Raw genomic sequence first — 124,587 nt, forward strand, 5'->3', positions numbered from 1 at the left:
ATTTTATATAAGTCTTGACGACCGGTCTGGTTTAGTCCTGGGTTCGAATCCCGGTAACGGCACTTATCTGTGTAACAAGTACAAATAGTTGGTGCTGAGTCAAGGATGTTTTTCATGTATTTCGACTGTTTGAGTACCCACAACACAAGCTTTCTTGGGGTGTGTAATGATTGGTATAACTTTTTTTGGTATAGTAACATTTGATATAACAATATTTGGTATATTTTTAAAGGATATAATCACTCATTTGACATAATTAACATTTGGTATAGCCACAAAGGATCTACTTTTATTTTGTATAATCATTATTTCGTATAACAATTATTTATAATAACCGCTATATGGTATAACTATTTATTGATATACGACTAGTATAATTTAACTAGCAAACAGTATAAAACATTTCCTGAATTAATTTTATTCTTTTTTTAAGGGATCACCGTTCTAACCTAACCTAACCTACTTTTCTGACAGTAGATGTGTTCAAGGGTCACAGTTCTAACCTAACCTAACCTATTTTTCTGGTAGCAGCGCGTTGTGTGTAGGGGTCACAGTTCTAAGCTAATCTACTTTTCTGGTAAATGATGGATCTAATTTATTGTACAATTTTTTTTATTCTAACTGTGCTTTAGAAATAATTAATTTGTGTTATACAATTTATTTATTATCGGAAATAAGCATTATACTAAAAGTATGTTATAATAAATGTTTTTCGAAAAAATGATCATTATATTAAATAAGAATTATACAATTTGTTAGTATATTATTTGCTGTTATATTATTCAATAATTATATCAAATGATCGTTATAACGACTAAAAATATATCAAAAAAAGTTATATCGATCGATACGCACCCGCTTTCTTGAGCTTACAGTGGCAGTGCTGTTTAGTAAGTATGTGTGAGACTGTCCCATATTTTTATTTATTAACTTTTGCCCACTTGCCCACGACTTCGTCTCCGTACAAAAAGTTCCAACTTAATATTTTTGTTACATCTGTATTGCGTGTGCCTAGACAATTGTTCTCGCGCATCATTGTCTGCTAACCGGGCCAACGTGACAGAACTAACTTCACACGGAGCAATCTGACCTATGACCTTCATTTGATAACACACTATTATCTATACATGCCTCAAAACGTTGAATTAAATCAATTGAAGGTCCAGCAGCCAGTTTTCAATTTCAGTGAGTGAGTGATTTCAGTCAAATTCTAAAATTTGTTGCCAAAGCTGAGGCTTCATGTGAGCAGTAGCAAATATATGAGAAAACGCTATTATTAAGAAAGGGAGATAGTCAGATTGGTTGAATAATTATTACGTGTCTCATTAAAGGAATGAATCAACTCTCAAGCTGCATTTAAATATGAAGTAATTTTAAATTAAAAGTAGGAATTAATAGGTACTCAATGCTTACGATTAATGACTACCCTAAGCCTGGATGATATCACTATATTACGTTATTGCCATTACCTTTCAGGGAGTAAATACTTATGTCAATTACCGTCATCACTTACTGTCATAGGTCACCGTCGTGACATCGGCTATCAGGCCTATTCGACAGAGAACTTGACATCAATCCGATATTTTAATCATATTTGTTGTTATATGTTAATCGCCTCGGCGTCTTGCTCGCACTAATGCATGTGCGGGTTCAAGTCAGAGCTGAATGCAGGAGCGAACGACAAATAACGGTCAAGTATAATTCTTATTGTAATTATATTTATTAAAATAAAGTACAAATGGCATTAAACACACATTCCCTACCAGTCAACCAGAATGATACTTATATGAGTATAATAAATACATATATAACTACTATGGCTAATAAACATAATGTGTCAACCCACAAAAACTAAAAAAATGTATATAGGATACTATGGTGTAAGTACCATGACACTATATTGTAAAATATAACTGTTCATATTAATTTATGTTTGAATAAGTTATGACTTAGTCCATTAGTATATTTTTGCACATGAATGGTAAATTCAGTACGAAATTAAACATTTTAAGTCATGAATATACATATTCGTTATTATAATTTGCAAACATTTTTTACAAGTACGTGTTTATATAAAAATCTAATATAAGCTACTATTTTTTATAATTACTAATTACATTAAGACGTGTTAATGTATGCATAAAAATATTGTTTGATTTTTGAATACTTACTGAATGGTAGTTTATTATTTTGTTAAAGATATTTTATGTTTTGTTCTTGTACAAGTCATGAGTTATTCATAATTTAAATGACTTAGTCTATTTCTTAGCGTAAAAAAATATTTTGTTGTATATTTTAGATAAGTCCCAAAGGTTGTCTGGTAGAGATCGCTCTTTAGCGATAAGACCGCCTGTTGTCTGCCTCTATTTATAATAATTTGTTTTGTCTCCGCTGTATCTTTTTTCTGTATCTCTTGCTGAGGTGTGCCAATAAAGAGTATTCTATCTATCTATCTATCTATAAGTAGTTTGTTTTTTTTAAAGATGATTATTTGGTTTTTGTAACGATTTTTTGTTGAAAAAGCACAGATAATTTAAATATGTGTCTAGAAATGATCATTACTCTAATAGTTAATTTATAGTATTTTATTCAACAGGCGTTTAAAGGAGGTCAAGAAATATGAGTGGCGTACTTTCCACGAGTATTTTGGAGTCAGTTCAACACCATTGCATACAATACTTTTACAACGACCATGCACTTAGTTTTTAATAGTTTTTTTAAATAATTCTCGCGAAATTCACACTGTTTCCTGTATTGCAAAGGTTTGCACTGTCAGCTCAGCTGCCCAAAGCCTTCCCGCGCACGCACGCAGTATCGTTAATGCAATGCGTTGCCATGATTACAGAACCAAACAATGCGTTTTCAGTTTTTTCGATACGCACAATCCTGTAAATGACGAATAACAGTTCGGGAGTAGAAAAATCATTAAAAGGTTTGATTAATAAATAATGTATTGATTCCTACATGACGACCGGTCTGGCGCAGTCGGTAGTGACCCTGCCTGCTACGCCGCGGTCCCGGGTTCGAATCCCGGTAAGGGCATTTATTTGTGTGATGAGCACAGATATTTGTTCCTGAGTCATGGATGTTTTCTATGTATATAAGTATTTATATATTATATATATCGTTGCCTAAGTACCCACAACACAAGCCTTCTTGAGCTTACCGTGGCTCTCAGTCAATCTGTGTAAGAATGTCCTATAATATTTATTATTATTTTATTATTTATGCCTAATAACATAAGTGACCATGACTGATATGTTACTTAACACTTATAAAGTTAAAAATAAATGCATAGGTAGAGTATTTTACAATAACAATTTATGTGCTTTAACATGTTTATTTAAGACTCATAGATATTTTTAAACAATTAGCAAAAGTGGGTTAAGTATCATAACACAGTCTTGAAAAAGTTTGACGTCGTCGAACAATTCGCAATAAAAGAAAAGGGCATTATTTCGTCAAATTGAAGTTTGTTTTGAAATTAAGCTATAATAATCACTACTACTGAACGTATTATAGCTGAAAAACACAACAATCTATATAAAAAACAATTTTTTTTAAGAGAAACACAAAAACATGAGAAAAAATCTTTAGACGCCATTTTCTCAAAATGGTTGGCGTGTGGGTTGACACATTATTGCTTATCACCATCCAAGTACTATATGTATTTATTATAGATTTAATTTATTCACGATGTTTGATCGGAACAGATTTTTAAGCTCAGTACATTCGAATATTTGAATAAAGTTTAATCTGACCTATATTTTGTTATTAGAAATTGTGAAAAAGACAGTCGCAAGCTTTTGCCGAAAACGTCACACAGTGACGAAACGAATTTACGAAAGCATTCGTCACTCTGTGACGTTTAACCGAATTCACTTTCGCACATTCACTTTCGTTGAAAGTGCAAGTGGCCGCAATCAGTCGAACGTCACCGCGTCACGCTAGTGATTGTGACGTAGTACTTTCACTGACGTAGTGCGTCACTGTGACGTAGTACTTTCAGAGTTCGTCAATTTGACGTCGTACTTTCAAGCTGTGTCTGCGCAACGAATGTGATAGTGGTCCAAATACGTATCACCTACTATCACACTTTTTGGAAGGAACTACTGACATTGACGTCAGTTGTTGTACAAAGACGGTTGAGTATTATCACACCTCGGACACTGGCGGTCTATATGAAAGAGGCGCGCGTTCCTAGCACACAGTCTAAGCTCGTGTAGGTGAACGCGTACTATGCTTGTATGAGTGAAATATGACAGGTCGACTGTTCGCGTTTTTTACAGGTGGTAACGTAAGTGTGAGGTAATCGATCCGAAGCCGGGGTGGGCGGCACTTTCAGCGGGGAGCGGGAGTAGCCATACTGTATGATAGTACTCTTTATTATACTGTGGTATTATAGAGATTACTTTGTAAAAGTTTTTAATCACAGTGCACTTCCTGGCATCTTTTAAAACGAAATTAAAACTTTGAGAACGATAGACGAATTCGATCCATTCTTTCATAGATCATCGATGTGTTAAATATTACAATATGTTTTTGGATATAGCACAGCGTCGCCATCTACTGTAATAATATAGGCCAAAGATATAAAGAATAGGTAAGGTATTGGACATCTTTTACAGTTTATTTTTTGTTGATTTAAGTATATTTTTCCGAAATTTTATTTATTTTCTACGGAGTTACATATATCTTTGGTTATAGCTGAGTTGTTGCGAGGTAAGTGTTTCCTTGACGGACGGATGGACGCACAATTTACAGCGCAATAAAGGAAATTAAAATGGTTATTTGAACATCATCGATGTTACATAATTATTTACTATGAATATGTGACAATATTTTATATCTAGTAGATACTGTTGCTGAATGTAGATAAATATTTTATAAATATTTAATTAAATATTTAATTTATAATTTTAAGTGTTTGATTTTTTTTACCACGTCGGTGGCAAATATCTTTATAATGCCCGCCTGATAAAAAGCGGTCACCGTATGATGGACGCCTGCCAATGCAACTCAAGAGAGTGTCAGGTGTTAGTTGCCGACCCATTAGAAACTGAAGGAGGACAAATCTTTTTTGAAGAACCCCATCCTGTAAGTTCATCAAGAGAATGATGAATGATACTAAAGCTCCATTTTACATTTGACCGTGTGATATTTTTCTTAATTTTAAAGGCAGGGGGTTTGTCAGTTGTCATCTGGATTAGGTAAATGTGCTAGTGGGACCTGCAAACTCATGACGCAAAACTTCGAAATTGAGGAGGCACATTAAAAGGGTATGACAGATGGCACCACCTTATAGTCCATTGCACACAGGTAAAGAATTTCATACGTGAGCGAGAAGATGATATTTGTTCTCTCTCTCACACACATATGAGTGACAGTGACATGCAGGCACTTGCGCAGGCGCCGCCTGGCGGGAATAAATGTCAGTGTGCCTCCTCATAGTTATAGGCATAGGCGACATGTCTATACCTATAAGGGCCACTTGCACCAACGAAAACACCATTTTATATGGAATTTGACAGATGACAGTCCACTAACTCTCGATGACATTATTACTTGGATGACCGACAATTCATTAAGCATTAATCTAACTAAAACTCACTTTGTCCAATTTCATACAAGTCGTAGACCAGGATTGGTAATCAACATATCGCATAAAGCAGACTCAATCACGGAGTCAGAGACAACAAATTTTTTGGGTCTTATACTCGACAGCAATTGTAATTGGCAATTTCACATTGACGAATTATGCACGAAATTATCCAAGTTTGTGTTCCCGATACGTAGATTGATAAATAATGCATCGGAAAAAGCGGGGCTAATGTCGTATTTTGGTTATGTTCAGTCTACCCTCACATACGGTATAATATTCTGGGGAAATTCTACGGACTGGCTAAAAGTTTTTAAGATGCAGAAACGTTGTATAAGAGCGCTCTGTGGTGCATCCCAGAGAGATTCCTGTAGGCCTCTTTTTACCAAATTTAAGATTTTGCCGATGCCTTGTTTGTACATTAAAGAAGTGGCTATGTTTGTAAAAACTAACCCCTGAGTTAAGTGGTTGGTGCAAGTGGGTCTAACAGTACTACATACTATTCAATATACTCTATGAGTACTACGACAATACTCAAGCTGTCGAAGAAACATCGTCCGAATCACAAGATTAGTATTGTTTTGTCAATATTAAATTTATTTAATCTTAATCTACAGACAATCTAAAGACATCTTAATAAACCTTATGTGAGAAGGAACCTGTGATGTCTATTTTAGTAAATTCAATATCAGTTCAGTGCGTTTTTATTACTTCATTACCTACTATATATAGCACCTGATAATTTTGTAACAATTTGAAATAGCATCAATGTTTAATTCTAAGCGCAAGAAGACGGCATTAATTTTGAGGTTAAAGTAAGTAATCGAAGCAGTAAACGCATAAAATGTACTCAACTACAAGTATTTAAGTCGATCCTATAGTTTATGATAGATTAGAATTTAAATGTACAAATTAACTGACCATCACAGAACCGGTCATCTTAAGAGGGCTTTTTCAATTATTTACTATAATTATTATTTGCATTAAACAGGTAACTATATACTTTACAACTTATTTTTAACTTTGCTAGGTACTTTTTTGTGATACCGGTTTATATAATTTAAGCTACCTCGTATATTAAGTTAGGTATCGTTTTCGATGTCGATAAATCGAGGATGTTATTTATTTCTGGTATCATTATTGCCACCGAAGTTACATTCCGAAGTAAAAATATCCAAAATATATAAAACCAAATTTATTTTAACGCTCAAAAGGCTGAGTCTATTAGGTACCTACTGTAATAGTTATTTGTTATACAAGGGGGCAAAGTTGTATTTTAACGCCGAGTGTGGAATTGAAAAACGAGCAAGTGAAAGGACTCTATAGTTGAACCACGAGCGAAGCGAGTGGTTCGAGAATAGAATCCTGAACTTGCGAGTTTTTTAACACACGAGAAGTAAAATACACTCATTAGTAACTTATTAGCAAGGAATACAGTAGGTACCATGAGATTTTCAAATGAGATTCGATACTGAGAACGTTGAAAATGTTGAATTCTGTCCAAGCATGAGCGTGGAGAAGTAAGTAACTCGTAGGTTACATTACGATGCTAATCATTTAATGTGTTAGGTATGGTATTAAACGTTTTCAATAATGGATATTTTACATTTTCTTCGTATCGGGTAAAACCTAAAAACCATTAGAATGCTGCAATGTGTATGCGAAGAGAGCACTGAACCCTTGGTATCTAGGTCCACTTTTACACCTCTCTTCGCCTCTCTCGTTATTATGTTCTTCATCAAATGCAATCCATACATAATAAAACGTTGCATTTAGGAATCTTGCCGTAACCCAGTAAGTTTCAATTCGTTCCTTTACAACATTTATGTTTTCGATACCTTGATGCATTTCACTAACTACCTCGACATTAGGGTCTCTACATCACATCTAGCGTCTGGCGAGCGTAGCGTCGGAACTTGAAATCTTTGTCGAAGAAGAGCACGATGGATGTGTCTAACTGCTGCAATAATACCGTTGATTCCATAGTTAGACCTGGCGTAGTTGTACTGAGGGGTCACGTCTGAACATATCAAGTGATATTATTTCCAGGATATATTCCAGACAGTACATTGCGTCATCAGCGGAGCCAAGACGAAGAAGTTCTCGAAATAGATGCAAACTTGAATGAGCCAGGGCTTATTTAGAATAAGGGCTATGTGAAAGTATCGAAACGCAAAGTTTTTTTTATGTATAGGCGAAGATCCTGTCTTAGGCCATTATTGGTCGTGCAAAAGTGGAGCAAGAACGATATGGTCACTTTGCAGCATTTAGGTTTTTGAGAGTGAAGTATCCATTATTGATAATGCTTAATACCATACTTAACGCCTTGAATGATTAGCATCGTAATGTCATCTACGCGTATCACGCATTCTCAGTATCGAATCTCATTTGACAATCTCATGGTAGAGGGACAGGTTGCTTCTGTACTGTATTCCTTGCTGATAAGTTACTAATGAGAATGAGAGCCTATATTGTAATTAAGAAATATTTAATACAAAAGTAGCCATTAAACTACTTACGCTGTGTTAGTTCTTTAACTAATCAGAGCTACATACATGTAGGTTACTAAAAATCACTTAACACAAAAACTAGTCATTAATTAAACGTGCAACTTCACACAGTTAATCAGAATATTAGAGGCTATATTTTTACCAATTTTCAGCCAAATCGACCGAACGGCTTTTTTCTAACATTTTGTGCGGGGTTCTTTTTTCCCAAAAAAGCCACTTAAAAGTGAAAAGGAAGGTATAAATCGTATAAGGAAACGGCGAATGTTTCCATTTTAATCTCTCAATTTATGTGAAACGTACGTATTTTTTCTAAAGGGCATCTTAAGTTAAAGTTGTCGCTAGCTCGTATACAATAGAAACAAGCCCAAGGCCCGTCGCCTGTGGCCAGCGCGTTGCATAATTAGGCGACACGTAAAAGGACATTGATGGCCCGACGGCGAGATAAGGTTCGGCCGCCATGTTTTAATATGCATATTGTACTCTTTTTTTATCTTTACTACGTTGCACTTCGTACGTGTTATGTATAGAATGATGCATTTCAACTTCATCCAAATTAAGTACCTATTAAAATGGTCAAAACATTTCAAAAGTAGGTATTGGAGTTGATTGGAATGAATTAAACTATTTGTTGACGCTACTCTAGATCAGACACAATGGTAAGATGTTGGCGACACGTAAGAGGACATTGATGGACCAACGGCGAGATAAGATTCCGCCTCTTTTAATATGAATATTATGCCATTTTTACACCTTAAATACGATGCAGTTATTCACTGAAATCGCGAAGCGTCTGGTTGAGGTAACTGGTGACCGAAGAGCTGGCGACTTCCTCGCAACTCGCAATGTCAGCATTGCTGTACTGAGAGGAAATGTCGCCACCATCCTTGGGACAATGCATCAAGGGCCTATTTTAGATATTTTAGTATTAGTAAGTTTAGTCTTATATAACGATGTCGTCACTTTCCATCAGGTGCGAGTCGCTCCGTGCGGCTAAGATCAATCACTGGCCAGTTTATAAAAATAATAATAATGTCCATGTATTTAAATGATACAATTAAAATCACGATGAAGTTAAGATATAAAAAGTTAAGCTGTAAAGACAAAAATACTCTGTCATTCTGTTTATTTTCATCTAACTCATGTAAAAAGTAAAGACAAACCGTACTTACTGGTCTATCTCATATATTTTAACCATGTCCATAAGTACAAGTCTGCAACAAATAATTTATCGTATGACTATAACTCAGGTACCTATTTGTACTGACATGAATATCAATGTTTTAGATTCACCTCCATTTATTATGTTTTATTTCAAGTAATGTTTCGCCATGTATGTACGTAAGATCTCATAAAAATAAGAATCGATCGATAAGTTAAAGCAAGGTGGCGTTGTAATACATTTCGTTTTGCTTTAATTGGCTATATATAAAACAATTGTCATAAATTGGAAGGTACCGGCTAAAAGGGCAGCATTCTTTATGGGCGTTGAAGGCGTAAGTTGAGTGGCGTAAGGTAGTAAATGTAATATTGTCCTTTTTCATATGATAAATCTGAATCGTGTTAAAATTCAAGAGCATGTTATTTGGGATAAATGTTAACAATCATACAAAAATATTTAAATGTTTAATCATAGAAAGTTCATTTAATGACGAATGTTTTTCACGCGAGTATTAGTTAAGAATTTGACCACTCCCTTTCCTCCTGCGTGTATCGCAGAAGTACCTGTAGGATATGAGTTCCATTGCGCTGTGGGCGAGGAGCTAACAACCTGGAAATTGATATTAAAATTCCGTTTGCTTCTAACTCCTTAATGGCCAAGAGTGACACTGAAGCTTGAGCTGTGCGTGTGTTCTACCTACCCCGTTTGGGAATATAAGTATTCTTCAAATCAAATATATAAAAGCTTCAAATTACTTTACCTTGTTTTATAAGCTGCGTTTTTGAAAATGAACACATATAAACTACTACTAAAGTTTTTGTTGGCTAAATGAGACTAACTAGAAACGGAGATGCATGTAAAATGGTTCATTTGATGACACCCTTGACCGGTAAAAAACCACGACGAGTAATACACATTTACATAATAACCATGATGAGGCATTGGGCGTCACATCACAAGTATTTAACCTCGAGCATGGAGGCTCCCGAGATGTTATTCTAAAAGCTATAGGCAAGTTGAACGTCAAACCAGCGGGCCGATTTTTGAGTCTCACGAATTCAGAAAATTGACACTGGAAATAATAAGCAAGTCACCGTTTTCAACCGGTATTTCAGTGACAAAATCCCGTATGCGAGATTTAAAAATCGCCCCCCAGAACTTATAAGTGATTTATATTCTAACAAACGTTAGGGATACTGGAACGTGTAGAGGTATATATCATTAGGGCCAAGATTCTAGAAACATGACACTAAATAGGGTGGAGGGATTTAGTCCATAGGCGGTTCGAGCAAGCCGAGTCAGGTCGGTTACCAGAGTATTGGGCTTCCACCTCTGGAAAAAAACTGGCGGCGTTGTCAACAATCCAATCGTCTGTGATCCGGAAACGCGATGATCACTGTTGCACTAATATAGATATAGAAGAACGATACAGAGACACAAAGCATTTCGTTAGTACAAGCGAGTTTCGTTAGTCACCTTGGCAATGACGGCTGAGGTCACCAGATACTGGTTCTGTCAAATATTCGACACACACGAGAATTACAGTGAGATCAACGCGACAATTACGCGGTGCGTCGCATCTGCAGAGGCAAACTAGTTTCGTGCCTATATCAAGCACTGAGTTGTAGGTATTGTGGATACCAAGAAATATAGAGCGAGGTAAAGTTTATATATGTAAATCATTTGTAGGGACGTGTAAAGTTTGTTGGACCGAAAAATTTATACAAATTTATACTAATACTATGATCATAAACTTCCGCGGGTGGCTCAAGTGATTTCGATATTCATAAAAGGCGCTCTAAGTTGCTGCGATATAAAATTAATCAAACATTACTAATACTCCGCTCTGTAGATACAGTTATTTATAGTTTATATTTTAGTTTTAGTTTGTAGTTTTATTTAAGGACCTATTTTATTGTTTTTACTATTATGTATTACTGTTATATGAATAAATATGTCATCCAAATTATGTCCTCAAACTTAATGTCTAACGTTCCGGAAAGTCAAGGAGAATCCAGCTCAGAAAGTGTCGAAAGAACTCTCCGTCAGAATAATTCTAAATAAGTTATTGTAAGCAACTTTAGAGTAGTTTAGAGTTTAGTCACAACTGGATGATACTAGCCCAGGACCGGTAGAAGTGGCGCACTATGTAGAAGAGAGGCCTATGCTCAGTAGTGGGCGATAAGACTAATAAATATATGATGATGATGATGAAACTATTTTACGCCAATTGCATCGATATAATCGAGCAATATTTGTGTATAAGTTTCACATGAAATAAATTAATCGCTAAAAACCCTTAGCAATTGATTGAGATAAAAAGAAACTTCTATTTTATGGCCGCACGTGCAACAACATTTTCATGGGCTGCTGTGTTTGTTCTAGTACTTAAAAATTTATTAGAAACAATACCTGGTCTACTTACCTATAGATCCTCCTCATCCTCATATCATTTTAAACGTGTGTGAATGTCACTTAAATTGAGTATTTTAAATAAATTATTACACTTTGACGATAATTTACAATATTTTACATGCATCGCCATCTTTTTTGGCGTCCATTTTTGGTTAAAACATGACAATTATCAGTAACTCAGATTGTATTTATAAGAAGATGCATAATTTCCACAGCGGATGTATATTTTTGCTGCCTTAATATGAACCAAGACATTTTTATGTTACTTTCTTATTTGACGGAAACATCATTCAAATGGTATTTTTTATACCTGCCAGATATCTCATAATTTACAGTGTTTGAGTTCAACACATTCATAGATGTTAATATTATTAGCTTCTTAAATACCTTCTTATTTTGTATTTTTTGTAAATAAAAAACAAGGATTTGTGAGTCACGTCTTTGAAGAGGTTTTGTGTAAATGCCAATTTAAGTCACAAATATCTCACAATTTTTCTGTTCGTTCGAGTCGGGAAGCGGTAACTTCGTTTAGCGCACCGGAAACTTGACGCTTTCCGGCCGGAGGTCAGAAAAATACATGTCCCTAACTACATTATTAGTAAATATGATGCGATTATAATTGTTAGTATCTGGCTCGTGTAAACCAGTGTACGTAAATACATTTGGTAAAGTAAATTTTTAGGTAGTTGTATAACCAAACCACTTTTTATGCAGCTTATGGCATCAAAATGGTGTTGTAAGAAATCATCTAATATGTATAGCGATTCATTCATGAACGTTGAAGCTTATGTGATGCCAATAAATCAAGGCAGTTTATGTTTTATTAATGTTTAGGCGAATTTGTTGATTACCGTATGTTGAAGGCCTATGGCTGGTAGACTCGTGCTTTATGATTTTGGACTCTTTGTTGATTGACAGAAAATTTCGGTTTAACTTTTAATACTGTGGGTTTAAGTTATAGTATATTTATAGTTATTTGTTATACAAGGGGGCAAAGTTGTATTTTAATACACGAGAAGTAAAATACATTTGCACCCGAGTGTAACACAAAACTTTTCCCCTCACTATAGCGAGGAAACTACAACGCAAAAAATGCGTTTATCACTGCTTCCAGTAGTTCCACAGGTGGTAAATCATCTTTATTACTAGATTCACCTACTTTTAGCAATTTTAAAGCAGTTAATTTGACTTTATTCAAGGTCAAATTACTTTACCCACTAGTGGATAAAATGCGTTTTTACCCGCTGGTATTAAAGGACAAAACACGTGTTTCCGAGCTAGTGAGGGGAAAAACATATTTAACATTTTACATGACATAATTTAAAATTTTGTTTTAGACATCTCATATCTTTTAGTAGTTTAATTTAAAGTATTTTTAAAGGTGGGCCAAAATGGTTCCCGAGTGTTACCCGCGACACTACTGAACACTATTTATACAATGTATAAGTAGTATACATAAATGGTGGAGGCCGGGGTACAGGCAAACCAAAACAGTGATGGTGGGACTTGGATTTATTATATTCTGGAATGGCGGAGTAAGGTACAGCGGGGCAAATCTCGACTGGGGGGCAAATGTAACTGGTCCATTTTTTCCATGTTTTACACTGTTTGCATAATTAAATAGAGTGTCCACCGGTTGTATATGGTAGGTGTGTTCAGTGGATACATGTAGAACTCAACATTATAGTGTAATAATGGAAACAATGTATTAGTTACAATGGCCCCCCAGTCGAGATTTGCCCGTATGTACCTTACAACCAACAGTAGCCCTGTTATGGGATTAAGTAAGAGACCCATCAGTGGAACAGTAAATGTAAAAAAACCGTAATGTTAAATTTTTGAAATAAATTTCTCAAAGAAATAAACTATTCAAATCATACAGCGTATTTCTGAGTAGGTAAACAACTAAACATGCACTCGACGTTATTGAACGCCAGGAGAATGTCTATTCCACATTCACTAGACTAAACAAATTAAGATTTGATGCTATCTTTACACGATGTACATCTTTGCATTATTTGTAACGCCTCGACGGGTCAAGGACCTGTTTACATGTGTTTCGCAATAATGACGTTATCTTATGGTTAATTACTCGATGCGCACGGGATTCCATTCGACGTTGATCTGCCTGATTCGAACTTTAAGATAATCTTACGACACATATTCTTCTTCACTTCACTGTTACGAACTTGAAGATATTACTTATTATAAGACTTAATATATTGACCGGGATATAGACCGTGATTACCTTTTTTATTTTTTGCAAGTGGGCTACTACTCAACATCTCATAGACAGGTAGATCGCGCGCTGTCGACGCAACTTTGACATCCGTCGTCAGTTTCCGTGATCATGATGCATGCAACTGCGTCGAAATATCGTCGACAAAAATCAAAAAGGTAATCACGGTCTATATCCCGGTCAATATAAGTCTAATCAAAATAGCTGTGAATTATGCAAAACTCTTAACTTGAAGTTATGTTACGTTAAGGTAAACAAGGTAATTATTTGGTGTTGAAGAAGCCCAAACAAAGTCAAATACGGCGTTGAAAGAACAAATTATTTGCGTTGGTGGAAATGTTTTTAGCCTTAGATTTATTTCAGAAGTTGAGGCACCAAGATTTTTAGGAAATGCAATAAATCTAAATTTTATTGATATGGTTTTTTTTTAGTAATCTGTTGCACTTGGAGATTCGTACGTAAGTGTGATTGAGAGGCTACATTTCAAATCGATATAGGATGGATTATTAAGAGACAATTGAGAATATGCTATATATTATTGTTTTTATTATATGTGCAAAAGCTATTTTTCTTTGCTTTAGTAATACGGCACGCATCGTCCGTACGATGATTGTCAACATTTTACTTAGGTACTGTAATTTTTGACACTTGTATTGTTTTAGCATTGAAGCAATCCTTATGGTGTCCTACATACATACATCATTATTAAGGCACTGATCCCACCGTGAACTAGTAAGATACGAGCTATCGGCTATAAAAACGAACAAAAGATAATCACTCCCGTGTAAATAAAAGAGACACGGCGATGTTTATAGTTACTTAGCCCGGCAGTGAGCTATTAAAATCGCAGTGTCTCCTTCATTTGTACGGGGGTGCTTATCTTTTGTTCGCTTTTATAGCTCATAGCTTAGTTGCTCGCGGTGAGACTAGTGCCTAAGTAGTTGATTCTTATAACAAACCGGATCGACTGATTAAATAAAAACTTATCATTTAATCCATTGAGTATTTAAAGAACTGCGGATGCAATTAGTTAGTATCGACGCGTTGAGACATTTCAAACTTAATTAATCTCAAACAGTTTGCTGAATAGAGTTGAGTGCCTTATCTAACGTGTGTTAAATCAACCGTTTCGATTCATTTTTAACTTGACAGGGCCAATGATATTCCATTTTAAGACAGCTTCGCCAATAGGCTAGTTTCCTACTAGTCAAATCAGCTTCTTTTTAAGTACTATGAAATACTGAGGAGTGACGTCACGATCAATTTATTTGCTTTATATCTTTCTCTTTGACTTATTAAATGTAAGTTATGTTGAAACATAACTACCTACTGTCCATATATTTTTTCTAATTTTGTGTTGCTCTATTTCGTGCACTGCATAAAATACTTTATTTTAAGTATAGGAAACTAACCCATTCACATTAGCATCAGTCTTGATATAAAAATAATTTGAAATATATTTTACATACAATGTATTTACAAAACGTTCAATGTTAAGTCATTTTTTATAAAATTTGCGTTCGAGCTCTTTACCGGTTAAGGATATATGCATTATTCCTTTTCAATTCATGTTTTCATATAATAACTTTTATTGTTTTATTTTCAGTCCTGATAATTTCCTTACTTAGTAAGGTACAACGGGACAAATTTCGAATGGGGGGCAAATGTAACTGGTCCACTTTTTCCATGTTTTACAATGTTTGCATTATTAAATAGAGTGTCCACCGGTTATATATGGTAGGCGTTTACAGTAGATACATTTAGAACATCATGGAATAATGGAAAAATTGCATCCGTTACAACTGCCCCTTAAAGCATTAAGTCCGCCTTTTGTAGTTTTCTTTTGAATAAAGATTAAATAAATAAATAAACTGCCCCCCAAGTCGAGATTTGCCCCGCTGTACATTACAGTAATAGTTAGATCCACAACAAGCACATTGAATAAATACCGTCGTGATCAGCGTAAAATATTTAATTAGCAAAATAGGCTCGCTTCCCAGTTATCTTATTAATTTATTACCAATAAATCCTTTACTTGTTTCTTCTCAAAGGATTTTACCTTTCTAATTCACAATTATGTGCTATTCAAGTATTTCGCAACATCGTAAAGGCGCAGAACAAGCAATAAAATTCCGTTCATTTTTAATAATTATTGGTAATAGGTATCTTTATTACCTATCAATGTAAATTGTTGTTAAAGTTATTGCTGTTATTGTTTAGAATTATACGCTGAAAAGTCTATGTTTCAATGATTCTAAAAATTTCTTATAATAAAATACAAATTTGTTATCTGTTTTCGAATAGCAAAGAAAACCTTTACCAGTTGGTGTGGTGAAAACATCCTTGCCTAATTGTCAAACAAATTTAATAACAAGAGAAGGAAGAGCTTAATAAAAGTAAACAAAGAGATCTTGATTTGACATTTTAAGTCATGGAGTAACATATTTTGAAGGTTGCGTCATCTTTTATATGCAGTCTTATCGGGAAGAGAATTTAATTGGATACGGGAAACAGGTATTTGGCCCTATTCTGAGCATAAACTACTTCTAATAAAGTTTACAAAGGTTTTATGTAATAAAAGTTTTTTCGTTAATAATAAATAATAAAGTTAACTATAAATCAGCAATTCCCGTCAACTTTGTACAAAAATTAAGGGAAAAGTTAAATTTGTTTTTATTAATTCCTATTTTGTTACCAAGATTTTGTTGATGAATTGAGATTTTATTAAGTTTTATTTCGTCATTAAGGTTCTCTAGTATCTATATTTTCTTAATTATAACAATTATCCTGTATATATCTTACGAAAGTCGAATTATATTACTAAATGTTGGTAACAAAATAGGATCAATTAAAATTTGCTGACGTGGCATTGTACAAAGTTGACGGGAATTGCTGAAATTAGACGAATAGGTACGCATTAAGTTTCAACGAGGGTGACAAAGAAAGGGAACAATTAATTTTATTTGTTTTATTTCCTAGTATTTATCTGTTTGTAAGTATTTTCTCTCTAGCATTTTTTGTTTAAATTGACATAAAAATCTTTTAGTTATTATTTTAATCGTATATAATTTAGACACATGGATGCACTTACATCTTCACTAAGAGAGTTTTACACATCTAAAGTTAAATATTTATTTGAGAGCTTATATCACTTTTGTGGTTTTTTTTAATTAGTTTTAAGTAGGTATTTTTCTAGTTCTAAGACGACACTTAAGGCCGGTTGCATCAAACCGTCTGTCGCCGTTAAAGCGTTCGTTAAATTTTATTGTATGGGAAGTTCCATAGACGTCTGCTGCGTGACGATGATATGTCTGTCAAATGTGGTTGATGCAACTGGCCCTTAGAGACTATAGTTTATAGTATAGTATAGTTTATAGTATAATTTTATCTCTAATGGTTAGTTTTTGTATGGTCTCTATTTGTTTACTTATATTTTAATATATGATGTCTAATATTATACATGGAAAAGTGTGTGTGTGTGTGTGTGTGTCTGTTTGTTTGTCTGTCTTTCACGGCCAAACGGAGTGACGAATTGACGTTATTTTTAAGTGGAGATAATTGAAGGGATATAGAGTGATATAGGCTACTTTTTGTCTCTTTCTAACTCGAAGCGGCGGGCAAAAGTTAATAATTAATATTTAATATTTACCTATACCTACCATATTTTGAAGTGTAAAAGTGCCCCCTGTGCCTATCTGCTAAGTAAATAATTAGTATTTGTATTTTAACCCTTAAATGCATGACCTTGACAAAGATTTATTCCAATTTGAATTTTGACATGCTGTCATTAGAGTGAAAAATAGATGATGCATATATACATCACGGTTAAAACTCTACGGTATACTACCGATATAGGTGCGTCACGAGAAGGTATTTAACATTCTTGGTATAAATAAATAAATAAATATTATAGTTCTTACACAGATTATTCACATGAATATTTAATATATAATAAATACTTATATACATAGAAAACATCCATGACTCAGTATCTGTGCTCAGTGAAACGAGTATCTGAATAGTGACGTCAGTTCTCGTCACCTAATATTTATGGTAATGTGGTCTTGGCCACGCCTTCTGTAATAGAGACAATATTTACAAAATGTTAATGTGCATGTTGACCGTGTGGTACTGGCTTTAAATAGATCTAGTGAACTAAATGTCAATTTATTTTCTTAATAGAATTAAGCAATATTTATTACATATTAGACATAGACCGTCAGAAAATAATAATAAGTACAATGTGTTAAGCAAAACATTTATAAATATTAAAATTTTAAGAATGCTACAATTAAAAAAACTACCTACACGCTAATTAAAATTAACACTTAATATGTCATTATTGATAAAAAACAAATACATTCAATTAAAAAAATATATACGGTAGATTTTTTAAATCATGTAAAATGTGTGAAACTACCCTATTAGCGTATGTAAGTAAAAATTAAGAAAATCTGTAAAACGTTTTCAAGGGGTGAGGGGGTAACGTAAAGTTTAATTATTAATTTTGCCGCACTTAGTTCAGAAAACAAATTTCATGACTTACATGGTATGTAAGGAAAAAAAACAGAGCTATTTATTTAAGGAAATCACCTATTTGTCTAATTCATTTTTTTTTATATAAATACACTTTTTCTATGAAATGTAATTTACTTTTACTTAACAATAAAGAACGTTTAAAATTTTATAATAAACTTTTTTATTTTTAAAATAGATATTTTATGTAATATGTATAAAATTTATTTTATAATATTTTGATTAAGCTTGATTGAAATATGAAGTAGTAAAAAACGAAAAAAAATGAACAATGTAAAATGAATGATTGAAAATTTTTGAGTGATTCAACGAAACTAGCGCCATCTATCGGTCATGGCTAGTATTATTAAACGCGTAAACCGATGAACAAACAACTGAACCACGTTCGAGCCATTCACTTCGTGCAGCTAACCATTCTAGCAGTAAGTGTTTATTTGACTTACAAATTCACGATCGAATCTACAGGTGGCGTCAGTATCGGCCATATTTACAGTTGCTTTTTGGTACAGGAAATAAGGCACAAAAATGTGCCAAAATGCCAGTTTCAGCCTAGTGTATTTCAATCGTCGTTTCAGCGTTTCAAACATAATGTCAGACGTACTAAATCATACGACCACTTCGATTTAGTTCATGCTTCACTACGCCCTCTGGTTTTCAGTGTCTCTACTTGTTTAATTTAAGATCATGACCGATTTGCGCGGTCAAGTTCAGTATAATTAAGACAATACTGTAAATACATATTATTACTTATTATCATAAAAATAAACATTTGAAATTGAAATACCTAATCGTCATTTGATAATACGCACGTTTCGACCAGACTTCACAATTTTATTTGATAAACAGTATGCTGAGTACACAATGTTTCTAATTTCGTCTGCTTCATATGTTAGCACATTTGAATGAAAGTAGGACACACGTAAGTAGATAAGTTCACACGGTAGACTATACAATCTGACCTTGGTACCGTATGGTAATTGAAATTTGACACTGAGTCACGGACGCGGAACAGTAGCTTTTGGCTCACCAACGCAACCGAAAGAGATCAAAATTTCATGGTAAGTAAGACAAAATTCACATCGTGATTGGCCATAGCATCAATGCAGCAGCAACAACGTAGGTATTCTGTGTGATATGGTCTACTCTACGGCCTCTCGACTAAATGTTTTGTAAACCGATGGCTGATCAGCATTTCATGCCGCATTGATCACTAAGAATATTTCGACTGAGGTGGTTCAAAAGAAAATATAATATTTGCAAAGTTTTCAAAAACTTTATTTAAATAATATAAAATTGTTGCTATCTTGAATTTGAACATTGGCTTAGTAATCCTTTCTCATCCAAATCTGCAGAGGTCATAAGGTCCGATGAATAAGTTTGTATGTATTTTTTTCATTGGGGAAGCGGTTGATGATTTTTACGGTAATTCCCGAAGTCTCCGAATTGATTCCCAAGATGAATTATGTCTGAGATGTGATGAGAGACGTCAGCATATTTATGTACTAAATCAACATAATTATTTATGTACTAAAAATTCGAAATTTGTAGAAGTTTTTAACTTGTTTCTTTTGCGTTTATTACGACGAAGGTTACATTTTATTTTTTTATTCATAAAATGAACCACAAAAAAAACACAAAAACGCAAACCGGTCTTCCAGAAAATTCGTGTTTAACGTAACCATTTGCCGTGCACGTTAGCATTATTTGAAATAGTATTTCATAGAGTTAAAGATGAATAGTATTTTTTATCACACTATAGACCCCGTAGATCACGGATCAGTTACCATAGTGCTAGTTCTACCAAACGAAGCTTGACGGCCAAATGAGTACGTGCTCATTATGTCTCTATCCATGACCGACTCAGTGTGGTGAGTTTTTTGAGGTGAAATAATAAAGAACTTGAATTTCGCAATTGCAGTTATTCGCGGAGTGTCAATAGAATCATTTATCATATTTGGCGTAATCTAACTTATTTCTAAGAAAAAAAACCAGTCTAATATCTATAAGTAAAAAAATAAGAATATCGAGCATACTTAAAAAAAAAAACGTAAGAATTTATATAAGAGAGATCGGCCTGTCGGTGAAGGGCATACATGCATTTAAACACTCGTCTAGGTAATTTTTTTTAATCCAAAGGAGCTAATTATAATACAATAATATCCACTCTCAATTACTGCTTCTATATCCGAATGATAGCGTATGTTCTTCTTGACGTGTATAGAAATTATAGACTATTCTAAATTCAAATCGGGGACTGCTGTTGATACGCAATAATATGTTATCCCACATGAATTTTGCAGTAAAACGTCAACTGTAACCGTCAAATTTTTGATTTGACATCTTATTGAAAACTGAATGTGGTATGACACATTATTGCGTATCAGCATCCCTGCCAGACACCGAATATTAAACACTGTAAAAGGTTTCATACTGCATATGAAACCTCTTACATATCCCAGAATGTGCTTTGTGATTATTCACGATACGAGTTCATACTAATATTTGTACATACTCATTTAATTTAAACCATTAACGAGCAAGAATAAACCGTCTCATTGCCATTCTATATTCCATACCTAAACCAGTATCTACAAGAAAAAAAAAATACTTACAGGAAACTACTTCAGTAATGGTCTTTTTTCAACAAGTGCCGTATATAATGAATAAAAACTAATATTTTGTATAGTAGTACTTGTATACACATTTTTTGAGTGGAATAAATTTTATTCAGACCTAAGAAAAACTATTTCAGCCAAATTAAAGAAAAGGTTCAGGTCGTGTCGCACCAGAAGGTGAAGGAGTTGGCAGAGGACCGGACGAGTTGGAGATTGCTCCACCGATAAGAGCTCTTAAGTTAGAAGAAGAAGATTTTCATGATATAATTTCATAATATATATAATTTCTTTAGCAGTCGTTAAAGAAATGCTCACAACACATGCGATTGCCAGACTCGTGTGCTGCATTCGCGCGTGATACAAATCAAATCGATCGCAGTTTGCAGATAATCGATTGCCAATTATACCTCTCTTTGTTCTACCATCGACTATTAGGCCAATTCAAACGTACCCTGACAACCGAACGATATCTTAATGATATCGTTTAGTTAGCGGGCAAGAACGACCATATATACTTGGACATCTGCAAACACAGCATAAGCTCGGGAAATTTGTCTTCTCCTATCATAATCTACTAAGGTAGAGTGCACTGTAACGCCGTGGCTTGCGTGGGCGACGGTCGCGCGACGGCGATGCGACGCATACGAAATCAAACCTTATCGATATGGAAGCATGAGACGCGACGGCGACGGTCGCGCGACCGTTGCCCACGCAAGACACGGCGTAAGTCTAGCAGCAGAGTAGCAGGAGGATCCCAAATTGTTTTTTTTTTTAATTTTTATTATGAATGGGCTTACTCTCGACCACAGAGATCCAAAGGCAAAGACGTGGCCTACGATGGAATGAGCTCGCCCAGAAGATGCCTGTTCACCTTTGATTTGAAGGTCGCCAGTTTCGGAAGGTTTTCTTAAACCTGTAATTTTCACAACTAAAAGTTGATTACAGACGCCATGCCGCGGACGACGGTGGCCGCTGTATGCCGAACGGTCAGAACGACCCAGGGGACAGATTTTTGAATTTCGAACTCACAAATTTGCCGGTCAAAAGTCTGTGAAAACGACGTATTGCTATATTTGAAAAAGGACGGATTAGTAATTTTTAATCGAGTGGTAACCACTCGTTTTCGATTCTGTTAGTATAATTTTACTTAATCGTTAGTAGTCGAGATATTATAAACGGAATTCGGGAAATCGAATGGTCGACTTTCAAAATGGTCGACTTTCGGCTCCCAGGTCTTATCGAGCGTCTCGCTCGCGCCATTACAGCTAAAATTTAAGTATTATTATTTTAAACGTTCTAATGATATTAGTATATAAGGTCCTAATTTATTAGATGCAGATATTTTTACAGCTGATAGTACTCGGTCTCTGGAGTATATTAAACCGTAAAACATTATAGCTTTTACGATGTTTTTTTGGAGAAAACGGAAAAACAAATTTGCTACGTAAAAACACCCTATTTATGTGATTATTAAATGAAAACTCATTGAACAGATTCTAGTACCTCTTTTACGTACCACTTAACTGTAACTGGCCACTTCAATGACATGTGCAGTTTTCCCGCCGAACCTTTACGACATTTACAACAAACAATTGTTGACATGACAGACAGTGTTATTGTGACATGTGATAATGCACATGATGATTTTTTTTAGACGAAATTATAATTAATTTTTTTGTTAGGAAAATGAAATCAAAAAAGTTACATGAAAAGATTTCTTAATTTATATTTAAAGTTAATTATTTTAATGTAAAGTATCATGTGTTAAAATATCTGCAACTAATAAATTAGGACCTTATATAGCTTCGAATCGGCCTGTTCTTTAATAAAGGGTTTTGGCCGCCATTGCATTAGTGCCTTGCGCCAATTCTGCAACCGGAATATTGGCCATTTTTATCGGATCCTCGACCGGTAATTTGCGATTATGAAGTTTTTGACCGCATTCTACAATGCTAAGTGATTTAAATTTATAGTGGTTGCTCCTAAACTCTGAAAGTTATGCAGATTCTTTAAGCACTTAATTTAGGGTACTGTAATCTTTCTATAATGATCAAAAATTTGTTTCCAAATGACTTTGAGGGATAAGCTCGCCTTTGTACATAACCGTTATAATTATTCTCTGTACATGTAATTTGTTCTGTACAATAAAGTGTTTACTACTACTACTACTACTACTACTTTTTCCAGTGTTACTTATTACAAAAATATATTGTTACTAGCTTTTTCCAGCGGCTTCACTCGCGTTAGAAAGAGACAAAAAGTAGCCTATGTGTCACTCTCCATCCCTTTAACTATCTCCGCTTAAAAAATCACGTCAATTCGTCACTCCGTTTTACCGTGAAGCTTTCCTATTTATAATATGAGTATATTTTTATATATGTTATGAGGAACGAGACAGCCCTAGGTGCCCTGCGATTAATTTGTGAGCTTGGGTACATAATTTAGAACACAATTATAGTAATTTCATTTGTCTTTGTTAGTTAAATTAATTTCATCTGCACTAGCATATGTCGCTGTTGGACTTTATGGTTGACTGGTAGTGAATGACTTTTGACATTAAGCCCGCCATTTTTAAATTTTCAGCTGTGCAATTCAAGAAAAAGATAAATAAAAACAAATATTATTACGTTTGGTAATTCAGGTTTAATTTACCAAATGCAGAGGAGAGGGGGTCTGCACGGGAAGCATGATCGCGCGATAGACGATAAAATAGCAGGCCGTCCCTATCGCACTATTTGTAAGTGCGATAGGGACGGCATTATTATCTCTATCAGTTCCCGTGCTGGGATATTACCAGCACGCTATATACCATTATATACTCCAGTACAAATAACATGGCCATAAGATTAAACATATCCAATAACTATTAAATGAGTTTCGACAGATAGCTCATAAATAATATTACGAGATGTATGGGGCATTCCTGCAAAATACTAAATCTTCATCAAAACAAACTAGGAAAGATTTAAAACTTTTATAAGATTATACTTGTACCTGTGTAGATATACAATTTAGTTATATTAAACACGTTATATTATTGTCGTTTTCTTTTTATACTATTGTTCGTTTTTAGTACCATCATTGGAAAAGTTTTAATCAGAACAACAGAAGAGAGTATTATTTTGTATGAAAAAAATGTAATTCCTCAGGTTTATTTTACCGTTTTTTTACCTTACCTTAAATTAGATATTTAAATCTAATTTTCTAATTTAACAGTTTATATCAATTTAACAGTGATTTGAGCGCTGGTGGCCTAGCGGTAAGAGCGTGCGACGTTTGACCTGGAAGTCGCGGGTTCGAACCCCGGCTCGTACCAATGAGTTTTTCGGAACTTACGTGCAAAAAGTCATTTGATATTTGCCAGTCGCTTTTCGGTGAAGGAAAACATCCTGAGGAAACCGGACTAATTCCTTAAACATAAGGCATAGTTACCCTTCGGGTTGGAAGGTCAGAAGGAAGTCGCTTTCGTAAAACTACTGCCTACGGCAAATCATGGGATTAGTTGTCAAAGCGGACTCCAGGATCCCATGAGCCGTGGCAAATGCCGGGATAACGAGAAAGATGATGATCAATTTAACACTTGAAAATATATACTATCTACATAAATAGCTAGTACATACTAGTTACAATTTAGTGTGAAATATCAATGAAATTTCACATTCGTGCTTGGCAATCATAAGGTACCTCGCACAATGCCAAGTAACGCAATGACACCGGGACCGACGGAGTTACATTAATGACATGGAATTTGGATATTGCTGCTACACTGTGACCAAACCTCGGCCACATTATACCCACCCTTGTTTAGTTGGTGCACTTGTCAACAGTTGAAACAGTTGAAAGAGTTGAATCCATGAGTGATTCTTTAGATTTATATCAACCTCATCAATCATTTCGGAAAGTCAAGGTTAAGAAAATTTTAACGGTTAGCTTATTATTTTCTTATTTATCAAGGTTGGATCAATGAATAAAAAAGTTTGTATTATTTATACTTTAAAATTTAGAGAACAATTCAAATTGAAATTTAAAAAAAAAAAGTGATAATACTTATAGATACCAGCTACGCACTGATTCTACAAAACCTACTTACTCAGAAACCCTTCCTTATTTACAGTTAGGTGAAAACTTATTATGAAAAATCTGATCAGTATTTTTTTGAGTGTATCGCGAGCATACAGACATAAATGGGGAAGGGGACGTTTTCATAATAATACGTATAAAATGTTTATACCTAACTTATTGATATTATGGTGAATGATGATATTTATGATACACCAAAGACTATCTATATAATATAAAGCTACAACCCGACTGACATTTTTCAAAAAATGGGCAGAAGGAGTTTTTGCAGGTGGCAGTGTTTGGTGTGGTCGTATAGAGTTTGGTCCTGCGACCCCGGATAGATCAGACCGTCGGTCTACCGGTTCCGGGTAAAAAAATGTCGGACGGCCTGGCCAAACGGCTGGAGTTAGCCGGGGAGTGTTCGACCAAATGTCATAGAGGACCCTGGGTAGTTTTTGACGCCGCCATTTTTTTTTCAAAATGGCCGACTTTTTTTTTTGACGATTTTTCAAGTTTGTCGTAGAGATCTCAAATTTTGGTCATAGAATCTCCAAGTGGCCTTGATTCGAATGAAATAGAAAAAAATTGAAAAATGCTACAAATGTGGGAAAACTGGCCACTTTAATTTTGTATGGCAACTTTTAAACCGTAAGAGTTAGCCGGGGGGTGCTCGACCAAATGTCATACAGGTATCCGAGTAGAAAAAAGTTGCATTAAAAAAAATTCAAAATGGCCGACTTTTTTTTTGAAAAATTTCAAAATGGTCCTAGCGCGCTGAGATTTGGCACACGGGTGGAAGGTGGCCCCAAGATTTATATTCAAAAAGAAAATTTTGAAAAATTCAAAATGGCGGCCTTTGAAGGCTAATTGAAATTTGAGTGGAGGTTTTTCTTTTAATTACCATAGCTCCGTAACGGTACAAAGAAGTGAAAAGTGCTCAAACAAATGTTATACAGTCACCCGAGGTCCATCGAATGGCATTAAAAAAAAATCAAAATGGCCGACTTTTTTTTTTGAAAAATTTCAAAATGGTCCGAGCGCGCTGAAATTTTGCACACGGGTAGACAGCCACCCCAAGATTAGTATACAAAAAGAAAATTTTGAAAAATTCAAAATGGCGCCCTTTGAAGGCCAATTGAAATTTGTATGGAGGTCCTGTTTTTAAATCCCCATAGCTCCGTAACGGTAGGGAAAAGGTTAATAGTGCTTGAACTAATGTTGTACAGTTATCTGAGGTCCATCGAATGGCATTTACACAATTTCAAAATGGCCGACTTTGAAATTTTTTTTTTTTTTTCGGTCCGAGCGCGTTCAAATTTGGCACGTGGTAAGAACGGGGGCCAAAAATAGAAATGAGAAAAAAAAATTTGGAAAAGTCAAAAACGGTGGCGAGAGGGGACAAAGTCAAATTTCCCTACCAGTTTGTATGGAGGTTTTTTTTTTAAATCCCCATAGCTCCGTAACGGTAGGAAAAAGGTTAATAGTGCTTAAACTAATATTGTACAGTTATCTGAGGTCCATCGAATGGCATTTACAAAATTTCAAAATGGCCGACTTTGAAATTTTTTTTTTTATTTTCGGTCCGAGCGCGTTCAAATTTGGCACGTGGTAAGAGCGGGGGCCAAAAATAGAAATGAGAAAAAAAAATTTTTGGAAAAGTCAAAAACGGCGGCGAGAGGGGACAAAGTCAAATTTCCCTACCAGCCTGAGGGAGTGTTCCACAGCCCGACGGTCATTGCTCCGGTCCAAGTTCCGAGCTGCGTACAGACAGTGCTCCCAAGCAAGAAAATATAAGTAAAAGTGTCTAAAAAGCGACGCGGCGGGCCGGAGGCCGCAGGCCGGAGGTCCAACTTCCCTACAAATCCTACAATCCCCACAGTAACTACGCGGAGGGCCGGAGGCCCGGAGCGTGTCTGACAGGCTCCCAAGTACGCGAAGGCCGCAGGCCGAGCTGCGGGCAGAGTGCTCCCAAGCACGCGAAGGCCGCAGGCCGAGCTGCGTGCAGACTGTGCTCCCAAGAAAACAATAACAAAAAGTATCTAAATAAGCGAAGCGGCGGGCCAAAGGGCCGACGCGGAGCTTCGAAAACCAGCGAAGGCCGAAGGCCGAGCTCCGCGTAGGGCCGAAGGCCCGGAGCGTCCCCGATCGGCTCGCCGGCGGACCGGGAAGTTGGAGCTTAAACACGACCCAATAGTAAAAGTGTCTTAGAGAAGCGAAACGACGGGCCGGAGGCCGCAGGCCGCAGGCCCGTCGTGAGCTTCTCAAGACACTTTTAATATTGGGTCGTGTTTAAGCTCCAACTTCCCTCAACCCCCACAGTAACTACGCGGAGGGCCGAAGGCCCGGAGCGTGTCTGAGAGGCTTCCAAGCACGCGAAGGCCGCAGGCCGAGCTGCGGGCAGAATGCTCCCAAGCACGCGAAGGCCACAGGCCGAGCTGCGTACAGACTGTGCTCCCAAGCAAAACAATAACAAAAAGTATCTTAACAAGCGAAGCGGCGGGCCGAAGGCCCGACGCGGAGCTTCGAAACCAAGCGAAGGCCGAAGGCCGAGCTCCGCGTAGGGCCGAAGGCCCGGAGCGTCCCTGATCGGCTCGCCGGCGGACCGGGAAGTTGGAGCTTAATCACGACCCAATAGTAAAAGTGTCTTAGAGAAGCGAAAGGACGGGCCGGAGGCCGCAGGCCGCAGGCCCGTCGTGAGCTTCTCAAGACACTTTTACTATTGGGTCGTGTTTAAGCTCCAACTTCCCTACAACCCCCACAGTAACTACGCGGAGGGCCGAAGGCCCGGAGCGTGTCTGAGAGGCTCCCAAGCACGCGAAGGCCGCAGGCCGAGCTGCGGGCAGACTGTGCTCCCAAGCAAAACAATAACAAAAAGTATCTTAATAAGCGAAGCGGCGGGCCGAAGGCCCGACGCGGAGCTTCGAAACCCAGCGAAGGCCGAAGGCCGAGATCCGCGTAGGGCCGAAGGCCCGGAGCGTCCCTGATCGGCTCGCCGGCGGTCCGGGAAGTTGGAGGTTACACACGACCCAATAGTAAAAGTGTCTTAGAGAAGCGAAACGACGGGCCGGAGGCCGCAGGCCGCAGGCCCGTCGTGAGCTTCTCAAGACACTTTTACTATTGGGTCGTGTTTAAGCTCCAACTTCCCTACAACCCCCACAGTAACTACGCGGAGGGCCGAAGGCCCGGAGCGTGTCTGACAGGCTCCCAAGCACGCGAGGCCGCAGGCCGAGCTGCGGGCAGAGAGTGCTCCCAAACAATTAATCAAACAAGCAAAGCAAAAAAACAAAAAAGCATAGCTCAAAAACAAAAAGCATAAGCATAGCTCAAAAACAAAAAGCAAAAGCATAAGCAAAGCACAAAAGCAAAACAAAAAAAGAACACCGCGGGGCCCTCGGGCCCCGCGCACCTTTAAAAAACTAGTTTCCTAACACTAAAGACATAAGTATAAAGGTTCGGCCACACTAGGGCGTTTTGATAGCGTAGCGTCAGCGGAGCGGAATGCGAGTGCATTCAAAGCGGATCGGCGGCGCATGCACAGCGCATGCGCATTGTGAGCGTACTTGTCTGAATATGGATTAAATGTTAACCACTTCTAATTGTTTTATTCCAAAATGTTGCTTTGATTTCTTATGTGTCATTCAACACTTATTTGAAGTTTACAGTTGCAAAATGTATGCTTACAAGTTACAATGTGCAGTACGCGCGCGCGCGCATGCGCCGCTGATCCGCTTTGAAAACGCTCGCGATCCGCTCCGTCCGGCGCACCGACATCATTGCGCTCCGCTAACGCTGCGCCTTCAAAACGCGCTAGTGTGGCTGAGTTTTAAACGATCTACATTTCATCATAATATAAAAGCGACATAAGACACCACTTAACCTACCTAGTACTCACTGCCCAATGATATAAATCAGCGCCCAGGAGCACTAAAATAAGAAAGCATGTATAATTCGAGCTGTCTATAAATCTAAGATATCTATCTAAGGACTTGATCTACTTTTCCCGTTTTGCATAATAGTTTGTAACCGTTTCATAATAGATGACGCCTCTGTCCCTACAATACTACAAGGTATTACGCGCAAGATATTGAATAATTCTGTCAGGCGCTCTGCTGTTATGATACTTATCAGTCACGATGTTACTATCAATCATAGTATTTTAAAAATAATTTTAATATAATATAATTTGTCTCAATTTTGCTCGTAAGGCTTACATTAGATACCATGTAGAATATTTCTATCTGATAAGATACTGCTGAATATTTTTCTTTAAAAAAAAAACCGGCCAAGAGCGTGTCGGGCCACGCTCAGTGTAGGGTTCCGTAGTTTTCCGTATTTTTCTCAAAAACTACTGAATCTATCAAGTTCAAACAATTTTCATAGAAAGTGTTTACAAAGTTCTACTTTTGTGATTTTTTTCATATTTTTTAAAAAGTTAGAGGGGGGGGGACGCACTTTTTTTTCCTTTAGCAGCGATTATTTCCGAAAATATTAATATTACCAAAAACGATTTTAGCAAACCCTTATTCATTTTTAAATACCTATCCAACAATATATCACACGATGGGGTTGGAATGAAAAAAAAAAACAGTCCCCACTTTACATGTAGGGGGGAGTACCCTAACAAAGAATTTTTTTTTCACTTTTTATTTTACCACTTTGTCGGCGTGATTGATATACATATTGGTACCAAATTTTAGCTTTTTAGTGCTAACGGTCACTGAGATTATCCGCGGACGGACGGACGGACGGACGGACAGACAGACATGGCGAAACTAGCCTAGTTGACTACGGAACCCTAAAAATGCTAAGGGTAGCACTGAAACTTAATGATGTGGACAAACGCCTTACTTTATCTTATTCAAAATTGGGACACGACAAAAAAACCTACGCATAACAGGTCCCCATGTACCTACCCCTATCTAATGATTAGTTTATGACATGAGAACTGGGGGGTTACCACGACGTACTAAAGACGTTCAGTTTAGGTTGAGAGAAAGGGACACAGCTATAGCAGTTACATAGCTCCGTCCCGCTCTCTCAACCTAAACTGAACGTCTTTAGCACGTCATGGTAACCCCCTGTTTGAAGCTTGTCACAGTGTGTTACCAACAAGTGGGCTTTTTTTTTAAGAAACGTAATTTATTTATTTATTTATTTGGCTCACAAAACAAGTTACAGATATTTAAATAGAAAAATAAATTACAATTTTACTTAAAACTGAGCTGGCCTATAACTCTAAACATGTGTGCACAGATAGTATTTCATTTAAGTAAACAATATGCGCTAGGGAGGTGAGATGTCATCCTTTATAATTGTGGAAGAGCAACTGACTACGTAATCGTCTTACATAGTTATTTAACTTAACCAAGCCCTTAATTTAATTAATAATTAAATATTTCGACTTTATAAACTTTCTCACAAAAATTGACACACACACTTGTCAAGTGAGGGCAATGTCAGCTCATAAGTAATGACAATAAAGAAGTGCACGTGTTACATTGAATGTTGGGATTTCGGAAAATTCTTTTTTCAGTTAATTTAAATAACTATGATTTGCTGATATGCGATTCCTCAATGACTGTATTATTATTGGTTTTAATGAAGATCCGAGTGGTGGTGTAACACACTGTACCTTTAAAATCGCCGTAAAAAGAAATTGTCAACAATGCAAACAAAACATTCTATAAAATATCAATATTTTAGCACAATTTTAGTATTTTAAAGGTTGAGGATCATAATGTAACATGAATTGATTAAATAACACATGGATTTAGCCAGTATCTGATGAGTTAGAATGGAAATTAAAGACAGTTTGAATACAAGGTTTGTTTACATTGATCACAAATTCTATTGAAGGCGACTTTATATAAAAATTGATTATAGCTTGTCAGCACGTCGCCGTCGACGGATACGTCGAAGAGGACATCATCATCGTCATCATTACGTAGGCAGCAAAACTCTTTTAACAAGAGCCTTGCGTATAGCGAACCGCAAACTTCCTCTATCATATCAATTGATACTTGCTACGGCGCAGACGATTGGCATCTTAGCTAGCCACCCAGCACAGATAGCTCGTGAACCGTGATACTGCTTATCATAACAAAATGAAAATGGACTTATTGTTGATAAGAACGTGATTTTTTTCCGGTGCTTTAGGTTTATGTAATAATAAATATACTTGAGCAAATGGCTTTTCGTAATAAATATTACTACTGCGAGTACTTACTCTGGATGCTGCAATGTGTACAATATACATGTTACGTATGTTTTTGTGTGTGTTTAATTATTTATACAGCCATCCTTGACAAAAAACAAATTAATGAACTATGTACTATGAACTGAATAATAACATTTAAAGTAAAAGTTAAACCCTGCATGCATGCATCTAATTTGTATTATATATACGTATTTGTATGTATTATGATTGTATTTTAATTTTATGTGTGTAGTATAGTATGTGCTAGATTTCCTCTGTCTACATTTAGTACACCTACTTACAAGGGCAAATTTATAATTCTCCGCTACCTAGGTTGTCTGGAAGAGATCGCTATTAAGCGATAAGATCGCCTCATGTTTTACCTCTTAAGTTGTTGTTTATAATTACAATGTTGTTTCCTGTATTGAGGTGTGCAATAAAGAGTATTTGTATTGTATTGTAAACCTATAAATAAAAATAAATAACAAACTACATATAAAAATACTTACCTATAAAAATAATCCAGTTATAAGGAAAACATCCCTTTCAACAGGTGACACTGGCGGCGTTACCTCTTTGGCAAGTTAATTACGTTGAGTGGTACGCGCCAGCCCTGTCGTGTCGACCAGGCGTAACATACCTCATCATTTTTCTTGAATAAATATTCATAAGAAAATAATACTGAAAAGTAAAAGCTAATCAAGCTACATTCACTACTACAGAAACAAAAACGACGTGGGTCGTAAAATTTGATTTATTTCCGTTGAAGCGTTCGTTTGAATTATTGTCGACGTACAATGTAAATTGCGATAGAAATAATAGTAGCAAGTACATATATTTGTATTATACTCTAATAAGTGGGGTAATTTAAATCAATTGCACATACTTTATGCTTCATATATATTAGTAGTTACGTATGCTATTTGACTTGGAAATGTATTAGTTATTTTTTTTTATCAATGAACAGACGTTTAATTTGATCGACCTAATAGTCCGTATAAACATATTATACAGTTACTTGTAGGTGTTTTGATACTTATATATTTTTTATGAACTGCTTATACCTGCCCAGAGCATATGCCTCATTTTGAGTACACCTCTTATACCGATCCTTAGCTAACCTCTTCCAGCAGGGCTAGCACGACATAGATCACGCGTTTTTGTATTAATGACATAAGGATGGGTATTCTACGTCGCGGCGACATAATCCCTGGCCAAACATGTGCTAAATTTTCCGAATTTTCCGAAGGTCGGCTAACCAAAGAGCCTACGGATGCCAGGCACTGCTTTCTTCCCTAACTCCTATGGAGTTGCAAGTATTCGTAGGTTACACTATACAGGGTGTAAACCTAATAAGGGCGAACCTCTTAACAGTGGTGAGTATAGGACGAATAAAATGTAATTAGATAACTTTTACTTAAAATTGGAATATTTTTTTTATCCATACAAGTTAATTCGGCCCGCAACGTAATGCAAACACACTCCCATTAAACGCTCGTTGACAGTTGTCATTGATTGTCATCGTAACCACGTTTACAGTACATTGCTGCTGAGATTTTTTTCAAAAAATCATTATGGGGTGAAAATTAAGAGTAACTCAAAAACACCTCTTAATTAATGATAACAATATTGGATTATACGCCTGGTTTCATTTATCGCCCTTATTACGTTTACGCGCTGTATACTTTAAATTATTACTACGTTTAACTGTACGCTCAAACTGTTTAATTAAAACTCATACTAAAACACAATGCTTTGGATCTACAAAAAAATCACTTACAGGTCATAATGCGTTTGTACCAATTTAATTCTCCAATAACTATCAATTACAAATATTGCATATAAAGTCAACCATAGGCTACATTCGTATGAATCACGCATTGCAACGCCTCGTTTTGCAAACCGCGTAACAAGAGTTTGCTAAAACCATTAGAACTGGGGCACCATTGGGCATTGCCCGGAGCAAGTAAGGTACTAAATTACTGATGAATGAATGCTTTGCTTTGTATGTACAATCGAGATATGTAAGTCAAAGGGTAGTAAGTAGAAGGGGCTTCTATAATAATAAACTTAATAATTAAACATTTTGTCATGTTTCATGCACATAATGCAGCGAAGTGTGTCAGTATTAGATCGATTTCAAAAAAAAAACAATTGAAAAACCAACCGATTGATTCTCATGTGAGGATCAATCAGTTGGTTTTCAGGGTCTGTAGCCTAAACTCTGCTTATTAACTCCTGATGAAAAAGAAATACCATCATTTTTGTTTGTAGCGCCATGTAAAAGTATTAATCAAGATTATGCGACATGTGATATGTCAAAACATAACCAAACCATAAACTAAAAAAAATTGAAAAAAACCCCGACATAGTGGACCGATTTTCATGAAACATGGCTAAGAACACTCCCGACTAATTCAGCTTTCAAACAAAAAAAAAACTAAATCTAAATCGGTTCATCCGTTCGGGAGCTACGATGCCACAGACAGATAGACAGACAGACAAACAGACAGACACACAGACACATCAAACTTATAACAACCTGTCGTTTTTGCGTCGGGGGTTAAAAATAGTACGTAAGCTAATAACGGTCATTTTAGTTAAATATTTTTAGTGACTTGAACTAAGTCAGTCGGACTTGTTGAACTATACTCGCAATAAATGAAATAGAAAACCGTTAAACTAAAGTACAGCGAGGTAATTTCGACTTCTAACTTAACCTAACCAGTGGACACTCTATTCAATAATGAAAACATTGTAAAAGATGGAAAAAATGGATTAAGTAGCTGCAATGGCCCCCCAAACGCAATTGTGTCGCTGCATCTTATTTATTTAAAAAAATCATCTACAACTAAAATGTATTCAAAGTCTTCATCAGTCAATAGAATTTCTGAACAATGTAAACAAACTTTGTAGTCAAAATGTTTTTAATTTCCATTCTAACTCATCAGATACTGGCTACATTCATGTGTTATTTAATCAATTCATCTCACATTATAATTTTCAACCTTTAAAATAATAAAATTGTACTAAAATACAGATTTTTTATATAATGGTTTATTTACATTGTTGACAATTTCTATTGACAGCGATTTTAAAAGCAAAGGGATGTATTTAAATATTCATAACTTTACTCGTGTTACCTATCAAGGGTATGAAAACAACAACGTTTCGCAACGGCCAGCAGCGTCGTTATAAATACTGCGTGTGCCGGGAGCCACGGTGTCAGTTCTCCTGTCGGCCGCGCTGAAGAGGACGAAAGTGACCCGTGGACATAAGTGGAACAAACATGCGTGCCTTGCAAGTGAGTAACAATGGACAAACATAATAAACTAACTACAAAATTTAAATTTGAAAAAAACATAGTGGACCGACTTTGTGAAACATGGCTAAGAATACTCCTCACTCCTCAGCTTTCAAACAAAAAAAATCTAAATGGTTCATCCGGTCGGGAGCTACGATGCCACAGACAGACACACACACAGACATATAGACAAACAGACAGACAGACAGACACGTCAAACTTATAACACCCCGTCGTTTTTGCGTCGGGGGTTAAAAATTAGAAGACTAAGGGCCCATTTAGACGGTACGAGAACTCGCATACGAGTTTTATTACATTGCGGTATTTGATGGCTGTGCAAAATTGAATGTAACTTCAACAGCCCGCAATGTAACTAAAATCGCACACGAGTTCGCACGCCGTCTAAATCAGGCCTAATATAATATTACGATATGTAGTTGTAAATTTTACAAAGTAGTCCTTGAATCTAGTGCACCGTTTCAGTGGCTAAAAATGTGATATTATTTTATTATTTGTCAAGTTTTGTGATATATTTGGCATATTAGGTATAAGTTTCATTACTCGTGTTTTTTGCAAAATTTAATTTAAATCGACGGTTTGTTTACCGGGCGTAACATTTGAAATTACGTTAAAATAGTCTATTTAAGCTTAGATTAAAACCAGAATGGATACGGTTAGATTCGAACTCTGAGATACGTCAAATGTTAGCTACGAAATGGATCGGATATCTCAGTATCAAAAATTACAATTCTTCAAACAATGCGTTGCTTTTAGCACTGGCAAACACATTTATGATGATATTCAAATTGGGCTTCTAGTTTTAGGCACATTTTTATATGAAATAATGAATAATGATGCACATAAGATTTTCGTGGTTCCCTACCATTTATCCAATGCGCTAAAACCATATCAACTTAACCGTATCAACCATATAAATATCCAGACTATCGATATGATACAGTGTAAAAAAAAATACTTGAAGTTAGGTCGGAAACTTAAATTACAGCCGGCCTAGCCGATGTGACAATTGTTCATGCTCCCTAGCGAACGCATTGCACCTTGCTGAAAGTATATCTATGACACTGGAGACCTCGGTCACTTTTTCTTTGTACATATGACATTTATTTCAGTTTGTAGTTAAAATAGTAGTGTGACTACAAAAATACAAATTAAATTAAAATTTAAAAAAAACCCGCACCGCGACATAGTAGACCGATTTTCATGGAACATGGCTAAGAACACTCCCGACTAACTCAGCTTTCAGACAAAAAAAAAACTAAATCTAAATCGGTCCATCCATCCGGAGCTACGATACCACAACACGTCAAACTTATAACACCCCGTCGTTTTTGCGTCGGGGGTTAAGTAGTGTAGTAGTAATCACTTTATTGTGTACAACAGTTTATATACAATTTGTAGGAATAGAGATACAAAGGCGAGGTTATCCCTATAAGGGATCTCTTCCAGCTAACCTTGGAGAAGATGAGAGGATCGTTCCAGTACGTAAGATAGACAAACTTACAGGAGTACAATAAAATTCAAAAGTAATCCAAAATATTGCTAACAATTATATAAACTACATAAATACAAAATGACACTATAAAATAAATTACATACTAGAGTACATAAATAAAATACAAAATAAGTACCTAACCAATATATAAATATATCAATACATACATAAAATATATAAAAAAAAAAAATAAATAGAAAAGCTTAAGCTTTTTAGGTTAAATATTTTCTATGAAGGTAATTTAATTTGTTCTACGAAAGAGCTGGCAAATAATTATATGTCAGAGTCAACTCATGGTAAGGCTCGTTATGAGTTATGGATTATTTCACGTGCACTCAACTGTCGCATCGCATAATGTAAACAACGTAACTAGGAAATGCATCAAAACTAATAAACGAGTACATTTCAACAGGAAATTAATATCGTTTATTACGCTTCCTTCTTTTGTTTTGACTACTATTGTTCTACAACTTCAAGTTGTGTTACGTATGAGAAAACCATTGTTTTATGGTGAACTAATATTTGCAGACAGTATGGCCTCTGTTAGCAATTTAGAATTGTAATCTGTACCAAGGTTAAGGTGATTTTTGTTGATAATAATGCAAATTTAATTTTAATTGTTGCATTGGTTGTTTGATTGTAAGTCCGTTTTCACATTATCCGATCCGATATCGGATGTCGGAAGGATTTCAATGGAAATAATCCAAGGTGGCGCCTGTAGTGTATGGGATATCGGTCCTACATCCGATATCGGATCGGATAATATGAAAATGCACTAACGGATAAATTTAGCTTACATGCTAAATAATACTTAAGCCTATTTTTAACCCCCGACGCAAAAACGACGGGGTGTTATAAGTTTGACGTGTCTGTCTGTCTGTCCATCTGTCTGTCTGTCTGTCTGTCTGTTTGTGTGTGTCTGTCTGTGGCATCGTAGCTCCCGTACGGATAAACCGATTTAGATTTAGTTTTTTTTGTCTGAAAGCTGAGTTAGTCGGGAGTGTTCTTAGCCATGTTTCATGAAAATCGGTCTACTATGTTGCAGTCGGGGGTTTTTTCAAAATTTTAATTTTGTAGTTAGGTTATTATAAACAAAGTACACAAGAAAATAACTTAAATAGTATGACTTTTCTTGTATTCGGAACTAATTACTTTGTTTCAATAAGAATACATTTATTCTCCACCGCATCACTTAAGCCTCAAGTATTGATTGGTAATAATGAGTTATTTTTTAAACTTGGCCGTTAGTACACAGAATTATAAATTTCATTCAGGTTTGTTTCACAGTTAGTATTTTTATTTTCGTATTGGTGGGGTGAAAATTGTTGTGTTTCAACCGTTAGAAAAGTTTGTACAAATATCGTTACGCTCTAAACTTCAGATTTCCTACTGTTACGATATTATTATATTTCACTTACGTACTTTTATGTCATTGTTAGACATGTGCTTTAAACAGTTTGATCTTTAATCTCCTGTGAAACAAATGAAGCTCCAATTAGTTTAGATGTCGGTGCTCGTTTATGTCTTTTATATGGAAGCTCTAATTTGCGCCTTTCAAAAAAATAAGGCAAAATTATATTTCAGCACTTCCACTCCTATTAAACGTTAATTAAAAGAAAAATATTGAGTACATTGTATGTACATACAATCATACTTGTACAGTCACCGGCATAAAGAAGAGATTACTTCTGTACCTTGTCACTTTTAATCGTTTGACAATTTCGTAAGACATTTCAAACAAGATGTTGATGTGACAAGGTACAGAAATCATAACATATTTTTGCCGGTGACTGTACATACAAATTCGCCACCTTCTTTTCAAATTATTAGGTACGACACGTTTCACATTTATACAATAAAGACCAGGAAAATATGTTAAATATGCTACTTTCTAATCAATTTTTGCCATAATATTGTAACCAAAGACTAAACTATTAAAATAGCTTTATTATATCGCTTTATTTTAAACACATCTTCAGGTATTCGCATTTGTCGCAGCCTGCGCCGCTGCTAACGCCGGTTACATAGGCCACAGTGGTTATGCTGGCCACGGTGGCTACGGCGGGCACGCTGGCTACGCTGACTACGGTGGCTACGGTGGACTAGGCGGCTACGGTGGCTACGGGGGGCACAGTGGTTATGGAGGTTATGAAGGGGCTGGAGGCCATGCCTACGCAGCGCATGGTGATGGTCATCATGGGGACTATTATGTGAGTTTAAAAACATCTTTACATCCAAAGTTTCATAGGCCACTGTGGCTACGTTGGCCGGTGTAGCTGGCACAGTGGCTATACTGACTGCGGGGGCTACAGTGGGCTCGGTGGCTACGGTGGCTACGGGGGGCACAGTGGCTATGGAGGTTATGAAGGGGCTGGAGGCCATGCCTACGCAGCGCATGGTGATGGTCATCATGGGGACTATTATGTGAGTTTAAAAACATCTTTACATCCAAAGTTTCATAGGCCACTGTGACTACGTTGGCCGGTGTAGCTGGCACAGTGACTACACTGGCTACGGTGGCTACAGTGGGCTAGGTAGCTACTGTGGTTACGGGGGGCCCAGTGGCTATGGAGGTTATGAAGGGGCCGGAGGCCATGTCTACGCTGCGCATGATGATGGACGCCATATAGATTGTAAGAGTTTTATTATTTAATTAAAAAACAAAATACAGGATGTAACAAAAATAGTGGTGATCCCTTTAAGGGCGTATTCAGTATCGTATTCTGATCAGGAAAAAGTAGAAGAAAATTTTTTTTTCGCGAAAAAAATTTTTACCTTTGTATGGCGGTTCGGCCGATTCTCGCGGCCCGGCCCATACAAAAATGAAAATTTTTTTCGCGAAAAAAATTTTTCTTCTACTTTTTCCTGATCAGAATACGATACTGAATACGCCCTTAAACGGATCACCACCATTTTTGTTACACTCTGTATTATTGCCAATTTGGTATTTAAGCTTGAAAGTAATTCAAGTAGTAAATAAATTGTAAAACAAGGAAAAATATTTACTCAGATAGGTCAGGTAGTCAGTCAAATAATATATATACTTACATAAAATACATGACCGTTTCTTGGTAGGTGGGCAAAATTTAGCAGCTTTGTATATTATACACTGTGTTTTTTTGGTTTTCCGTTAAATTCAACACGTAGCTAGGTTCATTATCAGGAACCACCCTGTATATCACTTTTAGTTAATTTCGCAAAAAAAAATTTCATCATTTTAATACCTACATAATAAATTAATTTATTAGTGTGAGAGACCCTTTAGAATTCAAGTTAGTGTCAAGTGATTGACGGCACATATCAAAACAAATAACATTAGGAATTGGTAAAGGCTGTCACACACGTGTTCAGTAATTATCTTTATGTTTTTAATAACTCGATAACCGTAAGAGTTAAGACGCTAGTTTCTTAGATAAATTAATTGTATTTGATCTAAAGAACCTTCCCTTAACGGAATTCAATAAAAACAGGGTGTATGTACATATCCCATTCAATATTATACGTGACTAACTTGAAATTATTGCGTTAAATATTTTTTCAATAGTCACCTAGTTTGGTAAAGTAGGTAAACAGATATTTGTTACTGATTTGGACTAACTACCTAGTTTTGATATTGTTACGATTCGCATCATTGGAGCATGGTAAGTTCTTTACGTGCCATTCACAAAGTATTCTTTGACGATATGAATGAGAACTATTGCATAAAAACTGTAATAGTGACGTTACTTTTTTAGGGTTCCTTACCAAAAAGGTACAACAGGAACCCTTATGGTGCGACTCTGTCCGTCTGTCTGTCCGTCTGTCACATTCCTAAATATCTCGAGGACTACTAATGCTATCAACTTGAAATTTGGAATAATTGTGAACATTGTAAACCTCTACAAATAGAAAGTATAATTTTTTTAAATATATTAATTTTAATTGTAGAAAATGGCCAAAATGAAAGGGGGGCAAAGTGTAAATTTCAAGTTACTAGGTCAAGTGGGGTATCGTTGGAAAGAGCTCAAATTGAACGTAAATAAGCTATTTTTTATAATTTTTTTGTTGTGGAAAAAAAAGAATTTTGAAGGAAAATGTAAAAAAAAATACCGTTCCCCCCCCCTTATCTCCGAAGTTTACCAACGAAAAATTATGAAAATTTTAGAAAACATTGGTTTTATGCTATATATTACAGAAAAAATATAATTGTGTTTGTATTTTGAATACTTTTTTTTTAATTCACAAAAAACTTTTCAGATTTTTACTTTCATTTACCCACCTTTGCGGATGTATATCGTACTTCAAATTAATACGAGGTGTTACGTAAACCATCTTCTGTCCAATAAAGTAAAAACTGTTTAAATCGGTTAACATTATAAAGAATTATCCCTGAAAAACCAGGTCGCGCAAATTAGTTAGCAAATTGACCGGGAGATGGCGCTATACACTATAATACTCATTAGTGCCTACACTTTTGTCTTCTAGTCAAGTCATTAGAGTTATATGAAAATATGAGATTATTTTTACTAGGTAGTTTGAAAGAAAGTTTGTACGGAACCCTCGGTGGGCGAGTCCGACTCGCACTTGGCCGGTTTTTTTTATAAATAAACTCAATTTGCATTTTGTACACAATTTTACTTTTTACATGCCCTTTAATGCTGCACTCACACTGGCTGTTATTATTGTTATAAGGTACAGCGGCGCAAATATCGACTGGGGGGCAAATGTCCATTTTTTCCATGTTTTACAATGTTTGAATTATTAAATAGAGTGTCCACCGGTTATATACTCGTATGCCTATCATGTGTTCAGTGGATACATGTAGAATTCAATCGTCATAGTGTAAATAATAATGGAAAAAATGGATCAGTTACAATTGCCCCCCAGTCGAGATTTGGCCCGCTGTACCGTATATAACATTTGTAACAGCCTAGTAAGGGAGCACCATAAGACGACGTACCTATGTATGTATATGGGATATAAAAGTGAGCTTTTTGTTCGAATAAGACTTTTAGTGTGTGAGGAAGGTCTGTTAGAATTTTGAGTAGACTCGTATATCATTGAATAAAAATAAATTGATGTTTAGAAATATATTAAGTATGTTATACATTTATATCTTGCCTGCGTGGCAATTTATCACGCAGCAGCATTCCTGCACGGGAAGCATGGTCGCGCGATAGACGATAAAATATCAGGCCGTCCCTATCGCACTTACAAATAGTGCGATAGGGACGGCCTGCTATTTTATCGTCTATCGCGCGACCATGCTTCCCGTGCTGTTCTGTAGGTATCGCGTTACAATCCCTTGCATGAGAAAATGTTTTGTATGTGTTATTTTATACGTAGGTATATTTTCAATGTCTTGTATATAGAGGGTGTAAACCTAATACGGGCGAACCTCTTAACGGTGGTGAGTATAGGACATAAAAAATGGAATTAGATAACTTTTACTTAAAATTGAAGTATTTTTTTATCCATACAAAATAATTCGGCCCGCAACGTAATGCAAACACACTCGCGTTAACTGCTCGTTGACAGTTGTCATTGATTGTCATCGCAATCACGTTTACAGTACATTGCTGCTGGGAAATTTTTCAAAAATTCATTATTGGGTGAAAATTAAAAGTAACTCAAAAACACCTCTTAATTAATGATAACAATATTGAATTACATGCCTGGTTTCATTTATCGCCCTTATTAGGTTTACGCGCTGTATACTTTATCTGAAAAACAAACTGTTTTATTTATAGAATAGGGCTTAGCGCTAACATAAAAAGCTGAAAATAGGTACCTATGTTATAAGATTTTTTATAAAATTATTTTTATTTTAGTTCGACATTAATTTTTGGCAAACAATGTATTACCATAGCTACAAGTACACGCTATCTAAAAGAGGATAAAATCAATTGTATATGCGTTTGAAATTATTACAAAGAAAATTGAAAATTTGTTTGATAAAAAATATGTGTCTATAATTATAATTAAGGTTCATTTATTTATTATTATCCATAATTTTCATTGTTCCTTAAAATTACAGTGCCGGTCAATATAATACGTCAGGCTGACAGTAATGACCATTAACTAGACGCGAATTATGTCCCGGATGCATCGCAGGAAGCTGGGTGATTGTGTGTTTTGGTTATTAGTATTATTATACGAAGGTATTGCGAAAATATGTCAATCACTAAGCCTTTAGAATAAACGGGCATTGTTACGCCGTGTCTTGCGTGGGCGACGGTCGCGCGACCGTCGCCGTCGCGTCTCATGATTCCATATCGATAAGGCTTGATTTCGTATGCGTCGCATCGCCGTCGCGCGACCATCGCGTGACCGTCGCCCATGCAAGCTACGGCGTTAGAGGGGTAATGATGAGAAAAAATCAGAGGGGGCAAAAGATCGCCCAGGGGGCCGATTTTTGAATGTCGAACCGACCATTCGATTTAGTAAATTTCATCCAATAATATCTCCACTACTAGCGATTGAAATTCTACTAATATATACGAAAACGAGTGGTCAGGACGGTACCACTCGATTTACAATTACTAGCCGTCCTTCTTCAAAAATACGTCGTTTTCCAAAGACTTTCGAACGGCAAATTTGTGAGTTCGAAATTAAAAAATCAGTCCGCGTACTTTGCAATGAAATAAAGTTGCAAGTGCTTTTACAATTAGATTCTATTTCATTTTATAATTACATTTTATAACGTTATAAATGTGATATATGTGTATTAATAAGTGGCGCCGTTATTATTTTATTTATTTTTTGTTTTGTATCTAAGATCAAATATTCTGATTGTAATTTTGCAAATTCCAGTTAAATTATTATTCCTTTTTATATTACTTTTCATCACAGTAACTAATTACATATATTTGCATATAATAGTTAATTTGTAGGTATTTGGCTCATTAAGTTAGATCAGAGCTAAACGTTATCTCGTCTGTTAGTTGATATTAAAAACTCACAGGCGCTTAAAAAGTCAGGATTCAGTTTTAGGAATCAATCTTTAGGATTCTTAATCATCATCCTCCTTGCGTTATCCCGGCATTTGCCACGGCTCATGGGAGCCTGGGGTCCGCTTTGACAACTAATCCCAAGATTTGGCGTGGGCACTAGTTTTTACAAAAGCGACCGCCATCTGACCTTCCAACCCGAAGGGTAACTAGGCCTTATTGGAATTAGTCCGGTTTCTTAACGATGTTTTCCTTCACTGAAAAGCGACTGGCAAATATCAAATGACATTTCGCACATAAGTTCAGAAAAACTCATTGGTACGAGCCGAGTTCGAACCCGCGATCTCCGGATCGAAAGTCGCATGCTCTTACCGCTAGGCCACCAGCGCTTAGGATCCTTAATGGGAGACACAATTAATTTTGTGCGAGTGTAAATGTATAGTGTATTTTTATAATGGAATATAAATCTAATCTAATCTAACTTACTCATATAGGATGGGTAAAGCGTTAATATTAGGTGTTGAAATCGAAGTAACATGTTTCAATTATGGACTTTAAAATTTCAAATATGTTTTTCAGTCGCATCCCAAATACGCGTTCGACTACTCTGTGAAGGACCCTCACACCGGTGACCACAAGACCCAGTGGGAAACGCGCGATGGAGATGTTGTTAAAGGTAAATATTGCATTTCATTTAAGTATAATAAAATAAATTAATTTATCTATCTATCTATAGGCCTTAAAGCGCCCGTCTTCGGACATAGGCATCCTCTCCATTCCTCAACGCTTAAATTAATTTATATATGTCATTTTAAAATAATCTATATGCCTATTTCCTCGATATCGGGTCTTTTTGGCAGAATATATGAAATTCAAAAGGAAATCGACTATTACAGCCTTCAGCCTATCGTCCCAATGCGGTGTTTTAAATAATATTGGTCATCTAAATACTAACAGTTTAAATATCAAATTACAGGTTTGGCTACTATTTACCATAAAACGAATCACTATATTTTTATATTATCTTTAAATAAATAATCATTTTACAAATATAATATCATTTGGATTTTATCTCATGTAATCGATGGAATCAGGCGTTACTTTGCGGAAATCCATGTTAATCGTAAACTAGAACTTTCCTTTGCTAATCCGCGAATAGATAACGTGCAAGTCAATCAGTGCTAACCTGTTATAATTACTTGCGTACTTTTTACATGCAATTAATTTTCCCACCCTCCCACCGCAAAAATAAAAATAAATACGCAAATAAATATAACAACCTCTCTGAAGAAGTTCTCTGAAGAAGAACGACGTATTATTAAGTAATAATATAATTTATTGAAATTAATTTCCATAGAGTACCTAGTCTGTTCATATTCTTTGATGAATACTTTTGCATGTTAAATTGTATCTTGTTATTTAATGCATGTTAGTTATAAGATGTAATGTTTTGAAAAGAAGTTGCCCGCCGAGTTTCTTGCCGGTCCCATAGTGGATACCCCCCTCCCAACTGAGGGGGGACTGAAATCTTCTCGAGGCTGAGGCGTAGGGTTAGAGCCGGCGTAGCTTTATTTGACGTTCATATGCGCATTGTAATATGCCTACTTGTGTGAAATAAATAAATAAATAAATAAATACTTGAAAAATAAATATTTCATTTCATTTCATTTCATTTCAACCCACCACCAAAAAATACAAAACTCGACACGTGTTTCGCCTCTCTACGAGGCATCCTCAGGAGCTGATGTTGACGGTCCGAAGTCCCGCAACTGACTCACTTACTAAAAATACGCAAGTAATTATAACAGGTTAGCACTGATTGACTTGCACGTTATCTATTCGCGGATTAGCAAAGGAAAGTTCTAGTTTACGGTTTATTTCATGTGTTACGAAAAAATAGTTCAAAAGTTCTCGTAAAGTTCATATTAATAGTTATTTGTTTTACAAGGAGCAAAGTAGTTGTTTAACCGCACGTGCCAATATTGATACCCGAGCAAGCGAAAGATTCCAATATGTGTCCAAATAGTGGAATCTTGAGTGTTGCGAGGGTTTCAAGGCACGAAGGTTAAATAAACTTTGCCACCGAGTGAAACACAAAATTTTTCACCACACCAACACGAACAAAATACTAACTATAAAACATCAATTTATTCAATATTTATGATTCAAAATCATCATTTATAGGTAAATTCTACCAGACAGCTTAAGACATCAAGTTAAAATTTGTATGAAATTACTTTGCACTCTTGTGGATAAAATGTAATTTTGCTATCTGTTTTCGAATAGCAAAGCTTTTAACAGTTGGTGTGGTGAAAATATTTCAACCATACTTAAATAGGTTACTGGGAAATAAAACATGAAATGAAAACCTTTCAGGCGCATACTCTCTCGCCGAACCAGATGGCACCACTCGCATCGTAGAATACACTGCCGACAAGCACAATGGCTTCAACGCTGTGGTCAAGCGCATCGGCCACGCTCACCACCCGCAGGTGTATCCTGGCCACGACGCACACGGTTACTACGGATACCACTAAGTGGCGCTGGAATCAATCAACCGCTTTACCAAACGGAGTTATAGATGGCGTTAAGAGCATTTAAATATGCGCTCGAGTTATCTTTTGTGAATTGACGTTCTGTGATATAAACTGGATTTTCTATGATTTTTCCAGTAAATATTAAGTGTCACCATTTGAAAATAACAAAACCGTACAAGATATGTATCGTCCCTTTTTGAATGTGTTCTATTGAAGAAACATAATTTACCTTCGTACCTATATATTTTTATTTAAAATGATTTGTTATTTCATGGTTTAAAGACATTCGAACTGGGGCCCATTTCTGAAAACTGAAAGTTACAAGTGGAAGTCTCTTTCCAACTTGTTATATTAGACATTGACAACCACTTGTAAATTGTAACTTGTACCTTCGAGAAATGGGCCCCTGGTACGAAATCCGATGCATATAAATAGGTAATATATTTTTCCCTTCACTAGCTCGGAAACACGTGTTTTGTCCTTTAATACCAGCGGGTAAAAACGCATTTTATCCACTAGTGGTTAAAGTAATTTGACGTTGAATAAAGTCAAATTAACTGCTTTAAAATTGATAAAAGTAGGTGAATCTAGTAATAAAGATGATTTACCACCTGTGGAACTACTGGAAGCAGTGATAAACGCATTTTTTGTGTTGTAGTTTCCTCGCTACAGTGAGGGGAAAAGTTTTGTGTTACACTCGGGTGCAAATGTATTTTACTTCTCGTGTGTTAAAAAACTCGCAAGTTCAGGATTCTATTCTCGAACCACTCGCTTCACTCGTGGTTCAACTATAGAATCCTTTCACTTGCTCGTTTTTCAATTCCACACTCGGCGTTAAAATACAACTTTGTTAAAATACAACTTTGCGTTAAAATACAACTTTGCGTTGTTTATCCATACAAATAACTAATAAACGAAACGAAAATGTTAAATCGTTTCACTTCCGAAAATTAACACGAATATCGTTTGTATGACAAACCCTTATGGAAAGGATTTCATATATGAATCATTAAGTTTATCCATATTTATTCACGTTTGCATGATGTATGGGTGCTATGAAAGATATGTTGTTTTTTACATCTTAATAAACGAAACGAAAATGTAATAAATCGTTTAAACAATAATTTAATTTTTATTTACTTCCGATACGACAATGACGATTAAATAGTCGATACTTTAAACAAACACTTCCTTATACAATAAGCAATGCATCATAGTCACAAAAAACGAGTGATGCGTAAAAAAATAACTAAGTAAGTGGTCATTAATAAGTGTTGGAATATGAATGGCGAGGTCTAGTGTCTAAAATATGAGCTGGCTGTGCCGCTCGAATGGATTTTAGACAGCACATCAGCGAAGAGTGCATACTAATGTAATTTTCACTGACTTATCTGGGTAATAACTTATAAGTGGAAGAAAGTCTGCCATTGTTTTTAAGCCTTGGCCGTTGATATGGTCACTTGTCGGAATAACATTGTTCCTTCACAATGTTACATGTAACTACACGCTTGATGCTTTGCGCATTTAATGGTGCTTATCGGTCGTCAATCGTAAAAGAGCTTCCGCCATTAGCTAGATAGATTTAATTTATATCCTAGGCTCGTTTAGGCTAATTATTTCATAAAAACGTAAATAGAAAGTTGGCATGTAATAAAGTTTATTGAAATGATTTTTGTTGTGCATATTTCTAGTTTTAGCTACTTCGATCATAATACTTGAAGAACAAGACACAAATTAGAATTTCAGTGAACTTACTTCTCCTTCTTCGTTCTTGGGGCTTCTGGACTGAATATGAAAAATATGAACCACTGTTATGCAGTTATCAGGCTACCAAAAATCAACCTAAGAACTATTAAATCCTAGGTTTTTATTACTAAGTCAATGATATTCATATTTTCATTCAAACAATACTTCAAGTAAATTTATATTGATATATCAATTATTTATAATATTAGCTGGCACTATGATGACAGATGACAAAAAGACAAATGTGTTGTTGGTGTCAATCAACTAGTCAGTGTAGATTTACTTGGTTTTAAGGTCAGTATTGTTTTTATTATGACATTTATATTTCCATATCTTTGAATTATATTTATTTTATATAAAAAAATAACGTTTGGCTACAAATCATGGAAAAGTTAAATCCAATGTACCCATTGTTTACATGAATTAATCAAATTATTTAATCTGGCTCCAAGGCGTGTGTAGTGGCGGGTAATTTCACCATCTCCTTTCCTCTCAGGCCTCTCAGCTTAGTGCCACTGAAATTTGAGAAGGTTCATGTGCTCTCTGTACACCCTTTTGACAATACAGGCATATATGTATATAATAGCACGAGTCGTATAATTTAAATCAAACATAAAAAATATATTAGAATTTAATAAAGATAAAATATATCCTAGGTAAAGATAATATATATACGACCGGTCTGGCATAACGGGTAGTGACCTCGCCTGCTAAGACGCGGTCCCGGGTTCGAATCCCGGAAAGAGCATTTATTTGTGTGATGAGCACAGATATATTTGTTTCTGAGTCATGGATGTTTTCTTTGTATTTGTATATTATATATATCGTTGTCTGAGTAGGTACCCACAATACAAGCCTTCTTGAGCTTACCGTGGGGCTCAGTCAATCTGTGTAAGAATTTCCTATAAAATTTATATTTATTTATTTATTTATTTATATATATAACACCACGAGGATGAATGCGAGTATCAATTTTCATTGCCTGTTGAATATTAAATATGAAAATCAGCATTCGACACTAAAAACAAGTTCTCTAGATGAATGTGCAAGTTTTGCGACTCCAGCGGATTCTACTTAAATCATGGCGGCTTGTTTGTCTAAAATCATCACGCGCCACATCTTCGAGCGTTCACTTTCATTGATTTGCATGTCAAGTTTCATTAGTAGTTACTGTGTGTAAACATTTTTCTGAATCACGTGCATCATTTGAATAGTAATTGATTGAGCTATTGGTTATAGGTAGTTTTTTTTAAGGGAATTATCGTGAAAACGAAATGAAATTGTAAACCAATATGTAATAAAATATACAATGTTTGCCTACGTCGAGCTCTACTGTAAGTAATAAAATAATCGTAATTCGTTATTCACTGTACGGAGAAAGCGCCTCCCAATCTAAACGTTTACTGAGTGCACCTCCCAATCCAAAGTTACATACATTTTCTGCGACGATTATGCTATCAAGTAACCTACCTATCAGAAGACGTCAAACACTCATGGTACCTCCACCATCTCTCATTGGCCTTAAACTTACAAAGATAAGTATAAGATGTGAGACTTATTCATTTTCAGTAGGTACTTTTTAGACACATTAATTTGTAACGAATTTTTTTTTATTCCGCTACAATTTTATCGCTCTGTTTATCTTCCTGAAACGGTATGTTGCAGATATGAAACAGATTATCTACAATTAATTGTCAGCGCATCCTAGCCGTGACTGCAGTTGTCAATGTGTGCATGTGTGCGAACGTCGGGAGGTGCGAATGGATGAGTTTATATATAGGTAACGTTGGCCTATGTGGGGCGTCTTCGCGCTTGCAACCTTGGATATGGACACGTTAACAAAATTACGTCATAAAATGTAAATTTAAACATAATAAAAAAAAAGTTTGGTGATTTTGTTTTTGTGGTGGTGACACGTTACCTGGATACCGTGACAATGGCGAGAGTGCTTGCATTGCTGGTAGGTAACTTATTTATTTTAATTTGGAATAGTGAAGTATCTACTATTAAAAAAAATATGTTTAATATTTTTAGGCCCTCTCGGCGCACCTATTAGTATTAACATGCCAAGAAGATACTGATGTCTTGGAAGAGGAAGTGAAAGAGCATGATACCAATCAAGTGAGTAATTATAATGCCACTCTTTTTTGTTACTTAATTACGCTTTACTTAGATTATTACTATGTTGGAATCATTTTTTAAATAAGTAGTATAGTAAGTACTATGTTCGTACTCTCATTACTGTCGAAAAAATATGACACTTTTAGGAATATATTCAATAATATTTTAGTTCCAAAATATATCGTACTTAATTTTTAACAGCTAAAAAGATTAATATTATTATAGTTTCATTTTTGAATGTCATAAATTTTATTTATTTTCTATTGTTATTATTTATGTATTAGGTTTAATAAAATAAGTAGGTATGTAACAATGTCTATATATTATGCAGCCATCAATAGATACGATGACAATTTGAAACTGACCGGTTTGGTCATTCGATCTCCTAACGAATCGATTCGAACATTATTAGCTCCAGATATGACACGGATCAAATATGTCATCGACAAAAGGACAATTTTTTAGAGAAAGGTATCTTTTGACACTGACATAATAATTGTATCTGATCCATATAGTATGTAAAGCTAACGTCTGACGTAATTGACGTATGTCAACTCAAAGTAAGATAACCCCACAAATCTCATAAACTCGGACATAGGTATACTAAAATGACAAGCAGACACAGGAAGAGTGTATACCCGGTGTTTTGTGCCAAGTGTTTTTCCTTTCTGGTAAATCAAATCGGTTTTAACTTTTTGCCGCTTTCGTTCCGGCAAATATGTAAATTGCGAATTAACATCGATTAGTCTAATTGATTCAGGAAGCATTTCTTTGCTTGGATTTCAACGATATGTTTTTTATTAATTAGTTACACTTTCATAATTATACACATAAATTTACGCCTGTGTTTCCAAAGGGTAGGCAGAGAACATGAAACTGCTCAAGTGGTCGTGACATTACTGTGACATGTTGCAAGGCTGTGGGATATGGGTTCGATAGTGGCGAGGGCGATGTCTCACCACTATTGAACCCATATCTACCAGTCGACTTCTATGACATGCACTGGGTGGTGAAATTCTTAATACCACACGTACCTATAATAGGCACGTTTAATAGTCAGGAATTTTTCTTCATAATGGGGTTGATAACTGTCAAAAGTTTGCATAGATGGCACCAGCTTATCCTTAGCTAAAAGAGGAAGCTAAATAATATATAGCCATCCCCCATTGGTGATCTTGCTTATTTTTGCTTATAAGGGACAGATTTTTTGAAACCATCATATTATAAAAATATTATTACAGAGAAAATATAAAATTTTAAACCACAATTACAATTTGCATTTCGTAATTTTAAAAATATCCAAGGTCTGAGATAAAAATACGTGGCTATAAAACAAATAACTCGTAATGTCGTATGCGTCATCTTTTTTAAATAGCCACTGATAAAATTAAGAGTTCAAACACAACTGTATTAAAATACCGGTACAGCTGCTGTCTGTGGCGAAACCCATAAGCGCCGCATTCGCGTAATACATACTTGCTTGCCACAGTCAGTTAGCACAGAGTCAGTCATTTTGTGAAACGTCTAAAAGATAAATGAAACAAGAATACTGTCTAGCTAATGGATATATTTTTTTTATAATCCATGGATCTATTAAAAATAATATTCTAACATTTGTTTTCAAAGCAATGTTTAATGTATAATAACATGTAATTATTTTAAAACTGAAAATGCTGTGTTCTTTCTACTCATGATTGACCTAATTTTTTTTTTCGTTTTGTGACTAAAAATAACACCAGTGTGCGTAGCCGAATGCACAAACGCTCACGATAATATCTCTTTCGTAGCTATCTTTATTGCTCTTGCGTATTGGCGCGACAGAGCCAGACTACATTTCTGCGGCGTTTCGCATCGCAGAAATGCCATTCAGCTACGGGGCCAGGAAATTAAAGTGGTCACAGTAATTACATGACACTGGATAACACGAAGAAAATTTTAATCCTTGTGTTTACCTCCTATCTTATCTCATAAAAAACAAATCATTTTAATTTTTCATCGCGAATTCATGGATACGTAATAAAAAACTTATTTTAGTGATATATAATTATGTATAGCTTTTTTAGCTTTAATTTAAAAATATATCAGTGTTGATATTATTATTCAATCAATTCCCACTCCATTTATTACTTACCTAACGATTTAATTTTATTTAAATAATTTATAATAATTTAAATATCTACATCAATTAAATTCTAAAGAAAAGTCGACTACTCGTAATCAACGTAATCGACATTATCGATTTTTCTTACCAAAAATTTACAGTTAAGTACATTAATTTTACAATTGCTCACAATTCATTACATGAGAAATTAACACTAACTTAACTATGTTGAGCGTATGTATGAAATTTGATTACAAAAGGTCAACCTTGGTATTATAACATTTTTCTTTATGTATACAGTAATTTATCAGTTTCTAAACTAATAGTATACAAAAAGAGTTGGTATATGTTCGTAGGGTAAACATAAAATTAGTAGGTAGACAAATAAAATAAAGATCAGAAAATATAATTGCCACAACATATGCACAAATAGTTATGGAAAATGGTCATTGGTTGCCGCAACTGCTCCGATCGATATTGCCGCCCGATGTAGCTCACCCACTTTTCTCCCACTCACCACGGTCGGTCGCAGTAAAAGTACCGGGCAACCAGTTTCGGCCACTTTTGATTTCTTTTAATGTCAGAAGGTACTTGACCCTTGAATTTTAATGTGAACTATATTTAGTACAGCACAATGTCATATTTTAAGACGATAGAAATTGAGGTTTAAAATAATTTCAGACTTGGTAAATGTAAAGTACCTTTTTAACAATAAAGGACTTTAAATTAATGACCTAAATTTATTACTTACATTTATTTCCCTGTTTCTATTTGTTTAAATATGAAGTGGCCAATTAGCGTGGGCCAGTACCTAACTAATCACTCTTTAATGTGTTCGTAAATATATAAGATATTTCGAAACACATGCATAACCGCTCTCTTTTTAAACATCTTCAACTCGGAAGTTTACAAACAAAAGAAATGTATAACATACCTGCCAAATTAAGCCTTCAATCATTCATTTTCATTAAGTTATACACCGTATTATGTAAAGATTACAAAACAGCTGACCCAGTCGAAATGATGATCGTTGAAGCTAGACGCCGATCGAAACTCACTCTGGCTCTGTCGCGCTAAGACGGAAGATATAGAGATAGCTAGCTAAGATAACGATATTATCGTAAGCGTTTGTGCATTTGGCTACGCACTTAGAGCAGACAGAAGAAAACGAAAGTAGAATAAACGAAAGCGATCCGTCATTGACATTGAGTAATGCGCGCGCGCCGGTGGCTCATCTTGAACTTGGCGAAGATGATCAAGTGACATTTATCGTCTGTTTACAAACATTATAGTGGGCATGCTGTTGCAGTTAGTTCATTCATTAGCATACTAGTAAGTTAGTCTAGATATTTGCATATTCGTCTAGACTAATTTTGATTATTTAAGCATTTTAGCAGGGGACATGAGGGGTAAGGACATTAGACAGAGGAAATATTCCGAAATTATATGTAGATACATACTTTGTACATTTCCAGATCCAAGTTTTATAACTCATTTTATAATTTTTTATTGTTTTTGATGTAACACTTCCTGTTACATTTTTTGTAACAATGTCCGTCCATATTTTGGCGCGAGGAAGACGCTCAGTAGTTATATTTTAGTATTTTGATTAAAACATAATTTTGATGTCAGTATAGATACTCCAATTGGTCTTTCAGGGCACTAAAATATTCATACATTTTTTAGAACTTATGTAGTCACAAATATAATATTCATATAGTAACCCTACATTTTAGGGCTATTAAAGCAGCTATTATTTAATTATTTTTAAGTTTTTGTATTTCAAAGTAAATAAAAAAAAGTCAAATGCCTTTAAAATCTATAATGACTTTACTAACGTGTAGATGTAGTTCATAAATCAACGAAGATAGTTTATAATTATTCAAATGTATTGATTAGTGATATTTTCTGTTGCCTAGAGTTAAAATTTAGCACATAATTATGCGGTGAAAACACAGCAAAAAGTTTGTCAAAAAAGAAACCTCAAACCTGTGAATCAATGCGCAATCTTATTAATTTATACGAAACCTAATTAGATATTTCATATGGATGACTGTGCACATAACAATCATGTAAATAGTGTGTTTTTGATTGATAAGTATTTATTGTACTAGTTTAACGACTCAAAAATCTACAGAAACATTGTAATGTTTAACTGTCATAATGGATGAGGTGTAATCAGTTACTTGGGTTTAAATACAAAATACAAAATCATTTATTCAGCAAATAGGCCACGGGGGCACTTTTACATGTCAACATTACAGAGTATTCATTAAAGTTAAACAAATGAAATTAATAGAAATATTAACTAAAAATATTAATCATAAGCAAAGTAGCTATACACTGATATAGAATTAGAGATGTATAGTCTCTAAATGTCATATTATTACTAACTATAATCAATACATAAATAAAGCGCAAACAGATACAAAGATAAAAGAAATCTATAATACTTCAACAGTTGTAAAATACTGAATGTTACAAGTAAAAATATTATACTTAATCAAATAATCCATGGAGATGTATAGAGTCTCCAAGAGTCAAATTTTATAAAATTAAAATATTTAAAAGTAAAAACCTTTGTCAAATCATACAAAAAAAATACAGAAAATGAACAGCTAAATTACACATTTCAAGAGATGTACATGTCTAGTTGTCAATCATTAAAGAACAAATCAAGTTTACAAAAAAATATAATCAAAATCTCAGAGATATATAAGGTCTCTAAGTGTCCAAAAACTAAAATTAACTTAATCAAACGACAACAAGATCATTAAAGTAAGGAATCTATTTTAAAATAAAATATAATCAAAATCTCAGATATGTATAAATTAATAAAGTATATACCTATTTGAGAAACCACGTCTCGTCCTGTATGGCTACAGGCTAAGAATTTCATCACCCCCTGGCTTCCGTGGGTGTTGTAGTAGTCGACTGTCTGATATGAGTTCCATCGTGGTGTGGCTTATGGACTGGCAACCTGTTACTTCAATGTCACAATATCGTTTTTTCTCAACCCCTTAATTGCTAAGAGAGGCATTGACCCCTTGAGTAGTTCCATCTGCACTACCCGTTTTGGAAATATAGACCTAAGTTTATATATGTGTGGTATTTGAGAAATAATATAGACCCATAAAGTACTAATTTGACATATGGTTGATAGCTACGCAATGGTTCCACGCCCACAATCAATTACCTTCATTATACCGCTCACATTCCACTCTTATGGAAATCATTAAACCGATCATTTATTATTCAGCATACTAAACTGTAATCGCCAAGCATGCGATGAATTGTCATAATGAGTAAAAGACGGCTCTTGCTCACGCAACCTATCAAGTCACACATTCTTTGCTTCTTTCTTTGTATTTAATAATTTAATTAACGGTTCGGCACTTAAACTTTGCTTGCAGGGAAATCCTAGTTATTCCTTCAGCTACGGAGTCTCCGATACGAAGACGGGTGACGTCAAATCGGTGTGGGAGTCCAAGGAAGGTGACACTGTAAAAGGTGATACATGAAACGGTACGTTTTTTATTCTTAATAATCACAAAGTTGCAATAGTCATGATCCCTTATTTTACAGGTCATTACAGTGTTGTTGAACCCGATGGTTCCATGAGATCTGTGGAGTACTCAGCCGGCCCTAATACCGGATTCACGGCCGTTGTGAAAAATGATGGAGAGCCGGTTGAGAAAAAGGGTCGTAGCTTATTTGAAGAAAAATCTCAACGAGATTTTGGGAAGTTTTACGACTTTTCTGAAGATTCAGATGAAGAAAGAGATTCTTACCTGCCAACTGATAGGAAAAGAGCAAAACACCCATTAGAAACTTTATTTAAAGATTATTCCCTAAAGAAACGGCCAAAGTACCCAAAAGATTTAGAAGCCAGTGACTTCACTCATAGCATTACAATAAAACATCCACTTGACGAAGCAGGAAACGAGCCACATAGTCACCAGGGTATTAATTATGACCCAAATTGCAAAAAACATAACAAAGAAACGAGTAATTTATATGGTAATTTAGTTGAGTTTGATTTAACCAAAAGGTATCCAGGTAACAAACTTTTCCAACCAGCATTCGATGACGATTCGCAGAATTCCCCGTCCAACTATGATGCAGAAAAACTTACCAGTCCATTTGGGTACAATGGGTACAAGTTCCCAACATTATCAGAAGCAGATTTGAGGATATTGGCGAATAAATACAAGGGGCGTCCGAGTTATGAAAATGAACACTTCCCTATACCTGAGTTGCCGATACCGGACAAATATTATCCGGACGATATTCCTCCGCGACCGAAGAAGAAAAACAGACCACCGAAAATTCCAGATTATAGTTATCCTAGCGATGATATTAACGATTACATACTAGTGCCGAAAAAGAAGTTTAAGAATCCGCCAAGGATCCTGATGATTACAGACACGAAGAGGATGATTACGAGCGTCCGCAATACTCCAACGATGACGACGACGATGACGACCGACACCGCCAGCCGAACAAGGGCGAGAAAAAAATCGTCCGTAAAATAATTAAGAAGAGAAAGCCGGTCATCAACTTATTAGATATTCTTGATATTTAATTTTATATTACTAATTACAAACTAGGTAATAAAGCTTGGGGTAATTTCTAAGATAACAGATATGAACAGACTGAAATGCAATTAAAACAACGAAAGATCTGATATCTTTTTAGTTCTTTTTTGCAAGCTGTGACGTTAGATTAGAAATTAAACGATTTAAGTAAGAAATTGTATATACACTAGACACTATATTTATAAATTCTTTAAAATCGTTAAAATATTAAAAGTAACATATTGTTAAATTCACGAAGTAGACTGATTTTGTGGTTTATTAAATAATTGAATCAGTATCTGTATAATTTTATAATTGCATTTGGACGAAATACAACATACCAAAGTATTAAACCTAAGTATTTAACGTAACTTATTTATTGTGATGTCACATAACTCCGAAAGTCTATAATTATATAGTTTGTGTGAAGAAGGCACGATACGAAACATACGATGCTATTTTGTTATTCATAAGTAGGATGTAAAAACACTAATTTTGATGTAAATAGCATAATAAAACGAAAATTATTCGATGTGTTTTTTTATTACACCCAAATAATTGAAATAATTTAATACAATTTTTTTTGAAAAAAATAACAGCAAAGCATCTCTTTCTCGAAAGCGTCACTGGTTGTCTTTTTTTTTATTATTTTAAGGTGTTATTAAATTAGGTGCAATACAGGTTAAATAAATATCATATTTTATTGCAATGTTATAAACACACACTGCTTTTGAAAATTGAAAGTGAAACATGATATAGGCATTCACGGGGCGTTTCTAAACAAATCTGTGAATGTGTTACTAATGGTTTTCGGCGAACTGTATCAGTTATGCTCTTGCGCAAGCAATCTTCAATGATAGCGAAAGTGCCGGCGCACGAGTGTGATATTACGTCACAAGGACGTTGGGTTTATTTATAACTGTTTACTTTAAAGGGTCTTTTTGTGCTTGATGCACACAAATAAAATGGAAGTAGGTCACTAAAGCGAGCATACGGTTTTTATACGCCTACTTTAATGATTTGAATGACGTCAAATCTTAATACCGCTAGGTTAAGAGCCCATCGTCCGTCCAAGGGCGTCCTTATTAACGGGTTGTGTTTTCTAATAAATAATTTATTTATTTTTTAGTCACTATAGTACTATTGTTGTCCTACTAATTAACCACTTTTGATCTTTCTCACATTGTTTTATTTTGTGTATGGTTCGCATTATTTACTAAACGGCAAATAGTGGTCATTTTTCCGTTAATAAATAACGTAAACGATAAGCAAAACAAAACTTTGTGAGAACAACTAAAGTTAAGGATAACAACAATACAAATAATTTATCGAGGGAAACATAACTGTACAGTGGTTGCTCTTAAAGACTAAGGGATGATTTATACAATTGCCTGAACTGGGATAGTTCCTGTGTTTCAGACAAAAACAAGGACTAATTTGGTTATTTAATTTTTGATAATGGTTAAATATTGATTTATAAAATACAGTCATAAATTATTATTTTATCATAAAAAACAATTGCGCAACTGAGGGCGCCACTAGGTAACGAGCTATGGCTACCTAAATCGCACTATAATTAATCCTTAAATTACATACGTTTATACTCGATCGCACGTGAGCTATCTATGAGCGATTAGTTACAAGTACCCATTTATACTACACTAGATTTCACTCGCCAATATAAAGGAAATCCTTAATGTGTATTGCGATCCGATTACTATGAAACAATACTAATTAATGGATCAGACTAAGTAGCTTGTGAAATGTAATTAACACCAATCTGAGTTCCGGCTAGGCAGATCTGGTGTATGTCTATTATATCTAATGCCTAATTATTGTAGCTATAATAACACAATTATGTCGGATGTTAAATGTAATAGCGACAAAATTTAATTAAAAAATAGACACGAGGATACGAAATTGCATCAGTTTATTACTTGAATGAATATAAAATTTATTATACAAATTGAATTATGTTTGGGTAATCAAACATCATTATGATAATTATAGCATATTTACCATTAAATAGGTTTTGTTACTAATAGTTTTGTACCGTACCTATAAAGGTTTTTCTTTTTGCCTAGTGCATTCGTCAAATCTTGGGATTAGTTGTCAAAGCGGACCCCAGGTTCCCTTGAGCCGCGACGAATGCTGGGATAACGCAAGTAGGATGATAAATGTTTTTCTTTTGAATTAGGATGCTGTCATATTTATTCTCTTTACAAATGAGGATAAATTTGATTGCATGGAAATCGGACAGTGAAGAAAATGCCACATTTTTATCCTTTACCTTTTAAACTTTTGAACGCTTTGCCTTTTCTCGTCAAATATAGCCTTCGCGCCAGGACCTCTTTTAAATAGTTAGTAAATAACGAATATAAACCTTATCTGTCAGCATGACAATTGCTTTAACAGCGTCCGCTTTAGCAACTTTAGGCGTTGCTGGTGTCGTGGGCACGGCAGCACACGACGCCTTTAGCCGTTCTTGGCGGTAAAAGGGTTAAATTGATATTATAAATGGACAAAATGTGTAGTTGCATCACGCTAGGAAATACTTGTTTGCTGACAAAGCGTCATAAACACCTGTGTAAGTATGTAGGTTGAACTGATTCCATTTATGTTTGATGATTTTTTGCAAGCTTGAGGGCGTTACGTAAACGTCAATAAGCTGTGTGCCTCTAGCCAAAAGTACAATCGTTGAGGCTCCGTGGCGAATGCAACTGACTCTCTCGCACTAGGGGCCTCCATGAGCTGATGCGGATTACCCGGAAGCCCGGAACGGACGCCCGTCTAGTAAGAAATTCTATGAACAGTGCTAAATGACGCAGGCGCCTGCGACGGACTTTACATATTGGCGGGACCCGCGAGCACAGAACTATATGTTCTGTGCCCGCGAACGTGCGCACGGGCGACCTAGTGCCTAGTACCTAGCCAGCTAGTGGAGGCCCTAATATGGAAGAGTGATAGAGAGAGATGACTTATGATACGCCACGGAGCGTCAACGATTGTAACCTTGGCTAGAGAGCTTTAACGTATTTGTAATAATTGTAATTTATACAGTCGTGAACGTGAGTGATGACCAAATATTTGAACTGTTATTGTTAACTTTTTTATGGTGATTATCAAGCATGGAGTCAATTCTACATAATTACAATTGAGGTTATCATAACAAAATTTATTTCGCCACCAAAGCAAAGATACCGCTTCTGGTAAAATAGAGCAAGGAAGTTGCGCTCAGACGGAAAACTGTGAAAAGATGATACTCACATGCCAAACAATCATTTAATGATTGGATTATGATTACTGCCAAGGATGCAAGGTTTTTAAGGATAGCTGGAAAAGTCATATAAAATGCATGCCTACACAAATTAGCGAGGCGGGTCGACACTGACGGAACCCAATTATATCATTTATCTTTATCGATCGTGTGTTAATAAGATTTGCTACTAAACTAGTGATGTCACGTTCCCGAGCACCCCAAATTGCGCAAGAGTTGGGAATTAAGTAAAAATAAGAAAGTGATCAGTTGACGTTAATGCGGTTACTCGCGGTTATGCTGCGCGCACGCAGGGACATTCACCGGTGGGCGCGGCCGTGACACGGCCGGCATTGCCGCAATGCGGTGTATTCCACTCTAGTTTCAGTTTTTACAATGTATCTAAGCCTATACCATGTTTACTCGAATGCATTTTTGGCTCCAGTAAGTAACCGTTTGGGAACATTGTTCAGTCATATATTAACATAATTTTCCGCGATGTTTCTGCTATCGAGTGACATATCTACATGCCGGCGGCCGCGAATGCACGGCCCATTCAGTAGTGACGACCTTCATGCGGCGCATCAGAACTTAATGTCGGCTGCTCGCGTGCGGTCCGTTTGTTAATGTAGGTAAGAATTTAGAATGGTGGCATTTTGTGAGCATCAAAGGAGTGAGCCTGTACCTACTTGTACTATTATTTATTCTGTGGTAGAGGTTATACTATGAGTTTTTAACACGTTACTCAATTACTACGGTGTGCTCTAAAACAGGCATTGTCGATGTTTGGGTAGAAAAATAACCACTAAGCTAAGTGGGACTACGCAGGTCTTGTAGGGCGTATACATGCACACAGGTAGGCCAAATGAGCAGAGTGGGTCAAGTGGGTGCCACAGTGCAAACTGCCAATGGTCGGCCTATAAGATAACAGGACTACAGATTCTGCAATTAATAGGTAAGATTGAAATAAAGGAAGACCTTTGGCTGGCACTGGCAGTGAGACACCTTATTTATTGGCAGTGGTCACTGAAAATTACATACATTGTATGGACTTAAGGAGAAACTGAGCAGCGTCCCCAAACTGTTTCTTACTAGAGTTAAAAAAATAAAACATTTTCCGTTACATTTTCGCTTTCGAGTAACATGTTAAAAAACTCATGATAGCCACAATTCAGTCAGGTATTAATATTGATTTGTAGGGCTCGTGGCGACAGATATAGATCGGTGAATGTGGTGTCGAAACGAAAAAGAATAAATGCAAGGCCAATGGTCCTTAAAAAGGGCGTGCGTGATTTTGCTTTCACTGAAATTTTGTCAATTACGTAGAAAAATTCGGTGTTGTTAAAATTTCCATTAAAATACGTTTCTTCCCATAATTTTTAATGGTAGCTAACCCAATATTGCAATATTTCAGATTACTATGGGTTTGCTATGGGTGTGTGAGAACTTATTCTGGAACCACAGTAAACAATTTTATGAGTAGGCAGGCTTCTAAATCAGAACATAATCCCAGACAAAAAGAAAACAGAATAATAAAGTCAAATCTGAATATTAGATACGAAACAAAACTAACGCATTAAAAAAGCCTAAAGCTGTTATGTCAGCTTCTTAATCAAAAATAGATTGATATCGTTCACTTAAAATCTTAATGAACGATTGTCATGACATTTAAATGCAATTTCACAGTACCTAATTGTAGACTCGGAACTATGAGGTGAAAGGCGTTAAAAAACGATCATAAGTGGAACACAGCGGTTGCCACGCGCCATCGACATTGTAGATTTGTGCCCCGATTTGTCCAAGTTGCCTTACAAAGTCTACCATTAGCCGAACAGCAATTTATTCGATAACATTTGAATATCTAAACTGAAGTAAACGAACGTTACATATATAATTTATATCTATTTGGGTTGGTCACCGATTGAGTCTGTCTTATTCAGCAAGTGGCACGTCTAGCATAGGCACTGTCATATGTTTTATACTTTAACTAGGCGACAAAGGTGGTCATTGGTCAACGTTACGAATTACCTACAGTATTCATGGCTTAAATCTTAACGAGTCTAGTTATTTGCTCAAATCCAGAAAAATTTCAACGACAGATTTATTTATATTTTAAATTTGATTGCACAAAAGACAAATTCAATGTACAAAAGGCGAACTTAATTCCATGAGGCATTCTCTACCTTAACCAGAATTAATAATAATTGAGCTTAAAAAAAACTAAAAATATAGTCCAGTATTATAATAACAAATAAACATAATCAGGTATATCTCAATCTCTCAGGTATCTGACAGTAATAAATGCTAAGAAAAAGACCCAAAGGATTTTTCGACGACATGGTTAAGATTTATTTATTATTTATTCGTATGACATACATGTTAGAAAATAGAAACATAGAACTTAAAATTTTACTTAAATATCTAGACTAAGAGCAGTCAGCCTTTTGTGGCTTCGTCGCACAGGGTGATCAGGTCTTCGGGAGGGCCGGCATAGCGTGTTATAGGGCAGTCTTGAATTATGTGCTGGATGATTTGTGCTTCCGCACCGCAATCGCAGGCTGGAGAATACACCCACCCATCCATGGTTAAGATTGAAACTAAGTAAGTAGTAGATAATTATGTAAGACCGATCGTTGTGTATTTAGGTAAATCCCTGGAGTATGCTTATGTGTCTTTCGGGTGATAATGACGACTATGATGGTGAGTATGATAAATATGATAATGTATCACCCGATACCTTTTACACCAAAATGACAAAGTCATGAAACAGATCAAGGATTGCCAGTTAAAAGCCTTGTCGATTCTTGATTAAGTAGGTCGTAGTCGTCTAATTTCGAAGGTCACATCAAAATCACCATTATATCCATCATGCCAAGATTCCCCTTTCGAAATTACTCGAGCATTTCTGTGCTTCGAAATTACCCCAATGCACCCTACTTTACGTACCTATGATTATTTAAGATTGAGATAAATCCTTACAACGACAGTTACCCGCTTCTACACGTACGCCCTGAAATTATGAGTCGAAGGAAACTTGCTGTAATTTATCGACATACATATTCAGTACAATTATTTTAATAGCAGCTTTGGTCGAGTTTCATTCCACGATATTTGAATATGTTCTGAAGTAGTTTAATATGGTATAAAATAAAACAACATTCAAATAAGTATGCACTACATCGCACTCAAGCATGCTTGCCTTATTACTACTAAAATAATAAGAGACAAACATTCTTTACAAACTTAAAACTGAACCTAAACCATAAATTAGTATAGGTAGGGCTTTTCTAAAAATACCACCCCACATTGCTCCTAAAGCAAAAATACCCATCATGCTTGCTTTTATTTTATTCTGCGTTGAGCCGCAATGAATAAATAATATGAAATAAATACGCCGATTATAAAAATGAGTTTTTTTTTTTTGAGAGAAGGATTCTTTTTCACATGGCGCGTAAGGACTATTAAGGCGTGGTACGTCACGAATATTATATCGCAAGGCGCCGCCCCTTATTTGGAACGCAATTCAATGGGCTATAATAGTATAGCAACTATAGAGTAAAAATCCTAACTTAGAGATTGATAATTAAATTCATCTTATTACCCGCATAGACATGAACATTATTTTCAAGTAATGGTAAGTTTACTACTTATTAAATTAAAACTGGAATTATAAATCTTATCTTTTTATTCTCGTATAAAATGTTAATTGCATGTTGCTATCGACAGATTTTTAAAAGGCCATTGGACAAGCAATTTTTATGTTTCAAATAGAAAGTATTTTGACCTTAACACTTTTGTGGTTTTGCAAAGTGGATTAAAACTTGTCAACAAAAAAAAGCGCCTAACGCGCTCAGTTCAAACAATGACTATACCACAGCAATATGATCATGATAGGAGACTGTCAATATCAAGAATGACAATTCTTCTACCAAAAACGGTTGTAATGTATAAGTATACCGTATGTAATGTATAAGTGTTGCCCGATTTTTTGTGGTACCTAATAATTATGATAAGTACCTAGTATATCTAAATATTTCAATGTAATTATTAACTGGTCAACCGCGATCTTAATTGATGATTGATACCATATACTTATATACGTACGTTTTGAAATAGGTAGTGAAAATTACGAGTAAAACTTTGGTAGAAACGGTAGCCCCTTAATAAATTCCTTAATTAAAAGCTAGTTATAAATTGCGGTATCGCTCGCAATGTTTAAAATTTCAAGCCGACACTTACTCATATCTAAACGAATGCGGGCAATATGACATTCAATTAGTTACTTGAAGTACCAGTTTTATTGCACATGGGTATGTGTAGGTGCGGCATTCCTACTTTTGATAGAATACAGTCTTATTTCAACAACACAAAGTAAGAAAAAATCTTATCAACGTACAAAGGTGAACGTTACGAATCGCCTACAGTATCCATGGTTTAAATTTTACCGAGTCTAGTTATTTGTTCAAATCCAGAAAAAAACTTCAACGACAGATTTATTTATACTTTAAATTTTATTGCACAAAAGACAAACTCAATGTACAAAAGGCGAACTTAATGTCATGAGGCATTCTCTACCTTAACCAGAATTAATAAAAATACAATTGAGCTTAAAAAAAATAAAGTCCAGTATTATTTTTTTTTTTTTTAATAGCCTATAGTGTGTCCCACTGCTGGGCAAAGGCCTCCCCTGTTTTCCGCCACTCGTCACGGCTCTGTGCATCCAGTATTATAACAAATAAACATACTCAGGTATATCTCAATCTCTCAGGTCTCTGACAGTAATAAATGCTAAGAAAAAGACCCAAAGGATTTTTCGACGACATGGTTAAGATTTATTTGTGATTTATTCGTATGGCATACATGTTAGAAAATAGAAACATAGAACGTAAAATTTTACTTAAATGTCTAGACTAAGAGCAGTCAGCCAGTTAGAATAAAAGAAGCGTTAAATTGTTGTTTTGCTTGATACTCAACGTACGATTTTTAGATGACGTATCAACTTCCAAGACAGAAATCTTTCTACTTTATAATTTATACTTAGCTATCGTTCTAATTAAAATGGGATTACATAAATATGTACATATCTTACAATGACATCTCTTTCTAAGGCTTAACATTCTTTCAGATTAATTTTAAGCATGTATATAATCGATGAATATACACCTGAGAAATATTAAATGTGTATGTGTCTGACAAAAATTAATTTGGTTGATACATATTTATGATTTAAGACATGTACTAACAGAGAACATAAGTACGTCTGTATGTTCTCCATCAATATCACATTTAATATACATGTTGGATCTCCACGTGTAATAGTCAATGTAAAACATATAAATCTCCATTAAATTATTAGCATGCAAACAAAACATCCGGCAAACAAAAAACAACTCCATATGAATGGATCCTGGCTTCCTCTCGTTAGCTGCGTGCACCTGGCGAGGCGTTGCGTAACACGCCATTACAAAACGCCTCAGTGTACGTAGCCAAATGCAGAAGCGCTTTCGATAATATCGTTAACGTAGCTATCTCTACCGCTAGGTGCGACAGGGTCAGATTGCGTTTCGATCGGCGTCTAGCGTCAACGATTGTCGTTTCGGCTAGAGGTTAAAAAAATAATAGTCTACGCGAAATACCCGGAGGTGTGTGTTATTAATAGTATTGATTAACTATCAATACTAACGGATATGTATACTAAAGTCTGTTGATTAAACCTCTTGTCTTTCTATTTCATTGTATAGCCGAAGGTGTGTTTCACATTATCCGATCCGTTATCGGATGTATTTAAGAAGGAATTATAAGGCAAAAATCAAAGATGGCGGCTCAAGTGTATGGAATATCGGTCCTACATCCGACATTGGATCGGATAATGTGAAAACGCACTGACATAGCTTACTTGACTAATCCATCATTATAGACAACTACTATAGATAGTAGACACGCATAATACCTATTGCAAATGATTTTTAAGCACCCGTATACTACCTTTGATTCCAAGGTTTTCATATATGTATACCTGAATCATGATTTCTTTATTATGTTTGAAGAGCCAAGCGAACCAATTATAGTTGAAATTTCAAATGTATAAAAATGTAGGTACATATGTATGTAACGCAAAGGCTTTCAGGCAAACTTGATTTACCAACCAAAATAACACCAAAAAATTCAACAAATCCCAAAAAATTTAGTTTACTACTACATAAACCTGTACGTTAGTATTATTCCTTATTTCTTACCACCTGTCCTTACATATACCTAAATAAAAACAAATACGTAAAAACTTTTTAAAAGACTAGCCTACTGTCATATTGACCCCATGCAACTGACAAACCTGCTGCCATCGCGAAACTGGAGGTTAACGACATCGCATCGGAAAAGGCATGGTATGGATAGATGAGTCATTGCCAAGGCACAGCGAGACTCCAACCTAGACGCCTTCGTCACCTCGACATTCCGAATGGTAATGGAATTTAAATTCTGGCTTGTATAATTAACGAGTATTTAAGGAGATAAAGATGGATTCAGGTTCCTTGGACTTTTATCTGATGTTAGAGAATGGAAAAATAATTTATTTGTTAGAGAATTAAATAATTGACTGTGTCTTACCAAAATGATATTTATGGCGATGGCGTACATTTAATCCTGAATGAAGTTAAGGGTTCTATTGAATCGCGAGCATATAAAGAAACCCAGAGAGTAGTTAGTGGTTGTAATTATTTTCCTCTCATGTGATAGATACTGATTTTCACACTACTTATGACGAATTTATTATGTTCAAAAATATTATTCAATTTCAATTAACAAAATATGCAAAAAAAAATGTTCAAGAACAGAAAAGCGACTCCGGTAAAAATACCCACGTAGAAAAATATAATATACATCCTGTTTTTATTTAATTCTGTTAACTTTAAGGGAAGGTTCTTTAGATCACCTTTTAGAGTTCTAGTTCTTTAGATTAAACCATTGAAATTGAAAATTGAAATTGATCAAATACAATTAATTTCTCTAAGAAACTAGCGTCTTAACTCTTACGGTTATCGAGTTATTAAAACAATAATGATAATTACTGAACACGTGTATGACAGCCTTTACCAATTCCTAATGTTATTTGTTTGGACATGTGCTGTCAATCACTTGACACTAATTTTAATTTTATTCGTAAGGGTCTCTCACACTAATAAATTCATTTATTATGTATGAAAATGATGAAAAAATTTTTTGAGAATTTAACTAAAAGTGATATACAGAGTGGTTCCTGATAATGAACCTAGCTACGTGTCGAATTTAACGGAAAACAAAAAAAAAGATGTATAAGTAATACAATACAATACAATACAATACAATACTTTATTTATAACATCGAGTTACAGGTCAAAATACATTCAAGTACATGTTCTAATAAAAATACAATACATTAAGTACGTACTTAAATTAAATGTAAAAGTAAAGTAAAGTAGTATCTTAAAGTAAAGTAGTATAACACAGACAAGCCTATCCCATTGATGAAATGTTGAGTTGATTATTTATTTCGCAAGCCATTTCAATCTCATACAAGTGTTCTGGAGTGCAATACAATCCTATAGCCTAAACCATAATTGTATGCGGAGGCGTTGAAAATGCGTGGCTTTGTTCCGAGGCATGCGGCGTGTGCGCATTCAACCATTGTTATGTTAATCACCGCGCTATCAAACCACCATAAACCACCAGAGTTTTGGGAGAGGCACTATTTTTGGAACGAGATCTTAGATAGGTCTCGCATGTTATGAATATAATATAATTGCTTTCTTAGATAATTCTCAAAATATGGATTATGTTCAATGTTAATTTTTATAACGCTCAGAAATTGTATTTTCCGTTATTTAAAATTCATAGGTAATAATTATTGCTTGCAAGTAATGTTGGCCAACGTCAACGGCATAACGATAGTCATTTAATATTTTTCATATCGATTTACTTTATTATTTGATGTAACAAAGATGACAGCTAGAGACTGCTTAAGTATGTGACAAGTGATACATGCATAGGTTGCAAATAGAAAAAAACCAAATGTTTTTTTTTTCAGAATTTTGAAAATAAAACATGAAAAAAAAACCGAGCAAAATATGGTTTTTTTTTCAGATAAACAAATAATTCGAGTATTTATTGGGAAATCCCCGATGCGGCGTGCAACGTGGAGAGGTGGTGGTGTTGCCAACAGTAAATAGTGATAACTACCAACTACAGATTTCGTAAATGTTACTTTTATAAGACCAGAAATTAAAATTGTTTGATTGAATGTGTTTAATAGCTAACATTAAGTCTAAAAAACCGTATAAAAGTATTAATTGCTTTACAAATTTTGATTTCGTAAGTTTTTGTTCACAGTTTTCATTTCAGTAATAATTAAAAGAGTATTATTTGCTGCGCTCAATAAGGCGTCGTCAAAATAAACGGTTTACTTATAAACAATACATATTATAAAATACAGTAAACACCCTATAGTTTTCAAATTTAACAGGCTTCGAAGGGATACCATTGTGCAGGAGCCTTGACACACTTGCAGAACCACAGTAGGTACGAGTGTAAGTAAATGATAATAAACCATGTTTTATTGTCTAGTATATCGGTATTAATCTTTGATCGTATATAACTCATTAAAGTGGGGTATAAATACAAGGACTATAATTATAATAAGCAACTCCATTTAGGTAGATACCTAAATGTGTAACATTTAGTTTTACTTGCATTACTACTATTGGAATTTGTGAGCATAGGTAATAAAACATTTTAAAATCGTGGATATTCAAAAAAGTATTAGAATTTGATTTAAAGTGGATCTTTAGAACTATTTAAACTTATTTTTAAAAAGTGTGGTAATATTTTTGCTTCTATGGAATGGATAAGATAAGATACTCGTAATGGTTTTTCTTGGTAAAAAGGTTTTTTGAAGACATCAAGAATGCTGCGTTACGTCGTAAACCAAATAAATTATTATTACGTACAGTTACATCAACGTCTCGTTTAGATCTCACCCGAAGCTAATTGGACAATAAACCTGAAATCTTGAGCACCGTCCGCAGTCTTCAATCGTTTGTAACACGCTTTTGAGTACTTGTTTTGGGAAAAGTTCGAATTACACGAAACCACAGTGAGGTCTGACGCAGAGCGTATCCTGACTAGTCTCACGATCTAGTTTCAAAGCGGCCCCGCCCACTAGCCCGTACATACATTTACCTACAACAGGTACCTACTTATAGACATGCGGGACTTTGGGCTGTACCTATAGGACATATAGCAGCGGTATAAAAGCCTCAGTTATCTGACAATTTGGCACAAACCGAGCCCTAGCTTACAGTGAACTAACGTTCTAGACTAAGCTCCACAATGATAGCCAAGGTAATGTGTATTTCAGTGAGATTGTGTTAAAGGTGTGGCTAGGACTAAGAAGTTAGTGATAAGAAATGGAAGTGTGTTGATAACGTGTTGGTTTCGTAAGATTCCCTTTATATACGAGTAACATAATGGGTAATTTCCTTATTATATATACTTACATTCATGAATGAATGAACATAGACATTTTGCAAGCTTTTGTATGAGACGGTAGGTACAACTTTTATACATAAAATAATATGACAGACTGACAGACGGACAGAAACGCACCATAAGGATTTATTTTTATACTTTTTTGGTACGGAACCCTAAAAAGATAACCTCTACTGTAGACATGAAATGGATCAAATTAACTCGTCTCCAATTTCGGTGTAAACTTTCAATGTTATGGTTGATTTAACTTTCGATGTCTCTGAAATGTGAAGGTTAATATTACTTACAACCGTTAAAGTTGCTAAATATAATCAAGTACATAATATAAATATAGGTGTAATAGTATTTTATACAATCGTGATATAATACAAAGCTTTTCAGTCGAGTACCATGTTTAGGCCACGAAGCTTGCTGAGTGGCCTAATAGTACGGTACGAGAGTGGTAAGCTTAATTATATCACTATTGTATACAATACTATGTGCTTTATATCTTATTATTTAGTCACGCATTATACCTATTTAACCAAAATTGGGACAAAACAAGCTTGTATCGATTTTTGATTATTGATTTTTGAATTCGTATTCGCCGTTCGAAAGTCTGTGGAAAACGACGTAATGCTATTTTTGAAAATGGACGGCTAGTAATTTTAAAATTAGTGGTAATGACTACTCGTTTTCGATTCTGTTAGTAGAATTTAAACCGCTAGTAGTGGAGATATTATTGATCGAATTTCACGAAATCGAATGGCCGAGATTCAAAAATTGGCCCCCAGACAATAATTTCAGAAAAAACAGTCCAATGAATTTGAATAAAAATAGTTGAGTTTTCGGCTGAAACGACTTTTGTTTTCTGTAATTGCAACTTTATTATAATAACAATAAAGTACTTTCAATTGTTTCTCCAATAACAAAACTAAACAATTTTCAAATCTGCAGGTGATCCTCACTTGTGCGCTGATCAGCATGGCGCGTGGGCTGATCGCGGCCCCGCACGGCGCGCTATCCTCCTCGAGCCTCGTGCTAGGAGGCCTGGGTCATGGACTGGCTGCCCCGGCCCTGGGATTGGGATATGGTAAGGTAGCTTGAGTTTGGTGGTGCTTCTGAATCGCAGCGGATTTTTACTTGTGCGTTGATCAGCATGACACGTGGAGGGCTGATCACTCTTCCCCATGGCGTGCTATTCTCCTCGAGCCTCGTTCTAGGAGGCCTTTAGTTTGTTAGTGCCTGTAAATCCCAGGGGATCTTCATTTATGCGCTGATCGGCGTAGTTAAGGACATTTATTTGTGTGATAAGCTAAGCACAGTGCAAGAGTCTGAGTCAATCATGTTTTCAATGAGTTTATATAAAAAAAAATAGATATCGTAGTATGAAATCGCACAACACAAGCCTTCGTGAGCTTTATTTAGAGCTTCCTATGTTGGCTTTGCAACACATGCTATACCTACTCAGAAGTAGACTCCGTACAGCGTACAATGGTTGCAGTGGTTACATCTGACCTAATCTTTCAATGTGCCTCTTCATTGGTCACGTCATATTAAACTTGAAATATTTTGCTTTCAGGACACGGCGGGGTGGTCGCCCACGGGGCGCCGTTGCTGCGCGCGCCGATCGGTCTGGCGCACGCCGCAGCCCCTGTTGAGATTTATGTAAGTATTTTAAGAGGTGGCGACTTATTTTCTTTAAACAGAAAGTCTTCATTTTCTCCCCTTTAAACGATTTGATTAACACTATGGAGTATTTATTCGTATTGGAAAATGGTCAAACCTAGCTGTTTCTCGATCGTGTCTTCTCGGCTTGGCGAAAATCACCAACAAAACAGCTATGAGTTCAACTACTGGATTTTCCCCAGGCTATCGTCCCTCCACACAGTCCAATACTCTGCTGCCACTAGATCCCAAGACACCCCAAGATACCTACAGATCCCAAGATCCCAAATTAGACTTAGTAGCAAAATTATTTATCTACTTTAAATACCCAGCTGGTTTTTGAGCAGCACTAGCTTATCATATTGCCTCTTTATTCCAGGCCCACCCCCGCTACACATTCAACTACGGAGTCGCTGACGGCCACACGGGCGATCAAAAGAGTCAGTGGGAGTCCCGCGACGGCGACGTGGTGAAGGGACAGTACTCGCTGGTGGAGCCTGATGGCACCGTCCGTACTGTCAACTACTCTGCCGATGACCATAATGGGTAGGTGTAGCATTATCGCCACTACTATACACTCGCTATACAACTACAGTGCTGACGGCCACACAGGCGACCAGAAGAGTCAGTGGGAGTCCCGCGACGGCGACGTGGTGAAGGGACAGTACTTGCTGGTGGAGCCTGATGGCACCGTTCGTACTGTCAACTACTCTGCCGATGACCATAATGGGTAGGTGTAGCATTATCGCCACTACTATACACTCGCTATACAACTACAGTGCTGACGGCCACACATGCAACCAGAAGAGTCAGTGGGAATCCCGCGATGGCGACGTGGTGAAGGGACAGTACTCGCTGGTGGAGCCTGATGGCACCGTCCGTACTGTCAACTATCCTGCTGACGACCATAATGGGTAGGTGTAGCTTCATCATCACTACTAAACTCCTACTATAGAACTATGTTTCTGACGGCCACACAGGCGACCAGAAGAGCCAATGGGAGTACCGCGACGGCGACGTGGTGAAGGGACAGTACTCGCTGGTGGAGCCTGATGGCACCGTCCGTACTGTCAACTACTCTGCCGATGACCATAATGGGTAGGTGTAGCATTATCGCCACTACTATACACTCGCTATACAACTACAGTGCTGACGGCCACACAGGCAACCAGAAGAGTCAGTGGGAATCCCGCGATGGCGACGTGGTGAAGGGACAGTACTCGCTGGTGGAGCCTGATGGCACCGTCCGTACTGTCAACTATTCTGCTGACGAGCATAATGGGTAGGTGTAGCTTCATCATCACTACTACACTCCTACTTTAGAACTACGTTGCTGACGGCCACACGGGCGATCAAAAGAGCCAGTAGGAGTCCCACGATGGTGACGTGGTGAAGGGACAGTACTCGCTGGTAGAGCCTGATGGCACCGTCCGTACTCATATTTAAAGTCACATACAGGTCGAACGCGATTAATTAACATAATTTTTACCTGTATGTGACTTTAAATATGTGTACAAAGCGCGAGAACTTAAAGTGTTATACCGTCCGTACTGTCAACTATTCTGCCGATGACCATAATGGGTAGGTATAGTATTATCACCACAACTATAATATACATTCGACTATAGCGAGGCTCACAAAGGAAAGTTGGTAAAAGGAATATAAAATATTATTCCAACATTGAAAAGATTTGATTGCATAAAAACTGCACTTTTTGCACGCATAATAGATACAATACAAAATAAACTCACGCCTGTATTCTCAGGTAGAGCACATGAAACAGTTCAATTTTCAGTGCTAATTTTGCAATGAGAAGGTTGGACGAAAACTAGATTGTGTTTGTAACAGTGACAGCTTGCCAGCCCTGCGCCTACACCACTATTGCACATACAAGACATAAACGCGCTTGTCTTATTAGAAACTTACAGATGTAACTAAATTTGCCAATACCAAACCAAACATAAACCATTAAATTACTAAATATAAACAAATACACAAAAACAAAAACGATGATTCAAATTAGATAATTCCAAATCCGAAACCATTACAAGCCCGTAAAAGTGTAACAGCGTAACGGCTTAGCCTCAAAGCGATAATCGCTGCCCTTGACACTGTGGTTCGGTTTTCGGTTCAATGACTCAACTCGAAGCGTGCCAAACAGCCAGAAAAACTGGTGCGTGCTCAACGGTTGTTAAAAACAATGTAGTGCTGTTGGTAAAATTGGGGAAACATAGAGAAAATGTATGAATTTGACCGATAATGACTAAGTTTTTAGCCTTCCAAGGTGAGCAAGCTGCAATTTCTAGGTAATCTCTAGAAATCTGGATAGACAAAGAACTTACCTACCTATACAGTTTAATAATCATTTTCATTGACTCCAACACACGATAATAAAATAATTATCTTTTGGTTTATAATTTTAAATCAAATAATGGGAAGAGGGCAAGAGAATGATGATGATGAATTTTATATCAGGTTACACTGATTTATAGAAATTTATTCCAATGGTTGAAGGTTACATTTTTCAGTGGTATGATTGACTACGGTGTATATTACATAGTTACATAGCCTACAAAATAAATAGATCTCAGTTTCGTCAAAAAACAAAAATATTTATAAAGTACAGCGGGGCAAATCTCGACTGGGGGACAAATGTAACTGCTCCATTTTTTAACCGACTTCAAAAAAAAGGAGGAGGTTCTCAATTCGACTGAATGTTTTTTTTTTTTTTTTTATGTATGTTCCTCGATATCTCCGAGAATTGTGGACCGATTTTCAAAATTTTTTTTTTGATCGAACGGGTATAACCCCGAGATGGTCCCATTGGCACCAAGTCAGGGTCTGATGATGGGATCCTGGAGAAATCGAGGGAACTCTTCAAATGTTATAGGCACATGTAATGTTTTCAGTGTATTTTTCAAAGGTAAACCAGTATTTACGCCTGATGGTAATAATTTTATGTGGCTGAGCTGATGATGGAAGGTCAACTCCTCAATGGTTAGGAGTTAAAGGATAATTCTTTCACTAGTGTACATGTATTCGGACTGATACATATAATATCAATAGGAACCACTAAAAATCAACAAATAAATAAACTTTTTTAACAAAAAATAAAACCGCCTTCAAAAATAAGCGCGTTACAAAACACGGAGAAACTAAAAAGCAAAAAATAATAAACCTTTGAATTCAGATTTCTTATCGTATTGCAATAATCTAAACATCCAAATTATAAACAAATCAATTATTTTTGGAGTCGGTGCCAGCCTGCGTATGGTTGGGTGGGGCAAACAGGCAATAGCAAGGCGACGAACAGGTCTGGTACCGACTGCAAAAATAATTGATTTGTTTATAATTTGGATGTTTAGATTATTGCAATACGATAAGAAATCTGAATTCAAAGGTTTATTATTTTTTGCTTTTTAGTTTCTCCGTGTTTTGTAACGCGCTTATTTTTGAAGGCGGTTTTATTTTTTGTTAAAAAAGTTTATTTCATGTTTTACAATGTTTGCATTATTAAATAGAGTGTTCACCGGTTATAATAGGGTAGGCGTGTTCAGTGGATACATGTAGAACTCAACATCATAGTGTAATAATGGAAAAAATGGATCAGTTACAATTGCCCCCAGTCGAGATTCGCCCCGCTGTACCTAAGGGCATTTTATATCACTTGCAACAATTTACATTGCATACTGGATAAGTTTTAGTGGGGTCCATTCCTAACGTCTCAGGATAGTCAAATATTTCTTGCGATTTCGTGGTTTACCCTTAATAAAAAGTTGCACAGTTTGACAGGACTAAGCAACATATTGTTCCGTTTCCAGATTCAACGCAGTGGTGAGCAGACAAGGGCACGCCGCGCATCCCGCCGTGCACGCCGCGCCCGCAGTGCTCGCCGCCCCCGCATACGGACACGGCCTCCTCCACGGATAGACACTATTGCTTTCGACGACACCTATTTATTGTATACTTAGCTTAAGCACGGACGGAATGCGACAACGAAACGAGAATGCTTCACGGTTTACGTTCAGACGGGCAGATGGACAGTCAGCAGCAGAAGTAGAAGTAGGCAGCTCTAAATCTTGGATTGAGGACGTGAGGTGTTCTGCTGATGATTGGACCAAACATGAAAGAGGCTATGCGTTTCATAAGGTGTATCCATCCTGGGACTTGACGGCCCAAATTAGTATTATCATCAGTCATCCCCGATAGAATTTAAACTTTTGTATTATACTTCCTTGTAGTTGTAAGTCTTTCGTTTTCAAACTATGTAGTGTTGTACAAAACAATTTGAATACAGTTTATGAAACGTCAGGAAACAATGCCTACGAGGTGTAAAGAACCGGTTTTTGTGACTGAAAATGACGTAAAATACATTACTTATACTTTCATAATACCTGCATATTTTATTGCCGCATGTCAGAATCCTGTCACCGAGCCAAAAGTGATAGTAGTTAATTAAAACTCGTTTGCCACCCTTTTACAACGTTCGAGTTCGTTTGACATAACCTGTCGACCTGAAAGTAATTCAAGTTTTGATTTTAAAGTATAAAAACTAAAGCAAAGTGAATATTCATATCACTCATTTGCTAGGTTCAGAACTTAACGCAAGCAACATGTTCAACAAAGTAAGTATGATGAATACAAATACACAACTGAATTAATTTTAAGTTATACAATAGCGATCAAATAGACAAAAACATACTTGCATTTAAAAAAAATACATTTTTACAAAAAATTACTTAAAATTTACTTGTCTATTTATAAAATATTCTATCATTTTACATAGATCGTCATCCTCGCGGCGGCGTTGGCGGCAGCATGTGCCCAACAACACGGACACGGCCAGGAACAACACGGTCACGCCATCTCTTCTCAATCCTTCGTGATCCACCAAGTGCACCACGAGCAAAAGCATGCCCCTGTACACGCACCCCATCACGAGCAAGTCGTGGCTGTACATCATGCTGCCCCCGTGCACCATGTTGTCCCAGTCCATGTTGTCCCAGTCCATGCTGCTCCCGCTCACCATGAACACAAAGAGGAACATCATGATTACTATGTAAGTGTTTATGCTATGCTATCACCATCATTCCTATCTCAAGCAACAGCACGGCTACGCCATCTCCTCCCAGTCCTTCGTGATCCACCAAGTGCATCAGGAGTAAAAGCATGCCCCTATACATCACGCTCTCCATCACGAACAAGTCGTGGCACAAAGAGGAGCATCACGATTATTATGTGAGTGTTTATACAATGCCATCATCATCATTTCAAGATTCAGAAGCTTACTAATGCTGAAATTGGCCCGGTCACAATCGGAACAGAATATCCTCCAATATTTAACTAATGTTATCCAACTAACGAGCTAAGACGCTAATTATTTTTCTATCCAAAAGTGGCTAATGCATGAAAGAGTGTTGGTTTGCCTAAAAACATGCCAATACTTTGTCTTAAACAGAGCTTGATAATGAAAGTAACTCATTCAATAACAAACTTCTGTTTCATATCTCATTTAATATGCACTTTCCTGCCCGTAACGGTTTGCAATATAACACTTTAAGTTTTTATTAAATTAATTTTTATTTTATTTTCTGCAGGCTCACCCCAAATACGAGTTCTCCTACAAGGTGGAGGACCCCCACACCGGTGACCGCAAGTCCCAGCACGAGTCTCGCGATGGCGATGTCGTGAAGGGCGTCTACAGCCTGCACGAGGCTGACGGATCCGTCCGCACTGTCGAATACAACTCTGACAAGCACACCGGGTATGGATAAATTACTTCATTCATTTCTAACCCAGCGGCTTAAAGTAAATCTCGGTTTTCTATCATACTTGGCGTCAACGCGGCCTGTCTTGCTTTTTGTTCTTTCCAGGTATACCAGAGCTGTAACTAGTATTATTATGATCTATGACTAGAATATGCTCACCCTTTATGACGTCCAATGCAGGCTGTTTAACCCGCCGTATCTACAGGAATCCTCTTGAAATATTCAACTCGGGATACTTTAGTGAAATAACTTAAAATCTAATTGTATTTCGTTAATTTTTTTTTTTTACATGAACATATTTACATAATTATATAAGAAACTAAGACTAAACTTATTTCGTTATTATTTAATCACTATTATATTTTATTTGCAGTTTCAATGCGTACGTGAAACACTCTGAGCCCATCAAGCACGTCCAGCCCCAGCATCATCATCATCATTAATTATTCTAATGACTCTTTCTATTGGTCCAGTGATTGTTATATTGTTAAACTTGTTGAATAAATACCCTAGTCCTCAAAACCTCTTTGTTCGATTATTATTACCAAAATTTACTGATAAATATTTGCTCATGCTTTTGGTATCTAAATGTGTGCCCATGTTTTTTTCTAATTTGACCTAACACGTCTTTATCAACTAGCATCTTAAGAATAACACTAAAATTTAATTAAATGTTGTATGTCTCATAATCTACGAAGCGACAGATTTGAGTTCCGTTTGTGAAAATAATATTTTAAATGAAAGTGTAGTTTCTCGGACATTGCACCGTATCTTCTGAATTAGACGCCAATAACGACAGTAGTAGTAGTTCCTCAAACAATACATATTTTAGAAAAAAACTTTAATAGCTTTGTCGTTAAAAAAGCTACAAAACGCTAAGCTAAAAATACTACGCTAAATATAGTGTGAATTTGAATGATCACATAAAAAAAATATTGAAATTTGAGATGCGAATCATTCAGGTAGGTAGCTGAAACTGTCCCCAAGCTGAAATGGAAGGTTGTAAGGGAAAACACACCTGTCATTGCCAAATGAACCACACGTTAGATTGGTTATGAAAAGTTTTACACCGATCAAAAATGTAAACTATTTGTGATATATACATAATAAAATGTTTAAACAGAAAATAATTGGCGACTAAGTACATATCGAGCAGATCTGCTCCCGTATGCTTGGGAGCAGATCTGAAGGTTAACGGTTAAATTGTAGGAGTAAAGCGTCACGGTAAGCCTCGTCGGAACTGTCTATTACTTTCTTTTATGTTATGTTACATAGACCTAGTAGAGAACGTCCCAAATCTTTCAGGATTCAATTAATAAAAAAATACTGTTGAACAAGGTAGTAACCTAACAATAAACGATTTATTTAATGTGGCGTAAAGACAGACAAATGTGGTCTTACAGCTGTAAATACATGTAAGTAAATATGAAACGATACTATACTATAGTATACGTATACCTATAGGTACGTTAGAAGTAAAGTTATATATAAATTGGCTTACCGGATACTGCGAGTTGAGCTTGTTGGCAGAGGCCTCTGTGTCAGTAGTTTTTCTGCTGATTTGGGCACTATATTTCTTATTTACGCTGTTATTACATTCTTCACAATAGTATTTGGCGGTTGCCTAAATAGATTTTGAGATGACACTGATTTCATTTGGAAGTTTGACATTTATAATATGACATTATGGCCAGTAGCCGCGCTAGAACCAAATGAGGTAGTATAGCTTTACCAAAGAAATGTTATATAATTTCTGCTAGGCAACACTGAGTAAAAAGAAACCTACCTAAACATTAGGTATTTTACTAGTAATCAATTTTAGGCAAGCCGGTGGGAATCGGCTTGTATGGACCAGCCGCTGCTGATAGTTATTAGACTAAACCCCCCCACCGAAAGCACTATGTAAATTTCTCTAAAAACGTCAGAAAAATAAAAGAAACAGAACTTAATTTAATTGAATACCCTGCCGTTGTATTAGGCAGGCGTCCAATTTTTTATCCCATAGTATCCAGGTCCATATATTTAGTCATTCATTCAATAACCCAGTTCATTTGAGATTCCATTAACTCTCAAAATAGTCCTTACACCCTGGTGCTGCCTCTGGATGCGTCCTCTGGCACGGGCAAGGGCGGTATCCGCTCGGTGTACTCCTTACATTTCATTAAAGTATCAAAAGGGCAACTACGTGTTGGCTTCCAGGAATATCCTATGCTTTCCGTGATGGTAAATACATACAATATTTAATTTTAAATGCACGCTAGCCTAATAGGTACCAGTGGCGGCTGGTGAAAATTTGTGCTAGGCAACACTGAGCAAAAAGAAACCTACCTTAACATTAGGTACTTTACTCGTAATCATTTTTAGGCAAGCCTGTGGGAATCGGCTTGTATGGACCAGCCGCTGCTGATGGGTACATATTTAATGGTAAGACACTGGTCCCACCGCGGGCTAGTAAAGTAAAGCTCACCGCTGGGCGAGTAACTATAAACATCGCCGTGTCTCTTTTATTTACGCGGGAGTGATTATCTTTTGTTCGTTTTTATAGCCGATAGCTTACTAGCTCGCGATGGGACCAGTGCCTAAAGAGTCAAACCCGCAAAATTATTTTAGTTTTGTAATACCCAGTTATATGATGTATGTATTGGTATACGTATAATATTCGTCGGCGTAATAGTAAAGCCGTCATCTGATAAAAATTGTAATAGTTAAATAAATTTTCTAGTTTTTTGTTTACGTTTTTGACAACCTTTTTTTAATAAATACATGAAGTTCTGCCCTGGGTACGTAGCCGAATGGCACAAACGCTCACGAAACGAAACGCTCGTAGATATCTATCTCTATCGCTCGTGCGTATTGGCGCGACAGAGCCAGACTACCTTTCGCGGCGTTTCGTTTTCGTTTCGCGTCGCAGAAATGCCATTCGGCTACGGCACCTGAAAATAAATGAAAAGTGGGTATTATTTATGTAAAGTTAGGACAAATGATCGCCTGACCAACTAACTCATTGTCGATTTATGCATACATGATTAGAAACACCATTAATAATATTTTCACATAAAATTCTGTCAATATATGAGTACTACCATAACTTTCAAAAACTTGTCAGATCTCCTGTAGATATAGGTACGAGTAAGTTTTTATCTCTAAAAATAGTAAGTATAGTAACTCTATACCATAGGTAGTCTAAATATGTGGTTTGACCGTTTTCAGCAGACTAAAATAACAAAAAAATTGAAAAATATTCAGAATACATTACATTTATTTTTAACCGTCGCCTCATATCTCAAGAAGGACGGTTATCAAGTCGTCTGTATGTTTTTTTTTTTTTAATGTTTGTTCCTTGATATCTCCGTCGTTACTGGACCGATTTTGAAAATTTTTTTTTTGATTGAATGTATATGCATACAGATTGGTCCCATTTTTCTCAAAACCCAGTTCTGATGATGGGATCCTGGAGAAATCGAGGGAACTCCTCGAATCTGAAAGGCATACATATGGTGCTTTTGTGTTTTTAAAGGAACAGCATGCATTTAGGTACGGAACAGTGACATTTGGTGCAGTGGAACTGCTGATGATGGCCAGAACGGAACTCTTCAAATCTGAACGGCACGCTTATAGTGACTTTGGTATTTTTATAAGAACAGCATGCACTTTCGTCCAAAACAGTGACATTTGGTGCAGTGGAATTGCTGATGATGGTCAGAACCGAACTCCTCAAATCTGAACGGCACGCTTATAGTGACTTTGGTATTTTTATAAGAGCAGCATGCACTTTCGTCCAGAACAGTGACATTTGGTGCAGTGGAACTGCTGATGATGGCCAGAACCAAACTCCTCAAATCTGAACGGCACGCTTATAGTGACTTTGCCATTTTTATAAGAACAGCATGCGCTTACGTCTAGAACAGTGACATTTGGTACAGTGGAACTGCTGATGATGGTCAGAACCGAAATACTCAAATCTGAACGGCACACTTATAGTGACTTTGGTATTTTTATAAGAACAGCATGCACTTACGTCCAGAACAGTAACATTTGGTGCAGTGGAACTGCTGATGATAGTCAGAACCGTACTCCTCAAATCTGAACGGCACACTCATAAGTTACTTTGGTATTTTTGTAAGAAAAGCATGCTTTTAAGTTCAGAACAGTGACATTTATTTAGTTATGTTTGTTAAGCATATTGAGTTTTCAAGTCAAAGTTTGTCAAGCTTCGATTTCTTATAATATAATCAGATTCATGAGGAATTGAGGAAACTCCTCAAACCTTAACGTTATACGTATAACGTTAAGGTTTGAGGAGTTTCCTAATTATTAGATGGCAACACAAATGAATATACGTATATTCATTTGTGTTGCCATCTAATAATTAAAGCATTAAAAGCAGTTTTAAAAAATATCTACACATTTCTACATAATCCGACATTCGCAAGTAACTTTCACCAGAACCCGAAAGGCGACGGTTTTATTTTCTTAAAAATTATGTTTATATTTACATTTTTTTTAATTAAAAATTATATTTATGACATGCTTGTAAGTATGTCCATTCCAAATGGAATGTTTTGAACGCTGCGAGCGACACTTGAGTAATGAGCAATCACTGCAATCAGATTCGATCCTTTCAGTTACTCAATGAACGTAACGTTGAGTCAAAACTTGTTCCCCGCCCTCTTACGTATACCAACTTGTTCATCCAGTCAAAAATTCAAGCTCAAGTTTTGAGTATATAAAGCAACGGTACTTATGAGATAATATCATTCAACATCACTCCACAAGAACATACACATCTCACAATGATCTCTAAAGTGAGTCACATTAAAAATAATAAGTGTTTTAAATTAGCACACAAGTTTTGCAAGCGAACAATTATATCATAACTAAGTCATACGAATTGAAGTGTTGTACTGACAGCTAGTGATTAGTGAGTTTTTGTTAGTGTTTTATTAATAGGTATTGTGTTTCGTTCCTCAGGTCCTTTTTGTTGCTGTGGCCTTAGCGGCGGTGTGTGCTCAGGAGCACTACCAGCACGGGCACGGTCAGGAGCAAGGTCACGGACACGGCCACGCCGTGTCCTCTCAGTCCTTCGTGCTCCATCAAGTGCACCATCCTCAACAGGAGTCTTCTCACTCTTATGAATCTTCTCACCACGCCCCGACTCACCACGAGTCGCACTCCGCTCCCATCCACCACTCCGTCCAAGTCCACCATGCTCCTATCCACCATGAACAGCAAGTGCATCACGTTCAACAGGAGCACCAAGTGCATCATGCTCCCGTGCACCACGAGCAAGTTCAAGTTTCCCACGCTCCCGCGCACCACGAGCACGTAGTCCAAGTGCACCACGCTGTTCCTGAACACCACGCTACCTATGAGCACCAGTCTGCCCCCGTCCACCACGCTCCTCATCATGAGCACATTGTCCAAGTGCACCATGCTGCCCCTGTCCACCATGCCGCCCTGTCCATCATGCTGCTCCCATCCACCATTCTGCTCCCGTCCAACACGTTGCCCCCGTCTACCACACCGTCCAAGTTGCCCCCGCTCATCAGGAACATCACAAGGAACAGCATCATGAGGAGGAGCACCATGACTACTATGTAAGTATCTAACTATAAATGCTATCAACATTGGTCCAAATCCATTGGTTGAATCCAAACTTCTTTTGCATATCACCTTTATCATTGACACGATCGCGTAAATAGATGCTTATTTGTGCAACGTGTTAAGCCCATTATTGAGCCAAACATCGTCTCTTCAAGTAAGCCACTTGTTCCGACTCTAACCTGACAATTGTTATTTCTCAGGCTCACCCCAAATACGAGTTCTCCTACAAGGTGGAGGACCCCCACACCGGTGACCGCAAGTCCCAGCATGAGTCTCGTGACGGCGATGTTGTGAAGGGCGTCTACAGCCTGCACGAGGCTGATGGCTCCATCCGTACCGTTGAATATGACTCTAACAAGCACACCGGGTAATTTTACAAATCTTGTAATAGGGTGCATTGGGGTAAATTCGAAGCAGAGTAATTCTCGGGTAATTTCGAAAGGGGAATCTATCTATCAAGATTGATATGATGGAAATACTGGTGATGTTTAAGTGACTTATGCCCCACATCAGTCAGGCACTGTCCAGATCTCATCAGGACTTGATGCGAACTCAGTTCAAATCTAACTTTGGTGTTTAATATTATTGATATTGAGGTCATATGACAAAAGTTCTTCAGACTTTATTACCAAACACACGAACTTATCTATAACCTCAATTTCAGTTTCAACGCGTACGTGAAGCACTCCGAGCCCTCGAAGCACATCCAGCCGCAGCAGCACCAATACCATCATTAAGTTATCCACTACTAACTTATTAAAGGACTGATTGTTATTAATGTTGACTTGTACATAAATAAAATAATTTAAAATATATATATATATTTTTATTATTATAAATGGGCTTACTCTTGGCCACAGACTGGCCAAAGGCAAAGACGTGGCCTACGACGGAGTGAGCTCGCCCAGAAGATGCCTGTTCACCCTAGATATTTTGTATTTAAAATTTAGAACGCCCGCCCATAGATATAGCTGCATAGTTATAAATAAATATTAGGGGACACAGATCAACCTTAGCCCCAAACTAATCGAAAAATATACTTTGAGTGATTGGCGACGACATTAGTACATTGTGAAACAAAAGAGGGAAGGGGAATATTCCTAAAAGAGTGTTAGTTCAGGACAGCCGCAAGCTGGAGTGAATTATAGACAGAGTTTGCAATACCTTTAGCTCTTGAGTAACACACAATGTTTTTCATCACATTTGATAGGAAAATACAGAGAAATAAAATTAGAAGACAATACATTCAGCGGTGGTTGCGACCAGTAGTGTATCACTTGAGAACTTCTTGGAACTTGGACACTCCTTTTTACTATGTATTTAACACAGCAAAAGGGAATGTACAAGTTTCTAATGGGGTGGCAACGCGCATGTGACACGCTTTGAGTTGCAGGCGTCCATAGGTTACGGTGACCGCTTTCCATCAGGCGGGCCGTACGCTTGTTTGCCACCGACGTAGTATTAAAAAAAATCATCACCAATATCGAATTCTTCAGATAAATCCATTGTTTTTGATTACAAACACTTGATGATGTGATGACAAACAAATACTAACATACTGCATAGGTATAAATAATATGCAATCTTTAATGAACCATGCCAATGAAACTAATTTACGTGTCCGTCAAAAACTTTCATCAACTTTTTCATTTTCTGATTATTATATGTATTTAGTTCGTGTGACATGATTGACTGCCAGATTGTAAATTATAACGATTTATTGGAGTTTACTAAATAAAAACCACACTGAAATCAATTATTATGAAACACCTAAAGTTTTGTCCTATTTTTATAATCCCTAATAGTAAATTATTTATCATAACGATCACTTGCCCTAACACTCGTAGCACCTAATTGTTGTTGCCTTATTGTAGAATGGTCAATTTCTTTTTTGTGGGATAACTGGTTTCATCGTAATTTGCAGACACGGTATCTCGTTGTTGAAAGACCCAAAAATAACTCTTGATTTATCGATTGACAATCAGTTGTCAATGTCATTTAAAAAAAAACTTAGGACAAAAATAATGCGATTTTGACTTACCATTAAATATACCTATTATTGTAAATAATCGTAATGACAATTGATGGCTAGAGCTATTGATCATTAAGTCTATGTTGTTAGGGCTAGTGATTTCAGGAAAGACTTGGTTATTGGGATTTTGAAGGAGACTAAATCCCTCGTCGGGTTCTAATGATGAATCTTGCCATGAAAATCTTGTGCCCTCGAAACACGTATTTCACGAGCTACAAACGAGTCTAATAAGTAGGCAGCTAATTGTTCTAGATACGACGATAGTAATTGTTCGAGTCATAAAAAGGATGCAGTGCAACACGCACCCTGTAACAATTATCCTGTCATCGTTAAAAGGAATTCGTAGAGGTACCTAATCATTTTTCAATCAAATCGACACCTAACTTCTGAGCATAGATAGGTTAATTATCGCTGATAGCTTAATTTCGAACTGAAAAAGATATCATACACGAAAGAAAAAACGACAAGGCCACTGGTGGCCGAGCCGGCGCGTGGTTTAGTGGTAAAAGCTAAAGACCCGGGATCAATTCCCAGCTTAGCCACTAGGGGACCTTGTCGTTTTTTCTTTCGTGTATGATAATTATGTATTTCACTACTTGAAACAGAACAAATAAAAAATATTCAGTAAAATAATTTGATTTGTTTCCCTAGTTGTAGCTTAATTTTGCTCAAATTTTAATATATTATAATAATCTGATGTATTATTATGGTTGATATTTGACTGCGCTTGGAAACCATCGTAAAACTTTTCTTTTAACCCATTATATTTTATCAGCAAGCCAAGACGAAGTGACAGCCGTTCACTCCGTAGCGCATCATCGTTATTTCTATGCTCAGGTGCCGTAGCCGAATGGCATTTCTCCGACGCGAAACGAAAACGAAACGCCGCGAAAGGTAGTCTGGCTCTGTCGCGCCAATACGCAAGAGCGATAGAGATAGATATCTACGAGCGTTTCGTTTCGTGAGCGTTTGTACCTACCATTCGGCTACGCACCCAGTTACTTGTATCGCTCATTATTGGCGCAACGGATTCAACTGCGTTTCGTTCGTCAAGGAGTGTAACTGATTGTAAGTTTTGGTAGGCGAATAGATAAATGAAATAGAGGCAGAATATAGAAGAATCCAAAGACTTGAAAATTCGTATTTTAAAGATATAAGCAAGAAATGCTTTTAATTTGTCACAGCGATACGCTACGCTAACGGTTGTTGTCATAATTTACAAAAATTAATACAACGAAAAATATTTTGACACCACATTGGTATCTTGGTATCATATCTTCGTGTCTTCGGGCACTGCCCAGCGAAAGGGCATCGCTTTTCAGAGGGTCGGACTAAAAGTATTGCTTTTTTGTACGGTCATGTCACGATTCATAAGCTCATAATTTAAGATAGAGACTTGTTTGAATCGGACCGAATGGCGGCATTTCTCTAGTCTTTTAAGACCTTTTGTCCCACGTCCCTGCAAAAGTGGCAATCGTTGTCGCTACGATGATCATCAAATTCGAGACCCAGTCTGGTTCTGTGTCTCCACTACAGAAGAGCGATGGAGAGAGCTAGCTACGAAACCTTACGAAGCGTAAACGATTATGGCATCGGCTAGGTCCCGTAGTTTGAGTTACCTACATTACCTACAACTACATTATAAGTAGGTTACTACTAGGTATCACAGAACAAATAGTAGCTACGCTACTGAATATATTAAAAGATCCCGACGAATTGAGAACCTCCTCCTTTTTTGAAGTCGGTTAAAAAATTAGTAAGTAATTAATTTATCAGTATGATTATTTATTTTTGGTTAAACGTACAGTAAGTGTAATGTAAGCTACCCTGTTTTATTGTTAGTTATAATCCATGTTGAATTTGAGGCCATTTTAAAAGGGGTGCCTTTTAGTGCGTTTTCACATTATCCGATCCGATATCGGATGTAGGACCGATATGCCATACATTACAGGCGCCATATTGGATTTTTTCTATTGAAATCCTTCCGAGATCCGATATCGAATCGGATAATGTGAAAACGGACAGACGATAGGCACAATTCAGATAAAGTAAGAAAAATAAAAAATGAAAATATTGAAGTTTAGCGTCTCTTAAGTTTATTAATAGGAAAACCTTAGTAGAGAAGTAAATAAAGATGAATAAATTAATTTATAATTACACATGTAACAACAAACAGTAAAACAGCTTAAGACTTAGTTCTCATGATGTTGCTTGGTGTGACCATGATGACTTGGCGCCGTGTGCTTCACAACCGCGTTGAATCTGTAAAGAAGAAACACGTTAGTTAATTACTTATTCTGCTGACCAACTAATTAACATTTATTTGGAACATTTCCGGTGTCTTCGTTGTGTTTGTAGGTCAACCATTTTCATTGATAGACATATCATTCCTAATTATGTTTGTGTTGCACGTGACTGATGAATTTAAAGTCGGGAATGGTCATTTTTTGCCTATTTTCTTAAATTATTTATTATTTGAAAACTTAAAATTATAAAAAAAAATATTTTTGAAATACTTATTAAATGCTCTTTCATATGATATGTATATGTAACACAATATAGTTCAAAGAACTTTGATTTTTAATTTTCACTTTTACCCCCCAAAAGTGGCCCCTATAATTAAATTTTCTTAATTTAAATTACATGCCCGTCTTTGGGTCAAAAAGTTAACACATATTATGTGTGCCAAATTTCAAGTTAATCGGTTCAGTAGTTTTGGAGAAAAATGGCTGTGAAAGACGGACAGACAGACGCACGAGTGATCCTATAAGGGTTCCGTTTTTCCTTTATGATGTACGAAACTCTAAAAAGTACGATATTATATATAATAACATCTACAACTATACTAGTATTTGAATATGTAGGTTTACGTATTTAAATAAGAGAACTTTACCCGTTATGCTTGTCGGAAGTGTATTCCACAGTCCTGATGGAGCCATCGGCCTCCTGGAAGCTGTACACGCCCTTCACGACATCTCCGTCGCGAACTTCGTGCTGAAACTTGCTGTCTCCGGTGTGCGGGTCCTCCACTTTGTACTCGTACTGGTACTTAGGGTGCGCCTAGAATCACAAAACGTTCGCATTCGTCCTTAATAGTCCTATCTAAATGCGTAAGACTAGGTAATATTGATTAAAATGCATGAGCACAACACTTGAGATAGAAAGCTGATTTCGAACCGGATGCTTAGTGACATAGCACTTAACATTCTGATGTTTGTAAACTTACGTAATAGTCGATGGGCTCTTCGTGGGATTCCTCGGAATGGCCTGCGTGGTGGGATGCGGCGTGATGCTCAGGAGCATGGTGCTGGGCAGCGTGGTGGTGGCTTAGGGCTTCGTGGTTGTAGTGCGACTCGTAGTGGGACGGCTCATGATGGGCATAATATTTATGAGTGGCAGGTGCTTTTTGAGCAGCGGCAGCTTGCTTGTATAGCGATTGGAGAGAAATTCCATGATGGAAATGGACAGGCTTCTTTTCCTGCTGTACGTAAACGTAGGTAGGTTCGGCTTCCTTGGCACTGGTCAACTGGATTTCATGATCGGCAGCAGGTTGGTGATGAATAGCTTGCGCTGGCGCTTCCTGTTCCTGGCTCTCGGGAACAGTTTGGTATTGCACTTCGTAGATGGGGGCTGGTTCCTTGTGGATCGAATGCTCTGGCGCCTGGTGATGAATGTATTCCTTAGGTTGTTCGTGGCGCACTAATGTTTTGAGAGCATAGTGATGCTCCTGACAGTAGGATGCCCCAACGGCAAAGGCAAGGATTAAGGCCTGAAACAAGAGTCACTTCATTAACACACATTCTATATGCACGAGTATATGTGATCGGACTAGTCGTTACACAACGATGAACACGCACTTTAGCGAACATTTCGATCCTTCTTCTTTCACTTCCGCGGTGGAACTGATGAATTAGCATAGTCATAAGCTCAATATATACCGCAGATGTTACAAGAGCGAATTGATTGAATTTGTTACTGCGGGCATCATGTCCGTAACGCGCCTGGCGTTGCCATTGTATGACGTAATTTATGTAACCAATGTGAAGGCTGTCAGGCCGATAAACTAGTGCACTACGAAACATTTGCAAATGTCAATACCAGAATGCCCTTAATTGTATAATAACTTACTTAATAGTACCATGCTTCAAGCGTTGATAATTTTTCAATCTAACAAAAGGCTTAAAAATTAAATTACATAGATACTTCGTATTAAAATTTACATTAAATGTACATGTTACATTACTATCATTTGGCTGCATGTGCGTAATACTGTAATTTAATATAAAGCGATTTTGTGCTTTAAAAATATAGAAATACTAGAGCTAGATCAATCTATCCCGACAGCGGTTTGGATATCAGACTGTGCAAAAATTACCTATTTAAACTCTTGTAACAAGTTGTCGTTTGAAATATGTCACTTTTATTATCGAACTGATACCGACAGACTAGTACTAACCAACTATAGTAACTCATATAGTAACCAAGAATGATTTGTACCTATAGGATTAACAATCTTTATACTAAGAATCGTAAGGTACAGCGGGGCAAATCTCGACTGGGAGGCAATGTAACTGGTCCATTTTTTCATGTTTTACAATGTTTGCATTATTAAATAGAGTGTTCACCGGTTATATACATATGGTAGGCGTGTTCAGTGGATACATGTAGAACTCAACATCATAGTGTAAATGGATTAGTTACAATTGTCCCCCAGTCGAGATTTGCCCCGCTGTACCTTACCTCAATTTTTAGCGCCACCTACTTATTAAATAATATCATAACTACACTAATAATGCCTACAATTTTTTTTTTTTTCAAAATGTGTAGGTATTGACGTGATATCATGATATTAAAATAAAGAAGCATGTCTTTTGTTCTTATAAAAAATAAAACCAAGCAAAAATATTTGGGAAAATATGATTTTGGCCACTTCCAGGCTTCGAAACATCGCCATCTAGTTTTAAGCCTAAAAGACTCATATACAGGGTACACTTTTTGGTATGGGCTTTGTCTGAACCGGTATTATATTGTCCTTGATAGTAACTAACAATTTTTGACGGATTATGCGACGTTCTTGCCAATGTCACTTCTTCCTATTCGCAATTCTGGACAATCTGAATTCTACGCAATTAGTATTTCACCTCATTCGCTATTGTGCACAGTCATTACTTGTGAACAGTGGCGATTCTTCCTGTTCGCAATTCTGTACATTCTGAATTACACACAATAGTTTTTGACCTCATGCGCCATTGTGTGCAGTCATTATTTGTGTACAGTAGCGATTCTTCTTGTTCGCAATTCTGCACAATCTAAGTTCCACACAATAGGTTTTTCACCTCATTCGCTACTGTGCACAGCCGTTATTTGTGTACAGAATAGTTTCTTCCTATTCACAATTCTACGCAATCCGAATTCAACGCAATAGGTATTTCGCCTCATTGGTTATTGTGCACAGTCATTATTTGTATACAGTATAGTTTCTTCCTATTCGCAATTCTACGCAATTCGAATTCCACACAATAGGTACCTATTTCGCCTCATGCGATATTGTGCACAGTCATTATTTGTGTACAGTATAGTTTCTTCCTATTTGCAATTATACGCAATCTGAATTCGACCCAATAGTATTTCACCTCATTCTATTTTATGCACAGTCATTACTTGTGTACAATCTCGTTCTGCACAATCTCAGATTCCTCAATCCCCGCAAACACGCACACGTATAAAAGCAGAAATCTCCTAACATGAGCTATACGTCGCTGAGAAGTTTCATTCTGATCTATTATCAGCAGTTCTACTTCATCAAATGTCACAATGTGAACTATTATCCTCCTGGATCCTGAAGGTATTAAATCTGGAAAAACTGTATTTTTTTCGGAAAAATCGATTTAATAAGTAACCAGTAACGTAGGAAAAATAGTAAAAAAAATCATAGTGTTTTCCCCTCGATTTTTCCTTATGGGCTCAGGTGAGTACATGGGGACTTTGTCCTCACTCGAGACACCAAACAAATAAAACAAAATACTACAGAAATCAACTTTAATTACATAAAAAAATACTTATTATATTAAAACTATATTAATTCAGTCTGAAATAAACCGAAATTCTATGAATCTTGCATAATAAACACAAAAAAATACTTCTGTAGGTACTTAATAAAGGCAAAAAATAAAAATTCGGTTTGATATTAAACTCTTCTGGAATAAATTGTGTAGGTACTATTAGTATAATAGTACATATGCAACAAAGGTACGTAAGTTGCATATTAAGCAAATTACTTGAATGAAAACTAAACTAGAAATTACAGTAACAGTTTTCCTTACTAAATAAATAATATTTTATGGCTGACATTTCTTAGGACATTTTTATCTATATAAAAATATAGTTTAGTTTTAATTCATAATTTTAATCTTCAGTTTTAGATTTTATAGGATATCTTTATCTTACCTTATAGATTAAGCTTTAATTAAGTAACTTAAATACTCAGTCTTACATTGATTAGGACTTTGGTCTTACATTAAAATTGAGTTTTTAGTACATGTGTTTTTCGGTGTCAGTGACTGAAGATAATTATTTAGTATCTTTAAAATTTTATTAACAATACAAAATAATAAGACTCACAAAATTGACTGTTGTTTGGTATGGAAATCAGTATACATAACAGTTTCTCTGAATATTTAGACACGGATACCCAAAGAAGTAGTACCAAATGCTCTAGCTATAATTTAGAGCATGTGGTTCTTCTACTCTTCTTCCAGTTTGAAGGTATCCTTGTTTGCTTTTCAGTCATCATAGGCATATGCCGAGCCACTTTGCTGATGAAGTCTAATTGAAGAAGATGCATGTACAATCTCAATCTTCGTCTCTTTATCTCTTGGAGCCAGTTCACACTCAGAAACATCTTCTTCATCACAGCTGACGGTGTTTACCTCTAATACAATTTTATTCTATCTTATAACTTCTGATATATATCTTCTTCTTTCCTCTATTCCACAGTTTTTTAAGCCTGAAAATCGGAATTAAAATGTAATCAACTTTTATGTGAAATAAAAAATCTTACATTATTGAGACCGGTTGTACTCATCCGAGAACATAACTTACTTGTTTAAATCCGCTAGTACTCACACGAGTACATAAACTTCAGAGCTATATAAAACCAAAGTTTTTTAACCATATGGATGAAATTTACTTACTGACATATGAAATACATTATATATTTATTAATTAAAACCAAACAAAAATCTATAAGGTAATGGCGCCAATTAACGTGGTACTTAAGGAAGATTTCAAAAGATACCAAAAAATTAAGGGTATCAATGCTCATTAACGACCACAAATATTTTTTTATGGAAAGAGTATTTATTGAACTATTAGTTTTGAAGAGTTTTAGGATCATTTTAGTTTATTATATGTCATAAAATGATTATTGAAGCCAACATACCTAAATTTTCTATTACCGTGGTAATGAACAGGCTGCAGTTCTATTAACGCGAATTGAGATTTCATTACCGAGGGTATGAATGACAGTGTTTTTCTGCCATCGGTAAATAGAAACCCATCTCAAAATTCGGAGCTTAATACCGACGGTTGAATATACAAATTATGACAAATACATATACCTATACTATCCTCCTTTATGAATACCCACAGAAGACTCAGTTTCACCTAAGAAATCTGTACTTACGGTACACTAAATGTCATATTTTGATACAAGACTAATATGTCACTCGGTAATAGATACTTCTATAGGAATCCATTACCGACCCAAACAAATATTGCATGGATCGGTAATAGATTCTTATATATTCTATTACCGAGGGTTATCTGATCGTACCATCGGTAATAGGCATAAATTGGAGTATTATAAAATCTAATTCCGACCCATAAAAACAAAGTCATACAGATGTATTTTCATTACAAATGAAAATAAAATACTGCAACCTTATATTAAAACCAAGTTTATATAACTGGTAAGTAAGCATCAGACTTTATGTCAATGTTTAAAAAAATTGACAAATTAACGGTTTTCATAGAAACTACGAAATCAGTCATGAAGTTTTTGCTAAAAATTAAGGTTTTGTTGAATAATTTTCATACCGCGTAAATAGTTCTTTGATAGCGTGAATAGATCAAGATTGAAACAACTGTAAGACATTATATAACTGATCACATATACTTAAAATAAAGCAAAAAGAACTAATATCACTACTTTAACTATTACTGTGGTATACCACAGTAATAGAATCTACTCACGAAATGGCGCCTATCACCGCTGTCTTTTAATTTCCACTTTAAACACATTTCCAGGCTAAACAATACGTAAAAAGTACTCAGAAGTCATGTAGAAAACTATGAACAATAATTTGAAATGCATAACTTTCACCTGTTTGCCATAATTATTACGTAAACTACTAAATGAGATTGGAGTTCACTTAGGTTTAGCGTCACACGTCAGTATGACACAACCTCTTCCCGCGGCCCCGTGGCAAAAACTGTCAAATAGCGAGCGTCTTCTTTCATTCACACTCTCTATCGCCTATATGTGCGTTAGTCAACTAAACAGGCTTCCTTTGTGTGAGTAACTTTTTTTAAGAAATTGGTCGGTTTGCCTATAAAATGCGTATTTGCAAAGCCGCCGTTACCTTAATTAGACTTTCAGTGAGATAAATTCGGATTTACTTACCGCGGGACACCGTGTAGCCGATAGTGACAGATGTCAAAGCCGCACAGATCGCTGATTGGCCATCTGAGGCTAGGTGTCTATTTTATTTGGTTGACAGTTTCGTTCGGTAACGTTCTATGCCTACAAACTTGTTATGCTGCTTTGACATTTCACAGGAGATTTTTTTTGATCTTATGTCCTCAAGTGAGGACCGGGGGATCCAGGAGGTTATAGCATGACAAATACGAACGTTTCCCGAAAAATACGAAGGAAAAGCTTTTCACACTACATCTGTAATTATTTAGTAAACATTGGTCTATACCTCTAGCCAGCAAAAGTATGATTTTAACATTTTGTTTACAAGATATTGATATGGTGACTGGTTAGATTTATTTTATTTTCAAATTGGGTGTCAAAATTGAATACAGTGCTTGTAACAACGCCATCTGTAGCATGACACCTAAATATTATTTTTGCTGAGTGTGTACCGCATTATATATAGTAGTTAACACATTCACTGCTAGACAAAAAATGGCGCACTACGTCTGAAACCGGTCGCACTTTTTAACCACCCGCTTGTTTAGCGAGGACCCGCCCAGCGGGTTCTCCGGCATCTGAGGAAACTTTACGAGTGCCTACCAGGCGGGTTCTTGGTGTTGAATGTGTTAATATTAATAATGCTATATGGAGCTTTGCCTACGCTAGTGCGCCGCGGAAGGCACTTTCTGCGTTTCTGTGTGTGCGTGTTTGCGGGGATTGAGGAAGCTGAGATTGTGCATAACGAGGTTGTACACAAGTAATGACTGTGCATAAAATCGAATGAGGTGAAATACTTATTGGTTAGAATTCAGATTGCGTAGAATTGCGAATAGTTTTTGACCTCATACGCTATTGTGTGCAGACACAATAGCGTATGAGGTCAAAAACTATTGTGTGTAATTCAGATTGTGCAGAATTGCGAACAGGAAGAATCGCCACTGTTCACAAGTAATAACTGTGCACAATAGCGAATGAAGTGAAATACTAATTGCGTAGAATTCAGATTGTCCAGAATTGCGAATAGGAAGAAGTAACATTGGCAAGAACGTCGCATAATCCTTTTTGACAAGTTAAATTAATTTGCCAATTGGGTAACCAAAATCTTTCACTCACAAGACATATCAAAATTTATAACGACTGAGACTATAAAATTCGAAAATGGAGGATGTTCTGCTTTCTAATAATATACAGACAGGCTCTGACGGATGAATGATCTCGTATTTTTGAATAATTATGTAATATAATAGTATTTTGTGCAACAAGGGAGGTAAGGGGGATTTTGTCAACGAGTGTTAATAACTCGCGACAGCCGCAGGCTGGAGTGAAGGCACTACTAAGTACCTAACCAAAGTTCCAATCGCTCACGCTTTGTAAGCGTATCTCATCTAGCTCTCCCTGTCTTCTATAGTGGCGTGACAGAGACAGACTGCGTTTCAATCGCCGCATAGCGTCAACGATTGTCACAGCTGGACGTAGCCGAATGCCCAAACGCTCACGAAACGAAACGCTCGTAGATATCTATCTCTATCGCTCTTGCGTATTGCCGCGACAAAGCCAGACCTTTCTGCGGAGTTTCTATTTCGTTTTGCGTCGCAGAAATGCCATTCGGCTACGAAGCCTGGTGATACTTACGATACAGATTGTACGGGCCTACCGCAATTTCTAGACCTAGTTAATTTTTGTACATACTTTTTATTCGATGTAGGTATAGCGCTTGTCAGCTTTCACCACTATTTATGTTTCCAGAATTCCAGCTTTGAATTTTAAACTGATATTTTAGTGTAACTCAATGTTTTTGTTACCTACTATGTAAATAGAAACCTATATTGAATGGCGTAACACTGAGTTGGTAACATGTGTAAATAAAAAATAGTAGGTTAACTATCTAATTTAATGGTATTTTATGAGGGATTAGTTCAGCCGCGGAACGCGGAAATAAATTTCCGCAGTTCATCATTGCAAATGTTGTATCCTTGTGAAAATTTTATACAATTAAAAATGTCATCAAATTATACGATGACATCTAAATTATTTTGGATTAACAAAGGTAGGTATTAAATAAGTTAAACAACGTAATAAACATTTATTTCTTTTATTCAAACTTAATATAAGAATACTAACATTATCGTAGAGGTAATTAATAAATAATATTGCAGGTACAGGACATTTTTAATGGTGGCTCTGTTGATGATCATGTTTCACGTTCGCGTTGAATCTAAAAATAGAAAATACAGTATTTAGGAGGAGTTTCACACATCCATAGGCTATGGTAAGATCTTACTATTAGGTGTGCTTGTTTGCCACTGGTGTAAAAGTAGTTTTAACAGCTTTTAAGGGCTTAGCGTTTAAAAAATTACTACCTACAGGCACTGGTCCCACCGCGAGCTAGTAAGCTATGAGCTATCAGCTATAAAAGCGAACAAAAGATAATCACTCCCGTGCAAATAAAAGAGACACGGCGATGTTTATAGTTACTCGCCCAGCGGTGAGCTATTAAAATCGCCGTGTCTCTTTTATTTGCACGGGGCTGCTAATCTTTTGTTCGTATTTATAGCCAATAGCTCATAGCTTACTAGCTCGCGGTGGGACCAGTGCCATAGCATTTTTAGCCGGTCTCATTAAAGTGGGTCAAGATATTTTACATTCTCTCCGTATTTTATTTAAATACTTATACCAAGAACGATTTAATACTGGACTGACAAAGCCCATACAAAAAAGCGTACCCCTGAAATGTACGGGCCTTTTAAGCTTAAAACTAGATGGCGCTGTTTCGCAGCCTGAAAGTGGCCAAAATCATATTTTCACTAAATATTTTTTTATAAGAAAAAATGAAATACATCACGTCAATACTTATTTTGAAAAAAAAAAAATGTAAGCGTCATCAGTGTGGCGCTAAAAAATCGAGGCACGATAATTCTTAGTATGAAGTATGTAAATCCTATATAAATAATCCTTGCTTATACATATATGAATGTAAGACGAGTACTTTAGAATACGTAAGTGCACGTCTATAAGTACAACTTTGATACATTTGTCTATGGTCTTGGCTGGTTATAATTTAGATCAGGGGATCGATTTTTTATTTTAGAACGCATGAATTCGCCGTTAGAAAGTCTGTGGAAAACGACGTAATGCTATTTTTGAAAAAGGACGGCTAGTAATTTTAAAACTAGTGGTAATGACCACTCGTTTTCGATTCTGTTAATAGTAGAATTTAAATCGCTAGTAGTGGAGATATTGTTGAACGAATTTCACGAAATCGAATGGCCGAGATTCAAAAATCGGCTCCCAGATTGGTAATCATGTTCAATAAAAGCTTACACGTTGCCCTAATCATTTTACCTACGAGTAAGTACGTGTTTTATTTTTATGATTCACCAGAAATAAATACAAAGAGGAATTGAATAGTAGTATTAGTAGATTAGTTCGCTGGATATTTTTTTTAATAGTTCTAATTTCGGCCCCTGTATAGAACTTTTCTGCACGAATAAGGGCCCGTTTAGACGGTACGAGAACTCGCATACGAGTTTTATTACATTGCGGTATTTGATGGCTGTGCAAAATTGTATGTAACCTCAACAGCCCGCGCCGTGTAACTAAAATCGCATGCGAGTTCGCACGCCGCGCCGCCAGCTAAATCAGGCCTAACATATCAAGTTTTTTTCTGGCAATGGAACTTTACTATCAGTGCTGTCATTGATGATGACGCACGCAGTTTGATAATACGAACCAAGGCGTGCGTCTTCGTGAATGACACGATATACTTTTACATTGGGCGGTGCGCATGCGCCTCTACTCCCTTTCGGATGTGCGTGTTCAAAATTGACATGACGTGTGAGGCTAACATTGAACTAGTTCGTCATTAAGTACTAAGGTATTCGATTTCTCTTAGTTAGTCACAAAGTATTACAGTTTGAGAACCTTTACCTAAATTAAGTAAAGAATTAAACTTGATTCAGGAATTTATCTATGGGATGACTATTAGTTATCAGAAATATTATGTTCGTAATTTTGTATTTTAACGAATATAGGTATTTAAAAATATACAATGTAATCGTTGTCTGAATACCTTGAAACTAATTGAGGTTTAGAAGTTTAACTTTCGTGAGATATTTTAGAACACTAAAAATCACGCACTTTCTTTTTGAAGAAAATTAAATTTTTTTTGAATGATTACGCAGATTAATTATTTGAGGAATTAAATAAGTAATAAAGGAATACATGACGTCGAAACCTAACAGATGACAGAACAAATTTACATAGCAACTCTTACACAAAATGTTGTTCATTATGACATTTTGAACAACTTTATTGGACTCACCCATTGTGCTTGTCAGCTGAATACTCAACAGTGCGGACAGAACCGTCCGCCTCGTGCAGGCTGTAGTAGCCCTTGACGACGTCGCCGTCGCGGGCCTCGTGCTGCGCCTTCTTGTCGCCGGTGTGCGGGTCCTCAACCTTGTACTCGAACTCGTACTTAGGGTGCGCCTGGATAGACGAAATTCAAAGAAATATAAACACATTTTCAAACACAAATTTGAAGACTGACAGATTTTTTATAGGCGGTAAAAACGTCGAATGACACAAAACGATTATCAATCAAAGTTTCCGTTACCACTAACCATCGTTAGACTATATGCCCTTGTCATAAGGATTACAAATGTACAGCTAACAGTGTTGCCGATGGTACCGTTACCGAGTGATGACGGGTTAAGAATTTCACCACCCCCTTTCTTCCCGTGGGTGTCGTGGAAGTCGACTGTGGGATATGGGTTAAACAGTGGCTGGCGACATGTCACTGCAATGACACAATTTCGATTTCTTTCAACCCCTTTTTGCCAAGAGTGGCACTGAAACTTAGTAGTTCATATGCTCTGCCTACCATTTTATGCGATACTGGCGTGATTATATGTTTGTATGTATGTATGTAACTAAGTAGATACTTAATAACGAAAATATATAAAATGCTTACGTAATAATCTTCATAGTGCTCTTGATGAGGTTGGTGCGCTTCATGTTGAACTGAAGCAATTTCATGATGAACAGGTGAGGAGAAATGATTCACAGGAGATTGATAGTGTAGAGGCGAAGATTCGTATTGAATCGTAGGTTGATGTTGCATGGATACAGTTTGGATCGATGGGGTGGGCTGATAGTGCAGAGAAACCTGCTGTTCTAAAGGAGTTTGATAATGAACTGTTTGGATCGATGGGGTGGGTTGATAGTGCAAGGAAACTTGCTGCTCCACAGGAGCTTGATGATGCACAGACACTGTTTGCTGAAGCACAGGAATAGGTTGAAGTACTGGCTGGACAGGTTTAGCTTGGAAGTTGACAGGTGTGAAATAATGTTGAACAGGCACCGGCGGTTCCTGGTTTTGGTGTACGGGTGCGGGCTCGGATGGTATATGAGTGCGGATCACTGGAGGCGGTAGTTTTTCAACTTCTTCTGGAGTAGGAAGGACGTAATTAGGGACTTGGTCTTTAGATGAAACAGATGATGAGAGTGAGGAGAGAGATGAGAATGACGCAATAGATTCCTGATGGGAAGGTATTTGGTAGGTGGTATATGAAGGACCGTGTTGTTCGATCTTCTTTGGCGCTTCGTGGGTGATGACGGTGGAATAAGAGTGTGAATGGTGCTCTTGACAGTAAACCACCGCCGCGATGGCCAAAGCGGCCAATACCTGAACAAGTGTAAAAAAAGAATATTTTTAGTTTTAGATGTTAAAAGTTCCATCAGTTTGTTAGTGTTTACATTATAAGATTTATAAGTCACTTAATTTAAATAGATATTTTGCAAGTGACGAATTCTACTGTCTCACTTCACATAAATAACTCAATAATGCCATTTCTTTTACCCTTTTAAAGCATACACACTATAAATTTAATTGAGTACGTACCCTTGTAATCATTATGATGCTAACTAGTCTAAAGCACTTGCAAAATTAACTCCGCCTCAACAAAAGCTCTCGATTTTATACATCGCATTAATTAACTATAAACTGGTTTGTTCAGTTTCGGAAGCCGACATACGATATGCATTTTTGCAATTCTGGTTTAAGTGGTGTAATAACCTGCATATGGATCGATTACATAATAATATATTATGAGTAAGGTCTCCGTTATTTATTACTTTACTAATTTGAAATAATTGATTGATGTATTGTTAACGTAGGAGTAGAATAATGTAACAACTTTATGTACCTATGTTTTACCAAAATCATTGCATGATGGTTACCTACTCACATACAACTAAGTCGAATATTGGCAACGTGCGTGACAGAGTGACGCCGATTGTCAGAAATACCCATCATCTTAATTTGTGGGCATGTCCAACATTAGGTGCTAGTGGCGGCTGTTGGAACTAATTCGACACCAAACAATTAATAAGGAAAGGCCGACAAATTGAGGGCACCAGAATCTGGTGACCAGACCCTTTAGCACAACTTGCTTGTCGTGCGCGAGTCCATACTTGAAGTCGCGGTTGATGTATGGACTCGCGGACAAGGCAAGTTGTGTTAAAGGGTCTGACGTGCAAATAGCGAATATGCTCATAATGAATGTTAAGATTGTTAAACTTTACGCCTCTTTAATTAACAAAAATGGGATTAAAATACTTGATTAACTGCATCGTAAATAATGGAAAATGGTATGTTTCCTGTTCGGCAAATGAATGATTTGCTATTTAATTATAACGCGAGCAACCAATTAAAACACGTTTTGTCCTTAGAGAATACACTTTTGAAATAGATTATGTCTTATATTTCTTAATTTTTAATAAAACACTTACTTAATTTTTAATAAATGACACTGCCAGTGCTATAAATTAAACATATTCGCAATACATACAATCGATTAATGTCATCATTAAGAAGTGTTACTTTTGATTATCATTGTCACCCCATAATTAATTCTAAGGCACTGGTCCCACCGCAAGCTAGTAAGCTATGAGCTATCGGCTATAAAAACGAACAAAAGATAAGCACTCCCGTGCGAATAAAAGACAATAAAAGAGAGAATAACATCGGCGTGTCTCTTTTATTTGCACGGGAGCGACTATCATTTGTTCGTTTTTATAGCCGCTAGCTCATAGCTTACTAGCTCGCGGTGGGAGCAGTGCCTAAAAATAAATTCTTAGCAGTACTGTAAGCATGGTTACTATGACACTGACAGTTAACGGTTACGATGACAATGACAGTTAACGAGCGCTTAACGAGTGCTTGTTTGCATTACCTACCATTAATTTCAATTGCAAGTAAGTAAAAGTAAAAGTTATCTAATTACATTTTTATGTCCTACGTGTATAATAATTGATAATAACCACCGATAAGACATTCGCCCGTATTAGATTTACACACTGTTTTTATATGACTTACCTAAGGAATGCAAAGACGATACATATATTAATAGATACTAAACATGCGAAGTCAATTTAATATGGTTATGATATGATTTTAAATTAGGTTATTTTTATGAATTCATGATTCCAATTAACTATTACCTGAAACTTAAAAAAAATCGTATCTGCTTATAGGACATTCTTATTATAGATTGACTGAGGACCACGGTAAGCTCAAGAAGGCTTGTGTTGTGGGTACTATACAGACAACGATATATATAATATATAAATACTTATATACCTAGAAAACATCCATGACTCAGGAACAAATATCTGTGCTCATCACACAAATAAATGCCCTTACCAGGATTTGAACCCGGGACCGCGGCGTAGCAGGCAGGGTCACTACCGACCGAGGGTGCGCCCGGTCGTTCCGGTTACGATGGTTGAATATTACGCGAGAAAATGGTAAAATAGATCCAGTTGGTCTACCTACTCGGTAGTGATTCCAGTTTTTTACAAGCAATACAAACTGAGCGCATTGGCATATTCCGTTTCGCGTTATCTCTGTGGCTATGAAATTCAGTATTCTCTCTCTTTCATTCTTTCGCATTAGTACGATAAACATAATATATGTATAGCCGTCTCGTTCAGTAAGTACTTGGCTTATACCAAAGTAAGACTAATCCATTTTAAAGCTAATATATATGCTCTACAAATCGGCAGGCAGTGTTTGATTACATACATCATTAAAATGAGTACCTGGTATATGATTCGCAAAACATTTAAGAAATAATTGGAAAATTTGTTTTAATTTTTTCAGCCTTAGTTACCGAGAAATCATTATAACCTTGTTCATGTTCATATAAGCAGGATTAGTTCAGATTATCTTCAGTATACATTCTGACATAGACCTGGGTAGAATTCATCAAATCCATTATGTTTTCTAAGGTAAAAAATAACTTGACAGGTATACCTATAATATAGTGCATGAAGATAATCAATCTTATAAAAACCCATGATTTTCTTATCAGAATAATCAATTAGAGTCATAAGTACATCAAACGTGACAATCGTTGACGCTCTGAGGCGGTCGAAATGCATCCTGGCTACATCAGAAGAGCGAGAGGGAATATTAACTACGAATTACGATACGACTTACGCCTGTTCTCATTTTGGATTATCACACCCTGCGGATAAAAAAAAAACAATTATTTGTGTGAGCTGATAACCATTTTTTAATAGGTCTTGTGCTTCGCGGTGTTCGTTGCTGCGGTGGTCGCCCAAGAAGGCGAAGGCCATGGGCACGGGCACCACGGAATCGCCCGTTCGGAAGTGCACATCAAGACAGTGCACCACGGACATGGCCCGCACTGGGTGGAGTCGCATGGCCACACGGAGCATGGCCACTCGCATCATGGCCACGCGCATCATGGCCATGCGCGCTCGCATGTGCATGTCTCGCGCCATGATGAACATCATGGACATGAGCAACATGAACATGAACATCATGTAAGTGTTTGGTGGAATAATTAATGTGATGCAGATGATTAGGAATAGATGCACTCAAGCCGTGTTATTTCTTAAAATTGTTAAGAATGTGTGAAGTAATAAGTCACAATGATTTAACATTTAAAAATGTAACTTTTTGGACATCAAAAAATTAAAACCAATTTGATTAATACCAAATATTTGGCACATCTATTAAGCACAATTCGAATAAATTGTTATCATAAAGCATATCAATAGGTTTCATACAATATAAATTCTCTTTATTGTACACCTTGATAAAATACAACAAAACAAAATAAAGAAGCGATTTCTTCCAGACAATATTGTATTTAGTTAACCATAAATTGGTTAAAAAAATTACATGCATGTAATACAGTCACATCTATAATACACTTTCTATTTTAATAAAGATATGAAATATCTTTCAGAAAATACTTAGGCACGGTTGAGCTTGCTTTGTCTGTTTTTAATTGAATGTACGTATTTTTTTTTAAATATTTTTGACAGAAGAATCTTTTTCTAATCCACATTAGTACTGAAAATCAAATCAAATTTTATTTGCCAAGTGAGAATCTTAAATCTACATAAAAATATTTGCCTCCGCCAGAATGGGGTGACCCACAAGCGGAAGCAATGGTAGCTTGTTTATGTCATGTCATCGTTTATTTTCGTACTCATTTGTTAGACATGCATGGGAGGCATAACTGGCTTTAAAGAGGTACGCAACCTCAATACCTCCGCTCGTTACCAAAGAGGCTAACATACCTATATGTACTATCAGCTGCAAAAGTGCATGGCGAATTTGTCAATGAATTCATTCAAAATTTCTCCATGCAATCATGCAGCTGATAGTACTACACTACAGTTAAGATTCCTTTATTTCGAATGTTAAGTTTTTTTTTTCTTCTACGCTCCTCAGAGTCATCCCAAGTACGAGTTCGAGTATCATGTAGAAGACCCCCACACTCACGACAACAAGAAGCAGCAGGAGCACCGCGACGGCGACGTCGTGAAGGGCCGCTACAGCCTTCACCAGCCCGATGGCCACGTGAGACATGTGGAATATCACGCCGACAAACATGGGTGAGTCAAAAAGGCCAACTGTTACTAAGGGGCGGTTGCATCAAACCATCTGTCACCGTTAAAGCGTTCGTTCAATTTTATTGTAGGTATAGGAAGTTCCATAGACGTCTGCTGCGTGACGATGATGTATCTGTCAAATGTGGTTGATGCAACTGGCCCTAACACGCATGTCATTAGATCATCTAAGACCTTGGTCGTTCTGAACTGTCGCGGGTGACGTTCAGCGTCCACCCACCGCATCACTGCCTACTTCGAACGACTGGTCCCGAATATTTTTAAACATAAATCATACAATTGCTACAGACGACGGGCCGCTGGACGTAGCCCACGACGGGTCAGATTGACCAAGGCTTAAATAATGTCATTCTGATATCATCAAGGTCAAAAAAACAGCGTCAAAGAACAAAATCTGAAAACGACTCGTTTCCGCTCCACAACCCGCTTTGTGTGTCGTATCGCAAGTAACATTTCTTCAGGCCAATTCTTCACTAATATCGTAGAACTCATACATCAAAATACTCCTAAACCGGACAAAATCGCGTGTTATTAAAATAAGAGAAGGGTTTTTTTATTATTATGTGTCCCAGTTTATTATTCATTTGGTTCCATAAATTGTACTGTTATATTGGGTTTTGTTTTTACAAAATTATACTGACCAATTATTTTCAACATTGCTTTCAGATTCCACGCAGACGTAAAATACAGCCAACATCATGGTCATGATCATCATGGTCACCATTAATGCAGATCTCATCTTCGACTTAACCCGATTCCTGTGCGATTTTCTTTAGCTGTTGTTCAAATTTTTATATTTTATATGCATGTTTTTTGAAATAAAAGGAATACATTTATTTCTTAATGCAAGGTGATTATTGCATCTCAAACAACAACAGCCTAATACCAACCTAGAAGCATTAGTTAAAGTTTCCGTTTAAATTGTTTTCCATAGTAACCCAGACTTTATTTAAGTCAATATTAATGACAAATTAGAATAGAATAGAATAGAATTCATTTATTCAGCCAATACATCACTACAAACATCAGAAATAGAAATACAAAGACTTAAAACAAAACAGTAGAAGTAGAAATGAGAGGCCGAAATGGTCTCCACTCAGCAATGCAGCTGACACGACAGGCGTGTCAACGGCGCTGGTTTTCTGCGGAGCCAGCGAGGTGTGCGGGACAGCATACTGGTTGCGGACATCGTGAATAAATAGTGTCAATTAAATACGTTAAATTTATATTATATATACACACATACATATCTAAATATACAGTAGCAGAACTACTAAAAAGGCATATAAGTAACAAAGACGACATAGGGAAAGGAAGATCGGAAATATATATTTTTAATGTAATAAATAAATCTATCATATTATGATTTCCTTTTAAGGAATAGTGTACTTTTAAGTACAAATATTTTAGCTAGGAAGAATTTATTTATTTAATCTTTATTGAACAAAGAAACACAATGTACAATAGGCGAACTTAATGCCATAAGGCATTCTCTACCGACTGGTAGACTAACCTTTAGGCAAAGCAGAGAATAAAACCGATGTCTTTTTTTTATTATACTATTATATGAATATTTCAGAAGAATTCTTTCCTGTGTGATGTAAAAAGATGTTTTTGATAGATCGTAATATTATTGCGACCATAATATTTAAATATAGACTCCTACACTACGTTCAAGATTCAATTAAGTAAGGCACCTGCCGAAAATATGTACAATATAAGTTAGGTATCAAAATTAAACGACTCAATTTACGATTTACAAATCGTGAGAGTAGTGTAAGGACAACGGTGTTATTACTTAAAGGGCAAACGACCTTGCAACACTGCACTTGAAATTTTGAAGGAACTGGTTTTTATGTTGCTCGAAAATGAAGCATATAAAAACGGTAAGTACTTCATCTCATACATCAATTACCAGTTCGTATTCGAACGTTCAACATCTTTCAATTTCACTTTTGAAATGTACTCTAAGGTACGTTCCGTTATTTTGTAAATTTTCAGAAAGAACTAATTTAACGAATTAAATTATTGAATAATAATAACCTAAAATGTGTTTGTCTTGTTTGTAGATATTCGTGGTTGCCGCTACCCTGGCCGTAGCTCTTGCTCGACCTCAAGAAGGGCATGGTCAATATGAACATGGACACGCGTATTCGTCTCAGAGCATCGTTTTACACCAGAGTCACGGTCACGAGCAGGGTCATGAGCATGGCCATGAGCAACTTGGCCATGTTCAACTGGGCCATGTGCAACTTGGTCATGTGCAGCACGAGCCCGTGCACGTAGTGTCGTATCAGCCCATCCACACTGAATCTCACCACTCTCAGCACCACGCCGTCTCCTCACAAAACATCCAGCGTCACGACGTGCCCGGCAAGGCGCCCGAGGGCCACCACGACTACTACGCGCACCCTAAGTACGAGTTCGAGTACAAGGTGGAGGACCCGCACACCGGCGACAAGAAGGCGCAGCACGAGGCCCGCGACGGCGACGTCGTCAAGGGCTACTACAGCCTGCACGAGGCGGACGGCACTGTCAGGATCGTGCACTACACGGCTGACCACAAAACTGGGTAAAAGAGAATATAATATTTTATTATCATTCCAATAACCCTATTTAAAAACTCCGATGTCTCCGATGTTCACGATTTTTACTGTCATTTATTTTAGATTCAAATTTTGATTCTGAAGGTCTAAAAGTGTAAGAAATGTTATTTGTAACATGTCCTTTTCGTTTTCAGATTCAATGCCCAGGTCCAGCGAGAAGGTCACGCCAAGCATGTAGTACCCGCTCATCACCATTAATTTATTTTGTGGTTTCTAAATTATTATCGATTTGTGTTTTTGTTTGTGATACCTAAATATGTGTTATTAGTTGTACATGTAAATAAAGCTGTTGCTTCTACTTTATTGTTTAATTGTGAACAACCTCGTACACTGTATTATTTACTTATATTAAAACTTAGTTTAGCGAGAAAGTTGAGACCATAGCTAAAAGACCTGGAACTCATGCTGAGATCCCGTCATTACTAAAATAAATTACCTAGATTGTGAAAGTCAAACTTTTATGAAATTGTACTGGGTTTAGCAAGTGCAAAATTAAATTAAGCGCTAGTTCTTTGCTTGTGTAGCTCAGTAGCCTCGAAATCGAAAGGTCAGTTTAATCAGTTTTCCAAGTCCAAATTAGGCTATAATTATTCCTGTTCTTAGCAACAAAAACAAGTTCAAAATCATTTTCGTGTATTTTAGGAAAGGAATTTACCAATTATGACATATTTTTTGAAACATTTTTTTCCTTTAAAATTACGGCGTGGTGATTTCATCCTTCTTGATTAAACATTAACGAATGCTTTTTTAAAAAAAAAATCTAATTATTAAGTTTTGTTACCAAAATGAAACACAAAGACAATTCACATATACGTTAAGAAAAATGTTTTGCCTATTAGTCAAAAATGCTATTATAATGACTGTTTGCTCCCGGGCAAGCAAACCTATTAATCCTACCATTCTCGCAGTAGCACATATACCACATACACCTAATGTATTTTGTTGTCCTCTGCAGCCAAGAACCAGAAAAGGATACTTTGCTACTTAAAACCAGTGAGCAACATGGCCCTTTATATTAAAAGTGAAATAACCATGCGAAGCTTATTACTAGTCCTAAATGCAAAAAAAGTTTGATTTAAAGTACCTCTATTATCGTTTAGTTACAAATTGACAAAAAGTTAAAACGTAGTTCAGTATACCTACTGACGGTTTATAATAGACCCTCGAAAAGGTTCGGTTTACTAATTTCCCTAAACTTTAAAAAGTTAAAATTGTTTAGTGTACCTATAACAATGAAATGGAATCGAGTATTAAAAAATCTTTTAAAGCAAATGTTAAGCAACATGGAAACAGTTTTTCTGGATTTGTGGATTTTTCGCTCCCATCCTGGATAAGAATATACCAATACGACCATTTTGTAGAAACCTGAATGCTTTTTCTAAAATTTTGTATTCATTCATTTGACGATGATTGATATTATTATTCATTAATTTGAAATCGAGGGAACTTGTTGTGTCTTCTAACCTATTATGAATAAAGTGCTACAACTTTTTTTTACATCTGCTTCCTGAACCTGTACAGTCGCTATCATATTTTTTGCAAAAATATCTGTACACGCCTTATCGCCTTGATAGCATAGTCGTGTTCAGATATTTCGGTGCACCTTGATCGGTCCAATATAAGTATCTGATGGTGACTGTACATTATTGCTGCTTACTAGGTTAGGCTATGAAACAAGAGACAAGAGTTCTTTTTTTTACAATTATTTATTTTTCGTAACAAACATTTTAACAATTACAATCTAGATTTGCGTAAAAAATAAAATAGGTATTTAGATAGGTCACTTTTAATGATGATGATGATTGGGAACAATGTGGTGAGTGCTGTGTTTCACCTCAGCGTGAAATCTGAAAAAAAAATGGTTATTAATTTATGGAGACAAAAAATCCACAAAGACTTAACTATGTAAGGTTACATAGTTAAGTCTTTGTGGATCTATAAAAAAACTATACTACTTACATTATGACCAAGAACTCTGTTGCATAAATGCTGGCAGCAATTCATTGTTGTATCAAAATGCTAATTTTTACAGAAGGCGAATGTCATGGAACATCGCGTGTCTTGAGAAGCGGCATGCGCTTCTTTAACATGAGAATCCGTGATGGCAGAGAGCAACGACGTCAGTGCCGCAGGGGAATCTATGAAGCATAATTAATAAGTTCAACAGAACCGGTATAATCCCTCACCCAGTCTTCTTATCGCTCTCGTAGTGCACGTCCCTGACGGAGCCGTCGGGCTCGTGCAGGCTGTAGAAGCCCTTAACGACGTCGCCGTCGCGGTGCTCGTGCTGCGTCTTGTGGTCGCCCGTGTGCTTGTCCGACACTTCGTACTCGAACTCGTACTTGGGGTGCGTCTGTAACACAATGCATTGTCAGTCCTACACACTGACAATGCATTGTGTATAGTCTGTGGTCAAGAGTAAGCCCATTCATAATAAAAAAAAGTAGGAGCTGAGTATGAGTGTTACGCATATCATTGTATCCTAAGTACTTCTATACCTACAGGTGTTGTGTATCGCTGGTCTGGTGGGGTTGGTGGTGTCCCAGCACGGGCACGAGCCCGCGCACTCCTCGCAGCACATCTCCAAGCACGACGGGCACGCGGAGCCGGTCGTCATCAAGGACCACCACGGCCACGAGAAACACGTCGACTACTACGTAAGCAACAAACAACATTAGTCTGTTACAGTGCCTTCTTTTGTTTTGCCTACACACTGACTATGGATTGTGTTACAGACGCACACCAAGTACGAGTTCAAGTACGAGGTCTCGGACAAGCACACTGGCGACCACAAGACGCAGCACGAGCACCGCGACGGCGACGTCGTCAAGGGCTTCTACAGCCTGCACGAGCCCGACGGCTCCATAAGGGACGTGCATTACGAGAGCGATAAGAAGACCGGGTTAGTTGTTTTATTTCTCAACCGTGTCTCATCTCAAGACATATTTTTGTGGTTAGGTATATAAGTACCTAGTTACTTTAATTTGATTGCCCAAAGAGACACGTCAAGTTATGAAAGAATATAGACAAATTTCTCCTTGTTACTGAAGATATTATACCTATTTTAATTTTGTAGTTAATTGATCATTTACTAATTCATTATGTTAATTGCAGTTTCCACGCTGAGGTGAAGCACAGCACCCACCACATCGTACCGGAGCACCACCATCACCATTAACGTTTGTTTCTACTAACCATATTTGACCAATTGTTATTTAAATATAAAACAACATTAACGTACCTAAGTATAAAAGATAAACATTACAACGAGTGACCGAACTAAGCGAAGTAAATAAGTTATTTCTTTCAACTTGGAGCACACAATGTCATAACTGTCATATCCTGCTTTATTTAGAAGCAGTAGCTAGATAATCTAGATATACCACATATAGGTTATTTCAATGATAGATGAACTAACATTATTAACGGAATGGTGGCCGCTTACTGATCTGGGTACGTAGCCGGATGGCACAAACGCTCACGAAACGAAACGCTCATAGGTATCTATCTCTATCGCTCTTTCGTATTGGCGCGACAGAGCCAGACTACCTTTCGCGGCGTTTCGTTTTCGTTTCGCGTCGCAGAAATGCAATTCGGCTACGGCACCTGAGCGCTTGGCATCCGTTGGCTCGTTGGCGACACAGACAATTTTATTGCGGATCACTACAGAATGACTATAGCACAGGACCGGGAAAAGTGGCGTACTAGAAGAGAGGCCTATGCTGAACAGTGGGTAGTAAAAGGCTGATGTGATGATAATGATGATGATTTCAATACTCAATTTTTGACTAAACTATCAGGTAGGTACTCGTAATTAATACTACTAAACTAAACTTTTTTTGAGGAAAATTGTCCTCCACGTTTTTTATTTTTATTTATTTATTCAATTAATATACATGTGGATACAAAAACATTATTTTAAATATATTGCTCCACAAAACTATTTATATAGTTTGACTGTGGAGTCAGAGCTCGCTAATACAACAAAACAAAAATATCGCTATATTAATCAAAATTATCTATTGGACAATCCGGTAGGAAGTAATGGCCATCGCCATTCCTATAGGATATCCAAGAGATGTTTTTCGAGTTTATTCTTGAACACTGTTTTTTTTTTGTTTAGTAAAAATTATTTAGTAAGTCTGATATAATTTTTTTTTTCAATTTAAACATAAAATTTAATTTAATAAATATTACAAGTATAACTAGGTATAAGAGATTTTACAGGTTAAGGATTTCAATACTTCCACATAAGTAATAAATTTAGAGAACCGAATAATTATTCGCACTTACTCATAGTTGGTCCGTCTTCAGGAGCACTATGAATCAGTATACACACAATACATAAGCCGAAAATGAGGCATTGATGCGTTAATAGTTCTGTAATTGCAGAACAACTTGAAAAAGTGTATCCTGTTGTCATATTTTTTTTAGGTAAATCAATTCAAACATGATACCTAATATGTGGTCAAGTGGATCGTCAATATTTAGTACACATTGGGTGACTTTTAATAATCCTAAAAACTTGGCAGTCTGTTCGAAATAGGAATTTCGGAATAGGTAAACTGAAATCAGTAAACTGTCTTAAATATACAGACATAGGTAACAATTACATTTTAGTTTTTTTATAGAAATAAAATAGTACATTACGATACAAGTGCGTAAAAAAGGAAGTTCGAAACGAGTGGCGATAAATTAAAACACGACCGAAGGGAGTGTTTTAAATCGACACGACACGAGAACACAGAGAAACTAAAAAGCCAAAAATAATAAACCTTTGAATTCAGATTTCTTATCGGATTGCAATAATCTAAACATCCAAATTATAAACAAATCAATTATTTTTGGAGTCGGGGCCAGCCTGCGTATGGTTGGGTGGGGCAAACAGGAAATAGCAAGGCGACGAACAGGTCTGGTACCGACTACAAAATGAATTGATTTGTTTATAATTTGGATGTTTAGATTATTGCAATCCGATAAGAAATCTGAATTCAAAGGTTTATTATTTTTGGCTTTTTTGTTTCTCTGTGTTTTGTAACACGCTTATTTTTGAAGGCGGTTTTATTTTTTGTTATTTACGCACTAGTGCGAGAAGTGGTTCATTATATGCTAGGTGGAAACTTCGGAGGCTCATCTGTACTGAAAAACGTCGTACGATACATGTGCAAATGAAATTCGTAACTTAAATAAAATAAATATTATTCGTATTCGTAAATAAAAAAATGTTTATAGCCACTTTAAAATATTTTTAAAACATGCCTGATTATGTATCGTCAAAAACATTTCTCCACATATGAATGTCACATTTGAAACTGACGATGACTTACAATCCAAGTCCTATCTAGAGCTAATGTTTGACAGATTATAAGTTCGAATCGGGCCGATCATTTTTTTTTACTGTTGTGCTTGCACTTTGCATAAAAATGCTACTTTTTAGACCCAATCCTGCTATAGGAAATCAGTTTTTCACGCAACGCCGTACCTCATTAGTTGGACTATTACAGAGAAATCCGTATTACCTTGATTTTCATGTCATAAAACCAGAAGTTTTGCACATTATCGTCAGTAGCCATCCTTACTTTGTTCTGGATAGGATCAAAGGAAAAATCTAAATGTTTTCTAAGGTATAATACATAACATATATGCTACAGCTGACCTTTAGCTATAATTTTAAAGGGCTAAAAAACACAATTGTTTTTTGTCTGTACAGCATTCCACCTAAAATCCTCTAGTCTGTACCTATACTACGTTGCTTGTTAAAAAAAATGCAAAAACTGGACCAACAAAAATATTTTGAGACATTGAATCTAGTTACACAAATTCACGACAACCGGTTGAAAATATGGACCCGTAGACTGAAGTCCGTAGAATTAAGTCATAAGATAACTCTTTTCATTTTTGATCAAAGTTGACTTGTTTAACTAATGATTTGTCCTTGTGTGATTTCCATACTTCATTTCTTATTAGGTCTTGTGTTTCGCGGTTCTCGTGGCTACGGTAGTAGCCGAGGAAGCAGAAGATGGGCTCCACAGTCACGGCGTGGCTCATTGGCTGCATGGCCATGCGGCGCATGGAATCCATCACGGCCACGGTCACCACGGGCATGCGCGCTCGCATGTTCATGAAACGCGCCATGTAATCCCTATTCATGAGCATCATGAACATGGTCACCATGAACACGAACACCATGTAAGTTTTCTTAGATTAACCCCCGTTTATGAATATAAACGTACTCTAAAGTTATCAAGCCCATAAAGTTCGTTTGTCCCTTTCCGACGTATCGGTGTGATAGAAAAGGACAAACGAACTTTATCGGCTTGATCACTTTAGAATACTTTTATGAATTTGGTTATACTTCAAAAAATTTGGTTGTCTTTTTAGATAGAATTGGTGACTATAACTTAGAAAATGAAATTTTTTATAAGGGTTGTTTTCCATAAAAGAAACAACTGCATTTTGTTATGTAATAACGGTCAACCGGGGTGGCTTTAGGAAAATTTGGGGTTACTTTGATGATATTGGAACGGCTTTACAGTCTGACCAAAAAGAGTAGAATTTAAAAAGTTGCAACATCGTAGTGTTGTCCCGTTTTCTCACAATTGTTGATTTGAAACGGATACTACAATGTTGCCACTTTTTAATTTCTACTATTTTTAGCCGGATTGTAAAATTAACAATATTCATTATTTTCCTGAAACTGTTTATATAAACTAGTTAGATCAATAAAATATTCCTGTCAATCTACCACAGAAAATCTCGAATTTACTTACAATGTGACTTTACAACTAAATTTTCAAAGTCGCCCCTGCGTTTTGAAGCCCCCTCGTTTGACGTACTTAAAATACATACCGCAGAAAAACTAACTCACTTATAGGTTTGTCATTCTAATCAGTTTCAATGATGCTTGCAAATGTTTGAGAGAAGTGGTTGCTCGCCGTATTCCCGCCGCCGCAGATGAGACCGACTATTCCCGAACATTTTCAAACGTACCATAGAGACGGCGCACGCTACTCGCAACGGGTTAGATTCATTATTTAAGTGAGAGTAGCTTCGTGGCTTATTTTTTCAATAAATTGTGTTCTCAACTCAATTCAGAAGCATCCCAAGTACGAGTTTGAGTACTCCGTAGAAGACCCCCACACTCACGACATAAAGATGCAGCAGGAGCACCGCGACGACGACGTCGTGAAGGGCCGCTACAGCCTGCACCAGCCCGACGGCCACGTGAGGCATGTGGAATATCACGCCGACAAACATGGGTGAGTCAAACTAAAGAAACCCTTGCGTTCTATAGAGGAGCAATTAAAAAAAGGATCACCTGAGAGGGAGAGGGGCGAAGAACAAATGAAATCTTAATACTTATGACTTTCTGTAGGAATAAGGCCGGCAACAGACGAGTCTTAATTTTCATAATCTTAAAAAAAAATTGTATGAAGAACAAGATCTGTCAAAGTTTGAACTTAATTTGCATATAATTTTTTTTAAGATTATGACTTTCTGTCTGTTGCCGGCCTAACTCAGAAAGTGGTTTGATTTATCCGTATCTCAGGTTCATGAGTTTTTAAATCCCCAGTAACGTTTTGTACGAATTGACAACGTTTCAAATTTTCAATATCCCTTAATCGAAAACCATTTCGAGATATACGCCTGTAGATTACAAAAATATATTTTTTAATATTTTTTTTCCATATTTTTAGTAAAAAATTCTTAAAAATAGTTTAAAACGGGAAGTGACGTTACGTAGTTGATTCAGGCTATTCAGAGCTGCCACTATAATAAAAAAAAATCTTCCGGTTAGGATTCACTAGAGTTCAAGAATCTTATATACATGGATGTTGCACGCCGAACATTACTTTGAAGCCAGAAAATTTGACCTTGAATTACGTCACGCCGGTCTTGCATCTCTTTCTTTAGGGTGTCCATGATTAAGCATACATTAGGGATATCCCGTGGAATTTGACGTATTACATCTCTCGACACAGGCTTAAAACCTTTGAACCTCCGTTTTGACAATATTCTCAGCTTGATATGATATTGATATGTGTTAAAATGTCAAATATTAATATTAGCGCCATCTATCTGAGCGTACCTACCCCAAAGGTGTATCGCCATCTAGCTCACCGTACCTTTTTCTGTATGGTTTTGAGGTACGTTTTTTTCTTAGACTTTATCTGTCTATACGGAGTTACATAAGTATTTGTCTTTTACTAACTGACACCTGTGTTTATTAAAGGTCACTTTAAACCATCACAATAATATTTTGGTAGTAACTACTGGGAAAACTAATCCCAGTAGCTATCAACCCCCGGTGTGGTAATTAACAATGTGGGGGAAATTCCAGTAGTTAGGACAGGTAAAAACTTGGTGGTAACTAGTGGGAATAGCCACAAAAATATAAGGGAAGTATTTGTCAATGGGGAAATAATGAAATACTAGGACGTTTTAAAACAGTATCTTTATTTTTAAGCGCCGCCCCAAATCTCAAGGAAGGTGGTTCTCAATTCGTACGTATTTCAATTCTCTTCGCATGTATATATGTATCTCAATTTAATGTTTATGCCACGATATATCCGTCGTTACTGGACTGATTTTTAAAATTTCTTTCTGTGTCATACATAATCTTCAGGCTTAAAGTGCAAATCTGCAAATTGTCGAATGCTCTGAAACATTTCCTTTTATCGGTACAATCGACAGCCAACAGCCAATGCTGCCTCCTTCCTTCATCTTTTGGAACACTGAAAAGTTTAATATTATTCATGTTAATTGTAAAGACATAAATTATATAAAGTTGGTATTATTATACTGTGATATGAACTATGAACATAGAAACCGTACCAAGTTGATAGATTTAGCTCCATTCAATAAGAGTAAATACCATGCAAGAAAAAAGATTGGTCACCCTAGTCGTAAAACCACACATAGCATTATTTTTCTTTAAAGGTCATATTTATCATTCTAAACCTATTCGTGGGAATTTTGATATAATTTGAGACAATGAAAACAATATAATGATAAGAACTAACCAAGATTACAAGCAAAATAGAAGAAAATTTATTGCCAGTGAGGTTTATGAACATTTTGGTAAAATAAGTACTTACTTGTGAAATTTTACGTCGGATTTCGGTTTCCATTTACTTCCACAATGGTTCACTATGCAATACATAGCTCAGAACTTAAGTAAATCGTCGAAAAACGTTTATTTTGCAAAATAAATCTCTGAATCGGTGAATGAATTTTGACAATTCTGACATATCGGGCATATTTTTTTATTATTAGTGTTCCCATAGTACGCAGGAGGTAAATACCGGAGAAATAAGGTTTTTGATTGAGTTTTTTTTTTGTATAATACAAAGAAAAGTAAGTCAATTTGATTGAAGAATGTTTTATACGTTTTTTATTATTAACTTATCTGGCAATACATCACAGTGTTGGAATGAGATAGAACATAGGAGTAAAGGTGAATGAACCTGGCTTCAACTCATTGGTCGGCACGCACTATCCAGAGATATATATAAAATTCTTGCTAGAGTTTGACTGTGACACTTATCACCGCTCTTAGTATGGAGATTAGAGGTAAGGAGCGAAACCTTTGAGGTATCAGAAGTGCACATACAAATCCATAGATAGGTGGCGCTGCAATTGCAGGTACATAAGGTTTTGACACGTCATTTTTCGACTGTTTTACTTTGACAGATTTCTGTAGACTTATACTTCCACATTCCGTAGCTCGTAGTTATTCAATATTTATTGACAGTGACACTTGACAGTCAAACATCTCGGACTGTTTAAGCTGACTGTTAAAACTATGGTTATAGGAATGATTTTGTCGTTTTCTTAGGTGTAACATGAAATAACACATGTGACGTCATTAAGTTTAGTCTTGACGTTTGTTCTGCTCGAAGTAGTAATAAAAAGGGATTTTCGCATTAAAATAGCAGTTTTTTTGAAAAATTAAAAAATACGTTTCTCTTTAATTTTTGAGTTCTTTCAAACTGAACAATAAAAAGTAGTACTCAAAATATGAAACTAGTAACAATTCATTAACCCCACCAAATTACACTTTAGCAATAAACGTCAAATTAAGCTACATTTTATAACTGACCACCTATTTCAAATAACTGTTACAGATTCCAAGCAGACGTAAAATACAGCGTACACCATGGTCATCACCATCATGGACATCAACATCATGGTCTCCATCATCACGGCCACCATCATCATATTCACCATGATCACGGACTCCAACATCACGGTCACCATGGACTCGAACTTCATGGACTCCATCACCATAGGCATCATCATCACGATCATGAACATCATGGACTCCATCATCTTAGTCATCAACACGGTCATGAACATCATGGACTTCATCATCATGGTCATGAGCATCATGGTCATGAGCATCATGGTCATGAGCATCATGGTCATGAGCATCATGGTCATGAGCTTCATGGTCATGAGCATCATGGTCATGAGCATCATGGTCATGAGCATCATGGTCATGAGCATCATGGTCATGAGCATCATGGTCATGAGCATCATGGTCATGAGCATCATGGTCATGAGCATCATGGTCATGAGCATCATGGTCATGAGCATCATGGTCATGAGCATCATGGTCATGAGCATCATGGTCATGAGCATCATGGTCATGATCATCATGGTCATGAGCATCATGGTCATGAGCATCAGGGTCATGAGCATCATGGTCATGAGCATCATGGTCATGAGCATCATGGTCATGAGCATCATGGTCATGAGCATCATAGTCATGAGCATCATGGTCATGAGAATCATGGTCATGATCATCATGGTCATGAGCATCATGGTCATGAGCATCATGGTCATGATCATCATGGTCATGAGCATCATGGTCATGAGCATCATGGTCATGAGCATCATGGTCACCACCATGATCACCAACATCATGAAATACATCACCATGGTCACCATATTCATGGACTCAGCCACCATGGACATGGTCCCCATCACGAACACCGGCATCATAGTCACCATTAATGATCTTACCTTCCACTTAACCCGACCCCAATACAACGTTCCTTTATTGTGTTTAGTTTCTTTGACTTGTAGTAAGTGTGTTCATAACAATCATTTACTTGATAAATTACTTCCATTTCCTTCCTATTAACGAATATTCGGAAATTAATATGCGTCGTAATTTAACATAAAGTAAATTCAATGTGGCGTATTCGAATAAACAATTTTTGTACGATTTATGTCGTATCTAGTTATTATTAGCGTATATTAAAGTTCGAATCAGTGATAATATTTTTATTTCGTAATACAAAAATAAGGATTGCATCTTACAATGGGACACAAGAACCTAGTTTTGTGTTACACCTGAAGATACATTTCACTTTAAATAATAATCTAAGATAATAAGATTTAATCACAAAAATATCACTTATTTTCAATGTTTATTGTTTTCAGTCTAAACCAATAACATTTATTATTCTTATCGTATCTAAGGTAACGGCGGCTATCAACGCGGGTATCGAAATCGACGTCCATTACCGCCGCATTTGCAAATACGCATTTTATAGGCAAACCGACCAATTTCTTAAAAAAAGTTACTCACACAAAGGAAGCCTGTTTAGTTGACTAACGCACATATAGGCGATAGAGAGTGTGAATGAAAGAAGACGCTCGCTATTTGACAGTTTTTAACACGGGGCCGCGAGAAGAGGTTGTATCATACTGACGTGTGACGCTAAACATAAGTGAACTCCAATCTCATTTAGTAGTTTACGTAATAATTATGGCAAACAGGTGAAAGTTATGCATTTCAAATTATTGTTTATAGTTTTCTACATGACTTCTGAGTACTTTTTACGTATTGTTTAGCCTGGAAATGTGTTTAAAGTGGAAATTAAAAGACAGCGGTGAAAGGCGCCATTTCGTGAGTAGATTCTATTACTGTGGTATACCACGGTAATAGTTAAAGTAGTGATATTAGTTCTTTTTGCTTTATTTTAAGTATATGTGATCAGTTATATAATGTCTTACAGTTGTTTCAATCTTGATCTATTCACGCTATCAAAGAACTATTTACGCGGTATGAAAATTATTCAACAAAACCTTAATTTTTAGCAAAAACTTCATGACTGATTTCGTAGTTTCTATGAAAACCGTTAATTTGTCAATTTTTTTAAACATTGACATAAAGTATGATGCTTACTTACCAGTTATGTAAACTTGGTTTTAATATAAGGTTGCAATATTTTATTTTGATTTGTAATGAAAATACATCTGTATGACTTTGTTTTTATGGGTCGGAATTAGATTTTATAATACTCCAATTTATGCCTATTACCGATGGTACGATCAGATAACCCTCGGTAATAGAATATATAAGAATCTATTACCGATCCATGCAATATTTGTTTGGGTCGGTAATGGGTTCCTATAGAAGTATCTATTACCGAGCGACATATTAGTCTTGTATCAAAATATGACATTTAGTGTACCGTAAGTACAGATTTCTTAGGTGAAACTGAGTCTTCTGTGGGTATTCATAAAGGAGGATAGTATAGGTATATGTATTTGTCATAATTTGTATATTCAACCGTCGGTATTAAGCTCCGAATTTTGAGATGGGTTTCTATTTACCGATGGCAGAAAAACACTGTCATTCATACCCTCGGTAATGAAATCTCAATTCGCGTTAATAGAACTGCAACCTGTTCATTACCACGGTAATAGAAAATTTAGGTATGTTGGCTTCAATAATCATTTTATGACATATAATAAACTAAAATGATCCTAAAACTCTTCAAAACTAATAGTTCAATAAATACTCTTCCATAAAAAAAATATTTGTGGTCGTTAATGAGCTTTGATACCCTTAATTTTTTGGTATCTTTTGAAATCTGCCTAAGTACCACGTTAATAGGCGCCATTACCTTAGAGCATAATATTGAAATGTTACTCATGAAATAAAACTATGAAAACGGATTATATCGCGTATAATGAATTTACAATTATTTTCGACGTTACTTTACAGTTTACAGTGTTCGAAACGTCGGGATATTCATTATACGCGATATCATCCATTTCCATAGTTATATTTCGTATCTAGAGCATGTTTGGTGTATTCCTAAATGTTTTATAAAGTTAACAATCCGATAAAAATCGTTGTTCTCTTTCCATCCTATCAGGACGTTATAAAGGGACAAACGATTATTATTTACTTTAGTAAATGATTATGAATACTCGGGATAGAGTATCTATATCTGAAAAAAGAAGAGTCGTGATATGTGTTTGTATCATTCACGACAATTATCTTTCCGTACAGACTCACTATTAATAATTTAATATCTTGACACAGAAGTGAAGAGGATTGCTGATATATTTCGGCAGGAGCCTGTAAGTTTTAGTAACGTGCAGTCATTTCCCTGTTTTATATTTCGTATAATAAATAGGCCAGGCCCCGTAGCCGAATGGCATTTCTCCGACGCCAAACGAAAGCGATACGCCGCTGGCTCTGTCGCGCCAATACGCAAGCGCGATAGAGATAGATATCTACTAGCGCTTCGTTTCGTGAGCGTTTCGTGAGCGATTGTGCCATTCGGCTAGCCACCCAAGTATCATTAGGGTTTTTTTTTTGTAAACTGCCTCACTCAATTCTGTTTTGATTAGGTACTCGGACTAGTTTATTTCGTTCTGTGTTTCAATTTTCTATTTTTAAGCGAATGATTGTGATTACTGATACATTGTTTCTCTTCATATTAAAGCATCAGAAAAATATTTTTTATTATTTTATATAACCCTTCAGGTGGCGAAATCCGGGAGCCGACCGCACGTAAAGTGGCAGGTAACCGGGAGCCGGACTTGAAATAAAAAGCTGTTGAGTGGCAAGGATACCGATAAAATGACAGAAAAAGTTTACCCTTGAGTGGCGGGGCCCTTACGGGTGGTCATCGCGAATGTTACATATGTTACAAAAATTATAATTACTCAAAAAATGTAGGGATGTTGTGCATAAACCATATATCACTGGATTCATTATGAAACGGCTAAAATCATTCCATAGAAAAAAAAATACATTCCATTTATGTGAATTTTGTTAGACTCGATCAAATATCAGATGGCTACATTTTCCACTTCCATTTATTAAAGTAACTTTATTTAGGCAAAAAAACAGTAAATTGGAGAAAAAAGTCATTCAGGGACTTAAATATACATTTATTTACACTTATATCTTTTTTTTTAACATATTACAGTACAATTTTTGCAAAAAAGACGGTTTTTAAACACGTGTCTCAAATATGGCAGGCGGATGGTCCAATCAAATTGGGTCATATTTCAAGTTGTTTTGAAGTTGAAGGTGTTGAACCTTTACTGAATGCCGTCCTTGTTTAATGACGAATGGTTCGTGCAAGTATGAGGAAGCTAGATATAGTTTTAGACGGTTTTATTTATATATTTAGGTATTGGGTTGGTAAGAAAGTAATGAGCGAATCATAACCAATATTGTAATTTTTATTTAATTTATTATTTTAATCATTTATCAAAAATATAACGGCCTTCGTTATCTACTACTTGTCTCCATCGTTCTGGTAAAGAATGAATAGCATCGGCGAAGAAGTTCTTAGGTTGAGATTCAAAAAACTCAGCTATGTACTGTCGTAGATGGGCTTGATCATCGAACTTTTTTTCATTCAAGGCATTGCTTAGCGATCTGAACAATGCGAAATCCATAGGTGCCAAGTCTGGAGAGTACGGTGGATGAGGTATCACTTTCCAACCTAGCTCCAATAGCTTTAGCCGAGTCACTTTTACAATGTGTGGGCGAGCATTGTCGTGTAAGAAAAAAACTTTAGCATGCTGTGGACGATTCTGACAGATTTTTTGGTTTAAATTTTCAAGCTGATTACAGTATACTGATGCGGTAACAGTCATTCCACTTGGTAGGAGTTCCCAGTGAATAATACCATGAATATCCCACCAAACGGACAGCATAACTTTTTTCGGGTGAGGCTCTGTTTTTGGTGCCTCTATTCCTTTTTCGTTTGGAGCTAGCCACTGACGTTTGCGTGTGTGATTTATATATAAGACCCATTTTTCATCTCCAGTGATAAGATGGTCCAACCAGTTGAATGTGCGGCGAAAAGACAGAAGTTGTATGCAGATATCGGCACGGCGGTTTAGTTGATCTCTATCAAGTTCGTGCGGTATCCAAACACTGTATTTGTAGTTTTTTCCCAACTCGTGTAAATGTGTTTCTATGGTGACATGAGAGCAGCCTAACTCGGTAGCAAGAGTACGACTCGTTAGCCTCGGATCTCCTTCAATTAAGGTTTTTAATTTGGCTACATCAATCTTCACCGGTCGACCAGACTTAGGTTGATCTGATAATGAAAAGTCGCCACTACGAAACCGCTGGAACCATCGTTTCGCCGTGGCCTCAGACACAACTTCAGGAGCAACACGCTGACATATATTACGCACTGCTTCGGCGGCTGAATGGCCAGACTGAAATTCATATAGTAAGCAATGCCTTACATGCACTTACATGACTGACGAGAAACTGTGCGACTCGCCCTTTATATACTTTCGACCATAGAAGATTCTAGAACTCTCTCAAAAATTGTATGTGGAATTCAATCGATCGCTCATTACTTTCTTACCAACCCAATATATCGTCGCACGGGGTCCGGGAGCCGGTCCCTGCCACTTAACAGCTTGTTTTTCCCAGAGTCCGGCTCCCGGCGCCTGCCACTTAACGGAATATTTTATAAAATGACCGCGCCACTTCTCCCCTATGCAACTTGTAGCTCTGCCAAGGTGGCTCGCTTTCCATACAAAAAACATCTACCATTTATTTAGTCACCGCACACTACAACTAAATAAAAATATGCGCATACATCTACTATATATTATCCGTCGTCGCGGTAGTGAATGAAATACATTGTTTCATACAGAAATCATGGACAAATCCTTGTGAATTTTTTATTAATTTTACGAAAATGTGCGTGCCAAATTTTGTGTACAGACACAGAGCCGTCATATTTCGCGCATTTTTAGTTGACATTGTCATCAGTGACATTTGGCTCTTGACAAGTAATTATTTAAAGATATTGGTTTAGTTAACTCAAGCAGACTCAGAAATAATGACGCATTTTGTCAACAAAGATACATATCGTGTATTTCGACACTGCTAATGTAAATCGAAATGGCGTCTCGGTCAAACGACTGACTATGATGCAGAAGATCGTGGGTTCGAATCCGAAGTTTTTTTTAATCATTTGAACTTTTATGGATTTATTAAGTATTTTTTATTTTTTTAATGGAATATTTGACTATTACTATATTGTATAAGGACATCACTAGTCGAACGTCCCCTTCACTAGCATCGCTGTCAAAAATGGCGTCAGACGGACTCGGAGCGTCGCTTGAAGATAGCTTGTCATTGAGCTTGTATTTTGAGATTCCGTTTAATAAACTGTATAATTAATAGTGGTATCCTGGTGTTTTTACTCTAACAGTTTCAGAAGCGCGATATTAAGTTACCCATATACGCCCGTACTATGAAATTTGTCCGAAATTGACAATGTCATCATTCTCGCGCCGCGCTCGTAACCATTCATTGTCATCCAACAGTATTTAATTAACACCAGTCGATCTGATTCAACGAGTAAAGACACTAGCACCATATACTACAGTTAAAAGTATCCATTGCAGTTTAAGATATATTCAAACTTTGGAGTAGTATTTGATCATAATGAGTGCGTAACAGGAAGTAAAGGTGGTCCAAACACAGTGTTCTGGGGCTGAAGTGATCAACATCCACTATTGTCCAATAGTGTGTTGTTTCTTTCTTTCAGATCAAATTATGTACATGTTGAAGAAGTAAATACTTGCTCACAAAGTGTATCACAGTAACCCATGGACTGTGAAAGATGAACCACATCCAAGTTGTCAAAGAGTATTATTAGTATAATATGTATAGAGAGGCTGCTGTAGTGAATAATCATTAGCTCACCTTGTGTGTTGTGTTTTTGTGCTTCCAGATATGTTTCAGAATACATAATACATATTGTACCTACTTGTGATATATTGACAATTGTCACGGTGTCACAGTGAAACAGAATATAAGATAAGTTTCAATCTAAATGGCACCTAAATGATTCCTTATAACAGGTGACTTTATGGGTTTTATGATCTACAAAGAGAGATGATCATTATCTTGCCCTATTTGTCATATTAAAAATAAGTTTGTCCGGAATGACATGGAATAAGGTATTTATCCTACTCAATAATATTGTGCCATTGCATCTGGCTTATGTAAGTATACTGACAGTAAATACATTTTAAATTCACTACAGGTTAGTATAATGGATGAGTAAATAAGCATAAGAAAACTTTGACAACTCTTTTGTGACTATAAGTTTTGTCACTTTACCGTGGACTGTATTTTGAAATCTGTCTTAGTGACATTCTTATGCATATAAACTCTGTATGATCTTGCATTTTTCTAAATGAGGAAACATGTTGCTATATTACATGGCACAAATTCATCAAAAATGTTGATAAAATAATAATAATATTAACATAATAATATTTTGATGAGGTTAATTATGCATCTTTGTAAAACCATAATGTGTGTTAAAATTAAGGGCATAGCACTGAAGTATAGTGTATTGTTGATGCTGTTTTGTTTATAATAATGCTGGTTTAGCATTGCAAACATTTTTGACAAAAAAAATGTATTCAATGTAATCATGTTCTAAATTGAACCAAAGACAAATATATTACCTAGACAGACACTTGGAACATTTAAACATGCCAATACAATACAATACAATACAATACTCTTTTATTGCACACCTTGATAAAATACAACAATACAAAACAAGGAAGAAACACGAACAAAGGTAAACAACAGGCGGTCTTATCGCTAAAGAGCGATTTCTTCCAGACAACCTTAAGGTAGCGGAAATTGATAAATTTATATAATGTCAGTAGGTGTCAGCAAATTCGAAGAAATAAACTTATCGCACAATATAGGCAAAAAAAATAAAATATTATACATAAACATACATATATAAAGATAAATAACTAAATGCATAAATATATAAATAAAATATATATAAATAAATACACATATAACAGTACCAGGTTATTTAGAAGGAGTAGTCAGACAAAAATATTACGGAAGAGATAAAAAATGGAGTTTAAGTAGTCTCTTGAAAGAGTTAGGAGACTGAGCACGTCTTATGTCATGAGGTAGGGAATTCCAAAGTCGCACAGCTTGAAAAGTAAAAGAATGATTATAGAATTTTGAAGTAGAGGAGGGGACAGAAAGAATTAAATTCTGGGCGCACCTTGTAGAACAGAGATAACTAAAGCGATTTTTAAGATAGCGGGGAGTAGCAGGGTTAAATAGGATAGAATAAAGAAGAGACAAAATGTGAAAGTTACGGCGAAGACGGATAGGGAGCCACTTGAGCTGCAAACGGAAGTGAGATACATGGTCATATTTGCGTAACCCAAATATAAACCGAATGCAGACGTTTTGGATACGCTCAAGCTTACTAAGTTGCTCCTCAGTGAGATCGAGATAGGCCACATCAGCGTAATCCAAAATGGGAAGGAGAAGTGATTGTGCGAGGGCAATTTTGGTAGGAATGGGGAGGAAGTTACGTAGTCTCCTAAGAGAACCAGCTGCCGCAAATACCTTCCTGCTGACTTCGCTCACCTGAGGTCCCCAGGATAACGTACTGTCAATGATGATGCCAAGGTTCTTTACTTGTTGCGAATACGGAATCAAAACGGCATCAAAATAAATAGGGGGAACATTAGCAAAGTCTAATCGGGGAAGTAGTTTAGGGCTCCCAATAACAATAGCTTGGGTCTTTGCAGGGTTGACTTTAAGGCCAAAACTACGACTCCAACTCGAGATGGTCTCTAAGTCGCCATTTATCGTACAGATCATAGATGGAAGATCTCCTATAACGCCCTGTGAGTAAATCTGAAGATCGTCAGCATAGAGATGATATTGCGAAGAAAGCTTTGAAGTTATGGAGTTAATAAAAATGGAAAATAACAATGGAGACAACACGCCACCCTGCGGAACGCCAGACGACGTGCTGCACCATGATGAGAGAACATCATCCACCTTAATACGCTGCCGACGACCAAATAAGTAACTACGAAACCATCCAATTACCGCAGGAGAAATATTAAGGGAACGCAGTATTCCAAGTAGAACGTCAAAATCAACGGTATTAAATGCGTTACTAAAGTCCAACAGCGTTAATACCGTCAACTTTTGGTCGTTCATACCTGCCCGAATGTCGTCAGTGATCTTTACGAGAG

At 36.4% G+C, this 124,587-nt stretch overlaps 9 protein-coding genes across 9 annotated transcripts; 7 read left to right on the plus strand and 2 right to left on the minus strand.

The window, feature by feature from the left end:
- The first annotated feature begins 34,552 nt into the window (after nt 1–34,552).
- On the plus strand, nt 34,553–46,172 carry LOC125226188 (cuticle protein 19-like). The gene is made up of 4 exons (XM_048130102.1): nt 34,553–34,635; nt 38,128–38,358; nt 43,657–43,753; nt 45,454–46,172. The coding sequence occupies exons 1-4, from the start codon at nt 34,621–34,623 to the stop codon at nt 45,612–45,614; spliced, it is 504 nt and encodes a 167-aa protein (XP_047986059.1). The 5' UTR covers nt 34,553–34,620; the 3' UTR covers nt 45,615–46,172.
- Nucleotides 46,173–49,148: 2,976 nt separating this feature from the next.
- On the plus strand, nt 49,149–56,672 carry LOC125226184. The gene is given in 5 exon segments (XM_048130098.1): nt 49,149–49,320; nt 49,395–49,481; nt 54,996–55,092; nt 55,168–55,989; nt 55,992–56,672. Coding segments are annotated over 5 exon segments (1,206 nt in total). The 5' UTR covers nt 49,149–49,296; the 3' UTR covers nt 56,168–56,672.
- A 12,065-nt stretch (nt 56,673–68,737) lies between these two features.
- LOC125226479 lies at nt 68,738–76,880 on the plus strand. The gene is made up of 9 exons (XM_048130465.1): nt 68,738–68,790; nt 69,874–70,009; nt 70,499–70,584; nt 70,964–71,130; nt 74,406–74,513; nt 75,143–75,209; nt 75,371–75,643; nt 76,182–76,348; nt 76,726–76,880. Exons 1-9 carry the CDS (start codon nt 68,779–68,781, stop codon nt 76,793–76,795), a joined length of 1,086 nt encoding a protein of 361 aa, XP_047986422.1. The 5' UTR covers nt 68,738–68,778; the 3' UTR covers nt 76,796–76,880.
- Nucleotides 76,881–81,115: 4,235 nt separating this feature from the next.
- On the plus strand, nt 81,116–82,767 carry LOC125226187 (histidine-rich protein PFHRP-II-like). Its single transcript, XM_048130101.1, has 4 exons — nt 81,116–81,157; nt 81,324–81,949; nt 82,157–82,323; nt 82,621–82,767. Exons 1-3 carry the CDS (start codon nt 81,146–81,148, stop codon nt 82,248–82,250), a joined length of 732 nt encoding a protein of 243 aa, XP_047986058.1. The 5' UTR covers nt 81,116–81,145; the 3' UTR covers nt 82,251–82,323; nt 82,621–82,767.
- Nucleotides 82,768–86,061: 3,294 nt separating this feature from the next.
- On the minus strand, nt 86,062–87,890 carry LOC125226186 (histidine-rich protein PFHRP-II-like). Its single transcript, XM_048130100.1, has 4 exons — nt 87,846–87,890; nt 87,215–87,757; nt 86,882–87,048; nt 86,062–86,250 (listed from the first exon to the last, which is right to left on the minus strand). The coding sequence occupies exons 1-4, from the start codon at nt 87,855–87,857 to the stop codon at nt 86,181–86,183; spliced, it is 792 nt and encodes a 263-aa protein (XP_047986057.1). The 5' UTR covers nt 87,858–87,890; the 3' UTR covers nt 86,062–86,180.
- Nucleotides 87,891–94,771: 6,881 nt separating this feature from the next.
- On the minus strand, nt 94,772–98,630 carry LOC125226185 (extensin-3-like). Its single transcript, XM_048130099.1, has 4 exons — nt 98,592–98,630; nt 97,662–98,375; nt 97,011–97,177; nt 94,772–94,904 (listed from the first exon to the last, which is right to left on the minus strand). The coding sequence occupies exons 1-4, from the start codon at nt 98,601–98,603 to the stop codon at nt 94,859–94,861; spliced, it is 939 nt and encodes a 312-aa protein (XP_047986056.1). The 5' UTR covers nt 98,604–98,630; the 3' UTR covers nt 94,772–94,858.
- A 3,603-nt stretch (nt 98,631–102,233) lies between these two features.
- Nucleotides 102,234–103,367, plus strand: LOC125226480 (cuticle protein 19-like). Its single transcript, XM_048130466.1, has 3 exons — nt 102,234–102,260; nt 102,462–102,625; nt 103,307–103,367. Exons 1-3 carry the CDS (start codon nt 102,234–102,236, stop codon nt 103,365–103,367), a joined length of 252 nt encoding a protein of 83 aa, XP_047986423.1.
- Nucleotides 103,368–104,572: 1,205 nt separating this feature from the next.
- Nucleotides 104,573–108,424, plus strand: LOC125226481 (histidine-rich glycoprotein-like). The gene is made up of 7 exons (XM_048130467.1): nt 104,573–104,612; nt 104,710–105,212; nt 105,381–105,434; nt 107,437–107,552; nt 107,734–107,903; nt 107,982–108,148; nt 108,361–108,424. The coding sequence occupies exons 1-7, from the start codon at nt 104,601–104,603 to the stop codon at nt 108,422–108,424; spliced, it is 1,086 nt and encodes a 361-aa protein (XP_047986424.1). The 5' UTR covers nt 104,573–104,600.
- Nucleotides 108,425–110,858: 2,434 nt separating this feature from the next.
- On the plus strand, nt 110,859–112,509 carry LOC125226482 (histidine-rich glycoprotein-like). Its single transcript, XM_048130468.1, has 3 exons — nt 110,859–110,870; nt 111,214–111,435; nt 112,342–112,509. The coding sequence occupies exons 1-3, from the start codon at nt 110,859–110,861 to the stop codon at nt 112,507–112,509; spliced, it is 402 nt and encodes a 133-aa protein (XP_047986425.1).
- The last annotated feature ends 12,078 nt before the right edge of the window (nt 112,510–124,587 follow it).

Source organism: Leguminivora glycinivorella, chromosome 5, assembly GCF_023078275.1.
Source record: "Leguminivora glycinivorella isolate SPB_JAAS2020 chromosome 5, LegGlyc_1.1, whole genome shotgun sequence".
Classification (NCBI taxonomy): domain Eukaryota; kingdom Metazoa; phylum Arthropoda; class Insecta; order Lepidoptera; family Tortricidae; genus Leguminivora; species Leguminivora glycinivorella.

Coding starts and splice junctions, on each gene's coding strand:
- LOC125226479 (XM_048130465.1), top strand. Junction 70,010..70,498: donor GGCCCTGGGATTGGGATATG/GTAAGGTAGCTT, acceptor TTTTGCTTTCAG/GACACGGCGGGGTGGTCGCC. Junction 75,644..76,181: donor AGGAACATCATGATTACTAT/GTAAGTGTTTAT, acceptor TATTTTCTGCAG/GCTCACCCCAAATACGAGTT.
- LOC125226480 (XM_048130466.1), top strand. CDS start 102,234: ATGGGAGGCATAACTGGCTTTAAAGAG. Junction 102,261..102,461: donor GCATAACTGGCTTTAAAGAG/GTACGCAACCTC, acceptor TACGCTCCTCAG/AGTCATCCCAAGTACGAGTT. Junction 102,626..103,306: donor TATCACGCCGACAAACATGG/GTGAGTCAAAAA, acceptor CATTGCTTTCAG/ATTCCACGCAGACGTAAAAT.
- LOC125226187 (XM_048130101.1), top strand. Junction 81,950..82,156: donor AGGAGCACCATGACTACTAT/GTAAGTATCTAA, acceptor GTTATTTCTCAG/GCTCACCCCAAATACGAGTT.
- LOC125226481 (XM_048130467.1), top strand. Junction 107,553..107,733: donor GCTGCGTCTTGTGGTCGCCC/GTGTGCTTGTCC, acceptor TTGTATCCTAAG/TACTTCTATACCTACAGGTG. Junction 107,904..107,981: donor AGAAACACGTCGACTACTAC/GTAAGCAACAAA, acceptor ATTGTGTTACAG/ACGCACACCAAGTACGAGTT.
- LOC125226188 (XM_048130102.1), top strand. Junction 38,359..43,656: donor GTCATCATGGGGACTATTAT/GTGAGTTTAAAA, acceptor TATGTTTTTCAG/TCGCATCCCAAATACGCGTT. Junction 43,754..45,453: donor CGATGGAGATGTTGTTAAAG/GTAAATATTGCA, acceptor AAAACCTTTCAG/GCGCATACTCTCTCGCCGAA.
- LOC125226482 (XM_048130468.1), top strand. Junction 111,436..112,341: donor ACCATGAACACGAACACCAT/GTAAGTTTTCTT, acceptor AACTCAATTCAG/AAGCATCCCAAGTACGAGTT.
- LOC125226186 (XM_048130100.1), bottom strand. Junction 87,049..87,214: donor AAGAGCCCATCGACTATTAC/GTAAGTTTACAA, acceptor TTGTGATTCTAG/GCGCACCCTAAGTACCAGTA. Junction 86,251..86,881: donor ACTTCCGACAAGCATAACGG/GTAAAGTTCTCT, acceptor TCTTCTTTACAG/ATTCAACGCGGTTGTGAAGC.
- LOC125226185 (XM_048130099.1), bottom strand. Junction 97,178..97,661: donor AGCACTATGAAGATTATTAC/GTAAGCATTTTA, acceptor TCGTCTATCCAG/GCGCACCCTAAGTACGAGTT. Junction 94,905..97,010: donor TCAGCTGACAAGCACAATGG/GTGAGTCCAATA, acceptor TTCTATTTTTAG/ATTCAACGCGAACGTGAAAC.